The sequence below is a fragment of the Sceloporus occidentalis genome, unplaced genomic scaffold, assembly GCF_023333645.1.
Source record: "Sceloporus occidentalis isolate IW3139 unplaced genomic scaffold, rSceOcc1.0.p SCAF_33, whole genome shotgun sequence".
Lineage (NCBI taxonomy): Eukaryota > Metazoa > Chordata > Lepidosauria > Squamata > Phrynosomatidae > Sceloporus > Sceloporus occidentalis.
In genome coordinates this window covers 4,376,786-4,520,964 of record NW_028317013.1, presented here as the reverse complement: position 1 = coordinate 4,520,964, position 144,179 = coordinate 4,376,786, and the positions used below count along the sequence as shown (strand labels likewise).

Genomic DNA, 144,179 nt, shown 5'->3' with positions numbered 1-144,179 from the left:
GGAACAAAATAAGAGACTCAAGGTGTCTATAGTTGTATTTTTATTTGTTACAAAAAACAAAGCAAATAGCTTTAAATACACAAAAACAAACAAAACATTGATCTCAAAGTTATAGAAGAGACCCCAAATGCCTCCTTGAATAAATTAACAAAGTGTAATAGCAGCAGAATATATAATTAAATAAATCAATCCATTACTTTTACCTCCTCTTGTAATTTAAAGACATTTAATAAAACACAAGGACACGTGTTTATTTTACAGATGCTTCACTTTCACAATGTTCATATATGAGCAGCTTGGTTTGTTCCAGAAAAAATGGGCTTAAACAGTTGAATCTAATCAAGGAATGTCCCAGTGTTTTTTTAATTATAATATATTCATAAGTGAATTAGTGATTTGTTTTGGTACTGTAAGATACTTATGGAAGAAAATCATTAAACCACCATTTGTGTAATAACATTTCAATAAAATTGTTTTACTGCTATCCCATAATTTAAATAAATGTAACCTAATGCCACGTTGAAATTTTTTATTACGTTTACAAACAAACAAAAAAAAACAAAAAAAAATAGTAAAGATAACCAAGTGAGGTAATGAAACATTATTTTCTATTAAAATTATTTATGACATAAACATGATAATAGGACTTGGCCTGTGTAGTGCAAATGCTTCTTTTGTAAGTACAAACATCAACCATGTGTCTATTAAAGCCATTTAAACAATTTAACAATGGCAGGAAAATGTTGCAGAATAAAACATGCTAATAAAATAGCCAATGAGAGTATTAAAAGTTTATTACCAACAGAGAATGGTTAACCATTGGCATTTTTTTGCTTGTAAAATTAACCCTGATATTTGCGCCAAAAATGAAAACATGCTAGAGATTGCATTGGAGTATCATTAATTGAGGATGGGTAATCAAAATAATGGAATGAGAGGCAATTATAGAGTTTCAAAGCATGGCTATTAGAGGCTGGTCCCTAGAGGAGAAACATTGTTATGGTGATACTCCTCAGTATCTTAGATCTAACAAGCAAAAGAGAAATTTAGCATGGCATTATTGCTGCTTCTAAGAGTTAGGCGTCTGCAAACAAACAAAAAAAGTGCTTTTTAACAAACAAACGTCTCAACGCGGTTCTGTGTTTTAGATCTTTGGTTCGGTAGGTTGATGGTGAAGGCATCAGATCAGATATCAGATCTCCAGCCTGGGTCTACGTGCTGCTGGACAAAGCTCTCACCAGTATCTTGTCCTAAAGCATCAAAGAAAACAAAGTGAGCTACATAACACAATAAAATCTGATAAAAAGGAATAAAGAATGTTGATCAGCGACTCTGTTCCTTTTGCTATGCATTCTACACAATTATTACAATTTTACATACATATGTTCTTCCAAATTGTGGATGCAAGTAACCAGTAGGGTGTTCATAGCATACAAGAAACAGTACAGTGCTGTAAAAAACAACATTTGCCCCTTCCCTATTTATTTAGCTTTTTTACCCCCACACTTAAAATGTTTTAGATTATCCAACTAATTTAAATATTAGACAAAGACCGTTATTTAAAACACAAAATGCTCTGAAAAACTCCTCTCCTTATATAATCCGACATCAAACAGAGATCGGATTATAACACTAGAATCCAGATCCCCAGCAACGCTGCAGGGGACCTGGATTCCCCTGTCAGCCGGTGGGTGTCTGTGCGATGTGCACAGGCAACTTCCGTCTCCACTTCCGGCGGAAGTGAAGGGGAGTAACGGAGGCTGTCTGTGCGCATCTTGCAGACCCCCACCGGTTGACAGAGAATCGAGGTCTCCTGCAGAGGATCATCCTCCTTCAGCTGGTGGGTGTCTGCACGATGCGCACAGATAGCCTCCGTTACTCCCCTTCACTTAAGCTGGGGCTTCTATGAAGCTCCAGTGAAAGTGCCTGTCAGCAACGGAGGTTCACAAAACACCAGGGAGTCGGGAGGAGGCACAGTGGTGAATGGGAGGGGGGAGAGAGGCAGAGTGGTGTATGGGTGAGTTATAGTGGTGTATGGGGGGTATAATGAATTTCAGGGTAGCAGAGTGGTGTATGGAGGTGTAATGAATTTCAGGGAGGCAGAGTGGCATATCTGGGGGAGTTAGAGTGGTGTATGGGGGGTATAATGAGTTTAAGAGTGGCATATCTGGGGGAGGCAGAGTGTGAATCAGGGAGAATTTCAGGGTGTTGCAGAGCGTTTAGGGGGGCAGAGTGGCATAATAGGGTGCACAGTGGCATATAGGGAGCTATAAGGCATAAATGGGGGCGAGTGGCATATTGGAAGTTATAAGGTATATCAGGGGGCACAGTGGCATATAGGGAGCTATAAGGCATATCGATATTAGGCATATAAGGGGGGCATAAGACATCTGGGGGTAAAAGGTATATCAGGGGGCTCAGTTGCATATCACTGGCATATAAGGAGTATAAGGCATATTGGGGGCACAGTGGAATCTCTGGCATATAGGAGGTATAAGGCATATCTGGGGGCAGAGTGGCAAGCTGGGGGTCAGATGTGCAGTTTGGTAAATAAAAAAAATATAAACAAGGCTTTTTTCTCATAGTTTTTATTAAATATGAAAAATAGTTAACATGAATTAATATTTACCAATAACTTTGTATTACAAACCTAGTTTGAGAAACACGGTGTTTGGGTTCTTGTAGCTTTTATTATTATGTCAGTAAAATAAGAAGGTGAATAGAGAGAGGCCATTGTGATAAAGAGATGAAAGTGTAAATTTTTAGTTTTTTTTATTACATTATTTTAAAATGTAAAAAACTATTTGCATTTTTTTAAATCCGATTAATCGAAAAAATAATCAGCCAACTAATCGATTATTAGAATAATCGTTAGTTGCAGCCCTAATCTTAGCTTTCTAATTGGCCTTAACTAATACAACCGAGGCCTGCAGTTCTTTACAAGTTACCCAGGAGATCACAAAATAACAAAGACTGTGTTGTTTATGCACTCTTTGGAGAAAGCTTGGAACAATGGTGAAATTAACCATTAAAAAAATCCTCCATTTGTAGCGAATAACCTTCTTAGTGGTTCTTAGCCTTAGAAATGGATAGCTGAATTGCTGGTTAAGATGAGTAATCACGTTATAGTTTCCCATTCTTCCATTCATTATTATTATTTGTTTTAATTTATATTTATTTTATTGGCAGAAAAGATGGGCCAATGGCTCTTATATTATGTTTCATCATCAGCCCACATGTTCTCAATGTAGAGACATTGGTTTGAATTCATGGCTCTGGTATATATGGTTTCTTTAATGGTGGGGTCGGTAACATTCACTGGTTTTGTTGCGAATTAGCTGGAGGGATTGGTTTCCCCAGGAGGGAACAACTTAAAAATTGTGAAACTAAATGTCCTGGAAAAACATGGAACTTTTTCTGTAAAACTTATTTCACAAGATGGTGAAAATATTAGAAGACTACTTTTCTCTTCCGAGGTCAATTTAATTCTTTTAACATAAAAAGAATAGCGATTCATTTTTCTGTAGGTCTGCATGCGTGTGCAAATTATATGTCCGTTTTTACTTTTTGTAAATTTTGTTCACTTAAGGGTGAAATTAGTTGCAGTTCGAAAGGTTTGACTTTCTGATGGGAATCGGATTTAACCCTTCTGTGAGAGGAGATTAGGGGATAAATCATTTATGGTCTCGTACACACCTGCAGGTGGTTCATTAATGTCCAAGCCACTGAAAAGCTCTGTAAGTTCTTCATCATTTAGCAGGTCGTCACAATCATCAAGTCTATTACCTGTATACCCTCCAGCATCAGTGCAATACTTTAGAAACCTACGGATAGAGAATGTAAAATGCTCGAAAATAAAATGGGATTAATTCATTAGAGGTAGATTAACGGAAACGAAACGTTTCGTGCAAGGGCTGAGATCACTCCACTTAATTCATAGTTAGGGATAATATCTGCTAAGGTTTATTTACATTTCTGTGAAGGTTCAATTCCATCAGAGCATTTTCTGATATTTTGCAACCAGAATGAATGAGTCAAAATGTTATGAATGAGTCAAAATGTTACATGGATTAAATAATATTGGCATTTTTTTATTTTTTTTTAGGTTTTCTGCATTAAAGTAACAAAAATGTTAGGGGGCAACCTTGCGTACCAACTCCCCAGCCCTATAAGCGATAATGTAAGTTACTTACGCAGACCAGTTGGGATCCTTGCAAAGTATTATTGGGTTGCCCACCACAATTAAGAGCGCCTTTGCTCTTGTTATTGCCACATTAAATCTCTGCAGAGGGAATCAGAGAACATGACTTTAACGGAAGGAGCCGCAACAAGCAAAACAAAGACTAACATACAGCTACTACATGTTTTGCAATACAAATGCATATCAATAAAAAGCCCGTCACTGGACATGTAATAAAAATATACTGTAATTTAACAGATTTAAGTTTCCTGGTAGCCATTACGATCTCAATACATTTTCACTTGCACAGTACATTATGTATTTTCATTTCAAGCCTCTCCAACATCCTGTTAAAATAGGTCTTCATAACAAGTTCCCTACCCATTATAGACTAACATCATCCTGGAATGAAAAGGGTTAAGACATAATACTAGACAAAGGGAGTATGCAGATGCGGACATGGGGGAGCCCTTTCTATTCTAATGCGCACACAGGGCACAATCGAACCTTTAGTCCTCAATAATTCAAGATAACCCCGAGATTAATGTGCCGGATTAAAATTATGGCGTAAACCCTTTCCTTTTAACCCCTTCATGACCAGAGGTTTTCTCATCCTAGCGACCAAAGCTCTTTTGCCCGTTTTACTAGATGACGTCACAGCTTTCTTTTTAGGCTTTGTGTACCCAACAATTGATCGTTTCAATTATAGATGGGGAATTCTTTGGAAACCATGTTTATACGCTCCACAAGCCTTGCACGGTTAATCACAATACCCGTGATCAGTCTGCAAGGGGGTTCAGAGGTACCAGGTTGGTCTGCATAGACCCGCTGGGAACTCTTTTACATTGAACGTAGTTTCTGGCAACCACAAGGACAGGAATTCCTTGTTTTTTGTGTGTAACTGGTGCTTGCGCCAAGCACAAGTACAATGGATCCAGTTTTTATTCCTGCTCAGAGCGTGCATCAGAAAAACCTCCCGCCGATGTAAAGATTATAGGATGTATTTTGTCCTTAGGTTCACCTAGCATAGTCACCTATCTTCTTCCACACCACAACAATCACTGACCCGCGTAGCTTCATACAACACTTTTGTAAAATTTAATTGAACACATGATCTCTTTTGTTCCTCATCCATAAACACTCAAAATTTTCTATTTAGTCTTTTTTGGTTGAAACAACAGACTGCCTAAAGCCTTCCAGTTCTTCCACCGAAAACCCCAACTTGCAGGTGTAGATGTATACAGTTCCTTTCATTCCACAAGACATATGCAACACTTCAACCTTGGCAGGTTCTTCCCAAGCCCAACATGTTCAGTGACATGTTTCCCGTTGGGGCACAACGGGAAGAATTTCTGCAGCTGTAAGCGTGCATTCCCGTTTTACAAAAGAGTTATGGTAGGATCCTACATTGGCGTCACCAGCAACTGCATCTCCCATGACAGAATCAGGATTTCTCTTTATTCATTTTTCCCATCTTTTCAGACTTACCTTGGGGTTCTTCAGAAATCCCAGACTGAAATCTTCATCAAACTTCACATAATCTTTGGTGCTTCGCACTGTGGATATAATAATCACTTTCCGTTCCTGACCTTGAAATTCTTCGACTGAGCCGACCTGCAAGAACCAGAGAATTCTCAATAGGAGTTTCCCCTAAAATCAGCATAACATATTTGGCGCTTGACAATGTGGTTAATCACAGAATACAACTAGTTGGCAGACTGTTACATCTGTGCATGAAAAGTGGTGCATTTTACAGAAGCGCGTTTTAACATGGAAAACATGCCTTAAAATGAAAGGCAGAGATAAACTGATCTCCACAGCTATATTCTGTAGAAACTAGAGACACATTATACTGACTTTTCCAATCAGAGCAACTACTTTGGGGATATTTGGCTTAAAAAGTAAGAGGTTTTTATACTAGATCTGTACTAAAGAGGAATACGTATCGTTATCAATTAAGGCTACTTAAAGAGGGGAAATAATGTAACATCAGACAGAGCAGAGTGATTTAATGATGAGATATAGTCATTACCTTCAGGTCTTTGATATCAGACACCCCTTTAAACTGGAGGTCAATAGCTTTTCGGATTTTTTCAACCTGAGGGAAGAGAGGAGTAGAGTAGAGTAGCGTAAAAAAAACAAACAAAAAAAAACCCCTAAACAATACAGTACCAAACCTGGTAGTTTAGCATTTCTGTCTGGTTAACAAAATGTAATTAATTTAGCTTATTTTTTGAGCTATGCAATTGAAAATTGCTTCCCTATTATATTCACAGGGCATATGCTTACTCATGTGTCAACCTGCCAGCCAGCTCTCTTACTACTAGTCTCTTCGGCTTAATCATGGTATGCATTCTGGAAAGCGTCTTTATACTTATTTATCCAATATTCTAGAGCCTCGCACATGTAAAGTTTCAGAGTACCGTCACCGCAGATTTTAAGGATGCCGATCAGGTCCAAACACCACCTCTATGATCAACGACCTCTACCAGACCATCCGGACCCCATCAACTCGCCCCCATCTAAGCAGTCCTCTCCTACTATTTCACTTCCCCCCTCAACACCGACTAGTGTAAATTCACAACAGCAGCGCCATCTTGTACCAGTTTGTTATTGTGTGTCATTTTAACCCCTTAAGGACAATGGGCAGTCCCTAAACCCATTGAAAACAATGCATTTTGAGCCCATACATGTACGGGCTTTGTCATTAAGGGGTTAAATTATGCCACTGATTGTAACAGCGCTACAGAAATCTGCTGGCGCGATATATAAAATTGTTTGGAAGTCTAAAAGGTTTCTATTTCATTTTATTAGACATTTTGGTAAGCTGCCATCTTTACCTGTTTCCTGTAAGGAGAGATGATACCGATGTCTTTAGGGGAAATCTTAGCCAGTCCATTCCTCCCCTGCGTTTCCAGCAAAGCTGTTAGATATGATAAAAGCGCATCAATTTCATTGCGGTTGAAGAAGGATGGGCTGTTGCCTTCCCGCTCATCTTTCCCCATTACACCATGGAAAATTATTGGAAAGCCCTAACAAAACAAACAAAAAAAAACCAAACAAACAATTAGGGTAACAAATGTAAGAAGCTGCGCAGAAATGAAATACCGGTTTATACCCAACAATGTACTGTCACATCTATGAAAAATGATAATTCAAATATTAAAATTCACATATCACAAGAGATATATTCAAGAGATGAATGGTACACGGTCCCTTTAACTTTATATAGGGTCTCTTTTGCACATGCAAGCCGGTTACTTAGCGGTGGAGGAGCAGGTTAGAGTAGAAATGGCCTTTCACAGTAACCAGACTGGTCATCAGTCGCACATTACCTTACGAGGCAACTTTTCCCATGAGCAATAGGAATTTGACAGCAGCTGATCTGCACATGGTTGAAGCTCATTATCATAAAACAGCTCGTTCGGAATCTTCAGAATGCTGGGATGCGATCTATGGAGATGTTAAAGGAACAAAGATTAGCTCACCTACTTTTGAAAGGTAAGGGAAAAAAAAGCCTAATTTCACATACACTATGTGGACAAAAGTATTGGGACCCATTTGCATAGGTGCTTAAAGTCAGGCACCTAGCCATGCAGTCCGCATTTACAAACATTTGTGAAAAGAACGGGTCTGACGGGCTTTGGGGAGTCTAGGTTTGATGGATGCCAGGAGAACTTTACCTGTCTGCATTTGTGCCAACTAACGTTCGGCAGGAGGCATAATAGCGTGGGGCTGTTCTTCAACATTTTATCTGCAAATTTGATATCTGCTTGGAAGGATATATTTGGATTTGAAAATATTTTTTTGACTGTTTAGTAACCATTTTCTGCCATAACAAGGTATTGGAGCTTTAAAGGCAGTTTTACATTCACACGGAGTAATTATTCTCAGTGGTAGGCAGTTTGGAACAGACTCCAATAATAACTAAATAAATACTTCCATGCCTTGTGAGCAGTTATTCTGTCTCAAAAGGGCAATTTTGCTGATATCTGTAATATTCTTCATATATATATATATATATATATATATATATACACACACACGTGAATCTATACGTTTAACTTGTTAACCATAATATATCTGACCATATTTACGCTGGGAGTTAAATCACTGTCTAAGCCACCAGCGTGATACCGTTGCCATACGTATTACATATCAGCACCCACCCTTTAAATTATAAAGGAATTAAAATGAAGGCAGCAAAGTTCTTCCATGCACTCAACATTTTTACAATTTACAAGCTTTTCTCAGTGCTAAAAGACATAGTCTTCATCGGTAGAGAGGATCGTCATAAGGTCTTGACCGGCCTGCTGGAATACTGGTACTGGAAGCCTTTTCCACGTGGTTGACCGCAGCAGATCTATGCCAGGCATTTATGACACTAAAAATGTTTAGTTTCTACAGTAAACATATCGTAAAAAAAAAAAATCAGTCAATTTATATCATAATCTGCAGAATATGAGACACACACCTGTAGTTCTTCAGTAACTTTGTGACAAACTGGGAGTTGTAGCCTTCATTATTTTTTTGGTAAAGAGAATTCTCTGTCATCAGCCTTTCAAGCAGAGACTTATCTGCAGGACACAAAACGACAATAAAAAATGTATTTTAAATTATAAAAAGGTGGTTTAAAGAAAGAAAGATTGTCAACAGAAAATATATTAATAGTGACTTTGGCAAAGTGTAAAAAATGGCTACCAAGTTTGGCACGGCTCTCATAGTTCTGTAAAGGTACAGTTTAAAGCTTTGGTTCAGATGCATATGTTGAGTTTGAACCCAAGCTGAGGAGGTTGAATCATTCACCTATAGACAATGAATTTGGTAAAATCCATACTTGGGAGATGGAGTTAATTCAGGACATCAAGCATCATAAAATTGAACTAAATCCAAGTAATCAAGAGTTAAAGCCATTATTTTGCTTACTACAAATAGTAAGTAAAAGATAAAAACGGCATGTAAACATCAAGGTGCGGAGAACGGAAGATATACATACATCAATCAATATATATGTAACCAAAGAAAAATGGGCACTCACAGGTCTATCTATATAAATTAAGGACAGATCTCCATGTCTTTTCTAGACAGGCAAGCTTAGCTTTCCCCACTGACCTAATCCATGCTCAATAGCCAACGGGGACCTTAATATTGGTCCTAATTGTTTCGGATCACCAGCCAGGACCAGCTGCCCTCCTTTGCTTTGCGGATTCATCACATTTAAAAGCCCTATAAACAAACAAAAAAAACTTAATTGAATAAACATTATATCTACTCATTGTACAGTGCTACAGAATATGATGGCGTTACATAAAAATGTAATCTATGTTGGTTTCGTGTAAAACAAGTGGGCATCGGCCACCACTAGGGCTGATTTTCAGAAGTTTCCCTACAGGTTGGTGACTGTTTCGTTTAAAGGCACTTGGCAATGGTTGCAGTTCAATTCATTTTTCTGGCAGCAGGGAAAGCAGTTGCCCCTTGGGCTTCTTTTTGTTTGGGGGGGGGGCATATGTAGGACTTTTTTGTATGATTTACATGCAAATCCACAACACGGTCACTATGGGGTGTCTAAAGTAACAACCCAAATCATGGTAACTAGAAATGAATGATCCAACTTCCCTTTAGTAGGTTAGGTGTTAGATGTGAATGGTCTTTTTGGGGAAAAAAAACAAAAAAAATTGTGATCCCTGACCAAGAAATGGACAAGTTATAATGAGTTTTACCTATCCTGAATGTTCTCTCTCTCTCTCTCTCTCTCTATTCAGTCGTATCACTGCTACAAGAACCAAGTGTGGACAGTTGTTTAAAAAGGGAGAAGTTACATAAATAATTCTTTGTAAATTAAATAAATTATTCATAAATAATGAATAAAATCCTCACAGAACATTAGGAAGGAACTCTAATATGAAGAGTACAGCTGAGACAGAGTTTGTAAGTAAGCTTTTTTGAGCAGGACCTTTTTTCAAGTCTACATTTTCATGTGATACACGTATTGTTACGTACCGTTGGCCTATTGCACTGTAGAATACAATGGCGCTATAGAAATCAACAAATAATAATATCAAAGCTGCCGTACCTGCTATTGCTATCACACACTCGGGCTCCACTGCATGTCCAGACTCATCAATAAACACGTGAGAAAAGTGATCTTTTGGGAAATCGGCAGACACCAGCCTGGGGGGGGGGGGGGGGGAGAGAAAAAAAAAAAAAAGTTCGTATACGGTCCAGAAAAAATATTATATTACCACCAATACACCAATGTGTATAGTCAGTGTTAATTGAGGAAAGACAAAATGTTCAGTTTATAGGTTTGTATAACCCCAAATCCTTAATAGTTTGCCAAGACCCAAACACAGTCTTCCCGCAGGGGCTTACCTTCCAGCGGTTGTGAGCGTTGTGATGATAACTCTGTATGTCTTGAGCTTATCTTTACAGGGGTACACATAACACCCTTGCCCATTGTCCCAGTTACAGCATGGCTGCAGAGATAAATGGAAATGAACAAATGTAAACACACTGTATTACTATTACATACACTTTACAGCCCACCAACAGGGACTTTTACCGACGAAGGAATAGTCTAACACAGCTCTAGCAATGAAAAGAGTAATTTATAAAGACACGGAGGCTCCCATTATGCTTATCTCTTTTCTTTATTCCCTCAGCAGCAAAGAAAGAGAAAACATTTTCAAACGAAAATATATGCATACACAAATACACCAATCACAGGTATACATAAATGTCCAATGAGGGCCCTCCAAAGATACCCCTCCTTCCTATATAAGCGTCTGCATCCTGAACACCTTCCTCTTTTCTTTGCTGCTCCCTCAGAGATAAGTATTACCGATTTTTTCTGCTCTTGTATATGGTTTTTGCCTTTCATTTGCGGGTTCCCCCCCCTCCCTACGCCCAGGGGGCTATCCCACATCCCCGTTGGTATTTCCTCGGTTTCCTATGTGGTGCCTACCTTTTTTGTGCGTCTTTGCCGCTCGCGGCCCTCTCTATCTGCTGTTTTGTTTTGTGTCCGGCGGTTTGTTCCTCTCTCTCCTTTAGGTTTTCGCGCATGCGCGACCTGGGTCAGACGCGCGGCGGCCATTTTTTGAGGTAAGTTTTCTCTCCTCTCTTGCCAGGCTTTACGTGCGGCCGTTTCGCGTCGCGGCGGCCATTTTAGTTCAGTGCCGCACGGTTTTTGTGCTGTATTTCAGGTTCGGCTGCTCGGATTTCTGCCGTTGTTGCACGGTATTGTTTGTCTGTCCTTGTTTTTCTCCCATTCAGACTGGTTTCTTGGTTGTTATGTTCCCCAACAAAACTATTTCTTCGGCTGAATTGCCAATGATGTCTGGCCAGGTTGTTGATGACGCTCATGCTGAGGGTTCGGGCCCTAATGATTCCCAAGGGGATGCCCTCACCTCTCAGGAATTTCATTCATTGCTGGATGCCACTATGTCCAGGTCAGTTAACCAGGCCCTGCAGTCTGCTATGGGTCTTATGTCATCCAACATCTCTCAATCCATTGCTTCTGCTTTTAAGGCTGTTCAGTTCCCTACCACTACTCCTAATCCTGACCTAAGTGGACGTGGCGCTTCAGAGGGTTTTTCAGGCCGTAAGGCCTCGGCCAAGACTCACCATGTAACACATTTGACCTCCAAAACTAAGACGGACAAGGTACGCCCTGTCACTGATGACGTGGTTGCACCACGTAAGAGAGCCCACCATCGGGCAAAATCGATGCGGAAATGGAAAAAGGCACGATCCTTTTCCGATTCGTCCGACTCTGAGTCGGCTTCTGAGGAGGCGTCCGATATTTCGGATCAGGCTGAGATTTCCTCGTATGAGGATGCTGCTCCTGCGGATGAGGGAGTAGATGACCCCGGCCATCATGTTGTTGGGGAGGATGCCATTTTGGATCCTCAGGGTGAGCCCATGTTTAATCCAGATGACTTGCACAACCCCAGGTCAGCAGAGTGGTTCCCCTCACCACATGTGGCACGATATGTAGCCTCCAGGGTTCGTAAACCTTTGGATAAAGTGGCTAGGAACAAGTTGCGGGCTGAATGCCCTAGGCCGTCTGTACCAGATGACGCCTGTGCCACTCCTGAAGTTGATCCTAAGATCGCCCAATTTTTGGGAAAGACGGGCTGGAAGTCTAAGAAGGGTTTGGAGTTTTCCCTTCGGAATTGCCAGGATAAAATCCTGGATATCCTGGGCCCAGTTACTAAGGCTTTTGAGACAGTAGAGACGGCTCTCTCTGATAATGCCCCGGTGGACTTGCTGGAATTGCGTGGCTGGCTCCAACGCATTATCTGTCTGGTTGGAAACGATAATACTGCTGTGGCTTCAGAGAGGCGCAAAGCCATTCTCCTGAAAATAGAGCCAAAGCTTGTCAATATGGCAGTGTCTGAGCCTGGCCCGCAGGCTAAAGGCTTGCTCTTTGGCGATTCTTTCGTCAAGGACCTTGGTTCGTTCGTCCATACCTTTACGGCTTTGGACAAAGCGCAGTCTAATATGCGCAAGGTGTTTCGAGGGAAGGTTTTTGGCGGGGCCAGTAGACACAGGGGCCGTCTACCGGGCCGTAACTCCAGAGGACCATATCAAGGTCCCCGTGGCCCCGGTCTTTCCAGATCCCAATTCCAGGACCACAAGCCAGCGTCCTCTGCCTTCTTCCCTCAGCGTCAGCGACCATGGCAGAACAGAGGAGCTAGAGGATCCTACCAGGGCAGGCGCCCTTATGGTGAGTGCACATCTAACCTCTTTGCCTCCCACATCTCAGGTCGGGGGCCGACTGCGTTTCTGCGTCGAGGCTTGGAGATCTTTGACAGCGGATCCTTGGGTCCTAGATACGGTGCGGGGCTATCACATAGATTTCCTTCAGACCCCGATTCAATATGTGCTTCCCGGGGTGATTCAGTTCTCGGAGACGGACAGGTCGCTGGTTTCCGAGGAGGTTCACGCTCTGTTTACAAAAGGGGCCATATGTCCCATTCCCGACGCCTCGCCAGGTTTCTTAAGCAACTTGTTTTTGGTGGCCAAAAAGGGCGGCGGTGTTCGTCCAGTGATCAACCTGCGCCCGTTGAATGCCTTCATATCCTACCAGCATTTCAAGATGGAGGGCATTCATTGTCTGCGGGACCTGTTGCAGGTGGGGGACTGGATGGTCAAACTCGATCTCCAGGATGCCTATTTGACGGTTCCTATAGCAGCGGAACATCAGGACTTCCTTCATTTCAGATGGGGGTCCCAACGGTGGAAGTTCACAAGCCTGCCGTTCGGTCTTTCGTCGGCACCCTGGTGCTTCACCAAGCTTCTGAAGCCTGTGGTGGGCAAATTGCGCGCAACTGGAGTTCGTCTAATCATTTATTTAGACGATTTGCTCATTATGTCTCAAGACGTGCGTACCCTGCAGCTTCATCTGTCGTGGACCGTATCCCTTCTACAGAACCTGGGTTTTCTGGTCAATTGGAAGAAGTCGGATCTCCATCCCTCTCAGTCTATGGAGTTTCTGGGATTCCTGATCAACTCAGTCCAAGGGTCCATGCATCTCCCGGTTTCCAAGGTGACGTCTATCAAGAGAGAAATCAGGAGGATTTTGAGACGGCCGACTATTTCCATCCGCAATCTGGCACGGATAATAGGGACTCTGTCGGCGTCGATCCAGGCCATTTTTCCCGGTCCTCTCCATTATCGGGCGTTGCAGAGGCTGAAGAACCGCTCTTTGCTGCAAGGCCTTTCTTACGACGCGATCGTTCCTATCGATTGCGAGGCGACGGAGGAGCTCTCTTGGTGGTTGACCCACATGGATGCGTGGAACGGGAGAGCGATATTCGGCACAACTCCCGACGTGGTCATAGAGTCCGATGCCAGCCGAGAAGGATGGGGAGCGAGATGCGGTCGCTCTTCTACAGGAGGCAAGTGGTCATTGGAGGAGAAGCGGCTTCATATCAATTGTCTGGAGCTTCTGGCGGGGTCTTTCGCCGTTCGGAGTTTTTTGGGAGATTCATCAAACTGCTCCGTGCTTCTTCGGCTGGACAACGTCTCGGTGGTCAGGTATATCAACCACCTGGGCGGAACACGATCTCAGGCGCTGTCGAGTCTGGCGACGGAGTTTTGGCATTTCTGCCTGGCTCACAATATCTCTGTTCAGGCGGAACATATCCCCGGACTGAGCAATCGTGTCGCCGATTGGAACTCACGCCATCTAAAGGATTCCGGCGATTGGCGCCTGCTTCACTCGGTCTTCCGTCGGATTTCGAGTCTTTGGGGACCGTTCGAGATCGACCTATTCGCCTCACGGTTGAATACTCAGCTTCCCGTTTTCTTCAGTTGGAGGCCGGACCCGGAGGCTTTGGCGTCAGATGCGTTTCTCCAGGACTGGTCGGGCCGCAAGAGTTACGCGTTCCCTCCCTTTTGCCTCCTGGCACGGACTTTGCTCCATCTTCGCCGGTGCAGTACCCTTCTGGTCCTCATTGCTCCATTGTGGACCACTCAACCATGGTTCCCCTCGCTATTGGAGATGGTCGTGGACGTTCCACGCCTGCTTCCTCACAGTCTGGATCTGGTTGTGGATTTGGAGGGGTCTCCTCATCCTCTACTTTGTCAAGGCCTTCTTCCCCTGTTGGCTTGGAAGGTTTCCGGGGACCCTGGTTTGTCCATGGTGTTTCGAGATCGACTCAGGATCTCTTGGCTGGAGCTTGGGCGCCAGGAACTAGACGGGCTTACGGTCATGCCTGGCACATGTGGGAACGTTGGTGCGTGGGACAACGTGTGGATCCCGTTTCAGCTTCTGTAACGGTGGCGTTGCGTTTTCTCACGGAGTTGTTCGACAATGGTTTGGCATATCGCACCATCAACATTTATAGGTCCGCTATCTCCGCTGGACACGCGGGTTTTGCGGGGGTGCCTTTGGGGAAGCAGCCAGTTATTTGCCGTCTGCTTAAGGGTATGAGGTTGTCTCGCCCGCCTCGTCCTAGATATTCGGGCTTTTGGGATGTGACCGTTGTTCTTGAGTTTTTGATTTCATGGCCCGATAACCCTTTGCTGTCTCTTCAACAGTTATCTGCTAAGTTGGTTATGCTGTTTTGTCTTATATCCTGCAAGCGCGTGTTGGACGTTCGGGCGTTGGATATTTCTTCTAGATGTTTTACCCCTGAAGGTGTTCGGTTCGACATTTCTAGACGTACCAAAACTTCTCTTACTTCTGTTTTTTATCCCTTTTTTCCTCTTCAGCCACGCCTGTGTCCTGTGGATTGCCTTAAGGCGTATGAGGCGCGGACTGCTGCTTTTAGGGACGGTTCACGTCCCGAACTCTTTTTGTCTTTTCGTAAACCTCATTTGCCTGTGTCGACTACTACGTTGGCCCGGTGGGTCAAGTGGTTGTTGGATTCTGCGGGTATCGACACTTCCATTTTTGGCCCTCATTCTACTAGAGGGGCCATGGCGTCTAAGGTTGCTTCTTTGGGATGTCGGTTGGAAGATCTCCTCAAGGCGGCGGATTGGTCCAGGGAGTCTACGTTCAGGGAATTTTATTTTAAGCCTTTGACTCATTTTTCTGCTACCGTTGTTGGCCAGCTTTAAACTAGCATAATGGGAGCCTCCGTGTCTTTATAAATTGGTAGATTTTACTAGTTTATGACGTAAAGTCGTTATTTATAAAGACACGGAGGCGAGCATTATTCCCACCCTGTTTTGTTTTTCCTCTTTTAGGTTTGGGTTTGTATTCCCTCCCATTTATTTTGTGTTTTATGTACTATATGGTATTATGCGTTATTGTTATTATTATTTAATAAGGTTATTTTGTATTGCCGTTCTATCTTAGATTTTTTCCGTTTTGGCCAGGATTGTGTCTTTATGGTGGCTGTTTGTTTTGCTCACGGTTTTCGATTTCTCTTTATTTTCAGCGTGAGGTGTTCGTAAACTCCGGTTCCTGTTTGATTGCCTTTTCTCCGTCCATGTCCTGGTTGATATGACGGTTTCTTCAGTTCGTCGATGTTTTCAGTTTACTGCGACTGTTTCCTGCTCTTCGGTTCCGTTCAAAGAAAAGAGGAAGGTGTTCAGGATGCAGACGCTTATATAGGAAGGAGGGGTATCTTTGGAGGGCCCTCATTGGACATTTATGTATACCTGTGATTGGTGTATTTGTGTATGCATATATTTTCGTTTGAAAATGTTTTCTCTTTCTTTGCTGCTGAGGGAATAAAGAAAAGAGATAAGCATAATGCTCGCCTCCGTGTCTTTATAAATCACGACTTTACGTCATAAACTAGTAAAATCTACCAATTTGCATGCACTGTAATATGCATTATCTACCAGTAAGAAAATAAAGCCACTTGCAATTACAAGGAGATGCAATGTACCAGTCCCTCCTTACTCTGTTATTTGCACTTGTTTGACTGCTTGGAGCGGCAAACTCTGGCAAAAAAGCACTCCAACTAAAGTAAATGGGAGCCCTTTGTGATGGAGACCCCCTGGAACTCTTGGGCAAGTCACTGCTATAGGCAGCCGGTAGTCACACTGATACGGCCAAAAGCATGTCCTGCAAGCCAACTGAGGGTGGGGGAATCTGACAAATTCCTTCATGCAATCAACAATCAAGTCCTTATATGCATGAAAAGTCCTTATGGCTGGAGTGTCCCTTTACGAACTACAGATTAGACTTGTGCATTCATATTCAGGCAAGCATGAAAACGAACACAAAGAGTGGGTTTTCGTTGTTCAGCCCGAATACCGAACATAAGAACATGGTGATGGCAAAACGTAGACGAAGACACACAACACGAAGAATCTTCATGTTTGTTAACATCTCCTAACTAATCACCCTGCTCCCTTCCCCCTCTAGCCTACCTTGTCTAAACAGCATCACAGGGGTTGGTCGCCTGCAGGAGCCTCCTCTAGCATCAACCAACTGGTTGATGCTAGAGGAGGCCTCTGCCGGTGACCAATGGAGTCGCTCTTATGGATCTTTTTAACTCCTGTTCCCTCCCAAGGCCTAGTTTCGCTATCAGGAGTTAAAGGTCTGTACGAGTGACTATTGGTCGGGGCAGTGAGCACCTCTGCCAGTGGAGCTCCCTGCCAGCGACCAATAGAATTGCTCGCATGGACCTTTAACTCCTGGAACCTCCCAAGGCCAAGTTTCGCCGTCAGGCGTTAAAGGTTTGTACGAGTGACTCTATTGGTCGCTCGTACAGACCTTTAAATCCTGGAGTTTCAGCGCCAGGATTTTAAAATTCTATTGGTCGCCGGCAGGGTGCTCGTCTGACATCAACCAATGAAGATAAAAAAAAAAAAATCTGGTGTTTCTCAGATTGACTGAGTTTACTGAAATGCAAGTTCCTTCGTGCTTCTACCAGGAGTTTACACCTTCATTGGGTGCTGTCCAAATAGTCATATTTGTGAACAATTAAAATTAGGCTTATTTCAGTTATGTTGTTTTTTGCTTCTCTTTTTCCGTCGCTTGAAAGGACACTCCAGTCGTGTTTGCAAGTACATTTTCTTTCAGGTTTGTATTGATGCATATTAAAGTACTATTTAAACAACTGGCACATTTTTCAAGGTTTTGGTGTAGCCTGCTGTAACTTGGCTTCTGATACGTCCAACCCCAGCATTGCTCCAACACTGGTGCTAGGTTGGTTTTTTTTTTTGTTTCTTGTTCCTGACACTTTTCTATTCGTAATAAGCAGGGGCGTCCAACCTGCGGCCCGCCAGCTGCTGCAGGACTACATCTCCCATACTCCTCCGCCAACCCATTAGCTGAAAGAGTATTATGGGAGATGTAGTCCTGCAGCAGCTGGAGGGCCGCGGGTTGGACACCCCCTGGTATGCAGCCTTAACACTGCTGCAAAAGATCAGCGTAGCAATGCAACTGTATTGTATGCCAGGCTGTGTGAGCAGAGGGCACCTTTCACATGGATATCGGTGGCAACGCTATTAGAATAAATTCTAAACACTTCATGGATTTGTGACACATGAAAAGTTAATAAAATATTAAATAATTATACTTACATTTATTTATAAAAAGGCAAATACATGCACTTTGCATTCGGACACGATTAGATTTTTTATGGGGAGAAAAAAGAAAAAAAAACAACTCCTTTTGCCACTAGAGAGCAGCTTCTTCAAAGATAACAAGTCAAACATTAAACAGTATCTTGATATATCCACTTAATGGGTATTTTCTGGTCTCCTTTTAAGGACGGTAATTTACAGTTACATCAAAAGTTTTAAATCCTAGTTCTCCTTCACAACTGAAAATAAATGATCAGGAAAACGGGGATTCTTGTTCCAGGTGGGGGGGGGGGGGGAAATGCGGTATGGTTTCGCTGCTGACATCTGAGAACTTAGGTAATGCCTTTTCATTCCAGTTATGGAGGAAAACCAGTAAAGGTTTGTGTGTATACACTGAGTAGGCCATGTAGTAAAAGCTATATGTATAAACAGTAAATTTCTACCTGGCAGATTATTAATCTATTCAATACATAGTCAACCCTTTATTATTCCTTTGGATATCTACCTTGATATCTTCTGGCACATTGCGGAATTCTCTGCTGCTGGCTATAATTCTGTAAATGTCCTTCTTGTCCACGTGTTTCATCAGACGCTGGCAGATCAGGTCGGCTGCGCTGTTAGAAGGGGCACATGCCAGAACGTGGGACGTAGGAATGCATTTTAAAACCTGCACAAACAAAAGCAGGGGCGGTTGTTGAGACGAAGTGCATATATCCGTAAAAAATAGGTTTTTCCCTCACAGTAAAAAATTAGCGACATAGCAAAAATAAGCATCCTGTACTACTGGCTTTATTTTGTTCTACAGTCACATGTACACAAATTCATGTCTTTTCACACATAAAGCCCTTGGAGCTATATTCTACAGATAACGCTAAGACAGAACACAAAACATACGGTAGTATCTCTACTTAATGGGCCACCCCAGGCCCGAGTAAACTGTGAAGCCGCCCCAGGCCCGAGTAAACCGTGAAGCCGTCCTAGACGTTACATGAACGCAGGTCCTCACGCTACGTGTCCACAACACAAGACACCCCTTGGATCTCTACCACTATAGACCATACGGATTGGAGAAGGCGTTACAGAAGATGTGCTATCTAGGCATGGATCTCCATAGTGCAATTACAAGGGAGAACTCTGATCTTTCCAACTAGCCCATTGAGCGAGCAGAACACCAGAGATCCTCCAGTAGTGTGGCACAGGTGCTGCAACCCTCTCCGTACTTGCCAACACAGAATATGCCGATGTGTCCCATGATCTTTGGGCAGGAACTGCAGTTTAACAATGGCTGGTGTTAGTTATCATGGAAAAGAGAAGACGCCCATAAAGAAAAAAATATCAGAGCGCTTGAAAAGCGACACAGTTTCGGATAAAAAAAAAAAATTACTGATCAATGCCTGTAATTTAGGGCTATTAATGAATCTTTATTATAGCTTGGTGGTTTTTACCTTCTAATTCTATTATTTTAAAACAGAAAAACACTTACTCTTAAGGCTCTTACCTGTCTGATTGCTTCAACCAAGGTGACTGTTTTTCCAGTTCCTGGTGGGCCAAAGATGAGGTAAGGAGCAGGCCTAGATAAACCACCCACAATCTGCTTTACTGCATTGTACTGTTCTTTGTTGGTCTCAAGACTTCGGTCATAAAGGCTAGACAACATTGAAGGAAGGAAAAAATAAAACCACCACACACCACAATAAATGTGCAGCTTATTTATGGTTACAGGACTTAAAGAGGTCTTTTAGGAACCAAGAAAAATGGTCTACAATGCCAAACACATAAATGTTAATGGTGGATAACAATTTCTTGTGTTTGGCCTTTAATCTAGGGGACCATGCAAACCAGATTACCAAGGACTCCTATTAGGACAGCCCTTGACTTGAGCCTGTGCTCATGTATTCTCTTTTTCTATTTTTTTATAAAAAGGTTGCTTCACTAAAACTACTTTTCCCTAAAGAGGGTGATTTATACATGGAGTAGCCTTACACAAGAACTGGCTTATATAAAGATGATGTGTGAATGGAAGAACTCATACTATCTATCACATAACGAGAAGCTTGGCTGATCTTCCTTATTAATAATGCAAATAAACCCTTATACAATATTGTAGAGTAAAAAAAAACAAAAAAAAAAACCACATTAAAACAAAACTAAATTAGATGCTTGGGAGGGGATTGCTTGTCTGTTACCACTTTGTCCAACAATTAGTATTCCTTATGCCCCCCCAAACGTTTACACTGTGCAGACTTACGTTAGCCTTTCTGTATCGGTGACTGCTTGCCCATAGGAAGATGTTGGAAACAGAAATTGCTCAATATTGGACGATTTAGCCAGGCTGACAGCTCTGTGCTGAACTTTTAGTGGTAATCGATTAAATGTAAACATGACATCAAATTTCAAGCCTGTTACAAATCTTCTTAAAAGGCTACATAATGAAAGGAAAAGAAAAAAAAAAAACAGACCGATATATAAATATATTCAGGGCCAATACAAACCATTGTGTGGAAATCTGTTCATAAACAGGACACATGGTCACGCGTTTAGATTGGAAGAAAGGGTTTTTTACAGTAAGGACAATAAGGACGTGGAACTCTGTCTGCAGAGGTAGTTTTATCGGAGTCTGTACAGATGTTTAAACTGCAATTGGATGGATTCTTGGAAAAACATAATATTCGGGGATATAATCTTTAAATTATGGGGAAACAGCTAATTGATCCAAGGAGAAATCTGACTGCCATTTTGGGGTCAAGAAGGAATTTTTTTTCCCTGGTTTGTGCAAAACTGGAAAGAGCCAAAACTGGGGGGGTTAACAGCAACAAATAAACAGATATAGGAAAGGCTGAACTTGATGGACGCATGTCTTTTTTCAGCCTATATACCTATGTTACACAGTAACTATATAGACGAAACACTTTTTTCCACACTTGCATTAGCAAGAAGATTTAGATTGATCCATATAAATCACTCATAGACCCTCCCCGGAAATCCCAGAAGATCGGTACCATGGCACCTAAAGTTTTACAGCTGGCGCTAAACTTTTTGTGATATCTTATGATCTGTATGGACGCCTGTATTCGTTGCCTTGAATCATAGGAAGAACTCACTTGACGGAGAACCCCAGTCTGACTTTCTCCAGTTCCACTCCATGCACGTAACCCTTGTAATTGATAGCGGCGGGATTTGTGCGCTCGTCAGAAAGGCAAACAAAAAGGTGATCTCCCCGTAATACTGAAGGCCTGCTCTCTGCAACACCAGGTACCTGCGAGCAAAAGACAAAAATGAAGCAGGGAGACAATGCTTCCTATTCTGTGTTCCTCTTCAGTTTGGCACGAAATTTATACAAAATATATATATTATACATGTGACCCAAGGCAAAATTTTCAAAACGCTTCTTAAGGACCACACCATGTTATGGTCATCTGTAAACAATGTCTTCTAAATTTTTATTTTTTGTCCTTAAAAGTTTATGAATTTCAATGGTGGAAATGTATTCTATAACTTTGAATCAAGACTAACTCTATGGTAAATTACTATTTGCATGGGACATCACAGTGCACCCCTTATGCATTTTTTATAGTTTAGCGTTTTTATATGTAGGCATCTTTAGAAGTTTGGTAGCTTTACAACTGCCTTTGATGTCACTATAATAAAACAAGCCACATATACATGCTCACATGAAGACGCAGAAGCTGTTTGTTCCTAGGATCACATTCCATTTGCTCCCCTGTTTTATCATATTTTCTGATATCTATCTCCATCTGTATCTCCTCGAGGTGTAGCAGCAAACTGAACCGCTTATCATAGTTGCTGAAGTTCAGGGCACTAGATAGGAGATTCCTGATAGAGGAGAGAATGGAAACAAAAATTCAACCCAAATCACCGTATTAATGTGTATAAAAACATAAAAAAATTATAAGTGTTAAAGAAATTAAATAATTCCAGCATTTCACCTGCATACTATAAAACTTTGTTTTTGCTGAAAGATATATGTTCTTTGCGTGTGCAGAGAGAACTACACCCAACCAACTGGTCCATGAGATTAGAAGACTTGCTTTGCAATATTCAAATTTGTGCTTACTGTGTGTGATGGGTGTTGACATGATTTAGACTATAAGAAGTCCCTGTTTATCTTGATGAGAGCACGCGCGACCAGGTTACACTAAGTGCACCTCGTACATCACTCCGTTGTAAGCCGTTTTGAATAAAATAATTCTCACTTAATTTGGACCAACCGTTTCACGTTGATTTTTCCACAACATAAGTATTATTTCATTTCCAAACATGTAGGCGACACCATACTACAGTATTTGCTCGAATATAAGACAACCCTGATTATAAGACGACCCCCCAAAATCTGAATATTAATTTAGGAAAGAAAGAAAAAGCCTGAAGACAACCCTATAGGAAAGAAGTTTTACTAGTAAATGTTAGTTTTGTTTTTTTTATTAAAAGCTATGATTGAGACAAATATTTTGTTTTTATTTCCTTTTATTTTCCAACCTGCCCCCCCGTTATGCACATCTGCCCCCAGGCTTGCCACTGTGCCCCAGAAATGCCTTATACCCCCTATATGTCACTGTGCCCCATGATATGCCTTTTAACCCTCGAAATGCCACTGTGCCCCATGGTATGCCTTTTTATCTCCTATATGCCACTGTGCCCCATGATATGCCTTTTGACCCCCTATGCGCCACCCTGCCTCCAGAAATGCCTTATACCCCTATATGCCACTCTGGTATTTAAGGGGTTAAAAGGCATATTATGGGGCAGAGTGGCATATAGGGAGGTATAAGGCACTTCAGGAGGCAGAGTGGCGTATAGAGGGCTAAAAGGCATTTCTGGAGGCAGAGTGGCATAAAGGGGGTTAAAAGGCATATCATAGAGCACTGTGCCTACAGAAATGCCTTATGCCCCCCACTTAACACCCCCCCACACAAAACTTACCGGTGTGTTGTCCAGGCAGACGGTAGAGGTCTACGCGATTCGCATAGGCAGCTTCCGCTGCAGCTGGAAGGAGGTGCGGTTAGCAGTGGGGGTTGTCTGCGTCCATCGCGCATACACGATGGACGCAGGGGAGTCAGTTTGTAAGTTTGGGGGGGGGGGTACCAGACAGGAGGATCCAGGTCCCCCGCAGCGGTTAGTCTCTGTCTCTATTTGAGGTCTGATTATAAGAAGAGGGGTATTTTTCAGAGCATCTGCTCTGAAAAAAACCTTGTCTTATAATCGAGCAAATACGGTACTACGGTAGGAATAAAAGCTTCACCCACAAAGAGAGGGCTCCGTGCGCAATTTACTTTTGTCCCACTTTGTCCTGCATTTTGGTATATTTAGGGATGCATTGTGGGTACCAACATCTAGTATTAACCCCTTCAATCCCCTATAGACGTACCGGGACGTCCAAAAAACGCCCACAAAGAAACCCCTATGGACGTCCCGGTACGTCCAGCCCTTCGTGCAGCGTCAGGGACACATCCCTGCCGCTGCACGGGAGACCAGGCTGTCGTTTGACAGCCTGGACTCCCCACTGACAGCAGAAGCCGGCTTTCTGCTGTCCGATCGCCTGTAACAGCTTCCGGCATGAAAGCCGGTAAGCTGTTACCGGTAAACTGCCCGATCGCGCAGTTGCAAACGCGCGATCGGGCATTCCCTTCCGGGTTACGTCACTGCTGAGGATATCCTGCCCTCCGGGGATATCCTGCCCTCCGATGAGGCACAGAGACGCTGCGATCTCTATGCAGGTCTGTGAGGACCTGCATAGAGATCACAGTGTGATCGGTGCAGGGGGATCGCGGGGAGGGGAGTGAGAAACCATCTCTCTCACTCCCCCTCCCGGCCTGTAACAGAAAAGCTGGGAAAAAAAAAAAATGGTTAGTCATTTAAAAATATTAAATAAATCATTAAAATAATAATATAAATAATACTAAAAAAAATTATAATATGAGCTGTGATGTCACTGTGACATCACTGGTATGTTCAGGAGGTCCCTAGGAGGACCTCTAACCATTACTGTGTAAAAATAATAAAAAAAATGTAAAAAATACAAAAAATGTAAAAAAAAATTAAAATAAAAATTGTTTGTTTTTTTTTTTAAATATATAAAAAAATTCTTAAAAAAACCTTACATCCCGTTGCCCTAGCATAACATCTAGCCAGTATAACCCACCTGCCCCCGTTCACAACCCCCAAACCCATTAAGCCATAAAAATTATACAAAATTGTACACCTAATAGTATGCTCCCTGGTGCTGGGAAAGTCTGGAAAATCTATATAAATTAGGTATTTCTGAAATCAGGACACCTGAATTAATAAACTTGGAGGGGATTTTCCATCGCTTTACCTAATTTTGTGAGGATTCAGAGGGAAAATGTAAAAAAAAATTTGTTTATTTTTCTAATTTTCGCTAGTTTTTACTAAATTTCTCATTCTAAATTTTCAGCTAATCATCCAACTATGGTATCAAACGAAAGCTCTATCTCTCCTTGAATAAACAATATATAGTTTACATGGGCACACTATTCACAGGAAAAGAGAATAATCGCTAAACCGACATACGCCAAAAATGGCAAAATTGCTCTGGGCTTTGAGGTACCAAAAACCCCTGGGATTGAAGGGGTTAAAAATAGCAATGAATGGTTAAACTACAAAAAACGAAATGGTTTATTTCACCATATCAATTTTATCTTGTGGCAACTGACCTAAGGAAAGGCTGCAGATTGAAAGGCAGTCAGATCATACCTGCATAGAAAGTCTGGTTTCCTGAATAACATTAGGTTTTTGGAAACATTGTAGAACAATTAAAAAAAAATAAAAATAATAATAATAGGGAGGAGTTAAGTTTTCTCTATTTTAATTATGCTAATGAGTGCATTTACTGGTTTAATACTGGAAAAAAAGTTCCATGCAAAATGGACTCCACTATACATTGAACACGAAAGTTGGACTGGAAAGGACCTTTAATTTACCTGTCCTGAGCATCTGCTGGGAACACTGTACGTGGTCCCGTTTTGGAGAACACTCCTGCACGGATGCTGTTCCTCAGATGGTTAGGAGGAGTGGACTCTCCAAGTGGAATCTTTCGTTCTAATTCATACTTCAGGGAGCTGAAAATATATAGAGTTGGTGGAGTAGAGTTGCAAATAGAAAGAAAATAAAGTAAATGTTTTTTTGTGCACCAGTGAGACACATTCCAGTGACCGTACGCTGCCCCACCAACAAATAACGCATATATATTCGGGTATCAACTACCGTTTATATATTATATATATTTTTTTTTTATTATATATACACATACACTCAAAACAGAAAGGGACTATGGTGTTTTCCCAGACAAGAGGCGGACCATAACAGGCCATCAGTTAAACTTGGACTAGTTAGTCACTGTTAGTTTGGTTTTATTCAATTTAATTCTAGTGAATTTCCTTTATCTACAGACCAATAGGACTTTCCCAGCTCAAACCCTACCGCAAGCAGATTCTTTATGGCAATGATCATAAAGTCTGTTCCTCTATAGACTTTCATCAGCGTGTCCAGCTAGGCGTTTAATACTAAGCCACTGTATTTACCACAGACTAGTCTAGACCCCGACTCTTTAGCATACTAAGACTATCGGGCTAAGACAACCAAACCGGAACATGTACAAATGGCTAATTTTACAGTTCTCTTACTTATCTGGTGGGAACCCCTCATCTTCAGTCCTCACAGTTGGTTTCAGTAGGTCTCTTTGGTACGGTACGTAGCTCGATGTTGGACCCAGGTCATCATATAATCTACTGTTAGACACAACAGATAGAAATCGCCCAATAAAAAAAACATTGGGTGCATCACTTTCTCTCAGGAATTCAAACACCATTGTAACTGGGAAATATCCATAGTAGGCCGTTGAACAACGAACATTGATATGGTAAACATCACCTGAAATAGAGTATAAGAAATCATGAATAGTACTGTTATGTTAGCTTTGTGTATCACACACAAGTAGTCCAAAAGTGATGGTGGGGTAACATGTTAATACAATTTTGATATTTTCTTTATATAAAAACCTCAACATTTTGGCATCTGACAGACTATGATACACCCTGCTCTTTCCTTAGTAAATCAATACCCACTTTGTCTTATTTGCAGCCCCTCCCCTCCAAGAAAAAGATAATAGTATGACCCAAAATAACTTTTGCTGGTGCCCTGGACACTCCCTCAGTTACTTGTTTTACAAGTTGTCACAATGTACAGTTGACTTGTAAGTACTGTCAAATGTCAATGAAAGCCAAGAACACTGCAAAATAAAAGTGCTAATATATATATATATATATATATTAGTGTATTTTAGGAACTTGTGTGGTCTGAACCGAGAATTTACAGATTTGAGACTTGAGTATTCAGCAAAAAATTAAATTTCTGTACTTAAGTTCCTGCTGCATTTTGTCAGGTCTAAGGAATTTGCATCTTTAACTTAATGGATCAGCGTTATGCAAGGTATTCAAATAATCTTTCTGTAAATGCTTTAGAGAACGGTAGATAACCAGAGGTTCCACAGACATTGTGGAACTACAACTCTGATGATTCGCAATCCATAAGCCAGCTAAGCATCATGGGAGCTGTAGTCCCCTATCCCAGCTACCTATTGCCACCTCTGGTTTAAAGTGTGCATCAGGAGCCATATATGTTTTTAGAAAGAAATGAGAGATCTAGACAAACAAATAAAAAAACACACAAAATATATCAGCCAGGTATATATATATATATACACATACACACACACACATATACACATATACATACATACATATATACACACACAGGTATATATGAAAAAGCATTTTTACCTGGTTTCAGCACTAAAGGCTTGGACTTGGACACACTGAAATCATCTGTGAATGAGAAGACCTTCATTCGACGCAACACTTTATACTGAACAAGAGTCACCGGGTTATGAGAATTATTCTTAATGCGGATTGGAAATGTTCGGGGCTCATTTGGTACCAATTTAATACGTATTTTCCCTTCACTCAGGTCATAATCTGAGTCTATGGCAATCTCAACATTGTCACCGATGAATTTGGACCTAAAGGGAAATAAATAAATAAAATAAATAGTAGCATTAAGACTGGCGCTCGCCCTTCTTGTAGCTTTCCTGGAACGCCACAACACCCTCTGCTAGTCACAATCAGGAGGCAAGAACTAGCACATCCACCCACCGGTTCATTTCATTTACCACTTAGTCCTAATTATGGCTACAAGAGAGCTACTGCTTCCTCTTACCCATACTATTCCCTCAGACTGTAAGCCCATGAGCATGGCCCTCGATAGCCCACCATTCTTGCCAGGAAGTTTGTGTAAGAGTACCATAAGGCTGGGCGGCAAAGCTTACGGGCAGGGTTCTCAACTCCTGATGTATCTGTACACATTATTGTATATGTGTTAACTGCCCCATTGTACAGCGCTGCGTAATTTGTTGGCGCGTAATAAATAATTATTGAAATGTTGCTTTAACCATATCTCTGTACGGTCCACGCACCTGTTTTGCTTCATCCACCGAATTATCTTTCTAGCTTGTCCTTTGCTACATTTGACGCCATTGCCAGAAAGCGGCACCGATAGGAGTTCTTGTTTTCGATCTCTCGTCTCGGCCACATATTGATCAGTAAGGAACACAGGTTTTGTCACAAGCTAAAACCATAAACAATAAAACAAAAGACAGAAAGAATTACAAAGCTAATAAAGAAGGACAATCCCCCATAAAAAGCACCGTTCCATAAGCTGCGGTGGAGAGAAGACCACTTTTCAAACATTTCACAAGAACATTATTCAGAACTAGAGAAGTTGATGGAGCCACCATCTCCCCGCCCCATCCCAATTCTTAATTTATCATTTTAGCTGTAGACTGCATACCCCCACAAAGCGGTCTAGGTATGGGGTAAAGTTTGACAAGCTTTATGAAAGTGTCACGGGATATACCGTCTCATTTACAATCTACGAGGGGAAAGATCCCCCTGGATGCCCAGACTCACTAACCACAAGTGGCAAGATGGTGAGGGGACCTCCTCTTGCCCCATCTGAATAAAGCCTGCCGCCACTGGGTAGACTATTATAGTACCCCAGAACTTATAGAAGTTTCTAGTCTGTGGCACGGTCGGAAAACAATAAATAAAATATAAACGTAAGAGTTTGACGGCAAGTGCTTTGTGCAATGAAGACATTCTGGCCCTTACAAATAGTGATAAAAAGGTCATGTATGTTCCCTCCTACATACACAAGTGGCGCCTATAAATATGAAAGGAGAGGGTGATGCGCATTACAAAATAAAATACCGGTAACAAAAACATGAGCGCTGTACACCTTATAGATCAACGTTTACAGCCAAACATGGTCTTACGGAAATCCTTTTTTTTTTTATGTAATATATTTTTTTGGTGGTGGGGGGGGGTGTTGAATTGGCACAAATTCTATCAATAGTTTCTTGTCCTGCAAATGGCCAACAAACAAACAAAACCCTATGTATCTTTCTGTAAGATGGAGATACAGCAAAACAATTTTGGCTGGATTTTTGTGTTAAAAATCATAATCAACACAGAAATGTTTGCAAAAAAAATTATATAAATTTTCAAACTCAGCATTCCAATTGTAAAAATTCACATATACCCTATAACTGCTGGGAAAATATGGACATTCCATATACATTTTAGCATTTCCAAAATCAGGATTGAATTGTTACATTTTAAGGGCATTCCTGTCTATTTAATAATAATAATAATAAATAATATAATTTCACAAGGATTCAGAGAAGAAAATTTGGGGGGGGGGTGTGTTTTGTTTTTTTAAATTTCATCTAGTTGTTGCTAAAATTACTGAACTTCTGGCCAATCATGTAATTATGGTATCGAAAGAAAACTCTCTCTCGCTCTTTAAAAAAAAAATAAAAAATAGCCCCAGGACTTACAGCGCCAAAACCCCAGAACTGAAGGGGTTAAAATTAGAGCACATGAAATGATGTAGGGCAGTACTGCTCACCAACCCTTACAAAAAGATATCGATTAATCAACAACAACTGGCATTATATTACACTTACTCGGAACCAACAGATTCTATGACACTATGGTATAGACATAATACATTGAAACAGAAACATAGGATGTGCTGGCAGATAAGAACCAGTCAGCCCGATTTCTGAATAATTTTCTATGTCTAAGTCTATGGATTTATCTTAAATCTAGGATAGCCTTGTGCCTATCCCACTTCTGCTGGAAGGTTATTCAATGCATCTACTACTCTCAGTTTCCTGATATAAAACACACACACACACACACTATATAGAGCCATTTTAATGCAAACATCATTACACAAGTTTATATGATATACTAGACAACAAAATGGAGCGTTTTGTAAAATGGCAAATAGGCTAAATAGAACTTACAGCTTCATCAGCTTAAAATGAAATGTAAAACACGGCCAAAAAGGAGATAAAAGATGTTATTTATTATGGAACTATAAGAGGCCTTCACATTCTTTGGAGTATATGGAACTGCCCCTATAGCCTTGAAACTAGATGCTTGAAACTGCCCGCATGCGTGCTCTCTTCGCGAATACATTTTCTTCCTGTTTTACCGAAACTTCACTCATCGTCTGTTGCATTTTATGTTTTGCAAACAAGAAAATAAAATAAAAAAATTAAAAAGCCCTGTTTCTATTCTTAGGAACATTAAGGGAGTTGATATAAAAGGAATTTTCTACTGTAAAACTGTAACTCACTTTTGACGTATGATGTCACCACAGACCGCACCCATAGAGACCACAACCATCTGTTATGACAACTTGCTAAATGTTTAGGGTCCCTTTTTTGCCACAGTAGGTGAAAAAAATAATTTTCTCTTTTTAAAAAAAAAAAAAAAAAAAATACAAAAAGGTCCAATTCAGAACTGAACTGCAAGTCCACCACTTTTTTTTTTTTTCTTCAAATCAAGGCAAAACATGGATTTATTATCGTTTTAGATGTTACTTTGAAATAGCTTAATATATTTTAAGAAATAAGCTTAAAAAAAAATACAAAAATAAAAAAATTACATACTTTATACAATTTTGTATAAAGCTATAATATTTTAATTTTCCAAATTTGACAGCTGTGTCGTCCCCCCCCCCCCCTAGTTTAATACATGTACAACTATAAAATTGATTATACCCATTTTGGTATAGAGATGCTATTAACCCCTTTGTAGTTAATTAATAGCGTCAAAGTATTCATAAGGTCTAACAATCAATTTCCTTTTGTCATATGAATTATTCATACCACAGGGCAGCTCTTGCCTTTTTACATGCGCCAGTGAGAAGCACGTGAGATTTATAATGTGAATTGTAAAATCCATTTTATCATAACTTTTTATGGAACGTCCCAGGAATTACTCACCTGGTTAAAAGTAATAGAGTTAGAAGTTACCAAAACCTTCTTGCCAACCTGAAGACCATAGACTGCACCTGAAAAACTTGGTTTCCTCTGATCATCACTGCAAAAGAAAAAACAAAAAAAAACAAAAACACACAAACCCATTAAAGTTTCCACAAAGAAGAAGACGGACTGCTCAACCCAGCCAGCATCTTACCCAAAACATAAAAAATACTCGTGAAGGTAGATCTTCAGGCTTACCATACACAGGACCAGAAACACTAAAGGGATCGCATCGATCTGAAAACATCTAAAATACTGAAATTGACTCATTCCAACGACTGCATGTTGGCACCTGCATTTCTGAATCTAATAAGGATATATTATACCGCAATCACACACCCAGATCTATGCAGCATGCAATCCTTGTTCCAGGGCCTCTGTCCGATTGCGGAGTAATGCATAGTGGCCAGCCTGATCAGTGGGCTAACTGACCCCCCCCAGTACTTTCTGGCATATGCTATTCACCAACTTTTGTTCACAAGACGGACTCCCACAATGCACTGTGCTCACTAATTATCAGCACCTGAACGATGACTTAGAGCAGTTCACAAGCGGTATTTTTGCACCCAACTCTCACTTTAGGGTCTATTCACTATTGTGTTTGTAATTGTCGCCCTTCACTAATCATTTGAAAAGGCTACCGCTAGTAAGATTCTCCAGTGTAAGGGCTGAGCTGGCCCTGCATAATGCAGAATTTAGACAGGTAACTGATTTAACAATACATTATACAGGGCTAGCCAATCTCTTCCTGCAGCAGAAGCTCCCTGAGATTGGACCTTCATAATGTATAGTGATGTCAAGGAACTGAAATTCAACTATCCTATTAGTTCTACCCCCTTTAGTGAATAAACAAATAGAATTTAGAATGGAAATATTAATCAATAAGGATATTTTAGAGCCGTATTTCGGCTGGCAAATCTGGGTATAATTTAGGACCTATGCAGATTGATGGAGCAACTCTCCATCTGTTGAACATCTACAACTCATATAATGCTTAGCAAGTAACATCAAAGAAAAGGAGTGCAGTGGCGGCTGGCTGGCAATCATGAGAATTATAGTGGCATAACAGCTCTCCTATTCATCCAACCTTAGTACATTTTCCCTAACGGTCTAAGATTATACCCTTATTCATCTTTAAATGGCATTCCCATATAAATTATTGATGTCAGTGGCAGCCTGTTTGCCAGCCAAGATGATGATATAGGGGATAAATGTAATGGCCACCGGCCTTTTCACATACCCTCTGCTCCCTGTACAAAAAGCAATCCCACAAATATTCACTACCACCACCATGTCCAGTTCTCAGACACTGTCCCACCAACTTGTCCCTGTGGTCAGCTTTAGCGAGCAGTGGGCATCATGCCACCTTTTGAGGCAAAGTGCTGCAATATGACATCATATCTCGACGTACTGCTTCAATACAACACAAGGTGGTTAGTGGATGGGGCCCCTATGCCTGCCTCTTACATGCCCTGACCAGACCACCCAAAAAAGATGTCCCTCTTTGGACACTTGAAATGTTGGGGGTATGAAAGTGCACCGAAATGTGTACATATTGCTGGTTGTACACTACAGATGGATCCACTTCACAAGTTCTAACATAACTACTAGACTTGTTGGCCGCAAGCAAAATCGATCGGACAAAATTTTCATTTAGTTTTTAGTTCCTGGCAACCCATGAAATTCCAGTCCATTATTTTCAGTTGGAAAGGTCTCTCTCTCACATCAAAAACTGACGGACGGATAATGAATATACATTCATATACATTCTTTACTTGCTTTGTTTGAGGTCCCTCCTGAAATTTGTACAGGAATTAGAAAAATTTTGTTGTGACTCACACTGCGTGACTCTGCCTGACTGACTACTAAACACCACAAGCTTCATTTAGGGTCTCCTGACAAAAGCTATGGGTTGACCTTAACATAAGGCTTGGGTGATTTTCCTAGACAAATTAAAGAAATGGTTATATTTGTGGCAGGCAGGCCATCCTTCTCAGATACCCGACTGCAGGGCTGCCATCAGAAGTATTTAGGCCCAATGCAAACCTAAAGACAGGGCCCTCTGCCCAGTCCCACCTCATGCTCCTCATTGCCCTGCAACTGGGCCACAGGGCCTTAACCACCACTTTGTCAGTTCATGGCATCGTTTTTTTCTCTCCATTTTTTACTCGTGAAACGGGTTCTGATTTTTTTTTGACCTTGACTGTGTCCTTGAAACGCTTGACTTCACCATAAGACAGCCCTAGCACTATCTTTAATGTCATGGATGGATGCCTTTTGAGACTTAAGAACTCCAATTTTGAGAACGTTCTTGGAGGGATGTCCATTGTTAAAAAAACCACAGTACAAAAACACTACAAACTAAGTCAATAAAATACATGTGTATGGCACAACAGTGAACTGTAAAAGTTATGACAGAACTGTGAACTGTAAAAGTTATGACAGAAGAAAACCAGTTTCTTCTGATGAACCTCAGAGGTTCGGTGCACACTAGTGACCATTGCTTTCAAGAAATGAAGACATTTCAAAATGAATGCTTGCCCCAGTTGATTAGATACTTTGCATACTTCAACGTTAATTCTAAATATCTATATCCACTCACGATTATATTCCTTTCCCCTTTCACCAGGATTCATTTTATATGTTGAAATATTCAAAAACATATTATATCATATTAATAAGTCCGCATGTAACCTACAAATTACACGGACACCATTCACAAGGGGACTATAAAACCCGAACACTATAGATTACTTACACATATCCTATCCAGAAAAAATAACTAATAATAAAATAAATATATGATGTCATTTCATATTATCACTAATTTGTAAGGAAAACATAAACATTGATGTTGCACTTGATGTTTATTTTTTCATTCAAAAGAGGTGTTCGTAAAAATAAATAAAAATTAAAATCAATAAAAAAAAAAATGTAAAACAACAAATGTACAAACCTTAACCCACATACTAAACTGATTTAAAAAAAATAAAAATAAAATAATTATATGGTTAATAAAGGGATACTAAAGACATAAAAATATATTCACTTTTAAAGAAAATCTATGACTTGGTGCTCCTGATAATTGAATACATATACCCACTGTACAGACCTGCAGAATATGATTTAATATTTCATCAATAAATAATAAGCATAGTCTTACCTGTTTTTGAATTCTGAATAAATACGTCTTAGTTCTTCTTTATCTCCTACATTTTCTCTTCCAGTATCTGTCAGGTATTGGAGAAACTTCTCTCCCCAGCATCTTAGTTCCTTAACTGTAAATTTTGGCATCTTTTTTCTTCTAGGCCTTTTTTATCTTGTAGATGTTGCTTTTTTTCAGATGATAGGGTAAGAAGAAGTGCTCTAAAAATGAAGAGAAAAATCCTTTATATACTTAATGAGGGAGGGGAAGAAAACCAAAACCTAAGGAGGATAAAGAAGAAATGAAAGTGAAACTCTCTGCTGGGTAATAATAGTGGAGAGAGACCAACTACCAATTGCACTATGGCTGCTAGAAAGCATGACCTTTAAACATGTTTAACAAGTTTTTTCTATGTTATGTTATAATCTGCATTTCAATTGGTTACAGTTTATTCATAACCCCAGTTGTGACATCCCTTGATCCACACCTTACATGATACATGATTTATATGCACATGATCCCACTTCCCAAAAGCAGCAAAATAACAAATATTTCTACATGCAATGTGCCGCTCTTTTATCTTTATGCTTGGTTTTCATTCAAAGATCTAACTTTTTACTATCCCAGGCAATCATATAGTGGTTTTTTTCTTGTTGTTTGCATGTTTGTCAACAACCTTCATAAATCAGCCTCATCGTTGAATATTCATCACATAGTATCTGTTTTAACCCCTTCAGGACCGGATTTTTTTTTTTACCATGTTTGCGCAGTTTTTGTATTTTTTTCAGTCTTTCTTCAAGTGTAAATTCTTTCTTCTCAATTACTGCACCCCCACAAATCATATATTGGTGTTTTTTTTCAGCGCAAGTAGGGCTTTCTTTTTATATAATAATTATATATATAAACCATCATTAAGTATGAAAAATATATAGGGGGAAAAAGGAATTATTTTCACAGTTTCACCTATAAATACTTTATATAACCAGTGCAAATGGAAAAAAAACAACTGTGTATTTAGGTATTTGTCCTGTTTTGGAAACACCTCATATGCCTGGTATTTACATTTATTTTGGAACTTACAGGGTTAAATATGAATGACGTGCATCGCTGTTTCTAAACAAGATTTTTTTTAAATGTGATATGCTGGGAGTTGTGCCCGAATAGTGGCCAGAAAAAGAAAAACTGCTAAAGAAAAGTATATATTTTTTGAAAGATGACATCCCAAAGTATTTTACTTGGGGCATTTTAACACTTTTGATTTAACCATTTTACTGCCAGTCTGTCCTAAACATTGCAGTATTTTTTTTCATTTTTAACAAACCCATTCTATCCAAACAGAGTATTTCAGGTTTTTTTCCCCCCGGGTACAGCGATACCCCACATACATAGATAAGTCATGTTTCTCAACAATTGTGGACCCAAAACTAGAACGTGCACATTTCAATTTTAAACTTTTTTCAAATATTTTTTTATCAGATCACTTGTAAGTGACAAGTTTGGGCCGCTGACATTGATCAAGGAGACCAATCAATAATCAGTGACTTCAAATGTCACTGACAAGTGATGAAGTAATAATTATCTATTTTTTTATTAATTCATAATTACACTAGATGACCCCTATCTCTTTCTAAAGCAGAGTCATCCAGGAGTGATCTGATCATCAGCCCACTTTTGATTGATTCTACAGCAGTTTTTAACTGCTGCAGTTACCAAACTCACAGCATTTGATGGGAAAGCACCCTGGACTTTCAGGTCAGTGCTGTTAGTTTTTAAATTATTGGAGCACAGCATTGACTGATATTTAGTCCCTACAAGCTTGTGGGGACAAATATTAACCCCTGCAATGCTGCGATGGTGTCATACACCATCGTGGCATTGAAGAGGTTAATACTGCATGATTGCTTTTAACAGAGCAATCTGAAGCAGGAGAGGATGGGGGGCTGGTCTCCACACCAAAGAACCCTTTCTCCCTGTCCCTGCCTCTGGCAGCAGGGACACAATCACCGGTACACCGGCGATTGCGGGGAGGAGTCTCTTTGATCACTTCTGTAGGAGTGATCAAAAGGCTTGTGGGGGCTTGTTTTTGGTGTTGCTGGTCTGCCCGGGCAGTGCCCCATATTAGAAATGGGTATTAAACCCTAAAATTTCATAATCATGGCATTGAAGGGGGTTAATGCTGCACTGTCACCCTTATGGAGCGATCAGGCAGCAGGGGAATGTTGTGTCAGGTCCCCACACAATCAACAAAGAACCCCCTTCCCTGAAGCTGCCTGTGACAGCTGAAAACGCGATCGCCGGTTTACTGTTGATTGCGCTTTGAGTCTACAGAATCGCTCGGTGGGAGTGATCAAAGGCTCGGGGTGGCTGTGTTCGATTATGGCGATGTGGGGGCATTTTTTTTTTTGGATGACCTACCTGGTACGTCCCGGTCGCAAAGGGGTTAACCCAGGACTGCACACGTCTGCATGGACAGACGGGGGTTAACAGGTTTTGCAATACAGAGATGACCCTTTCACTCAATGGAAGAAATCATATGTACAGTCATATCTGGGAACCCTATGGCGGTGCCGCTGATGTTGGTTGGCGTTCCCACTGACGTTGCGGGACACACGGCTGTTTAAGGGGGAAATGGGTGGGAGTGGGATGTGGCCCAGAGTTTTCTGATGGTGACCCGGATAACCGACAGCTCTCCCATAAAGACAGTTCCCAGATATCTGTATAGTTTATTAATCAAATACATGCATCATAAATAAACTAAGAATGGAGCAGATTATGCTAAAGTCCCTTCCATGTCATGACTTTGGTTCAAGGGCGTTGTTAGGTACTGGGGCTGAAGCCGTGATGTATAGAAAAGGTGAGGTAAAGAGAAAGAGGAGGAGTCATAAAGAGAAATGGGAGAAACGAGAGACAAAGAGGATGAGAGATAGCATAAAAAGAAAGGGAAGAGATGAACAGAAAGGGGATAGATAGAAAGGGGACATAAAGAGAACGAAGATGAGAGATAATGAGAAGGGGGATCCAAGAGAAGGGATAGGTAAAGAAAAAAGGGGAGTGATAAGTGGGAGAGATAGTAAATGGAGAGATAAAGGGACAGAAGAGGAGTGCTAAAAGATTAATTAATCAATAAATGTTTTGCTAATATTTGTGTATGTGTATATATGTATATATATATATATATACTGTCTGCGCAGTGAGAAATCCAAAATCGGACTCCTCTGCTATCCGACCTGCTGTGGGCTCTATCCCCAGACCTTTTAGAAACCTAGCGACGCTCATGTTATACTTTTATACAGAGAGAAACTGAAAAACATCATATTAACCCTTTTCTTTAACAATTAACCTTTACACCAACACGCCTTTATCACTCTCGCATCACAATTCTCTTCCGGGTCCTACAGTACTCTACTAAGAAAAAGTGAATATTCTTCTTTAAAAAAGGGACAATATAATATCCCATATAACCCTACCAATGAAAAATGGATATTAAAATACTTTTATAAGTGCTCTCTTGTCCAGATATCCAATGATGTGTATGGCTCCCTCCTCCTCCATGCACTTGCTGGATAGCATATTGTGGTGCCCCCCATGATGATCCTACTTTTTACAGTGAATTTTAACATATTGTAGTTTCTGACATGTTTTACTAAATGCATACATTTACATTTCATTTATATAGCGCCAGCAGATTCCGTAGAGCTGTTACAGTAAAATAATCTAAAATCACACACGATAAAATAACCAATACAAAAGGAGAAGAGAGCCCTGCTCTTGCAAGCTTACAATCTAGTAAAAGGCAAAACTGGTGATTCACAAGGTAATGAATCAAGTAAGACTTTTAAAAAACATTTTCCTAGTTTGCTGTTTCATAAACCTGTTATCATTATTAACAGCTGCAAAGGCCAAACATCAAAACAGTATCTGATCGCTCTTTGTTCCAGACATGAGAAATGAAACTATATTAGCATGTTAGTAAAAGAAAACAAAAACACACAGAACAACCTAACTTTGGCAATTCCCAAGTTCATCACTAACGTTACATCAGCTTTCAGGACCTCAGGAGTCTCTTCTTCAGATTATGCAGCCTTTGTATGGGCTGGGGTAAGAGGCTGTGGTAAGAGGATGTGGGTAAGGAGAAAGGAGGCAACTTCAGGACAGTAAATTAATTACAATGCTTTTGACTCCTTTTGCTGTAGATTACAGGTACACTTTTAAGTTCATTATATCAAAAACAATCCTAAAAAATAAGTATTTCTAAAAGCTGTGAAGGCGACACTTTCCCATTAATCTCTTGAGGATCAGTTATGTATCTGGTGCAATATTGGTTAAATGCAGATCACACCGAAGATCGATGGGAAATGGAAAGTCTGGTCTTGTTCAAGTCAGCAAGAACCAGCGTTACTGGTAAAATGTAAAACTACATAAAAACATAGTTAGAACTAAATTAAAACGAAAGAAATTATAGATTGTAAACTCGCCAAGGGCAGGGCACCCTTTCCATTCTGTCCCAGTATGTCTCAACATGTGTTAAACTGTTAATTGTGAAATGGTATATTTTATATTATTGTTCATTTTATTGTTCATTCTTCTTTGGGATTATCATGCTTTCTAAAAAAAAAAAAATTGAAAAATAAATAAGCAAAAGAAAGATGTCTAAAAAAGTTTAAAAAATTCAAAAAAAACCCAGCCCAGCAGCATGACAATAAAAATGTCTAGTGTGAAAGAGAAAATAATATTTATTATTATTCTTTACTTATTAAGCGTATTTATTTACACATACAGATGCAACAGGAACTATCAAGTCCGGACCGGCCATATGGCATACTGGGCAAACACAACTGGCTGTATATACGCTGTTTCACGCGACGGGACCATAAAACATAACGTGTGGCTGCACTCATATCATCAGGCGGCCGCTGGCCTTAAAGTGCCACCCTGCCACGACCAGTCTGGCCCTGGTAGCTGAGGATCCTGCCGGCGGGCTTTCTAGCTAGCATTATGGCCATACCCAGGGAGCGGCTTCAGGGGTTACCTATATGGGGGAGGGGCTAGTAACATATGTGGGCGGGGATAGACATACACACAGATGGGGCTATGGTTAGGATACTTTCATAAAGATCCTGGCAACAATGGTAGGCTAATAAGGGGCGCGCTCGTGACCTTACCATCCTACTTTTCATCAGAATAGGGTCGTTAAAAGCAAAAAAGATACCTCATTCATTTTAAATTTGTGGAAGAGTGCAAAGTGAGTGTAATGTTAGGAATATGTCAAAGGCAGAATTAGTCATATTCATTAAGTTACATTGTCTTCAATCATTTTAGGTGCAGATGGAGTGGGTCAGTGGATGACTGCTCATCCTTCCAGCTTTGAAATAGTTCATCAGATGGTATAGATCCTTCTATGATCCACTACTTCACAATTTAGGACTCTGCCCGAAGATTGTGCCTGCGCATTCACAGTGCCAGTCCAGCATGTTACTTTTAGTGATTTGGCGGGGTTCTTGGAACAGGGAGATGTTTTGCTAGGAATGTATATTATGCAGCTAGGCCTGAATATAAGCTTTTCTCATTTGGAATTCCCTCATATCTACAATTACTGTACATGACTGTTTCAGAACCCATTGCTGCCTGGGTGGAGTATTTCTTCTGGACCCCATTGTAACCAAAACACATGCTCACTCTAACGCCGTATATTTACATATTATACATACACTGGTCAGCCACATCAGATTCATCCGGCAGACGTCAAGAGAATTACTCCAGAGAACATTTCCACTGCTCTACAGTCCAGTGGTGACGATCTTTCAACCACCGTAGCCGACGCTTGGCATTGCAGATAGCAATCGTTGGCTAGCTCGGCCATGGAAACCCATTTCATGAAGCTCCAGGCGCTGTAGAGAGCTACAGAGTACAGGCATTCTTATTTTTTCTTCAGACACACATCAGCACTTGGCGGAGCTGTGGTTACTCCTAGACGCTTCCATTTCACAATTACGACACTTACCAGGAAAGAGGCAGATCAGAGCAGAAATGTCACAAACCAATGTGTGGCAAAGGTGGCATATGTGCAATGTTTCGTCCCTCTCACCTTGCACAGAGCCCTATCTTCACTGCAACTCTCACTTTAAGTCAATGGTAGGCCGTTTATGTTTAATCATAGATAAAACTACAAAAACTGGGCCAGCCCACCATGGAGAAATATATGCAGCCCCAAGTACTCTAAGGGTTAAATGGCATTAGAGACTCATCAATACATGTCTTCTGCTCTGGAGGGGTTTACATTTCTAAAAAACATTTTAGGCAATTGATTCAAAATTTGCATTATTCTGTACAGCCTCGTCATGCAGAGGGTTACTTTTTAGGAGGACAAACTAGAAGTTTAGCCCTTGTCACAAGAACAGAAGTTTGTTCTGGCAGGTGAGTGTTGTGAGATCTGGTTGTCCGTGTATTTGGGCTTCTCTTTTCCCTTTTAAGAGTTAAAAAGCATTTTTTTTTTTCTTTACAGATGCCAAATATGTTCTTTGTATGCTTATTACACATGCCACTTATATCTCAACAGTGTCTCCTCGTGACAACGTATTGACAATCTCATTTGTGATGTTGACAAGGTGAATTCCGGTGGTATTTTTCCACGTGTGTTTTATGTCACAATATAAAACTGCAAAATCAAGAATTAAAGAAAAAAAAAAAAAAAGGTCAGGGAAGGATGCGGGCATGGGACATGGTGTTTTTAATGCTGTTTTTTTTAACCTAAATCTACACAGCAAGACAGATGCCTAATGTTAAATCCAGAAATTTGAGGGGATCTGCTACACGTTGACACAGGACAGACATTTACATGGTGATGAGGGTAAAAGACTAAGCTTTCATGATAGAACTGTTCCAATTTAATGATTAAAAGCAAATACAAGATGGGTAAAACTCAGGATAAATAGAACTAGCTACCTCTGAATCTGAGATTTGTATCTCGCGTTGTACAAAAGCATGTTAAACATTGTGGGATTACTTATCATAAGCAGTTATTGTGTTGAATGCTTTGTTATTCACAAACCGGTTTGTATGCCCCTGGGTGAAGTTGGATGCACCTGGTAACACCTGAAGATCACTGGATCTACATTCAAAATGAGAGATCTTCACGTTTGGTGCAAATCTTTATTTAGGATTTATACATTATTTTTTTTTATTCCAATGTTCATATAATTGTGGTACAAAACCGACGTGCCACAAATCCAGGAAAGCTCTATACAATGAGGACACTTTCAATTTTGTTTCAAAGCCTTTAGCCCCTTAACCATCACACTATTAAGAGCATAATAAAAAATAAGAATGAACCCATCCTTATGAATGATGTTCAAGTGGACATCTTGGTGGAAGGAAAAATATAAAAGGCAATTATTCACAAAAATCAGACTTGATGCGTTTGCCACAACTTTCCTATGTTTCTGCAGTAAATAGCCCCTGAACTACTTTTTCTTTCAACACTTACGGGAATAAAAATAAAAATTTCGTTATGACGCGCATGCTTCAAGGTAGTATAAGCGCGACCATGTAGCCCCTTTTAAACCACTACCATCTCTGATGACAGCACACTATTCACTAGCCACGTACATAGCCAGGAGGTTTGAAGTAGGGTGAATCAGATGGTCCCTTTAGCCAGAAACATTACAAACCATCCATCGCACAGGGCAGCAATGAGCATTTATTGAGTGACATTACCATGGCAACCAAATTTGAAATATGTCTGGTTTTCTAGAAACCTAAACTGCTCAGCTTCAAATTTAAAGAGAAAAATGAGACTGGTCTGAGAATGACGCATTCCTATATTGGCATGACACTTCCCAACACGCTGCCACACAATGTATAACCTTCTCTGCGGGACCATTCATTTTCTGAATAATCTTAAGCAAAAGCACTGGTCTCTAGCTCGCCTATCTGTATGGATATGTATAAGCTGAGATTTAGAAATTAGAAATCATAGGGGTTTTTTTGTTTTTTTTTTACTTTAAACCAATCTCGTGGTTGAGAAATACATTGGCAATTGATATTGTCCGCAAAGAATAAATAGAACTTAGGTGATCTAGCAGGGGTGACACATTAGAAACATCGCAGGTGACATTTAACGTTTAGGACACACTGCTGTAATAGAGGAGGTCATGAGGGTGCCCAAAGCCGGTAAGTTTTGTTTTAAATTTTATTTTGAGTTCAAGTTCTTTTGCCTGGTTGGAACATACGCAACCAAGAAACGCAGTGATCACATATAAACATATTACGGGAATATAAAAGAAAACCGTTCGCACTGCAGCGCCTGGAGGGTAAAAAATACAATAGCTTTGTAGGCCCTGGCAAAATATCACATTTTGTAAACCCCTGCGTTTTTTTTTTTTTAAACGTTTCCTTTTGAACCCCATTTGTGCCGGAGGAGATAAACAGTGAAGTTAACTGCTCCGGCACGGAAGGGGTTACACAGCATATGTGTAAGACCAGACCAGTTCCAACGTTGCTTTGCACACCAAACATTGCCGTAAGCCCCGTAAAGGTTTTCAAGCATTCTGCATCTCTTTGCCAATCTTGTAGCTGAGGATTTTGTTCCAGTCGATCTTGGTGCGGGTTACAGGTAGCTGCCGGCGTAAGGCTTTGAATGTGGTGTCTGACATGGTCTGATAGTTCTCGCTTATGGCAGTCTGTACGAGAAGACACACAAAAAAAAAAAAATCAGAAAGAAATACTTTAACACATTGTTTGATCTTCATAATTACTAGCAAGCTGGCTAGCAGACAGTGTCTGGCGCTGCCTTTTAACCCCTTAAGGACAATGGGTTGTCCTTAAACCCATTAAAAATAATGCATTGTGAGCACGTACATGTAGGGGTTAACATCTTCTGCAGGAATAACAGGATTTTGTTTAAAAGGGGAAACGCCACGTTTTAGTGGCAATATAGCTTAACGTCTTTAACCCCTTCAGGACCGGGATTTTGATACTAACGTGTCGCTAAAGGACCGGAGCTGTTTTTGCTATGTCTTTCTTCAACTGTAATTTCTCTCTTATCAATTAGTGCACCCACACAAATCATATATTGTTTTTTTTTTCAGCACAAGTAGGGCTTTCATTTGAAACCATATTAAGCTGGGTAGTACATTGTTCTGTTTGAAATAAACTGGAAAAGGTGGGGAAAAATGAAAACATTTTTTTACAGTTTTGTATACATACAAATTGTACACACATTGAACCAATAGGAAAAAAAATTCCAAAATATATTCATTAACTTGTCCTGATTTGGAAACCACCCAACATGGCCAGGATTTTCATCTAATTTGACCAGTATAGGGCAAATATTGCAAGGCATGCATCACGTTTTTAAAATGTAATTTTTTTCAAATTTAGCATGGTAGTCTAATAACGGCAATAGTTGTCACAGATACTGATTATCCCCCCAGAATTATATGTTTATGAACAGTAGATAAATCAAGGTGTACAACTAGGGTAATTTTGACACTTTTCAAACAGGGATTTTATTGCCAATTGCTGCCAAATTGAGGTATTTTTATTTGCATATGTTGCTTTAGATTTCATATTATATTTTGTATAGAATATGTGCAACTGCAGAAAAAACACCAAATTGTGTTCACCAACATCCCCTGGCTCCAACAAGGCCTCACATGCATGGTTCATGCATTTTTTGAGGAAGCTATGAGGGCAAAACGGGAACATGCGCATTATGCACGTTTACTGGGCCCATATCCCATTTGGGACCTTTTGGAAGTCCCCCCCACTGTAAATGACCTCGTAAAAGTATATATTTATGAACAGCATCCAAGTCAAGGTGTTCAACTTGGGTAATTTTGACAGTTTTCAGGCATCCATTTCTTCATTGATGCGCCCACTGCGTGGGAGGGATCTCAGGCTCGGGGGCGGGGCTTGGAGTGGCTGTGCTGGTCTGCCCAGACTCCTGGGCAGACAGCAGCAGCAGCGTCCCCGCGATCACCACGATTGTGGTGATGTGGGGGCGGTTTTTGGGGATAACGTACCTGGTACGCCCCGGTCTAGTGGCGACATATGACCAGGAAGTACCAGGTACGTCCCGGTCCTGGAGGGGTTAAGCAATGTTATTGTTTTAGGGATGCAGTATATAGTTAACAGTGCATTTTATTTTTTTATACGTCAGACAAACTGAGATAACTAGTAAAAGTTGGTAAGACCTTTACAAAGTATAAGCTTCTATAGATAGATAGAAGCAGCAATTTAAAAAAGCTGAAAAAAACAAACGAAGAGGGGAAAGAAAAGAACTTAATAGGGAGGAAAAATCATGCAAATAGTGAAAACGGGAAGCAGTTGACTTGCCATTTTGGCTTATTTGAATCGGTTAACATTATTTCGAGGTTTATTTAAGTGAATTGAATTGTAAATGTACACTATGGAAAAGTAGTAAACTTGAATACGTAGCAGACCTTCTACTAACTTTACTGAGTGCTGTGAACGCCCAACGTAGAAATGTATCTTCACATGGAGCAGGGGAAGCTTAGCTCATCACAACAGTGACAATAAAGTCAGGAGCTTAAAACGTTTCATCCTCTGGTTTAATAAATGAATCCTGCTATCGGTTTTCCACAAAAATGATTATGATATGTCAACACAAATTGGTTAATGCTTTCGACTGAAAAGAAAAAAAAAATTCACCTGGTACTCATTTTCAGCTTGTTCTATAATTCTTACAAACTCCTTGGCAGTTTGGGCTTCTCCCTAAGAAAGAATAAAATAAGATACATTGGATTAAAGGTGTGCTTCAGTTTTCAACTAACAGTCTATGAGAAGAAGTGGTGGTGATGGTTACTTGGGTGCCTCCCGGATAGGTGGTGAGGCATCTCATACAATTCAGCGTGGGGGGGGCAGATCTACAACAGTCACTCAACTCGTTACTTTTTACCAGCAGCGGTCCGTATCCGTACCTCCCTAGCATTGTTATCCGTCTCAGAGAGACGCGACGTATCTGCCCATAAAGGTGATGCGCACCGCAAGGGGGTACTGAAGAAGTGACAGACCTCCCTGGTTGGGAGGAGAGCCGTCACCCCGGGTGCAATGCACACCATATGGCCACCTCAGCAGACTCCTGCCTAAAACTTACAACGAGTACATAAAAAGTAGAAAACTTTTCCATAATGCACAATATACATTTGCAGGCAATTTTAAATATGTAAAATCTCATTGAGCAATACATGTCAGGCATGAATCAGCCCCTTCCATGTACGTGAGATCCCATACTTGTGGGTATCCATTAGGCCGCAGCATGCATGTAATTTATCGGCTGCTGGCCTTAAAGTGCCAAGGACGATTTTTATTTACTAGTTGTTTCAGGCACAGGACAGCCATGCTAAACTTATCAATGCCTGCCACCTGCTGATCACAGTATATATTAACATATACTACTACTACTGCTAACGGGAACTAAAATACATATGATCACAGTTTCCAAGCCTTAATAAACTAATACACTTGGCAATTTATATTTTTAATGTGAATCGTGACTGCCATTGCAGAACAATGTACGAGGAGGGTCAGGAGAATTCTCTGCAGGAGTCGCTGTTGTAAGACATATTTGAAATAACTTGCAGAAATCGGTTAACCATATCGCAAAAACCTAAATAACTCTACAAGGCTTTTTTTTATTTTTTATTTTTTGTTTTCACACATCTTTGACGTCCATGTTTTGAATCTCTCTCGCCCGCAGGATAAACCTAACTCCACTAACCTGAGCATGGCCACACTGTTTGCATCCAAAACCGTGGCTTCACTAGCTTATACTTTTTGCTGTAAAAGGTTAATATTTGCTTTACGATACAGGGCCAGAGTCATTTTTGGGTTTTTTTGCAATATTCTGTATCCATATTTCTCTCTAGAATATGCACATAAATTAGAGTTTGTTTTGCTTTTCATGGCCTTTGTGGTTTCACACATTCATATGAAGCACTATTTTTAGGGCTATAATATACAAAAGTGAGCAGAAATTTTAAAAAAATATATATGCATAAAAAAAACAAAAGACTTTTTTTGTCCACAGAATAGAAGCCATTTGAAGAACGAAATCAGTTTCTGTTTACCAATAGTTCACTCATGGTGTTTTTTCCCTTATTTTTACTATATTTTGTTGATGAGCATTTTTTGAATTCTTCAAGATGGTATGAGTTATTCAGGAACAATTGAACACATTTTACAGTTTGGGGTGTTGGAATGTTTATCGCAGCGCTGCAATAGTATTGGGGATACCCTTGGATCTTGTAATTTGGGGGTGCAGTGTTATTGGGGATACCCTTGGATCTTGTAATTAGGGGGCATCACTCTGGTCCCTTTTTAGATATAATTGGCAATATTAAAATTATAATTACGTGATCAGTGGTGCTGGTGGTAACGACAGAACAAATAGTGTCAACATCCTCAATAACCGTTTAATTCTATTCACATTATGTACTCGCTCCAGTTGACAATATGGAAGCCAGGTTATGATCGGTGACGCAGCAGAATTTAACCCAATATGTACCACAAATGTCACGGGACAAGAATAGTTTTATATGACGCACCTAGGACGACACTTATGACTAGTGTTCTAGTTCCTAAACAAGTTAAGAGATGCTGCGCTACAAAGGGAATGTGTATAAGAAGCAATCCAATTTCAAAGCGGTAAAAATTATTCCACTGATTGGTATTGCGAAAGCGTTACTTTGTACACACAAAAATACCGTGTTGTCGACCTGCTGCAGTCAATATTTACTTGTGACGAGCGAATCATGGTTTGTTTGATGTCAGAATGACTGCGTATATCGCATTCCTATTACTCATTATATATCTGTGATTATAATGTGTGTGAAGGCAGCGAATTTCCCAATGTGTAGGATTTTGGTTTTTTCGAGTTGCATTGGCTAGAATACAATGGTTTTAGATAAATAAGGGGGGGGGGGTAAAAGTATGTTTTAGATTGAGATTATAGCATTATAAAATGACTAGCTGGGTTTACCTTATGCTGAAAACAAAGGAAAAAGTGTCACAGAAGAGTGCGCTGGGGTTTACATAGTATAAGAAGGCCAGAGAAGGGCCGAATAAGTTTATAAATTGAAGGCTACTTTAGAAAACGCAATCTGTGTTATGTTACTGACACAAAGCCAAGTTTTGCGCGTGTCTCACATTATATGTTTCTTTGGGGAGGGTCTGATAATATGGATACTCACTGCAATTGTTATGGATTCCTGGACATCTTTGTGGCTGACAAGCTGAACATTGCCATCTTCGTAGTAATGAACCTGTAGAGCAAGAACAGATTAATGCAATAGGGTTTTCCACCATATATATATATCCTCTTCCAGCCATCTGTCTGCTCAGGTTCAATCCACAGGTCTCACTAGAGATAATATACGCTAGAGGGGGCAGACTGCCCTTTTAATAATGGCAGCAGTATTATGCGACATACAAAAAAAAAAAAAAAAAAAAGTATTGTGCCTATGCTAATGCATTTGACAAAGACAAATCCATAGCACTAAAATGCAATATAAAAGTTACTTCATGGAGTTCACGTGTGACGGAAGCCTAGAGCTGTCTCTCTGGGTGGTAGAACTAGCAATACCTGATCAATGTCCTTTAGCAAAGCTCATTTCTCCTTACCCACCATTACAATGCTGCCTGAACTAAAAACTTTGCAATTAACTTATATACTGTCATATAGCTTAGCTGGGGGATGGGGAAAGGGGCAGGTGCATATAGATTGTTTCTGCAGAATCCCCTCATTCATTTTCAAAGGTGGGGAGCAATCTGCTATAATATGCATTAAAGTGTATATGAGGTCTAAGCTTTGTACAATTCATACTTATTTTTTGTATAGATCTAACACATAGGATTAGGAAGAAGAAAAAAAAACACATTTCAGTTACATTCCTTACCTGAATTTTGAGCACTCCAACCAACTGAGCAGTAGACTGCGACACAGTGAATTTCCATTCAGACCGCCAACGGCCGTTCCTACACAAAGAATTTAAAATCTAACGGTAAATCATTCTGCACGCGAGATGTTCAATAGAATTTACTATATAGTATTTTAGACCATATCATGTACTTTACGTATACATACCAAAAGTTCTTCGGTTGAAATTGGTGGCTTTCGATGCACGCAATTATGGTTTGCTGTCCATCTATTGTCTTCCCATAGACCTACGAGAAGATCAACATCATTTAGACAGGGGATCACCGATACACTTATTTTGCAAGGCTAAAACATCTCACTTTTCAACAGCCAATTTAATCAGTTCAGAGCGAGTCTAGAGCATCAGGTCCAAGCCTCAGAGCTGCAACCTGATTAAATCTGCCCCTGGACGTTAGCAATTACTTAGAAACCAGGTAGTAGCAAAAGTCCTTATGTAAAAACAGATGTTTCAAGAAACTCAGTTTAATCTTTAGATGTTAACGCCTATGTTTCATAGAAGGATACTTAACAGTACAAATGCCGTTTGAATAGTGATCTTTCACATAAGCTCTCAATGCTGTGTCGCAGGCATCTCTCCAAGACTTTAAGCTTGTGTCCCCGTCATCTGGGTGAGGGTCGCTGCCTTCTTTTCTCAGGTGGTCAAACTTAAAAGAAATCCTATTTCGCGGATCTAGGAATCTGCCATTGCCAAGGTCTCCATGCTCTGTGATTAGAATCTATCAATGAAACAAAGTGAGGTAGAATAAGGAGATCTTATAGATAAGATGTAGATATCGACAGCATACAGGCAGTAGGTTAGGCTATAATAAACACAAACATTGCAAGTTTCTTCATGGTCTAAACCTGGGGCTTCTCAAGTCTCTACCCCTACATAAAATTGCACATCAAAAATACAGGATGTGTTAACCTGACAAAATATCACAATCCTCTAAATGATTGAGATTTTATGAACTATGTCTCAAAGTTTAATCCAGGACTACAACCAGTACTATACGTCTTATTAAAGAATATAAATAATGTTATAAATTTAAGGATCTTCGAATGGCTGCTTGACTGGCAAAGGCAAACCAGTAATAGGGATAAGGGCCCTTTACTTAACTGCTTTAACACTTCAAAGAGAACAATACAAAAGGGGTTTTTGACTAAACAGAACATTGACAGAAAGGTTTGCAGGAGATTTGTATTTCAGGTGTTTTATTTCATTGTACGTGATAAAGAGCCAACCCCAGTGAGCTTCTCCTGTAAGGAGAGGTTGGTTGGGCTATGTAATGTAGAGTTTAACCCCTTAATGACAAAGCTCGTACACGTACGGGATCAAAATACATTGTTTTCAATGGGTTTAGGGACTGCCCATTGTCCTTAAGGGGTTAAAGAGCGAAAATTCTTCAAAAAGTCAACGTACACATTGCTAGTGTAATGAATAGTAAAGCCGGAGTTGAAACCACAACTCTCCACCAAACGCTCCTGTCAGCTCTTCCATTAGCTAATACAGCAATACTTAGAGATGTAAACCACTAATGGGCATCCTTGGAAACCTTGACACTTATATAACCCTTCCGTGCCTTGTAAAGTATTTCTACATAAAAAGCAAAAAAAGTGAAGAAAAAAAATATAAAAAAAAATTGTGTGCCAACCCACAAAGATGTGCTTGAAAATGAAATACTATTATGCATATGACATGCCAACAAAGGAGGGGGCAGGCAGGAGGCTAAATTATTTTGACTGAACCAACAGAGCATTAAACATAAATGCCACGCTTCATTTCTCAGAAATACCGCAGCACCGCTGTCACAAAGCTACTTCCGTTTGTCTTGTATACATTAAACCAATATTATATTGTTATTTACAGTAGCATCCAAGAGGTATACAAATGTTACTATATGGATACCAAAAGGACCAAGATAGAGCTGTGAGGTAGAGGACTGCATTGTGATGCGGGTCCCGCCAAAAAACTTGCAGGCGGTCTTGCGGGCAGTCAGACACTGTACCGGCGGGACCCGGTAATCCTGCACAGTCCCGCAAGGCTGCCTTCGCGCTGCTCCCTTACAATGTCTCTTCTCTTGTTCGGTCCAGGAACACTGCAGAGTCACGTGATTTTACGTCACCTCCCATGACTCTTCTGGGTTCCTGGGAGGAACAAAAGAAGAGACGCTGTGAGGGAGCAACGCGAAGGCAGCCTTGCGGGACTGCACGGCATTACCGGGACCCGCAGGTACATTGTCTACATCCTTTTTTTCTATGTTAGACAACTAAAGGTTATCTCCTCCTATACATTATCTTCTCTTGGACTAATAGAGCTATATATATTTTCATTTTCAAGAGGACCAAAGACAACAGCAAAGACATATGCTCAGAAACGAGACGTTTCAGTGCATAGAGGCTAATGGCACAAAAGCTGGCAGAAGGAATACTGCCGAAACCATTAAAAGCAGAGGTGGCTGAATACTGCAAGACAGACGAGATTGAAGTAAGTCTCTTACGGGGTCATCATAACCGTCGATCTTGACGGGAGTAAATTGATCCATGTTGTACTGGGCAAATGCGCTGTTGAGAAACAAAAAAGTGCCAAATGTTACTTTTTCGGAAAATACAACACTATTTCATGTATTATTACTTAAGGGGAAAAAAAGGAATCCAGAGCTACGCTCACCAGAGAGTCAAAGGCCGAGTTCACTCCACTTTTAAAGAAACAGTTATATCAGGTTTTTTCAGGTATGGTTAAGCGGCGATGGAGGGCTGTCATGGGCCACTTGGTTATACATGTGTAATTACCGTATCCTGTCATTCATCTCCTGTATACTGATTCATGTCTTTTGGTGGATTGTCTCTATGGTCTCAATTTGTAATGCTTTGTGTGACAATGAACAAAAAAAAGTTCAAGCATAATGTAACTAAAAGCAAAAACAGGTCCCTAGTAAAATATAGCAACTATAAGTTCATATGCACCTTTCTTATTTCTACTTAGCTCTTGATATAGAAACTGTTATGCGCCAAAGTGTACAGACAGCACTTTTTAGCAAAGTAAGGTGACAAGGTTACTAACAAAGGAACATGTGTGAGAGAGTGTGCCCGTCCGGCCAGCCAGGCAGACAGCTGAGCGTTTGGTGTATTCCTACACTATATATTCTCTATATTGTCTCAGTTGAAGGAGGGGATCTAGTAGCCCTAGCTTATGGGAATCTTTACTGCCACTTGTTAATGTTTTTGTGTCCAACACTAGTCCATGGGGGATGCAAACAAAGCAGGAATTCGGTAGGACACTGCTTCAAACACAACCATTTTATCACTTCCAACTGTGAAGAATTGGGTAGAGTGGTAAAGCACACCGCCACTGGACTCTGGAGTGATGAATCCCACTTCACTATATGGAAGTCTGATGAAGTAATCTGTATTTGGAGGATGCCAGGAGAGCACTACCTACCAGATTGCATGGCACCTACTGTAATGTTTGGTGCAGGAGGGATAACGGTCTGGGGCTGCTTTGAGGGATTGGGCCTGGACCCTTATTCCCAGTGAAAGGTAATGTTAATGCTACAGAATGCAAACAACTTTTAGACACGTTTTATGATTCCAACTTTGTGGCAACAGTTTGCACAAAGCTAGGTCCATAAAGACATAGTTTGATGAGCTCGGTGCGGAGGAACTCGAGTGGCCTACATAGAGCCATGACCTCAACAACATTGAACACCTTTGGGATGACTGTGGAGTCAGACTCTCTCATCCAACGTCAGTACCTGACCTAACAAATGCTCTGTGGGAATGTGCGCCCACTCAGCCAACACACTCCAAAATCTTTTGGGAAGCCTTCCCAGAAGAGTGGAGGCTTTCATAGCTGCAAGAGTGGGGGCAACTCCCTATTTAGGACCATGCTATGCTGTAGAAATAAGAGGTCCAACAAGCTTATATAGGTGTGATGGTCAGGTGTCCATCATTTTTTTTTTTTTTTTTTTGGAAGCCCGAGGTGCGTGCTCCTTTGGTGCCGCATTCTGTGCACAAGGCAGCAGAAGCCAGACTACGATACCGAGTTCCCTCACGGAGAACTCGGACAAATTCCAACCCCCCCCATGGGAGGGTCGGATCTTGAGTCTCACCCCGAAGAGTGAGACTCCTTGCTGGTTTTGTAGAGATAGGAAGGGGCCAGAAGGCTCCCAATCCTCCTCCAGCAAAGTCCAGGCTTCACTGCCTCTTAAAAAGAAAACAGTGTCCAAAAACGTGGGTACAAAATCGTGTGCCAAGAGTAGTGAGGGCCAATCCGTGAATTTAGCAACCGTGAATTCAAAAGGGGGGCAAATTAATTGGCACTCGTGAAAACGAAGTGTATTATATAAATAAAGAAAAATAATTTAGGGGTAGGCCATTGCCTTTGGTCATAAGGTGTACTTGCAGTGCTTAAGCAGTTATACAACATAGTAAGGATCCCAAGAATAAAAGACTTACTGTGCTGCGCCCTCCCTGAGCAGGTTGTCATTGTTAAGGAGTAGCCGGACGTCTGTAATACAAAACACAAAACAGAAAGGGTAAAGTTAAGAATATGTCACCTGGAGAAGTTTATGAACGACTCAGTTTGTGGTTGTGTAAATACCAGTGTGCAATAGACTGTAGGAAGACCTCTGTCCAGACTTGTGCTTGGTCACACAATGCAACAAAGAAAGCACTGAAACACAGTGTATTCTGAAAACAATATCCATTACCCTGTGATACTGAACTGCCCATACAATGTGACTTAAGGAAAAAAGCATAATTTCAGTGCTTTAAAAGTGAAAGGTTGAGGACCCCTTTGGCAAGTAATGTTGGGCAGAAACCTAAAATCACCGTATTTGCCCAATTATAAGATGCCCCCCTAAATTTGAATATGAATTTAGAAAAAAAAAAAGAAAGCCTGACTATAAAACAACCCTATAAGAAAAGTTTTCTTAGTAAATATTAATTCACATGTAAACTATTTTTCATATTTAATAAAAACTATGATTGAGAAAAATGCATTCTTTGTTTTTATTTCCTTTTATTTGCCAACCTGCCCCCCCCCAGGTATGCACATCTGCCCCTCGGCTTGCTACTCTGCCCCCCAGATATGCCTTATAGCCCCCTGTATGCCACTCTGCCCCCCTTGATATGCCTTAACTCCTATATGCCACTCTGCCTTATACCCCCTATTTGTCAATCTGCCCCGATATGCCCCCCCCCCTTACCGATGCATCCCTAGACTTGTCCCTCGTACGCCAGACTCCCTGGTGTCAAGTGGGGGCAGCCGGTGGAGGCAACCTCCACCAGGGCTTCTATGACTGAGCAACAGAAGGTCACGTCACAGGGGTGCTCTGTCACACAAGCCCCAGTAGCAGGGGAGGGTGTCTGCGCGCATTTTATAGACGTCCACCGGCTGCCAGAGAGGAAGATCCAGGTGCCCTTCGGGGGATCTGGATCTTAGTCTTGTTGTCAGACCTCTATTTGAGGTCTGATTATAAGATGACTTCATATATAAGAAGAGGGGTATTTTTCAGAGTACTTGCTCTGAAAAAAAAACTCTCATTTTATAATCTAGCAACTACGGTAGCTTTCCAGAAAATGAAAACTACCGTATTTGCTCAATTATAAGACGACCCCCCAAAATCTGAATATTAATTTATGAAAAAAAAGAAAAAGCCTGAATATAAGATGACCCTATAGGAAAAAAGTGTTACCAGTAAATGTTAATTCATGTAAACCATGAACATTTTTTTTTAAATAAAAGCTATGATTGAGAAAAATATTTTGTTTTTATTTCCTTTTTTTTTTTCAACCTGCCCCCCCAGTTATGCACATCTGCCCCCTATGTGCCACTCTGCCTCCAGAATTGCCTTATACCCCTATATGCCACTCTGGCATTTAAGGGGTTAAAAGGCATATTATGGGGCAGAGCGGCATATAGGGAGGTATAAGGCATTTCAAGAGGCAGAGTGGCGTATAGAGGGTTAAAAGGCATTTCTGAAATCCATCCGTCAGGCACACATATAGGGTACCGCTTTCTTAAAAAGACAGTTTACACAGTATGCGTATTACTCTGCGAGTACTTTGTTTTTGAACAATTCATAGTGGATATAGCACTTAAAGGCAGAAGCTGTGTAAAGCAGCAAGTCAGTGGCAGGGAAGTGCTCCTAATTAAATCAATAAGAGCTCTTTCCGCGTATGCACATGGGATATAAATAGACGCCTGCCCTCAGCATTTGCCAACCCATCACTTGCATGGAGATGTTTATCGCTGAAGCTTACAATGAGAACACTAACTTTAAAGGGAGCTCTCCACCGTCACATGCATTGGAGGCATGTAATAAGCCACACACAAGCTGCAAGAATACCGCAAGTCATTCATAAATGCGCGTACACACACACACACGCATATATTTATAATCACATACAGACAATATGTAGTTTCTGTGACATGTGATGCCTGCTTGCACTTACCATTAAAGACTTCGTTGAACTCTCCTGGGGGCGCATGGGTGATGAATTTTGCCGCAATGCGCACCTGCAGAAATACAAACAGGGGTATTTTGGTTGTTTTGTTTTTAAAGATCATTTCTTTCAGAGGGGTGGGGAGCGATCACCAAAACCATTTAAACATGTTTAACACCGATGCCTCTAAGGCTTTCATGGCTTGTAGAAACAAACGCTTGTGGTTAGAGATGCCATCGGGTTTATACACGCAGCATTCGAGGTGCAGCAGTGAAAATAGGTCAATGTTTCCATTGGGCTTGCTCTCTATTCAGAACTATTGCCCTGGAACGTCTCTTTATACATAACCTTATGGTTTGCAATCATACGATGCATACCAAGAAGCCGCAACCAAGTTAGGTCGTAGAAAGTAGACTTGTTACGAATACACCATAAATATTGAAAATGATGGTTGAAAATGATTTTTATGGCTTGTATGGCTAAAATGTTTGCCTCTGAATTCTCTCTGCATCATAAATTCTACCTCTGAGAAAAGCCAGCCAAAATAACACGGCTACAGGTCCGCAGACAAAGGAAAAGTATTAGGACCCTAATGAAATAAAAGGCCCTTTTCGTTAAAGTATAAATATATACGGCACTGTATTTACATGTACGGGCTCAAAACGCATTGTTTTCAATGGGTTTAGGGACCGCCCAAGGGGTTAATTTTGACCCATAGGAAAATATAAGGTGCTTCAATGGGACCCTCCGGGATCCGAGCTCAGAGACGCGTTGCATGGATTCGATACGCATTTTAGCGAACGTCCCTAAAGTGAAAATTGCCATCTCTGGAGTATTTTCGGAAGAACTCGCCCATTAGTGAATTTGATGCACGTCTCTTTATGGACTAAGAACGCTAGCCAAAGTCTGACTGGCATTAACGAGTATTTAAATTGTGATTACACATGAATGTTCCGACACGGAGGACGTCCAGGAAAAATGATATGTAAAGACAAAAGGAATATTGTAAGGAGTAGCTTCTTAAACAAAAGAAAAAAAACAAAAAACAAAACATATCTTAAGTATTCTAGGGAAGGGAGAATGGTGACCTCCCATTACAGAACGTGGCATCCTGTTTGTGAGACATGGCCAAGAGTTGTGTTTCAGCTTCTTGACATCAATATACATATCATTATAAAAAGCCCAGCCCCAGTCAGCTGCAGAAAGCGCTTGGTTGACCATGTATAACGTACAGTAAAATCAATAAGATTTCTCCAACGTATTGACACCCGTTGAATTATATTAAACAGAAAGGCCAAAGAAACTGGCCCTGCATAATACATGAGCATTCACCTACCACAATCCTCTGGAACTCTTCTATCCTTTGTCTGGAACCTAGAAGCCTCAGACTGGAGCTCTTAACACCGCAGAAACTAGGTTGCTCACAATGTAGGGTTCAATGACAATATGTAAATACCGAGACTGCAAAATGGCCCTCGCAACCGCACGCGAGACAGGAACTGTGAGCGGAGGATGCCACCAGCCCGAATTCCAGGCGGGAAGCAGGAGGTAAGGACAGTCATGGAAAACCTGTTGGAGTTTCCCCAATACAAGACTAAGGTCTTAGTTCTCAAAGAAGGTCAACCAGGTCAACATGTTTCTATGCGAATGTAAGAGCTGCTTGTCCTCTCCATCTGTAACAATCTGGCAGACTAGATACAAACCCTGAACCCAGTCCAGAAAAAACACTAATGCATACGATGGCCTTTTACATTTTCACGCTCCCTCTTACAAATGCATGGTTGGAGTCTGTAGTAACCCCCTATTTTCCTGTGTAGGAGATGAGTTTGGCTGAAACCAATCGGAGGCACTTTCCTCACACTGATTCAGCAACCACTCCGCAGCACGATGGAGGAGGTGGATAGCTGCAGAGTGATTTTCTGATGTAAAGCATATATATCAAAAGGACCCAACACTGTATTTTATTTTGCATTCTTTTTGTAAGGCAGTAAATAGTCCCTTCAAACGTGTATTCCTCATGTCCTTGTGAGCACACGCACGTGCGACGGATTTCAACAAGATCTTTCTAAATGAAATACTTTTTATGTTCTAGATTTTTGCCACAAACCTGCAACAGTGAGATCTTGGTTCCGTATTTAAAAATCATAGCCTGAAAGCTTGTAGAATAAATGTTAAATTTAGCAGCACAGACTTACTTCAGTCTTTTCGGCGACCACACGGAGATATCTGTATTTAAACAGAATTTGCATTCGAGGTAACCCAAGTAGCCGTCTTGCTTGCATTCCCTCCTGCCCTAAATGGACCCAAACCACGGCCCAGGCTTTTCTTAGCACCACACGCCAGGGTTAGCATGTAAGCGGTAGCAGTGGGGGGTAAAAAGGCAGAGCCTGAGTAACACCAGAATTTATGCCTCTAAGCAAGGCTCCAGATGACATTTCGTTAAACAGCCTGCCCACAGAAGAACCATAATAACTCTTTCATCTCAAGAGGAGCTTCATACAGTGAGAGCTTCTCAAGCTTTCAATATTTCAGTAAACAGATCTTCCAAGTGTTGTTGATCGATTATTAATCATAAAAACTAATATTCCAGAAATAGTTGACTCTTCCTGAGACAGAGATAAAATATAGAAGTTTTCATTCTGTTCAGGAGCCATATATTAAATATTCAGTCAATAATAATCAACTTGTGATGAGTACACAGAAAATTTGGCATATAAAGTTGTAGTTTACATAATATTACTATTTCCACTTACTCATACAAACAGTTCTGCCTCGGTCTGGTGTTCTGGTTTGTCAAACTTTTGAATTACAGAATTTAACACATTTATACCCAATTGCAGAAGCATTACCCTTTGGTGGCTGAACAGACAATCCCTTAACAGAACAAATTCTTTAACCAGGTAAAACGTGGCTTCATTGGCAATTTGTTTATTGACGTCATAAACCTATAAACAGAAACGTGGACAATGTCTTGAAACCCAACAATGTCATTTGTCAAAGCAAAAAATCTGAGTGAAACGCCAGATTAGATAGACATCCACTTAATGCTTCTTCTCCAGGCTGAGGGTTGATGTGGTGAAGGCATTGTGAGTGCAAGCTTGGAACAGGACATGGAGAATGTCAAGAAGTCCTGCATGATGAAGAAGCCTCCTTCTACTTGCAGTTTAGGTTCAGATTCTGTCATTGATGGGAATACAAACACTTTAAGGCGGTGAATGTTTCAACTTCTGCAGCTTTAAGGAAAGTTGACAAGAGTTGGAACTGTAAAATGTAGATCTTAAATCCCAGGCACTGCTCATGATGCAAATGTATGCCATCATTCAGTTCTGAAGGACATGACCACCTTTACAATCACGAGGAGCCAACTAAGACAGGTAGCCGATAAACCTCAGACACCTCTGTTAAACCTCAAATGGACCATAGTGCCGATATAACTATATATATTTTACAGGGCCAACCAAAGAATGTTGGGGTCTGCCTGTTATAATGCATGGTTTAGTCAGTTAGCTAAGCTACCAGTTTGGCGAGTATACTTAGCGACGGCTTCAGCAGTTAACCTCTCAATGCTTACAGACTTACTATGTATCTAGATTTGTAAACGGGAGATGCACCAATCAGCCATAACATTAGGACCACCTGCCTATTATTGTGTAGGACCCCCTATTGCTGCCCGAACAGCCCTTGTTAGATGTTTTAGCTTAAGCATTAGCTACCCTGGTGCACTAAAATTAAAGAGGTTTTCCCCTCCGCTTTCTGTCCAGTCTTCCATTATACTTTCTTCCTTATCAAGTGCTTCTCATATTATCCTCATCATAAGCCGATTCTAATCCATGCTTAAGCATTTAGCTCTCTCACCCAGCACAAAATAAACAGCTAAAAAGTAGCTCTATGCAGGCTGTAACTAAACTTCTATTCGAGTCTTTCCTATAAAATGGGGGAAAAACCCTATAATCTTTAAACAAATATTGGCACCACACCATGGTAGCCATAACAGCTAAGACGTGACAAGTCTTCATAAAGTATCAGACTGTGTGTTATGCAAGGTTTAAGCTCTGTGTATTCAGAACACTGGAAGGGTCGCTCGTGGCGAAATATGTCCCCGACACCTTCCTCCTGCATGCACTTGCTTGCCAACATGACAGCGAAGCTGTGCTGATGCCCTCTACAAGCATAATGCCCGATTCAGCATAGCCAACGCTACACAGTAGTAGAAGAGGAACACATTCACTAGGTTTGCTATAGTTGGTTAGTAAGTTAGGTTAAAATAAAAGTCCATCAAGTGCAACCATTTTACCTATCCTTCCTGCTTTTGATCCAAGAGGCAGCAAAAAAAATAAAGCTTTTTTCATATTTTCTTACTTAAAAAGTGAGAGAATAACCATCTTGACTCCAAAAGGCAATCAGATTTCCCCTTGGATCAAGAACCTCTAAAATATTATTCAAATTGTTAAAGCCCTGTATGCTCTGCTTATCCAGGCCTTTTTAGAAGGCACCCATTGTATTTGATGGCCCCACATCGCTTGGCAGTGAATTCCATACCTTCACTGCCCTCACTGTGAAGAATCCCTTCCTCTGTTGTCTATGAAACCTGCGCTCTTCCAGTCTCAGAAGAAGACCTCCCTGTCAATGGAGAGCTCTTTATATTGGCCCATCACATCGTTATGCAACGTTATTTCTCCTCTAAGATGCTTTTAGCGTATATATAGATCAGAACCAAGCTCTTCCAATCCCCTTATTATTTTTGCTCCTCCCCCAGGATTTCGGCGCAACAACAATGTTAAGGAAATAACGCCGTTACGCAACCCTGTCTATGAAGACACACGACATCTGGGCATGGCTGCAGCAGATGTGCCGGGCGATGCGTGCGCACGGCTCCGAGCCTAGCTTTCTTTCACACTTCCTGCCGTTTCTTTTACCATTTCAGGCAATATTGCTGAAATTTGCTGAACATGCTTCCTCCGGCTGCCCTGCTGTGAGCGTTAACTCTTTCTATGCCCCACCATACCCACAGGCTAAGTACAGAAGAAATAAAAATGTATAGTTATAGATCATAATTAGAAACGGTCTAACGGGACCACTTGGTTTAATCAGTTTAGTGCAGTTAGGTCCCAAAAAACAGACGCAAGTATAAACTACTAAACCTTTATTCATTGTGCGTTTTCTTATCCCAGAAACAAATCCTTGAATAATATTCAGCTGAAGGACATATTCTTATGGGTTGTAGGAATGACATTTTAATAGTAACAGCTTATTAAAAGTTGAATTTATATTAAGACTACAAGGAGACATTTATTATCCTTTACTTATATAGAGCAAACGATATTCAAAGGGTATGAAAAAACCTAGACACAAGGCCAGGGTGGAATGTGGTGTGCATAGTTCTACAAGAATGCGGCTTATAAAAACTCCATCTGGCTAGTAACATTTACTGGGGTGTGTCTAGCTTGTGTGCACAATGGAACAATGGACGGACACACAAAACAGAAGATGAAGCGTGTGTATAACATTACATATACCAACAAACTCATTAATGGTTTCAGCACATATACACCTTTCGAAGGCCAAAGAACAACTGGAAATAAAGATAACATCATATCTATTATCTAAAGGGAGAAACCACATAACCAAATAGTTTAATAATATAAAAAGGTTTCCTTATACGAACTGTGCAAAAAAAAAATAAATAAAAAAAATCAGATTTATGCCGAAATCATATGAAACACTAGGCATTGCGCAGCTGTCTGGGGACAGAGATGCACTGTGGGACATGTTGGTTGGAGAAGTTGGGGAGCCCCGTGGTTTCTAGTTACCCCCCCCCCCCGGAGCACAGACAGGTCCTGCACCAGATCATCACACAAGCGGCTCTCAAGACCTAGTTTTTGAGCTCAAGAGACAACCTACTTTACCAATTAAATGTATTAAATACATAAGCAGATGAAAACCTAGTTCTACGTTTGACAAGGAAAGATGAGCAATAAAGCTAAGGGACTTCCCAAGAGGTGAGAGTTTTTACCCTGCAATCTTCGTCTTCCTTTAACTTTATCCATCAGACTCCGGCCTAAAGCAACCATTTAAAAAGCAGATCACACGGAATCATGGCACTGGGTGTGAACGCCACCAACCCTACTCAGACAAAAGTAGGAGCTGACAACTGTCCTGTAATTTAGGCGCCAATTTGAGACAATGTGCCCCTATTACTATAGTTTTCAGCCTCACAGACATCGAAAGTAAAGCTTGCACAGTTACTTTAAGTATCTTATCTATTCATGCTCACTTCCCGCATGGTGGCTTCATCTTGCCCTGCCGGACAGCAGCCTTAACATGCCGTCAGTCTCGCGCCTGACAGTGTAGGACACGGCTGGCTGCCTGTACGGTCGGCGACCAGTTCTGCCCACCAGGACACGCTGCAAGAAGAGCGAGCACTGAAGTTTTGCTTTACACTGTGTGCTTATATCCTTATGCTAACATATGCTCCACACCCATTGTTTAGTGCCATGCCAAGGACTGCTTGGTCAAATCTACGGTAATAACACATGAGGCAAGTGTTAGAAGAAAAATAATATTTCTGGTTTAATATTGATCACTGTAGGTGAATCACTTCCTGGCTTCAAAGTTCTGCGAACACCGCGTACAACCATACACCTGAACTACTCAGGGCTGGAAATTCATGATATTCGACGTAAGGATCTACATTTTTGGGGGCAGGAAGTCCCTCTCCATTTGCCAGCCGTTAAAAAGAAGCTTTTTCTCTCCAACCTTTTGAGCTTGAGAGGTACATATACTTAATGAAGCTTTGGTGACACTGGCGCATGTTTAACTATTTCTGGTGTGCATTTTGTTCTCTTTTTCCGGAGCTGCCGTGTAAAACAGTAGAAAGTCTCTGTACCCAGCTGACGCAGGAACAGGATAATATTTCCTTAAACTATTGTAGGGCGCACTGGATGTGTCTGGACGTTCCTCGAGTGTCAAAGGGGCATACCTGCCATCCTATGCACCTTAATGTAAACAGCAGCTGACTACTCATTTAAATGTTCTCAAGCGCATGAAGGGATCCATCAGGATATCTCTATTTATCTGCCGTCTTTCCATGCCAAGTTCTTTAGCTTGCAGGAAATGCGTTCAGAGAGACATCTCCTGCTTACCTCTGTGCATGCGCGATATACTCGGCGCTGGCTCGTGCTTAAGTTCCAGTGAGTCTACTGGGAACCCTTTGCTTGCATGTGCAGAACGCATGTCCAGGGACTTCAATGGAAGGACTTTCCTGCCACTGCCGCGTCTTGTAGTCCAACGTGGGGCGAAATCGGGACAGCAACCGCCAGCCTCTCAAAAAGGTAAGTTATTTTATTTCAGTAAACGATGAATATTAAATTACTAACAAGGACTAATAAACCAGAAAAATAATGGGTTAGAGAAGAACACACACACACACACACACTGAACACTAAGTAACTGCAACTGTGTCAATTTCAGCATGTTGGAACACAACCATGTACTTTTGGGTAGTTAAATATCAGCAGATGTGAAAATAACTTGGTTCCTAGCAAAGTGATCTAAGTACAACACGCCAAAATTCAAACCAAAAAACCCCAAACATTCTTGCTTCATGTGCCATTAAACCCGTACACAAAACCCATGTGGTGTTCTTCATTAACAACCAAGAACAACATCTTATTTATTTTTTTTTAACATAAAAAACTAATAAGAAGCAAGAGCATTTGTCAACGGGAACTCATTACTCCGGTCGATGCCGTCTTCTGCGAATGCAAAGAATTCCGGCATTTTCTTTTTGTTGAAACGTGCACATTCTTGCATTTCTCATACAGGAAATAGAGAATTACTGAATTCTTCCTGTTCGAGAGCGGGCATCCACCGGGCCGAGGAGCTTTTCATTAGGACGTATGGGTTCAAGTGACACTAATAGAGGGGACAGAGTCTTCTACAAGGAACCCGCGTCTGCGAAAAGGCTCGAGGCGGTAACATTTAGGAAGGTGTCTGACGCACTGCCCTGATGCTGTCTGCTTTAGTTTGAGATTACTGGTGACCTGGGCAGAAGTCTACATTGTCTACTGGATAGAGTGATCCTTAGCGAACCTAGAATGCAGCATACGCTAAATAGTGACAATCATTCACTAGGATATCACAACCTTGCAATATTAGCATAGTGAACAGTGGTTCTGGTGGGACCATGGGACCCAGGAGGCACTCCGGCAGGGAGGCCAAGCATGGGCAGATCCAGGGGGGGCAATTGCCGCCACCCCCCTTCCAAAGAAAGCTGAAAGCATGCTATACAAGTAGGAATGAAGTGGTAAGTCCCGAGTCCTGAGCTTACCTCTTATGGCTCTAGTTTTAAGAAGAAGGCGAGTTAAGTGGGGTCATGTAACGTTGCGTTGCGTGACCCTGCTGGAGCAGCATGAAAGGTAAGCTGAAGACAGGGTAAGAGGTGCGTGTGTCTGGGTTTGGGCATGGGGGGGGGGGGGGGCTCAGCCTTTCATCCTTGAGCCTAGGCAGCACAACATCCCAGGCAGGCACTGATAGCGAGCGATTAACAATTCCAACCAGAAAAACTGCAATCAATAAGCAGGTAACGAGCGTAAAAAGAAAGAAACTCTGCTTAAGTCTGATATTTGATATGAGTTTTAAATACGAAACACGATTGTGGCTTTAGTATTATTTTGCTTCTAGGAGGGAAAACAAATATTTGAGAAAAAAGGGATTTAACAGGATGCGGAAAAAGTGCTACATTATGCAAGTTATCTGCCAAACTAGTTCTGGAGAATAAGTCCTCATGAGGATGACACGAGGCACCAACGCATTTAATACGAGCCTCGTCTCTCCTGTACCTTTCAAAGCTATTGCAGGACAAAAAAAAATTAGCAGTATTAGTTTAGAATTTTTATTTTTTCTGCAGATTCACAGGGTCCAAAAATCTGGCACGTACGACGGAGGTGCAGTTTTGGGTTTTTTTGCAGAAAATAAATGTCGTGCATATTTACGATCATTTAGACTTATAGGGTCTGACATGATGGACTGACAGCTGTACTGCAGATTAGATCTCGCTTGGGAAACCTGACAACTTTTTTTTTTTCTTTGCCAGCTACGCCATGCGCCTAGCGGTCTCCGTGTAGGTAGTTATATTGAAGAGGGGCATGCAGACGTAAGCCACATAGAGATCCAAGATTCTTTCGCTGACCCCTGTTCTATAATTAGAGGAAACCCAAGGAGTGGATCCATCGAAACACTGTACAGTCAAAAAAGCGAACATGTACTTTGCCGCAATACAGTGAGCCCTGATCTCAAAGATTACAAGAGGCAAGCCGGTGCTTGCTACAAGAACTCCCATTACCTCCAGACCAAGTTCACTTAACACATCATGGACAGGACCACCAACTGTCAGAACTACTCGGATGACTTGTTGCCATCCAACACTTGTTCAAAAATAATATATATATATATATATATATATATATATATACACACAAACCCACCATATATATATATGATCAGGTGCTTCATACAGGTAATCTTGCACAGTTATGTTGCCTTACACAAACAAAACATAGAACAGCCTTTAAGTTATATATATATATATATATATCACAGAACCCCAGCTGGGACTTGTCATCTATTAAGGATGCACCCCTGCCTACAGTGTTCAATCAGTTCCCTAAGCCCGGCTTTTACGAGCTGGCTAACAGCCCTTTCCCTGCTACTAACCCTGGCCGCAAACATCAAAGACAGGTAAATTAGATCCAGGCTCACTGACAGGCCTTGCCCTCGTTACCTAAAAGATAGCCACGAATAGGCTCTGCACCGGCCCTACAGTCACAATCGCTATTCACGCTCAAGTAGGTGCTGCGAGCGATGGGAGTTGGACGCTACGAAACGGAATGCCGGAGGTGGCGCGGAGAGCTGTCACTAACAAAGCAGGCGAAGGGTTAAACGCGGAAGAAGTAAACAATAATGGAGACTGTAAAAACCGACAAGGTTACCCAGGTTCGGTCACACACTCCAATGAGCAAATGGTGCATGAGGGGGCAAAACACTGGCGTTTCAGGAACGGTGGAGTATTTACCTTCTCCTCATCAGACACCCGATCCTCGTAGTCAGCCATCTTGGCTCCAACTGGCCCAGCCCCGCCGCGATTAGGGCGCAAAGCTCCACGGGATGGGAGGGGTAAATTTCCGGAGCAAAGCAGAAGCTGTAGCGCGTTCTAGCCGCCATATTGCTGGAGGCAAAATCTTGCTGATTTCGTTCGGCGCACTTATTTGCGGTTTTAGCACGCTACGATACGCGTCTGTGGTTTTTTAAGCTTGTGTAAAATGTATGCTTACTGTAACGTAAGGGGCAGAAAATAGGTTTCTAACACATTTTTTAGAACCCTTAATAATTCATTACATTAATATACTGAATTCAGCTATGTATATTAGTGATGGGAAGTTCGGATCATTAAAGTGAATCGGATCATTTCGATTCGTTCACTGAAATGATCCGATTCATGATCCGGATCTTCGGATCACTCAGTGTGTCTGCACGGAGTTACTGTTTTCCAGTAACTCCGTGCAGGCACACTAACGATTGGCCCCGCCCCTTTCATTATGAATCCTCCCCCCTGCCTCCAGTGATGTCAATGAAGGCAGAGAGTCGTTCAAAGATTCGGATCTTACAGGGATCCGAATCTTACAGTGATCCGGATCACTGTAAGATCCGGATCATTGTAAGATCCGGATCATTGTAAGATCCGGATCTTTGAACGACTCTCTGCCTTCATTGGCATTGTAATCATTCAGAGAATGTCACCATACTGTTATAAATAATACATTCATAATCACTGCCCCCAGGATTTACATTCCCCTTTACCTGCAACTGCACCTTAAGCTAACTTTATTAAATTAATTAAATTAACCCTCACCATTAAATTAACCCTAAACACCCCATCAACCATGACTGCCCTAAAATTAACCCTTAACACCCCATCAACCATGACTGCCCCTAAAATTAACCCTTAACACCCCATTAAGCATAACTGCCCCCAAATTAACCCTAAACACCCCATTAAGCATAACTGCCCCCAAATTAACACTAAAGACCCCTTTAAGCATAACTGCCCCCAAATTAACACTAAAGACCCCATTAAGCATAACTGCCCCCAAATTAACCCTAAACACCCCATTAAGCATAACTGCCCCCAAATTAACCCTAAACACCTCATTAAGCATAAATGCCCCTAAATTAACACTAAAAACCCCATTAAGCATAACTGCCCCCAAATTAACCCTAAACACCTCATTAAGCATAACTGCCCCTAAATTAACACTAAAGACCCATTAAGCATAACTGCCCCCAAATTAACCCTAAACACCTCATTAAGCATAACTGCCCCTAAATTAACACTAAAGACCCCATTAAGCATAACTGCCCCTAAATTATCCTTAAACACCCCGTTAAGCATAACTGCCCCTAAATTAACACTAAAGACCCCATTAAGCATAACTGCCCCTAAATTATCCTTAAACACCCCATTAAGCATAACTGCCCCCAAATTAACACTAAAGACCCCATCAACCATACCAATTTATTAGGTAATTTATCTGGAGTACATGCAATTAATTTAGGGGCAGTTATGGTTAATGGAGTATTTAGGGTTAATTTCAGGGGCCGTTGTGGTTAATGGGGTCTTTAGGGTTAATTTCAGGGGCCGTTATGGTTAATGGGATCTTTACGGTTAATTTCAGGGGCAGTTATGGTTGATGGGGTATAAGGGTTAATTTTATGCTGATGATTGAGGGTTAATTTAATTAATTTAATAAAGTTAACTGTAGGTGCAGTTATAGGTAAAGGGGGGCAAACTCAGGGGAATCTAAATCCTGGGGGCAGTGTGAACATTATTAATGTATTTATTTATAAAAGTATGGTATCAGTGATTTTCTCTGAATGATTCGAATCTCTGTAAGATTCGGATCCTTGTAAGATCCGGATCCCTGTAAGATTCGAATCATTCGACTCTTCGGTTCATTCGACTCTTCGGTTCATTCGACTCTTCGGTTCATTCGACTCTTTGAACGAATCTCTGACTCTATGAGTCATCGTTCCTGTGAGAATTAATGAGCTGTAACCTGACCCCAGAGTGCTCTGCAGATGACTCACAGCTCTAGGATCAGGTTACAGCTGCATGATGATTCACAGACTGAACCGCTACAAACGAATCGTTCAGTCTAGTGAACCGACTCATCCGGATCACTAAAAAGAACCGGATCAAATGAACGATTCGTTCATGATCCGGACATCACTAATGTATATTGCCACTGTGTGGTACCCATGAACAGTAAATACGTGCTGGCCCCGCACATATTTACAGATGGAGTGGAATTCTAACTTTTTATTTTTTTTACTTACACCTAAACCTTTTATGGACATACCTGTTCGTCTATAGGGTATCGAACAGGTTCAGCAGTGTAAGTACGGGAGATCAGGCTGCCTATTGATAGCCTGGAGTCCCCTGTCAGCAGAAGCCAGCATTGAATGGCAGCTGATCTCGTATTCGGGCATTCCCTTCCTTAAGGTGTCAATGCTGACACTTGCTGGAAAGTCACAGGAGGAGAATAAAGACCGGGAAGGGATCTCTGATTGCAATAGCCAGGAACTCTCAAGGTTTTTGCCCCAATCTCAGGGTGAGGGGCCAAAATATCAGGGTCACACAGTCTGGAGCTGACTCCTTCCTATTCTACACTACCAAGATCATATAGAAGACACCCAATAACTGTTTTTGCTTCCAGTATATCATGGGTGACGTGCCTGCTTGAATGTAGGTGACTCAATTAAATGTACCTTTACAAGTCAAGGTTTCCATGAGGACTAGCATTGGTGTCATTTGGTTAACACATTTGGCGAGTTACTACATAAAATCTTTATGATGGGCTATTGAAGGGTTAATATTTCCAGAATCTCAGTGGCAGCTGATTTAGAAAGTACGCACGTATGCTCATGCAACGCAGAATGTGTTCATTTGTGGTCTGGGGCAACCAACTGGATAAGGGGCAGGGTCTGGCGCAGTGTTACCTTGATGTAATATGGCTGCTGCTTGCACATTGTTCTATAAGGAAAGGCTCTGGACAAGGTAAGGCTGTGGAGGATGTTTTAACGTGAGCGTGTAAGTGTGCAAGTGTCCTGCAGGTTTTCTCAATACACAATGAAAACCGACAGAACAGCAGGAGGTTTGTAAAGTTCTGGCCATACCTACTGTAAAAAGAATGATTAACCATTTCACTGGTATGAATAATTCTGAATTATGTAAAAATAAAAAAAGTAACATCTGTGTATCATATCAGTGATACAGCATTTATACAAATGGTATACTTTTTGGAAAAGAGTTAAGAATAGCGGAAATATGTGGTACAGCGACAGCAGAGATGGTGGGGAAAAAGGAATGAGACATCATTCAAAAATAGGAAAAGATATCTCAGGGCAATATTTACAAATTAAATTAGTGAAAAGTGCTATAGAAGACACCCTTGCTCCTATTATGAGGGTTAATGGCTTCCAACCAATCTGTTCCACTTCCCTTCCTAGATTTCCCACTTTTCTATTAGCTCAGAATGATTGGTGGCCCTAAGGAAAGTTTCCGGACAAGGTATGGCTGTAGATCCATGATGACAGTGCATGAGTAAGAATATTTTTTTGTTGTTGGTCCGATAAAATCCAGTCCTTCACAACAACAAAGTTGGGCAACGTTGATTCTGCCCATCTAGTCTGGCCTTTTTTTCTCATATAAAAATTCAGACCTTAATCACTGCTTGATCTCATCTTGGTTTAGGATAGCCATATGTGTATTTCATGCATGTAATAAGTCCTTCACTGTATTAGCCTCTACCACTTCCACTGGGAGGCTGTTCCATTTATCTTCCACCAGTAGAATATAATACATTTTAACCAAAGATGATTAATCGGTTTTAGGATTAAAAAAAATCTCATAGACAACAATGATTATGGGGACAATCAAAGCTTTATTATATAATAGAAAACAATGTACAGATGGGACGGGGGAGAGAAAAGGAGCTACCTCTGGACTCACGAAAAGTCATTCTTTAGCACACAGGAGAGGAAAACCCCCATTTGCAGGAGGAAACCTCTGGGGAACCATGGCTTGAAGAACTGCCCTTCCCTCTGGGCACTAAGAGGTTAACTCTGACTACATTACATAAAAAAAAATATTTTTTGGATTCACTGACTTTAAGATGTCATATATAATAATAATAAAAAAAATATCCAAACCCTAAATAGAGTTCACAGATCTCCTGCTAAAATCCTAACGCTCTGCAAATCTCTTTGCCGGTAACCGACACTCTGCAGTTCACTTTGCCAGGAAGTCAGCTGTCTTGGAATGGCCCTTCAAAATGACTGTTACCTCTGTAATATATGCAGCTTCCATTGTAGCATCACAATGATAGCTGGCATGAGAGGTTCCTTTCATCACGCAACACGTTTAACCCTTCCACTTCCAGATTACTGTATGACACACAGCTTTATTTACATAAGAAAATGTGAACAACACAAGATGTCTTGGTGCTCTTTTTTTTTTTGTTAAATCTTATAAATTCCCATGTATACCTACGGATTGCTAGTTTAAGAATAATCCTAGATTTCACTTACACACTTTAATACATGAATACATTTCTGTTTCTATACATTTTATTGCAATATACGGGTGTCTTATAAAGCTCAAACTACAATGATGATGCATAAAACCATCAACTACTAAAGAAGTAACATTTTGTTACAAGGCGATCGCTGACATTCAGCCACAGGAGCCCCACCCAACAAGCCTCACACCGCTATCCAGTAAACACGCCTACGTATCGTGACAAGGGCTTGGACCTCAGCCACCATCCCGTCAGCTAGTGGTCACGCCCAGAGCGGGGGGGGGAGAGGGGAAACAACCAAGATGGCGGACGCCATTTATTCTGGCGCCTCAAGCCCTTCGTTTCTCGGAAGGCTCAAAGGTTGTCTTTCCCGCTGTTGGCCGTACGCCTGGTTGCTGTTACTCCTTGTCGCGCTGGTGCTTCTTTACCATTTCAGAGCGCCGCTTCGTCTCTACGAGACTGTAGTGGCTGGTGAGTGAAGCGAGCTCTCTTTACTTGGGCCTGGATCCCGATCGGTTGCTCGGCAACATATAGTTTCGAGGTTGATGGGCAGGTTAATGCCTAGCAACAGAAGCATCGTAGGTTTCTCCTTTTAGCTGGAGGTGTAGGCTATTGCTTAGCAACCGAAGCGTCGCAGCTAGCATGAGGATTTATATTTAGTAATACAAGGTTCTAGTAAAATGACATGCTCTTATGATACACCAGCCGTCTTATATGGGCAAATCCTGTCCTTGTTATAGGATTAATATTAGTTGAAAAATGATGTGAATAATCATTTGTAGAAGCTTGTTCACTGCAGGGTGACAGCAAGGCAAATAAATAGATGCTGTATATATTACACCCCAAAAAGCAGCTGGCATACCTCACCTGACAGCGTTGCTAAGAGGCTACCATGGTAGCCATGGTCTCAGTTCTGGAAGTAAACTGCTTAAGTCACTGCTTTGTAAGAGGATGGGCCATTTTATACACTGATAAGCAGACTTTAGCATGTTATGTGGTTTGTGGTTATTTTTTTTTTTGTCTGGTATCGTAGGCTATGAAAAGGCACAATTCCAAACTACCTGAATGTAGTCTATGGATCCTGCCTAATTTTCTATATCTTTTTGAAAGAAATAATATCCCCCCCCCCCGTTACTGTATTTAGGGCCCTAACTGGTAATGGGAATATTGCAACTGGCAACATGTGAGGTTAAGATTTAAATAAATATATGGGGGGAAATGTCTCACTTCTTTGTGTCATTAGATGACTAGTTTAAGCCAAAAATGCGACAAAATGAATATCATTTATATTACATCCAGTATGTTTTGTGTTAGGATGGGTTACCTTAGATCAGGGGTGTCCAACCTGCGGCCCTCCAGCTGCTGCAGGACTACATCTCCCATAATGCTCTTTCAGCTAAGGGGCAGGTTGAGGAGTATGGGAGATGTAGTCCTGCAGCAGCTGGAGGGCTGCAGGTTGGACACCCCTGCATTAGATGCTGATCCTCAAGTTTTTTCTTGGGTGCATGCAGACCAGTTTGAATTTCAGAACCCTAAATCAAACTGCTTTTGCCAAGAAATTCAGCATTATGTATTGAAACTGGGTGATTGGTACAGGGTATATCATTCCACCTAAAAATGGCAAGATAGGGAGGGATTTTTAACGTTCTTGTGGTAGGAATAAAGTTATCCCAAACCTAAGATATGGCCTTGGATCAGATAAGGCTTGATGTCTCTTAACAAGTGATAGAAGCCCCGCTGGAAGTGGCGGGTATCATTTGAGGTTGTCTACGGACATCGCACAGACGTTCATTGGCTGCCCCCGCTAGACACCAGGGAGTCTGGAGCGTGGGGGGCAGAGTGGGTATCAGGGGGTATAAGGTATATCTGAGGGGGCAGAGTGGCAAATAAAAGGAAATAAAAACAAGAAACGCATTTTTCTCAATCATAGTTTTAATTAAACATGAAAAAATAGTTTACATGTGAATTAATATTTACCAGTAAAACTTTTAGGTATTACAACCTAGTTTGAGAAATATTGTGTTTGGGTTCTTGTGCCTTTAAAATATAGCTTGTATTATTATGTAATAGTAATATAAGAAGGCGATTAGAGAAATGCCATTGTGATAAAGATAAGTGTTGTGTGCACAATGACACATGTTAATGTAAATTTTATGTTTTTTATTATGCTGTTTGCAACACCCAGTTTGTTCATTAAATTATTTCAAATAAACGACAACATTTGCATATTGTTTTTTTTTTTTTAAATCCGATTAATTGAAAAAATAATCGGCCAACTGATCGATTATGAAAATAATCTTAAATTGCAACCCTAATTATGTGTCTCATGTATGAAGTTATCTAAAGAGCAGTCAATCTGCCTAGCTAAAGAATGGTTTGAGAAATATGGCAAGTAAGCCTTTTGGGGTTTTTTAACCATAATGCATGCAAAGCTGCTTTAAGGATAATAAAAACGTAATTTTCCTTTATTTTAGTGACTGGTTTTATCAACACATTGACTCCGAAGTTCTATGTTGCACTCACAGGCACATCATCACTCATATCTGGATTAATACTGGTATGTATTCTGTGTTTATCTCCTATTAACCATTGACAGAATAGAACAGTCTTCAATAATCTAATCACAACTGAACGGGTAACAATGATCTCTTTAGGATTTCACTGACCTGAACTTGGTCTAAATAACTAACCAAATTTGGGAAAACTCAACAGAACATGAAACCCTTGGCCAAGATGTGCCAAGGTATCAGTTGAGCGTGGTCTTGCTCTGGGCGACTTGACCGAATTGGCTGTAATTGGGCAACTTTCCTAACTAATGTGAACCTGACTGACTATGGTCTGAGACGCCTATCTTTTTGATAGAGCTTGAATGCAGCAACATAACTGAATAGGATACTCACAGTGACCAACAATAGCAATTTGACTTGTAAATAGTCACGTTGCTGTTTGAAGTGGTGTCGTTGAGTGCCGGCAAGTGATTTTCGGTGAAGTCTGCCAAGTTACCCAGTTGTAACAATAGACTTTCCAGGGTGGCTCAATGGAAAGTAGATTGAAAGCTACATAGAAACTTGGACAGGAATTGGTTTCCCTAGAGTTAAGCTGCCATTAGTCAGTGGGGAATCTTGATAACTGTGAACAACTCTATTGTCCAACACAACAAAATAAATAATAAGTCAATGTATGTACAGTCACAGGTATTAAAAGAGTAGACATTAAGATGTGTGTGCTTGCTGATAAGCCTAAAAAAAGGAAACACCATTAAATATTTAGAATTTCTAGGCTGTTCCAGTGGTTGAGTTGACCAGAGATTGACCTCAGACTTATTCAATGGAGGGAATGGAATAGAACACACACATGCACACACAAATATATCTGATCACAGCACACTCTATCACTGGGCAGCAGGGAGCACAATTCCTTGCTCCTTAGACCTTTCAGAACACTGACAGTGGAGTTGTTGCAAAGTGCCTAGGTCCGCTATGACTCGGGACACAGTCACAACTGGGTTGCATTGCTTAATGGAATGGTGAAGTCTAGAGTCATCTGCTACGAAACGGGAGCGTTTACCATGGATCCGTCGGGCTGTGGGTGGTCTATGCAGGGGCAAAAATGTATCAGTATGCAATGCCAAACCAGTTATTTGTCCAAATTACAAAGGCTATCTGCTACCACACTTGAGATGAGAAGAAAATGTTCAAGCTTAAGTGTCCAGTCTAAAGGGATATTGGTAATGAGACCTCACCCAACCAACCCTTCAACAAATAACTGTTGTACCATCAATACACATTTCTTAAAATATTGTAAATCATTTATCTTGGTTACGTCCACAAGCACACAGTATTGGCCTCAAAAGAATTAAATTGTAACTCACTTGCCCACTCCTCAATGATGTATAAATTGAACAAAACCCTTTTTCCTTCTCTCCCTCAGTCACAGTAATGCGCATTCACACACGCTCACTCAGTGAGCTGCCTCCTCCGTGGTGCTTTGTTCGGATGATAAGTTAAATCTATGGGAGAACGTTTTGCGCATTCTCACATGGGTCTCACTAAACTCACCACCCTGTCCCTACCCAGATTTCTGACTGGTGGTGAGTGTTAAACACATCTCCTGCATGACAAATTGCATTTGCAATATGGACCACACTGAAATTTCCAGGGTCATCTATGCTATCAAATGCATTGAATTAAAGATGCAACTCTTTATTAGGTACACCTTGCTAGCACTGGGTTGAACCCCCTTTTGCCTTCAGAACTGCCTTTATTCTTCGTGGCGTACTTTCTACAACGTGCTAGAAACATTCCTCAGAGATTTTGGTCCATATGCTTTAAGGTTCGACATGTTGGGCGTTCAGAGATGGTATTCTGCATACCTTGGTTGTAACGGGTGGGTATTTGAGTTACTGTTGCCTTTCTGTCATCTCAAACCAGTCTGCCCATTTTCCTCTGGCATCAACAAGGCATTTTCATCCACACAACTTCCGCTCACTGGATATTTTCTCTTTTTCGGACCATTCTCTGTAAACCCTAGATGGTTGTGCTTGAAAATCCCAGTAGATCAGCACTTTCTAAATTACTCAGACCAGCCTGTCTGGCACCAGCAACCATGCCACGTTCAAAGTCAGTTAAATCCCTCATTCTGATGCTTGGTTTGAACTTTGGCAAGTTGTCTTGACCATGTCTACATGCCAAAATTCATTGAGTTGCTGCCATGTGATTGGCTGATTAGCTATTTGTGGTAACAAGCAACTGAACGGGTGTACCTAATAAAGTGGCCAGTGAGTGTATGTGTATATATGAGGATGCATCAACATGAAAATTCTGGACCGAAACCAAAAATTCAGGATTTACTTGGCCGAAACTGAAAATTCCCCCCCCCCAAAAAAACCCACACTTTTATTAAAAGTAAGTAACACACCAAAATTGGACAAAACAATGCAATAACAATATTAATATATATATATATATATATATATATATAATTAACACTAATCACACTCCTATCATGCTCAGGCATACCCAGATTCCAGCATGTACTGACTGATTTAGTACGATAGGAGTGTTAACAATCATATATATATTAATATTGTTATTTAATTTTTCTTTCCAATTTTGGTGTGTTACTTTTAATAAGTATGGTTATTGGACAAAAAATTGGACAAAAAAAACCCAACAACAATATTATATATAATTATTAGGGCTGCAACAACTAATCGATAAAATCGATAATAATCGATAATGAAAATCGTTGCCAACGAATTTCATTATCAATTAGTTGAATCGATTTTTATCGATTATAAAATGAGGGTTTTTTCAGAGCAAACGCTCTGAAAAATACCCCTCATTATACAAAAAAACCCCAACAACAATATTATATATAATTATTAGGGCTGCAACAACTAATCGATAAAATCGATAATAATCGATAATGAAAATCGTTGCCAACAAATTTCATTATCGATTAGTTGAATCGATTTTTATCGATTATAAAATGAGGGTTTTTTCAGAGCAAACGCTCTGAAAAATACCCCTCTTTATATAAACCGTTTCAGTGACTCACAGCAGCAGCTCCTACTTACCAGCCCCTCCCTGTAATCACTGTGACAACTGGCCCCGCCCCCTTCCTTCTCCCAGAAGGCCAGAACCACATGGCTGTGACACTCATCTAACTGTAAGTATAACATTAATATTTGGGCTGCTGAAAGTTAGGGGAGGTGGGGTTTAATTTAGGGGCAGTTAGGGTTAATGGGGTGTTTAGGGTTAATTTAGGGGAAGTTATGGTTAATGGGGTGTTTAGGGGCAGCTATGGTTAATGGGGTGTTTAGGGTTAATTTAGGGGCAGCTATGGTTAATGGGGTGTTTAGGGTTAATTTAGGGGCAGCTATGGTTAATGGGGTGTTTAGGGTTAATATAGGAGCAGCTGTGGTTAATGGGGTGTTTGGGGTTAATTTGAGGCAGTTGTGGTTAATGGGGTGTTTAGGGTTAATTTAGGGGCTGTTGTGGTTGATGGGGGTCTTTAGGGTTAATTTAGGGGATGCTGTGGTTAATGGGGTGTTTAGGGTTAATTTAGGGTAGTTGTGTTTGATGGGGTATTTAGAGTTAATTTAGGGGTAGTTATGGTTAATGTGGTGTAAAGTGTTAATTTAATGATGAGGACTGAGGGTTAATTTAATAAAGTTAACTTAAGGCGCAGTTAGAGGTAAAGGGGGGCAGACTAAGGGGAATCTAAATCCTGGGGGCAGTGAAGATTAACCCAGTACTTATTTATAAAAGTATGGTGTCAGTGTGATGCGAACAGGTCTGTGACTCTGAGGGGACTATGAGATATCTGCGGGTATAAGGCATATCTGGGGAGGATGGAGTGACATATCTGGGGGTATAAGGCATATACGATATATAAGGCATATGTGGGGAGGGCAGCGTGGCATGTCTGGGAGGCAGTGTGGCATGTCTGGGGAGGATGGAGTGGTGTATCAGGGGGTATAAGGCGTATCAGGCACAGTGGCATATGTGGGGGTAGAGTGGAGTGGAATATGTGAGAGGCAGCATGGAGTGGCATATGTGGGAGGCAGCGTGGCATATGTGGGAGGCAGCGTGGCATATGTGGGAGGCAGTGTGGAGTGGCACATGTGGGAGGCAGCGTGGCACATGTGGGAGGCAGCGTGGCATATGTGGGAGGCAGCGTGGAGTGGTATATGTGAGAGGCATCGTGGCATATGTGGGAGGCAGCGTGGCATGTCTGGGAGGCAGCGTGTAAGGCACTTACCTGGCAGACGCGGGGAAGTTCCTCTCCGTCCTCCCGGCAGAAACGCCGGCATCATTCCCTGCTACATGAAGCAGCCGCTCGCACGCGCGGCTACTTCAGGAATATTTATGCGGCTGACCGCCGCCTGGATTCCGCTGCGTCGCTATGGCGACGGTGGACGCGGTTACGTCAGGGACGCCGGGGAACGCCTCCCCGGGCTATTTAAACTTCCCAAACCTATCCACCGGTGCTCAGTTGTACTGGTGCTTCCGTACCTATTGAGCCCCTCGTATTTTTACCTGTATCTTGTTCTATTGCTGGTATCCTGACCCTGGTCTGCTCAACGGCTATCGTGAACTTCTGGAATCCTGACCCTGGCTATTCTTACGACTTTGGGTATCTCTGGCATCCTGACCCCGGTCCGCTAAACGGTTATTGTGTATCTCTGGCATCCTGACCTCGGCTTTCTATTTCGGCTCCTGTGTATTTCCGGTATCCTGACCCTGGCTTTCCTAACGACTCTGAGAACCTCCGGTATCCTGACCCTGGTCTGCTTAACGGTGCTGTCCTGATCACCCGTGCTTACAGTAACACCGCCAAGTGCCCTGTTATCCACCTCAGGCCCCTTGTGCGTGTCCTGTACTGAGCAAGCGTGTTCCTTTCCTGCATCCCGGATTCCTTCTGGTAAGACGATCCTTACACAGCGTGGCAAGCCTGGGCTCAAATGTGCATGTGGGAGGCAGCGTGGAGTGGAATATGTGGGAGGCAGCGTGGCATATGTGGGAGGCAGCGTGGAGTGGCATATGTGGGAGGCAGCGTGGAGTGGTATATGTGGTAGGCAGGGTGGAGTGGAATATGTGGGAGGCAGAGTGGAGTGGCACATGTGGGAGGCAGCGTGGCACATGTGGGAGGCAGCGTGGCATATGTGGGAGGCAGCGTGGAGTGGAATATGTGGGAGGCAGCGTGGAGTGGCATATGTGGGAGGCAGCGTGGAGTGGTATATGTGGTAGGCAGGGTGGAGTGGAATATGTGGGAGGCAGAGTGGAGTGGCACATGTGGGAGGCAGCGTGGAGTGGCACATGTGGGAGGCAGCGTGGCATATGTGGGAGGCAGCGTGGAGTGGTATATGTGAGAGGCATCGTGGCATATGTGGGAGGCAGCGTGGAGTGGCATGTCTGGGAGGCAGCGTGGCATGTCTGGGAGGCAGCGTGTAAGGCACTTACCTGGCAGACGCGGGGAAGTTCCTCTCCGTCCTCCCGGCAGAAACGCCGGCATCATTCCCTGCTACATGAAGCAGCCGCTCGCACGCGCGGCTACTTCAGGAATATTTATGCGGCTGACCGCCGCCTGGATTCCGCTGCGTCGCTATGGCGACGGTGGACGCGGTTACGTCAGGGACGCCGGGGAACGCCTCCCCGGGCTATTTAAACTTCCCAAACCTATCCACCGGTGCTCAGTTGTACTGGTGCTTCCGTACCTATTGAGCCCCTCGTATTTTTACCTGTATCTTGTTCTATTGCTGGTATCCTGACCCTGGTCTGCTCAACGGCTATCGTGAACTTCTGGAATCCTGACCCTGGCTATTCTTACGACTTTGGGTATCTCTGGCATCCTGACCCCGGTCCGCTAAACGGTTATTGTGTATCTCTGGCATCCTGACCTCGGCTTTCTATTTCGGCTCCTGTGTATTTCCGGTATCCTGACCCTGGCTTTCCTAACGACTCTGAGAACCTCCGGTATCCTGACCCTGGTCTGCTTAACGGTGCTGTCCTGATCACCCGTGCTTACAGTAACACCGCCAAGTGCCCTGTTATCCACCTCAGGCCCCTTGTGCGTGTCCTGTACTGAGCAAGCGTGTTCCTTTCCTGCATCCCGGATTCCTTCTGGTAAGACGATCCTTACACAGCGTGGCAAGCCTGGGCTCAAATGTGCATGTGGGAGGCAGCGTGGCATATGTGGGAGGCAGCGTGGAGTGGAATATGTGGGAGGCAGCGTGGCATATGTGGGAGGCAGCGTGGAGTGGCATATGTGGGAGGCAGCGTGGAGTGGTATATGTGGTAGGCAGGGTGGAGTGGAATATGTGGGAGGCAGAGTGGAGTGGCACATGTGGGAGGCAGCGTGGCATGTGTGGGAGGCAGCGTGGAGTGGCACATGTGGGAGGCAGCGTGGCACATGTGGGAGGCAGCGTGGCATATGTGGGAGGCAGCGTGGAGTGGTATATGTGAGAGGCATCGTGGCATATGTGGGAGGCAGCGTGGCATGTCTGGGAGGCAGCGTGGCATGTCTGGGAGGCAGCGTGGCAAGCCTGGGCTCAAATGTGCATGTGGGAGGCAGCGTGGCATATGTGGGAGGCAGCGTGGAGTGGAATATGTGGGAGGCAGCGTGGAGTGGCATATGTGGTAGGCAGCGTGGAGTGGCATATGTGGGAGGCAGCGTGGAGTGGCATATGTGGGAGGCAGCGTGGAGTGGCATGTCTGGGAGGCAGCGTGGAGTGGCATGTCTGGGAGGCAGCGTGGCATGTCTGGGAGGCAGCGTGGCAAGCCTGTGCTCAAATGTGCATAAATTGGGGGGGCTGGTTGGGAAATAAAGACAAGAAATGCATTTTATCAGTTTTTTTTATTCTGCGTTTGTATTTAACATCATTTGTTTATAAAATTATTTTAAATAAATGAAAAATGTACATTCATTTTTTTATCCGATTAATCGATTAATCGAAAAAATAATCGGCCGATTAATCGAAAAAATAATCGTTAGTTGCAGCCCTAATAATTATATATATATATATATATAACAGCAATCGCACTCCTATCATGCCCAGGCAGCCAGTACATGCTACAACCTGGGCATGATAGGAGTGTGATTACAGGCTCCCTATGCCATGCTACCCACCACACACTTACACATCCATGCTATCACACACACACACACACACTCATTCACAAACATTAATTCACTCATTCATTCACAGATACTTATTCATTCCCTTAATCACGCATACGTTTTTCAAAAACGTGTCCATTTTTAGTCTATTCCTACAATGAATTTGCTTTGTGGAATACATTTTTAGAAAGTAAGTGACCTTTTAGGCTTCAGTTACATAACATTGTGGGTGTTTTGTCCTGATTTGTTGGCTTTTTACTGTTTTAATACTTTATTAAAAAGTATTTGTTTACATTTGCTTCAAAGTACTATTATACTATTATAAAATAAAAGTTGCAAAACACCATAAAAAACTAGTACAGCCTGTATGGTCTTTCCTTTTCATATAGAAACAAACTTACCGTATTTGCTCGATTATAAGACAACCCTCAAAAATTGTAATATTAATTTAGGAAAAAAAGAAACACTGAGTATAAGACTACCCTATAGGAAAAATGTTTTACTAGTAAATATTAATTTACATGTAAACTATTTCTTCATATTTAATAAAAACTATGATTGAGAAAAAAGATTTTTTTGTTTTTGTTTCCTTTTATTTGCCAACCAGTTATGCACATCTGCCCCAGGCTTGACAACCTGCCCCCCAGATATGCATTATATGCCACTCTCCCCCCCAGAAATTCCTTATACCTCCCTATGTGCCTTTGCCTCCCTGAAATGCCTTTTAACCCCCTATATGTCGATCTGCCTACATAAATGCCTTTTAACCCCCCATATGCCACTCTGCCCCCCCCCCCCGACTTACCAATATTTCCCCAGACTTGTCCCCTGTGTGCTTCAGACTCCCTGGTGTCTAGTGGGGGCAGCTGGTGGACGTTTGCACGTAGGCAACGCCGGCTGCCAGAGAGGAGGATCCAGGTCCCCTGCAGAGCTGCGGGGGATCCTCCTCTCTGGCACCCGGTGAACATCTGCGCGATGCACGGTGAACATCTGCAGACAACGGCACTTCCACTGGGGCTTCTATGATGGAGCATCAGAAGTTCATGTCACGCCGGCACTTTGTCATAGAAGCCCCCAGAGGAAGTGCTGGCAGCAGCAGAGGCTGCCAGAGAGGAGGATCCAGGTCCCCTGCAGCACAGCGGGGGATCTGGATCTTAGTCTTGTAGTCAGACCTCTATTTTAGGTCTGATTATACGACAACCTCGCATATAAGACGAGGGGTATTTTTCAGAGCATTTGCAAATACTCCCAGAATACTTTTTTGGGGATTGTAAGATTGCAAGAGTAGGGCCCTCTCCTCCTTCCATACCAGTATGTCTTATTCACAAAAGAGAGCGTTTCAGGTCCTTGACTTTAATATTCATTTTGAAGAGGCATTGCTGTCTGGTTTCTCCAGCAAGAAGGCCAAGCCTGTCCAGTATTATACGTAATTCAATGGGTTAGGAAATCTCACTGGTTTAACTAGATCATATTGCAGCAGAATCTCACTGAGGTTGGAGCTGAAACACACTCCCTTTTAGTGAATAGAGACATATGATGATAATACATGACTGCAATGTTTAACCCAGTTAATAAAGGACAATGCTGTCTTCCGATTCCTCCCCTAGAGGGAGTCCTTTCACTATAGTTCTGTAGCTCACGTATCCCGATGAAAAGCTTGTTGGTTGGCTTTTGATCTGTATAGTAATCTTTTATTGCATATCCACTCAATGTGTTCAGCTAATGTATTTATATTTACTGCGTGATTTGGATGGGCATCATGCGCCAATGTATGAATGGTGCATTATGGGTATAAATACATACCAGATTACACCTCCTGAAGCGGAGACAGATTTATCCAAAAAACAATACAATTATTTTTATTATATAGCAATATACCTGCTTCTGTATAGCCTTAATATCAGAATTTTATTTGTTTAAATTGTAGAAGATTAATTTAATATCCTTGTTCTTTCCTAAAATAGCATTAGTTGTACAGTGCAAGATTTATTATTACACCGTTCTATGATTTGGTCTCGGTGAAAGTACAAAGGGTACAGTAGGGGCTGTGTATAAAGCTGTCTCAAATGTCAAAATATCAAAAAATGATGGCATCTTGAGATTACAACAGTTTATGATGCAAATCGAGACATATTTGACATGTTTGTGACAAGTGGTAGTATAGCTTCTGTTTACAAAAAGGCATTGTCCCTGCTGTGTTTTTTTTTGTCGTCATCACTATGCAAACCCCCCCCATATTTTGGTATTCATTCCATATTTAATACTTAAGATCCATTGTACTAAGTATACAGTGTAGTGTTTCAGACTTTGTGCCAGGGTGGTTTTGTATGGTACATATAGCATTTCAACTGTACTGTTTTCACGGTTACCTACCCCACTGTCCACTTTTGTGGATAGGGGATGATCGTGGACCAGTTGGTGGAGATTCTTGGACGATTCCCCTTAACGGCCCAGGGCTGTTGTGGTACAGACCTCCATTGCAGCTCTCGCATGTCCACCTCACAACACTCTACAGTCGAGTGCTGTGAGATGGCTGTTCAGGTACAGCAGGTCGGTGATCACACTGATGGATCACCCACTTGCCGTGCAAGATATGCTCCTTCGCACCTCCTCACACCCTCACAAAGGTATCGCAGTTTTGACTCCCGTAATGTTATGGGCATGATATAGTTGGTTAGTGTTGGACATTTAATTGCTACCAGAAAAAATACTTGTGTAAGATTTCTCTAAAACACATTGTGACAAAACATCTTAGCTGGTGGTAAATAGTCACTTTTAGGGATCTTAAGCACAGTCCTCTAGAGCAGCAAGGCTCAGGAACACTAAATTTGGCAAACTGTGCATTTTTATTTACAAACATCCCCAAAATAAAGCCTAGCTCTCAAGTGAGCGCTCTCTTGGCTGGCCCAGACTGACCAGCCTAAACACCCTCTAAAGTCAGGCTCCCTAACTTTAGTCAGGCTCTGGAAAACCTTCCCCAGATGAAGCGCACAGGTAATCCCAGGGACCTTCTTCAAGGCCTCTTCTTGCTGTGGGTACGGAGGGGTACTTCCTCTCCGCTCAACAGGGTGTCTGGTTGTGAAGCCTAAGAGAGTTTAGATGTCCACTTCCGGCACCTGAGGCAGGCTTCATGAGAATCCCAGACTTGATCATGCAGGCATCCAAGCTGTGGCAGCAACTGGAGTTGAAGCACTGGCCCACCCTGCTCTCCAAATGCTCCACCCAGGGACCCATACACATAATTGCATCCTGTCTGTGCACAAAATACACACAAAAACAGGCGTAATTATATTCTATTGATACTGGCTAAATGTAAGAAAGATTCAGCCACCCTCTAATCCTTACAGGACCTAGATATAGTATTTAGCCTTTGAGTTTCAGATCCATCATCCCCTTTACATTGTAAACATAATGATGTAGTATAGCCTTCATTGTAAAAGGCAGCAGTTTTGGCCACATAGGATTTAAATAGTTTGACACTGATCACTGCACAGGCCCATGGATAACATAGAAACTTCCAAGAACATGGGAGCCATCGTTGTCTTACCACACTATGCCTCTTTCCGGGTTAAATTGTGCCTGTCTGGCTTGGTGTTTGTTAACCCTTTTCTCAGAATTAAGAGGTGGTATGTATCCAGCTAAAAGAAGTGCACATAATATCCCACCCGCTTAATATAATAAGAAAGAAGTATGCAATTACTGGACTATTCATGTGCAGCCAAGTTTTCAGTCCTAGACAGTAGGCCGTCTGAATGTAGAAAAGCACCCATTGATTCTTGAAATATTGGTTCCATACTGGTGGAGCAAGAAATCACAGGGGATTTCTCAAATATTTTTCGTTAGTATCACCCTGCTAATAACCCTTAGGGATTATTTATGTGAATCAATGCTTTTATTTAGGACAGAAGGACATTTTGTGACTTTTTCCATTCTAATTTTGCTGCCCCCTCCCCAGGTCGTATTTCAAGCCGCACATACTCTGTTCTAATTGCCAGGACGTGACATCACATTCAGGGACACCTGGCATGAGAAGAGAGTGCGATGTTGGGTGTACCCGCAAGCCACAGACCTATGTAGTGCAAAAGGGCCGGTTACAAGCAATCTCACCAACCATCCTTTTTAGTAGGTGGCTCTCAGATAGGGTCTCTGGATCTGTTGCCTAAGCCTAGCCCAGAATACACTACTATATTTTCCTTTACAGAAGCTAGACAATAACAATTAGCTTATTACCAACACGGCAGAGGTAAATCAATGCATATTTTTTATCTGCAAATACAAATAACTTTAATTTATACAGTTAGGTACATTAAATAAACACTGTCAGGTATAGCTTAATATTAATGGTCTTGCTGGTGCCGCACTGGTTTGATTAATATTTTGTCACTCTATGGATGTACTATTGCATCCTCTAAAACATGGTATAGATGACCAAGTATGTAATAATACGTCCTGTGCTTTTTGCATGAGGGGAGTTGTTTCCCCACCTGTACATGGGAGATCAGGCTGTTAGACAGCCTGGAGTTTCTCCAATAAGCAGGAGCTAGCATCACCCATGGTGCCCTGCTTACTGATCACTCTGACCATCAGCAATGGGGATCAAAGTGAAAAGAGGGTAAAAAAAATAATAAAATTAAACATTATTAAAAAAATTTGCTCCAGTGACGTCACTCTAACATCATAAAGGGGCACCACCCAAGACAGGTCCCTGAGGTAATTAACAACCTGAAAGGGATTTCCAGAAAAAAAAATGTAAAAACTAAAAATATTAATTAATAATTTGTGTTCCCAAGTCTCCTAGACTTTTTTTTTCTTTTCCCTGCAGGTTTTCGAATGGTGCTACTTTAAGAAGTACGGGACATCCTTCATTGAGCAGGTGTCTGTAAACCATTTGCGACCATTGATGGGTGGAATCGAACCTGGAGCATCTGCTGGGAGTTTTTTCCCAAACCCTGGAGAGAATGACACCAGCAGGCAAAGCTTGTCAGGTGACGGATTTCCCAACACATGTGGCTAATGGGTGGATCTGTGGCTAATTACATACTCAAGATATACTGCATCATCTCTGCACAATTTCAGTAGCCCATAAAAATGGAGATTTCCAATTATTTATTTATTTACTTAAAACGATAGTAAAGCTTTGACACTACTAGAAAACAGATGGCTTATGAGGTTGATGTATAAAGATGCCACATGCATATTACACAATAGTAAAAAATTAGCTCCATAAGTGTAATTACCAGACTTTATATATAACGCTATATTGTAGCTGTGGTACAATCGCCACTGATGGGGTGGTCAATATTGATATTTCTTTTAGCAAGATACTTGAGCTGTAGCCTGAATACATCATATGTGACCACTGTGGACTTTGATCTCTAGTGTAGTGACACAAACATGGAAAAATAAAATATATATAAAAAATTAGCTCAAGAATGTTATATAAGCATAAAAGTTATCAATGGTACAACCGCTTAAGGTTAGCAGCCAAGCATGTCTTGCACTCCAGGTGTAAGATGCATGCAAAATAGAGGTCTACCATTTAAAAATTGTGTTTTTCCACTTATTTTGCAATGGATGGTTATGTTTTCTCCAGTATATCAGTAATTTCACTGGATTACATCAAGCATTGTGTGTAATAGTGTCATGTTTTGTATATCCTATGATTTTCTGATGGGCAAATATGAACTCAAAGGATTAATTTCAGGTTTTAAAAGTAGACGCTAGACAAACAGTCAGAATTGGCAACATGGCAGTCCAGGGGGGCAGCCTAGATTAATGGTCCATGGCTCAAAAACAGACCAAGCAGTGTGCGTACGTTAAATAGGGTTCCCCAATACATTTATCAAACAAAACTTCAGAGGAAGCCAATGAAGGGAAAGAGCGATCCAGCCATGGTGTAAATGCTGCTAAAAGATTTTATAGCGCTAGGCCTTTTGTTGTTAAAACAAGCTTCCAAACCATAATCAACAAAAGGAGAAATTACCGTAAAGAGGAGATTCTAGTAAAAACTGGTTCTTATCATTGTAGCGACCTGTAAAACGTGCCAGGTGATTGGATCATTCCATTAGTTGCTATGGTGACATGTTGAGATTGTAACGTTTACATTTTGTGACTGCTAGTAGATTCGTGAGTTCTGGTTTGCACATACAAGCAGAGAAGATCAAAGCTGTTCTACATATCATAACACATGGGAAATTTACCTGTTTGAAGTTTTTCCTTCGATGTGCTTTCTATGTAGTATGCTTGACAAGGTCTTGGTGAAGTAACCTGCTGACCCAATCTGCTTGTGGGTAATACAGTCAACAGAGCAGTGTATTTACCCTTTACTCCTTGTCATGTTACCATTCTAGATAAGTAGCTGCCATGCAGACTGTCAAAGCTTCGCAGATGTACCCTCTAGCACTCTCTGAATTACAGATTCTACATTGTAACTCTCAGTTTGCTTTTCCAGAGTGCAAGGTCTGGAGAAACCCTTTAAATCTTTTCAGAGGAGCTGAATACAACAGGTAAAGATTTTCTACTCAGCTATACATTCCTTCTTTATTACTGAACACTTTGGGGTACTTACCAAATGGAGACTTGACAGGAAAGTCGTGGTCTCAGCTGCTTTACCTTGTATGTCGACAAATATGGTTGGGAAGTACGAGCCAGCCAAAAATTGTAGGAACCAGCTTTTTTTCTTCAATGATACTAACAACACGCATACATACACACACTTAGTTACATACTTACACACTTTTTTAACCTCTACCTTTGTTAACTTAAGGGCTGTCTTTTGCTACCTGTGCCCTTGCAGTCCTCACACTCACTGTGGGGGAGTGTGGTATGCCCTGTCTGGAGGGAGTTGAGGGGACAGCGATGCTGGTGTTGGGGGCTCTGCTGCCACACCGTAGGCACTAGGAAGTGATTTCTTGTAGACCCGGCGCTTGGGGTTCGACGAGCCCAGGTATAATGCATCAGTGACAAGTCTTCAGTCTCCTCATCCATTGAATTATGCATTATATAGGGCCAGCTCAGTCTTTCTTACAGTGACACAATCACCTAATCACAGCAGGAAAGACATCTAGATTGTTCGGGTGGAGCAGACTCTACACGTATACCTCCTCTTTTCACAAGCCAGTGCGGATGCTGAGCCAAGCGCGGATTGTACTGCTTCAGTTACTTGCGTGCAAATAGTCCATTCAACGCGTATGACACCAGTGGATTGCACTGCCCATGTCTCTGACACCAAAAATGTTAGTCTTTACTTGTCAACACCTGGATAGTATACAGTATAATTTTTGCTTTATAATGAAATCATTTGTTTTAGTTTTGTTTAATTGTCAATGGCCTGAGTGGCCTGAAATATTCATTTTTTCCTCCTCCTAGCTCTGCTCCTTCCAGAACACACACAGCTGACTTTAATCCAATAAAACATGTAATGTACTCTCTTAGGAGGCAAAATAGGATTTCCATCACCAAAGGCTTAATAGACTGATGTTCCCAAATTTAATGCACATGGTTTCTACATTTCTGATTTTTTCTTCACCCTATGCGTTTGTAATAATGTAGAAACGACAGGCCCGGTGTGTGCACATCTCTGGTCAACTGACTAGGGTGTTTTTCTTTCATTTTTCTATTTACCTTAACCGCTGACTTTATTTAGAGATATGTTGTTGGTGTGAATCACATACAGTAACTACCTGGAAAAGTCACCAACACTAGGGATGGTATTTTCTATCGCAAAAGTGTTAAATTCAGTAAAGCAGGAACACCAAAAAAAAATTGTAGGCGCCTGGCAGCTAAAAAAAAAAAAGTGCTTAGGAGACAATTAACAAACTCTTCTTAAGCTCAGCTAATGTTGCTGAAGTGCCTCTGTATCGAGGCATTCAGAAAAAAGGTCAGGGTGCCTGTTTGATTGCACTTAGGGGCATTTCAAAATGCCATTTGAAAGAGACATCCTGCCTCTAACAAGATGGTGGTGCCCATTCACATAAGAGATCCCAGAGGGTGTGTCCAGACAAATACCGCAGCCAACCATGCAAGTTAGTGGAGCCCGGCTCACTAATCACTAAAAAAATCACTAAACAATACCACCTCAAACATTGACAAAGGCTGGTAGTACAATTGGTCCATAGAAAGAGTTAAAATACTAGCATTTGCAATACTCCGAGTTGTTTAGATTTCAAAAATATATGATTTGATGTGGTAAATTGAATTAACTGGCTTCAAAGATAGGACATGGGGGCAGTGTGACCAGATTTGAAAAAAATGGCTTTGAAACAGCAACATACTACTTGTACTTTGCCCTATAACTTGCAAAAAAACATTATAACATTGAGTATTTCTAAACTCACGACAAATATTAAAAGTAGTAGGTTTTTTCATTAGCTTTTGTAGATAAGTAAAAGATTTTTCAAATAAGTTTTTTTCAAATTTTCACTGGATTTTTTTTTTTTTATTGTAAATTAAATGCTATGATCAGAATTGTTTGAAAAAATCTATATATATTTGTATGGGTGCACTAAATGAGAGAAAAGAAAATTACAGTTAAACACTACAGAAGTGTTACAACTCCCCCCCCTAAAAAAAAAAAACTCAGCTCCATCATTAAGGGGTTAATCAGTGTTTCATTTTTGTCTTAAATTTCATGGGTAAAGCTCAGTTATAGTCAGCAAGCGCTGTGTGTTTGTTTTACCTTTTAACACTACATTAGATTAGTTTAGACTTGTCTGTGAGTCTAGATCTATTTTTTCCAGTCACAAAATCTTTATTAATTTAGTATTATTTAATAACAGTTTCATTGTGATAACACTTTGCACACACCACTGAATAGATTAAGGCGTGTTTTTCATTTGACCACAATGTAGTGTGTTATTTTTATTTCTTTATTAAAAGACAATGTTTAGAAATATAAGGAGCATCTCTCCACATCTGAAATAAACTTCCCTCTGTTGTTAAATCCCTTTAAATATTTAAATGATTCAATCACATCATCTCTCCCTTACAGTGAAGGAAAAAAATATTTGATCCCCTGCTGGTTTTGTATGTTTGCCCACTGACAAAGAGATGATCAGTCTATCATTTTAATGGTAGGTTTATTTAAACAGTAAGAAACAGAATAACAACAAAAAATCCAGAATAACGCATTTCAAATAAGTTATACATTTATTTGTATTTTACTAATTGAAATAAGTATTTGATCCCCTATCAATCGGCAAGATGTCTGGCTCCCAGGTGTCTTTTATACAGGTAATGAGCTGAGATTAGGAGCACTCTCTTAAAGGGAGTGCTCCTAATCTCATTTTGTTACCTGTATAAAAGACACCTGTCCACAGAAGCAACCAATCAATGAATCAATCAGATTTCAAACTCTCCACCATGGCCAAGACCAAAGAGCTGTCCAAGGATGTCAGGCACAATATTGTAGACCTACACAAGGCTGGAATGGGCTACAAGACCATCACCAAACAGCTTGGTGAGAAGGTGACAACAGTTGGTGTGATTATTCGCAAATGGAAGAAACACAAAATAACTTTCAATATCCCTCGGTCTGGGGCTCCATGCAAGATCTCACCTCGTGGAGTTTCAATGATCATGAGAATGATGAGGAATCGGCCCAGAACTACACGGGAGGATCTTGTCAATGATCTCAAGGCAGCTGGCACCATAGTCGCCAAGAAAACTAGGCTGTGAAGGACTGAAATCCTGCAGAGCCCGCAAGGTCCCCCTGCTCAATAAAGCACATGTACAGGCCCGTCTGAAGTTTGCCAACGAATATCTGAATGATTCAGAATAGAACTCGTTGAAACTGTTGTGGCTAGATGAGACCAAAATCTAGCTATTTGGCATCAACTCACCTCGCCATGCTACCTATGATCCCAACAACACTATCCCCACCGTCAAAGATGGAGGTGGAAACATTATGCTTTGGGAGTTTTTTCTGTTAAGGGGGATAGGACAACTTCACGATAGATTGGGCCATGTACCATCAAATCTTGGGTGAGAACCTCCTTCCCTCAGCCAGGGCATTGAAAATGGGGCATGACAATGACCCAAAAACACACGGCCAAGGCCACAAAGGAGTGGCTCAGGAAGAAGCACATTAAGGTCCTAGAGTGGCCTAGCCAGTCTTCAGACCTTAATCCCATAGAAAATCTGTGGAGGGAGTTGAAGGTTTGAGTTGCCAAACGTCAGCCTCAAAACCTTAATGACTTGGAGAGGATCTGCAAAGAGGAGTGGGCCAAAATCCCTCCTGAGATGTGTGCATAAGTGGTGGCCAACTACAAGAAACGTCTGACCTCTGTGATTGCCATCAAGGGTTTTACCACCAAGTGCTAAATCATGTTTTGCAAAGGGGTCAAATACTTATTTCACTGAATAAAATGTAAATCAATTTATAACTTATTTGAAATGCGTTATTCTGGATTTTTTTGTTGTTATTCTGTCTCTCACTGTTCAAATAAACCTACCATTAAAATGATAGACTGATCATGTCTTTGTCAGTGGGCAAACCAACAACCAAGTCACCACCTCCAATATGAACACTTTAATTTGCTGTTGGTGCCAACCCCTTGGATAGCTTACTTCCTGTCCTTTTAATTGGTGATCTGATGAAAACATGTTTGTAAAACCTGTGTCCAAACTTACAGATAATTCTGCAAGATGTGATAGTAGAATACTACAGAAGATGGTTTAGTACACAATATATCTTCCTCATTGCAGATTCTACTATATAAAACAGAATACTTTGATTGTATTTATAGATAAGAGATTAGCATGGATTAATTTCCATCATTTAACCTTTGATGTTTTTGATGTTTTGTTTAAGGTACACATGGGTTACCGGGAGAGAGCCTCTCACATACTACGATATGAATCTGTCAGCACAAGATCATCAGACATTTTTCACATGCGACACAGACATGTTGAGACCATCTGATGCTGGTATTTGGTTTCTTCCTATTTATTGTCTTAGTTAACCCCTTCTGCAACAGCCCTGGGGAAACAGTCTCAGGTTATAAAAGCAAGTCAAATGCATTAGCCTATACAGTTTTTCCACGTATAAATACAGAAAAAAAACTTTTGTTAGAATAGATAGCATGGGGCACATTTATTCATATATTTGAAGGGAAAAAGAAATGACTTATCTTTAAGAGAAGCTGCAGCTCCAAATCTGTAGTGTCATTTTATTTGCACTCTCTAGTATGTTGCGCAAATAAAGCTTTTTATATCTGTCACAAAGTGGATTTTAAGAATGTTTTGTATTCAGATGGCAACCATTGGTTTTACGTGATTGTTTTAACCCACGACTGCACACACCTGCATGGACAGGCGAGAGGTTAATAGGTTTGAGGGTACAGGGGAAACTTTTACCCAGTGGATGAAATCATGCATATAGTTTATCAACCAAATCAAAATACATGCATAATAATCAAGAAAGAGAAATGAAATAGATTATGCTTACGTCTCTTCCTGCAGGGCTAACGCCAGGCACCATGCACTAGTCCGTCATTGCCGGAAGGGGCCTACTTTTATACCTTTTAAGTAGTACATGCATTTCTATATACATATCTGTCTACATGATCATGCTCATTACCTATTGTTTATAGATTCTGTAGTTAATAACCCCCCCCCCAAAAAAAACAACAACAGGCTTTCCATGCTGTACTCCCTATCCTGGTCTGCGTGTTCAAACTCCCAGCCTTCCTAGTTCAAGGACATATTCAGCTGTGTTCAGTGGCAACTCTAGAAACAATATATAGGGGGGGCACACAAGATACCACAGTCAAACTGGGGGGGCATTAATAATTTCCACCATTAAATCATACCACTGAAAAAACACACACACACACATATATTGCCAAAAGTAATGTGCTATGGAATGATACTTTTGTTATTGGACAATACAATACTTGATCATTCAACATGGGAAGCCTGAAGCCACAATTTAGTACGACTAATCCTTGAAATACTTTAAACACAATACCTTAACTTTTCCACTAAATGATTTCAGGGCCTAATATTAGTCCCTGCTGCCGATATATATATATATATATATATATATATATATATAAATATATATATAAATATTAGACCCTGCTGCCGATAGCAGGTATAGATCAACACATTAACACACAAACCCAGCTTTGCATGTATAGATCAATTGAAATTCACTTGTGATCTCAGCACTGAAGGTATATATCAAATAAACAGAATCAGACATACAAATCCTGTATTTGCAGGTATGCAATAATAATATATGAAATGTAGCATTGCAGGTATAGATCAAATCAATACATGGAAACAGCATTGCAGGTATTAATCAACTGAACAAGACATACAAACCCTGTATTTGCAGGTATACATAAATAATGTATGGAAACATAGCATAGCAGATATGGATCTACAGAAGAACACACAAACCAAGCTTTGCAGGTACAGATCAATTGGAATTCACATAAAAACACGGCTTTAAAGATATATTTAAAACCCCCTAAATTACAGGCATAGATAGGTTGCACACCCCAACCACGCTGCCCACATAGAACCTGGCCAGCACCCAGATAACACACATAAGATTTGCCATCTTTGTCCCATACACCCTGCCTGTGCCATCCTGTTCCCCAAGGCTCAAACATCCTGCTAGTGCCATCTTTGCCCTTCCACAATTATACATCTATGATACACACAATCATATTAACTCATGCTCTCCCTCATTCAGACAAATCATCCACATATTAACTCATGCTCTCCCTCATTCAGACAATTCATCCATTTTAAGAAATTATACCCCTTGGAGCTTCAAATGAGGGGCTACATGTATTTCTAGGACAAAAGTTGAGTGCACAAATAATGATGGAATATGTCGCTTTGGCTTGAAAATATGTTTTTTCTAACCATAACGACATGTTCATTTGTGTCTTGCGCACTCCAGGTTTGTACTAGAAACACACACAGCCCCTCATTTGATGCGCCAAGGGATGTCGTTTTTGCAAATGTGTACTTTTTGTGCCATAATTTAACTTCCTACGTGAGCAGTAATGCCACGTCAAGGTTTCAACCCTAATTACTGATCATTCACACGCCTTTCATATCTCCATTCACTCACAGAAGCACACGCCATTCTTTCAATACATTTACTCACAGTAGCACAGACCATTCTTTCCCCTTACAATCCAAAGAAATGATGGTAAAGGGAGAAGAAAAAATCACTTTTACAGCAAAAATAAGTTTTGCAGTAAAAATGCCAGGCGCTCCAGGGATGATATGGTTACTCACGTACCGCACAGGCTAAATGGCTGATTTTAATAATCTTTGCAGTTCATCAGGATTTCAAAAATTGCCTCCCTCTACTGTTGGCTAAATTTAACCCCATGATCAAAGGGATCATAGGATGAAAAATTAGTATCGGCCATTTTTAAAAAGGGAATGTGACTTTTTATAGCTATATGATCGCTGTGGTAACATTGGCTACCACAGTGATCATTAAGCTAGAATACTTAAACTTTTTTTTTTTTTTTTTTTAAAGTTAAACTACTTTATGTTTAAACAATTTAATTTGGGGGTCTCTAGGCAATTTTGATCTTTTTTTTATCTGCCTTTAGAGACCCCCAAATCATTTTTTTTACATTTTTATTTTTTTTAACTTAATATTTTTTATTCGTTTTTTACAATCTATATACCGTTGGAAAGGTGAGGCGATTACACTGGTATATGTTGGGGGTATGTAGCTGCTTAGATGCATGAGATACAGGCATCTAAGCAGCATGCCCCCATACCTCTTTAACTGACAATTGTCAGTTGTTAATAAAGTTGCGCGGTGACATCATCGCATCATTGCGCGAGACGTCACCGGGCAGATTCAGTGTGAGGGGCAGATCGCCGGGGTAGGTGGTGATGGAGGCTGGGACTGCTAGCGACGGCACCATGCCGTCGTTAGTAGTCAAGGACTGTCATGGGTGCTTACAAATTCGGTGGGGGGGGCAACAGGCGGGGCAAGGAATAACCTAGGGGGGGCAATTGCCCCCCTGTAGCGACGCCACTGGCTGTGTTTAGTCAAGCTAGAACATTTCACATCTTGATTTGAAGTTCTTTTTATACTTTATACAAAGAATAGCTGACAAATAACTATATTACCCCTTACACCATTATGCCTTCATCACACGATCAACTCTTCCGAGCACTACAGTGATTAAAGAAGGGTTTCGGCTTTAAACAGTACTATAAATGACATATGTAATGATACATTGAGATACAAAAGTGTTAAAATCACACGGTGGATGGAACAGCACCCTTTATTCACCTTATTAAATGTTACGTTTGATTCCAGGGGATGAAATTCTTAATCAAGATGATGCCCTTTTAAGCATTAATCACTAATTCATTATATTCAATATAATAATATATTATTACAAGGTATGATACTGGTTATATGTTGAGTCATAAATCTGGTTCATTAGTATTGCAGATTTTCGCTTATAAATCTTAATTGTTGACTTTTTATAGCTCCAGAGACAGCTGAGTGATTACTTTCTCATTTGCCCTTTTCTATCCGTGAGAGAATGTCTTTCCTGGAGCTCACATTAATTTATGTCTTTTATTTATATAATCAATCACGGCAAATAAAAAAAAACCACAAAAACCCTAATTCCATTTACCTGAGTATTGTTAAAAGAGGGACTCCTGTGATTCATTTTGTCAAATACAGGAAACACGAGCTTTCAACTAAAGTGTGACTTGTTAGATAGCAGGAATGTACTTTCAGAGCACCAAAAGGCTGGATTGTCTCATATGCAAAGCCAAGACTAATATTTTGTCTCTACAGGAAAATAAGAAATATTTTCCACCAATTTCTTCGTGAATTCATTGTTTCAAAGTGACACTTCCTTTAAAATATATAAATATGTATGTATGTAACATAAATAATATGTCTGTTATATAAAAAAAACTTACCGACTCTTTTGAAAGAGGAACTCTGATTGGCTTTGTGGTGTCAATCAACAGATGGTTGGAATTCAGTTCACACTAGATCATAAACTAATAATAGAATGTACTCTTCTTGAATCTGGTGGGACAGAACCCCTAGCGAGAACTCGTGGAGGGGACACACAGGGACAATGTCAAGGATATGGAGAAACAATTCCTGAATATCCTTTTATTTGTACTTTGTGCTGCTCCGCCGCATGATGTCCCCTCTTCTGAGATCTTCGATTCTTTTGGTGGCCCAGCCCTGTAATCATACATGGGAAGTTTCCAGGGTTGGCTGCCCAGAGACCCCTTTTTTTCCCCTAGACGTGGGGCTGGATGGGGACTAGACAGGGATGTGTAAAACCTGGGTGGAGGATGGGTATGTACCTTTCCTGGAGAAAACCAACACGGAACCCAGTGGATTCACGCACAAAAAGGGCAGGAGAGTTGAGTTTCATATACATATAATATTTTAACCCTGTTGAACTCAGTTTTATAAGGAGGTCTTCCCTCAGTTTCGTTCTTGAATCTACAATCATGCCCCTTATTTACCATAAAATGTAGCATTAATAGTACTGCTTCTCTAAATCCCATCTCTCATTGCAAAGCACTCTGAAGCATTACTTGAAAAGCAGCATTTAGTAAGATTTCTTATTCTGAAAATAGAATTCTTGTAACGTCTCACACACCACACATAGCATTAAGTACAAGACTACCTTAGACATTCGCGGGAGCTGCAAAGATAAGGCTTTGACAAGGCCAACCCGTTCTGCTAATATTTGCCCACTGGAGATCCATGATGACAGCTTTGTAGTGGCTAGACATCAATAATGAAATATAAATATTTAAAGTTCAATTAATAAAATATATAAATCCACTGACAGGTGTACATTGGGGATGTATTATTTCTTTACAGTCCATATAATTGGTGAGCGTAGCATCACAAGCTGACTTTAGTCCCTCCATATGACTTTCATAGTTTCATCGTCCAGAAGTTTCCGAAAGATTTGCTTTACTTTTCTACCATTTAAGCAAACTCAGATACGATGAAACGTAGTCAATACATAGTTGGATATTTTACTATTATTTCTGTAGAATTGCTAAGAATGTTGATATTCAACATGTCCATGTTTGTTTGACACCACGGTTCCTTTTAAAGACAATCTAGCTGTGGTTGCAGTTCAAGGACATTAGTGTCTTTCCCTGCAACAAAGCTAGACATTGTGTTCATCCGCATGCCTAGGAACAGAGGTTTTTACCCCAATCTTAGGGTGAAGGAGCAAAATCTTAGGGCCACACAGTCTTGAGCAGAATCATACATGCAGTACATTGATCTGATGATATCCAAGACTCCTAATTAGTCATTTTGCTTACAGAATGCCATGGTTCATACCCCTGTTTGAATTAGAGCATGTATTGGTGTAAATAACACATTTGATGAGTCTCTACGTGGAAAATGCACGATGAGATATTAATATTAATAGTTTGAGTCTCATAACCAGCTCATTCACAAATGGGCCATTAACATAGAGAGTGATGCATGTTTCTTAGCACTATGGCATTATAGGTCTAACAGTATAGTGTGACCGTGGGTCTTGGACTGCTTGAATTGTCCTACAATCAGGGGACCTGTCCTTGAGCTGGGGCAGTTTGGTTCTGGGGCAATTCACTGTCCTGTTATAAACATCAAGGACCACAAATCTGCATTCTGTTCCACAATGCGGCATGTTCTGCACCGGGAAGTGATATCACATCCTGGTACTTAGTACAGTCACGGCAGATGGACCGTGAGACCTACCGGAAAAGTACTGTGTCCTCCAACTCAGCTGCATAATCCAGCACTGGACGTAAGCGAGCAAGCAGGCAGGGGCTAAGCCTCAATAAAGCCAAGTCAGTTAAAATCAGGTTAACGACACCTATTTGCGCATTTTTTCCCCCAGAAATCATTCATATTTAAATAAGAACATTGAATGCCATCTGACACCTGATTCTCATAATATACTATATTTTTCTCCAGTTATGCAGAAAGCTTGGCGAGAACGAAGCCCCCAAGCGAGAGTGAAAGCTGGACACAAGGCCTTGGAAGAGTTTAGTGAGTAAGTACCGTAATTTGTTTTGGTATGTATGGGTCCTTTATCTCAATGGTTAAAAACAACCCAATAATCTTGGGGGATTCGAAAATATATGAAACACAAAATTAAAATGTATCTAGGGCTCCAAAACATTGCCCTTGCCTGCTTGGATCTCTGATCCTTATTCTTCTTTACAGCTGTGCCACTGCATATATTCTGTTGGCTGAAGAAGAAGCCACCACAATAATGGAGGCCGAAAAACTGTTCCAGCAGGCATTAAAAGCAGCAGAATCTGCATATAAAAAGTCCCAACAGCAGCAGCACTTGAGTGTACAACACGAAGCTCAGCACAGTGAGTGATGGCTTATCATTTCACTTTTTTTCTTTTTATAAAAAGTATGGTAATTGTGTTCAAATACATATTACTTTGGATTTTTCTTCCAATTATTTTGATTTTGCTTCCTAAAAAAAAATAAATCATTTTTTTGTTAATTTACAGGAAGAGACACAAATGTTTTAATTTATACAAAACGAAGACTAGCAATGTGTGCAAGAAAATTGGGAAGAATACGTGAAGCTGTTAAAATTATGAGAGATGTAAGTGTCATTTTTTCCGGTTTCTTTTTATACACATTAAGGTAAACACTGGATACATGGGTTACAATCACAGAATATTACATTACTTATTTTAGATACTGTATTTGCTTAATTATAAGACAAGGTTTTTTTCAGAGCAAATTCTTATAATCTGGGTCATTTTATAATCAGACCTCAAATAGGTCTGACTATGAGACTAAGATCCATATCACCCGTAGCGCTGCAGTGGACCTGGATCCTCCTGTCTGGTGACCTGCGCTGCTGGTGCTTCTGACTCCCTGGTGTGTATTCAGGGCAGCGGTAGACGTCTACCCACTTTTTTCTTTCCAAAATAATGTGGTCTTTTACCTTAAATGCCATAAAAAGTTTTTTTTAAGCAAAGTGAATACAACCACATTCATTATTGATTATATAATAGCCTTCTTTTTCATTACACTGTGTATAAAATGAATATACATACAATAGATCTCTTGCTTTTTACTATGTAAATTTTTACAATGAAAAGCAGGCAGTATCGTAATATTAAATAAACCAGAAACGTAATCGAGGCAAAAATAGGCAAGAGCCAGGAGGCAATAAATGATGTGCATGTAGCCGCCTGGTTGAATGCATATGGCTGCACGTAACACTAGAGCCCCCCAACTTCAACAGCTAGTCTGTGCCACCATTGCCCCTTTCCCCCCTCCTTCCCCATGCTCACACAATTACACATCCATGCTCACACAATCATACATTCAAGCTCACACACGCACACAATTACAAATCCATGCTGACACACGCACAATTACAAATCCATGCTCACACATACACACAAGTACACATCCATGCTCACACACACAAGTACACATCCATGCCCACACACGTACATATATACACACAAACACATATACATACATGGCACCTCCCGCCCGCTTACCTCTCACACTGTACGAGCAGCCTCTGTTTCACCATGGGCCGTGATGTCACATGACCCCCGATACGCTCCTGTCTCCCATCCTGGATCAGTGCGAGGAGACAGGAAGAAGGGGTTGCAGGGGTCGCATCCGTCCCCCTAGAGGCAGGTGCCTGGTCTTTACCCCTGTAGTTACGCCAGTGACCTGATATATATAGGCACACTCTGCCCTCCCCCGAGATATGCTGCCACTCTGCCCTCCACCCGATATATACTGCCACTCTGCCCCCCCGTGATACGCTGCCACTCTGCCCCCCCCGTGATACGCTGCCACTCTGCCCCCCCGTGATACGCTGCCACTCTGCCCCCAAGATGTGCCCCCCCCCCCCACGACTTACCAAAGAAGACTCCCGTGTGTCTTGCATGGCCGGCAGGGGACACCTACGCAATATGCATAGACAACTTCCGGTGCCGGCACTTCCGCCAGCACGGGAGATTGTCTAAGGCCATCGTGTAGACGTTCACCGGCTGCGGCGATGCGCGTAAACGACCTCCGCTGCTGGCACGTCTGCACAATGTGCTTTAACAATCTCCCTTGCCGGGACTCCCCCCCGTGGGAATACCCGGCAAGGGAGATTGGTGAAGCACACCGAGCAGACGTGCCAGCAGCGGTGGTCGTTCACGCTCATCGTCGCTGCCGGAGAACGTCTACACGATGCGCTTAGACAATCTCCCATGCCGGCACTCCCCCCGTGGAAAGTGCCGACAGGGGAGGCTGTCTGAGCGTATCAGAGAGTAGGATGCAGATTCCCTGCACCGCTGCGGGGGATCTGTATCCTAACCCTGCTGCCTGCCCGGCGCCCGGAACTGCATGTCCCGGAACTATAAGTGCGGCTTATATTCGGGCCAATACGGTAATAATTCTTAAGTACCTTTTCATATACAGTAAGAAGTAAATTTACATCTGACCAGCAGGTGGCGCTCACTGTGTTTTGATTTCACGGCTCCCACAATGTCCAGACTTTACACACAGTAACTGTATACATTTTAAAGGGCCCTTCACTACACTTCAAAGCTGATGATCGAAATTAATCTCAAATTTGAAACCATAGTATTAAGCATTCAGCTTAACTAACGGAAGTAAAAGAACAAAAAATATACAATCCAACTTAATATTAATAGATTTATTGTTTTATATAGCTCCGTATTCCGTATCAACATGGATATTCAGCTATCCAACCTAATTAACCATGATTAACATAGTCATCCACTAATAATTCTTGCAGTAATGGATCTACTCATAAAAGAAAATATTAATCTTAAATAATCCAAACCAAATATTTCACTAAGATCCAAATCACTGATTCCAAATGTTTTTAAACGGCCCATGATAACGCTAACTGTGATCAGGTGTACGTCGATCTTACCTTCCAAGGTACCCACCACAAGTCAATCCCTGAAGCCGCTTCAGAAGGCATCTAACGGAACTGAATCTATGGAAAAACATTTTTTTTCAATGTTAACTGTAAATTAAAAATATGATCAACCCTTCTCACTTTTTCTTTCTCTATCCCAGAAACATTGCAAGTGGAGAACTAATAACAACCCCTGCCCCCCCCCAAAAAACAGCGTACCATGCTAAAATACAGAGATTTAAAGCCGCCTAAAAATATATTTTAAAAATAGACAAAAATGAAACCAACTAATGTCCTTTATACAATGTTGTATGTAACATTTCTTTGTTGTGCGTCTACGTAAGTGTAAGAATTCAGGATAATCTGAAATGTGGGCAGACTAATGTCCCCGACACCCTCACTATAGAAGAATGCCTTATAAATGACTCATGTAATTCTTCCTAAACAAACACAAAATTAACATAAAGCTCTTATGAGCTTTATGTGCTTCTGCACATAAAGCTCCGACAATATCAGCGGTGAACATTAACATCCTTCAAATGTCTCTGACCCTGCCTTTCATAAAGAGCTCTGAAGGTAATGCTAGAACTCACTGTTTAGTTTTTTTTTTTTATGTCGTACACATAACACATTTTCCTTCACATGAAACTGCAATTAAAGTGATTAAAGAAATTCTAGATGACCCCTTTTTTTAAGCAGGCAGAAGGATTACAGAAAGTTTGACAACTCAGCTTATTTACGAAAGTTTCCCATATGCTTCTGTAATGTTATATTGCCGCGGCAAGCTTTAAAAACAATATTGGATGAAGAACTATTTATATGGGTAACGCACAAAGCCGGCGTGATTGATTGTCACACTGAAAAATGATATATGAAATCTAGCCATTAATAATAAGTAAAGATAAAACGCATTGGCCCGAGCTATGCAATTACTAATCAAGCTGCAATGTCCCCTAATTAGCCCTCCCTCATTTCAGTACACTGGGAAAAAAAATAGAATAATTGCACGTGAATGAGAAATTAATGATATATTTGTTTTAACTAATGAATGTATTTACTTGCAGTTAATGAAAGAGTTTCCTCTTCTTAGCATGGTGAATATCCATGAAAACCTGCTGGAAGCCTTGCTGGAATTGCAGGCCTATGCGGATGTTCAGGCGGTATTAGCAAAATACGACGGTGAGATAGCGTTGTTTCACCTACTCTGCTGAACTTAACGCGTATCTTTCCTAGTGTTGTTGATGCCCACCCCCCCCCCAGAAATAAATATGTAATAATGTAACATTTTCACACATTTAATTGTCATGTGACTCAAAAACAGACATTCATAGGTTGCTGCTGTTGAAACTGAAAAAAATTCTATTCTATTCTATTCCAATAAGGTTTATTTATAGCTTATCAAATTACAACTAAAATGATGTGCCTTTAAATTGATGCAAAGTCTTACAATTCTATTTCTATTGGCTTTCTTTCTTTCAGGAAACTTAACCCTTATGTCATGTAGGGGTTTTTATTTAGTGATCGTATTTAGATATTTAAATACATATTTAAATTGGGACAAACGGTGTAACACACACACCTCCTCTATTTCGTGGTGCGTTACCATTCGGAAACCTTCATAGCTCCTCCAAAATATTAAAAAAAAAATGGAACGGGGTCTTTAAAAAATGTAAGCTTTGTTTTTCTTCAAGCATAAAATAGTAACAAGTAATACTCTCAAGCACATGAGTTATGGTGGCCCAGAAATGCCCACTGCCTCCCTGAGCTGTGCTTGTGAGTATTATAAGCTTTATTTTTCTTCAAAATAATGAGTATTTTAGACTCCGTAGAAGAGCTCCCGTTCCGTTTTTTTGCATGTTTAAATTTAGTGACTCGTTTTAGGGAAATCGTTATCTTGAGTGATCATGTAGATCCTTGTGGATATTCCATTATCTTGGCCCAGAGACATACACAGCAACGTATTACTGAGATATTTATCACGCTCCTGAAATCAGATACTTGTGGGCCAGGGATTGTGGACACTATATGGACCAAATACAACCAGACCAGTTAGAAGCAGATTTCACCTTTTATCAAAAACGAAGTAGGATGTTGAGTCTTGACGTTGACTTCTTTGTCCAGGTATGGGGACTACACATTGGCCAGCTACAAAAACAAGGTCTTGCTTTAGAAAGGCAAAACAAAACACTAGCTAATCAATACAATAGCACCCATAGGCACTACTTTTGTGGTTTGTAAAACGGATCCCAAGCCAGACTCTCTAAAATCTACATTTTGAAACAGAGGCTGCTCGAACGGTGTGTGAGCAGCTGGATAGCAAGTTGCAGGAGCAGTGAGAGGTAAGCTGGAGTTGGGATGTATGTATATAAAATGTAGATTTTAGAGAGTCTGGCTTGGGATCCGTCTTACAAACCACAAAAGTAGTGCCTATGGGTGCTATTGTATTGATTAGCTAGTATTTACTTTTGGTTTTCTAAAGCAAGACCTTGTTTTTGTAGCTGGCCAATGTGTAGTCCCCATACCTGGACAAAGTTGGGTTGACTTGTGAACCCAGACTGAAGGATGAAAGCATGAAATGCATGTAAACCATACATTGCTGTATCGATTACTGAAATTAAGCAACAAAATTGTTAATATTTCCCCTTTCTTGTTGCATCTTCCCATTTATTATATTTAAAAAATGTTCTCACTATAATAGGAAGTAATTCATCTTCACTTAATTCAACAACTTTGATAATAACATAGCAAGGCCCGTGGAGGTTTTATTTAGGTTTAATTAGGATGCCATAACATTTCATATCGCACGCCGTTCTTTTATTTGATTATGCTTAAAACCTTTTTTTTCAAATGTCCTTCTTTTCTTTCTTACAGATATCAGTCTTCCCAAATCGGCAACAATATGTTACACGGCAGCGTTGTTAAAAGCCAGAGCTGTCTCTGAAAAGTGGGTAGGCTGTCTGCAAACAGTGTCACCTATAACGCTACAAAAAATTTGTAAATGAAAAAAAAAAAAATGAAATCCAAAATATATATTTATATCTAAAGAGTGAAAATATTCCACTGCAAACAGCTGCTGCTACACAGCTCCCTCCTGAGCACAGATGAAATACAATACAATGGAACCAGCACTATTAATAGAAACCGTATTAAAAGTGTCCGTCTACAAATGTTTCTGGAACAGTTTGGTCTTTTTAATATCCAATTGCAAGCGTCACAAACAAATTGCCTTATTGTGTGCAAACATTAGAATTCTCTTACAAACTTCGGCCTTGTAACGCAAAGTTAAAGTACACTTACCTTGTCCTCCTATTTTGAATGTTGATGTCCACCAAAATCAAGGGTTTTAAGCCTTTTTCCCCTTAAATTGGATCATCCAATTGGTTTCTCCTTAGATGACTACACTGTCCATGTTCTTCAGTAGATATACTACATTGAGTCCCTCTTCATTCCACCAGCCCATATGGCTAATACAAGGCTGTTTAATTTGTAGAAAGAGAAGTTAGAGTTGACACTTGCACATGGTGGGACCAATACAGTAATCTACGGAGCTTAATTATTATGGACTTATTCAAAACTAAAAGTGTCCAAAGAAGCAGGACAAGGTTAACCATACTTTTTTAGTTTGCGTAGCCATAGAGGCGAGCCTTTCCTTTTTTCCCCTTGTGCTTTATTTGTGGTTATAAAGACGAAATAATTATAGAGACATTGTTTAGATGAGGATATTTAATGTGGTTTCTATTCATAGCACTTGTTCCATTGTTTTGTAAAACAGTGTTGATGTATTTTACGATGGGGCAGTAGCGTTTATTCACTAAAGGGAGGATTTGTGGTTTCAACTCCACCGCTACACTATTCATGATGATGGACTTTTTGCTGCTGCAAACCCACGTATACTCACGCTATAGTGACATAGTCTCTTGACTTCGAAAAGGAACACAAGCTTCCGTAAAAACAAGCTGAATTCTACATTATGAAAGGTCAATCGTGGCAAGTTTCTGTAGTATTAAGGGCTGGACTCACTCACTCTTCCTGCAGCAGAAATTAAATGGGAATTATAATGAATAGTGAAGTCAAGGAGGTAAAACCACAACTTTTTAGTGTCTTGGAAACAATCTTTGCTGTGGAAAACTATGCAGTCGCTAAGTGGTCAAACATTTTTATTATTACATATAATCGTCTTATACACCGGGTATACTTACTTACCGAGCCGGAGATTCCCCACAAAGCCACGAATCTCTAGGGGAGGGGCGAGTGGAGAAGCCGCCTCCCCTGGGCCGGTCTTCAGGGTCGCGCTGAGGTAGGTGCAAGATCGTGCATCTACCCAACTAGCCCTGATCAGGGCTGGTTGGGGAGATCACGACCTCCCTCTAACTAGCCCAACATTAGGGAGCTCGAGGTCTGGCACTTCAGCCCTCGGCTTCCCTGCTCCCTAATCACTGCGCGTCGGCGATTGATGCCGAGCGTGGGGATGGTGGCATGTCCCGGCGCTCCGCATCAATTGCCGGCACGTAGTGATGAGGGAGCAGTAAACAGAGGTCTGAAATGACAGACCTCGCGCTCCGACGACTGGATGGAAGAAAGAAGATAGAAGATGAGAAAAATAAGAGATGGGGAGAAAGGGGTGTGAGTGCAGTGTATGTATATATGTTGGTGTGAGATGGTCAGTGTATGTGTATGGTCAGGTGTGTGTAAGAGCAGTGTAGGTATTTGTGTGTTTGTAAGCTGGTGTGTGTATATATATATATATATATATATATATATACCATATATATTATATATATATATCATATATATATATATATATATATGTATGTGTGTGTGTGTGTAAAGGCAGGGGTGTGTGGTGAGGGCAGTGTATAAATGTGTATGTATGGACATGGACATATGTTAGTATGTGTAGATATATATGTGTGTGTAAAGGCAGTGTATGTATGTATATGTCTGTATAACAACCAGCCAGTCACCGGTAAGGTACATCGCTTGCCGTGATTGGCTGGTTGTTGTACTGGGTAGAGGGGTAGTCTTATACGGCGAGTATAGCCCAAACTCTATATTTGAACTGGAAAAGTTGGGGGTCGTCTTATACGCCCAGTCGTCTTATGTGCCGGAATATATTTATGTGTATATCACTCAACCCTTAACGTAACTCAAAAGTCTTGATATTATACAAATGGATTATTGGATCGCCCTTTGGTCGTATGTACCTTGAATGTAACCTCCATTTTATGTACGTTGTACTTGTGTATGTATATATGTGTGTGTATATATGTGTATGTATATATATATATATATATATATATATATAATTATATACACCTACGCTACTGGATCTACACATATACACACAGGTTTTTTGGGGTATGTTTTGGAGCGTCTTCATCTATGTTACTTTGATTTCTTACTATATATATATATATATATATATATATATATATATATATATATATATATACACACACATATATACACACAAACTACTGATTTTATACCTATGGTCCTATATCTTAATAATTAATAGTATTAGTCACAGTATATATATATATATATATATATATATATATATATATATATATATATATATATATACACACCGTATTTGCTCGATTATAAGACGAGGTTTTTTTTCAGAGCAAATGCTCAAATAGGTCTGACTATGAGACGACTAAGATCCAGATCCCCCGCAGCTGTAGGGGACCTGGATCCTCCTGTCTCCCCCGCCCCACTTACCGGTGCTTCTGGGTCCCCGGTGTGTAGCTGGGGCAGCGTGTAGATGTCTACGCGATTCGCGAAGACAACTTCCGCTGCAGCAGGAAGGAGGTGTGACTCTCAGCGGAGGTTGTCTGCGTCGATCGCGCAGACCTTCCCCGGCTGTCAGAGATCAGAGTTCCCCACCGGTGCAGCGAACTCTGATCTCTGACAGTCGGGGAAGGTCTGCGCGATGGACGCAGACAACCCCCGCTGCTAGCCACGCCTCCTTCCGGCTGCAGCGTAAGTGCGTGGGATCTACACGCTGCCCCGGCTACATGACAGGGAAGTCAGAAGCACCGGTAAGTTTGGGGGGGCGGGGGAGTGTTAAATGGGGGGCATAAGGCATTTCTGGAGGCAGAGTGCTCTGTGAAATGCCTTTTAACCCCCTTAATGCCACTCTGCCTCCAGAAATGCCTTTTTAACCCTCTATACGCCACTCTGCCTCCTAAATGCCTTAAACCTCTCTATATGCCACTCTTCCCCATAATATGCCTTTTAACCCTCTAACTGCCAGAGTGGCATATAGGGGTATAAGGGATTTCTGGAGGCAGAGTGGCACATAGGGTTAAAAGGCATATCATGGGGCACAGTGGCATATAGGGTTAAAAGGCATATCATGGGGCACAGTGGCAATTAGAGGGTTAAAAAGCATATCATGGGGCACAGTGGCATATAGGGGGGTATAAGGCATTTCTGGGGCAGATGTGCATAACTGGGGGGCAGGTTGGAAAATAGAAGGCAATAAAACCAAAATATTTTTCTCAATCATAGCTTTTATTAAAAAACAAATAGTTTAGATGAATTAACATTTACTGGTGAAACTTTTTTCCTATAGGGTCATCTTATATTCAGGCTTTTTCTTTTTTTCCTAAGTTAATATTCAGATTTGGGGGGTCGTCTTATAATCAAGCAAATACGGTATATTAGTGCAGATTTGAGACATCATAACAAATACCAGCTGATGTTTTTCATTGTGATATAATAGACCTGTGCATTCATATTCGTACTAATTGCAGGTTTTGATAAATTCAGCGATTAGTACTATGCCCCTGAACAAGAGAAGCAAAAAGCTCTGAATTTTTATTTTTCCTGCTTGCACATATTTGAGGTTGTTGGCTCCTCATCAGTCTGGTTGCAGCTTGCTGTCCAGGGGTTAATGGGGAGGAGGTTTAATTGCACCTCCCCCAACACATTAATAAGGTTTTGGTAGCAGTATAAACTGCTTTGTGTGTCCACTATGTAGGAGGTGAGAGTAGGTTCTCACCCTATTGAGAGTGTGCCTTGACGTGGCGGCTGAGCTTAGTTATGCTTTGGCCAATTCATATAACCAAGACCTCTCATTTATATTATGTTTATATATTTGGTGCCAACTTTATTAGGGTGAGAAGCGCAGACAGTTTTTGTTCTTTTTATATACACTAATAGAAAAGAGCTCGCGACACACAGATCTACATGCACCCAGATCTTTCCTGATAAACCCCTGGAATTCCTTATCAGGATATAGATGAGCAAAACCTACGGCCCATGGCCTTCCTTTGCATTGTTATGTCTTTAGTTTTACAAATGTAGGCCTCCTCTGAAATGCCCCTAAATGGGCCTCAGATAATTCCTTGAACACACAAAATAATGGCATGTATGTTTTCCAGACAGGACATTATTGTTCAGAAGATATGATCTCATGTCCAATTGACGTGTCTCCTGACCTCTATAGTCAGACGCAAACTAATGTAGCATGTTGCTAGAGCGACATAAACTACGCAATTGTTTCGAATCACTTGAACTAATACATAAGCACTACATCGAGAAAAAAAATTATCAAACCGTGTTAATTATCTTTTATTTATAAAGCGCCAACGATTCATACAGAGCTTCTTACAGTCCATACACTCAAAGGGTATGATAAAACCAGATTGGGCAGACTGAGACAAACAATACATTGGGTAAAAAGGGCCCTGATCATTAGCTTACAATGTACAGGGAATGGGGTGTAGAGAAAGAGATAAGGTATAGAGAAGGAGGGACGTAGATGACTGTGGGGTTGTATTAGTTGCAGGTAAGATAAGAAAAGACTGTATGCTTCTCCGAAAAAATGCATTTTGAGGTTTTCCTTAAATACTGAGAAGCAGGGTGAAAACTGGAGACTAAGGGGAAGTGGGTTCTGGGGATATGGGAGATCACAAGCAAAGCCATGCAAGTGTGCAAAGATACAAGTGATGACGTAGGATGAGAGCCAAGGGAAGCCATAGTCCAAGGGAAGGATGCAGAGATCGAGCAAGGCAATATTTTGTTATGAGGGCTAAAATGTATGAGGGAGCAGGATGACTTTGTGTGCTGGTGTAAAGATTTTAAAAAAACTTTAGGAGAGCCAGTACAGGGATATACAAAATGGGGAAGCAGAAGAAGAATGTTGTTTAAGGAAGATGGATTGGATGGATGGATTGCAGAGGAGAGAGTCAAGACGAGAGGAATACCAACCAGAAGGGTGCAGTTATTGAGGTGGGAGATGATAAGGGAATGAACCAGAGTTTTTGTGACTTCTTGGGTGAGGAAAGTGCAGGTCACTCAAAGGTTGAGTCAAAATTAACAAGGCGTCGGCCTGGCTAGTAGTGCAGTTAATCGTGTTGTTAATAGAGATTGAGAATTCAGGTAGTGAGGTGAAGATGGCAGGAGGGAATATTTAGCAATAAAAACAAACAGGAGAGGCTGACTGCACACTGTAAGGGCTTTAACCCCTTCAATCCCCTATAGACGTACCGGGACGTCCAAAAAACACCCACAAAGAAACCCCTATGGACGTCCCGGTACGTCCAGCCCTTCGTGCAGCGTCAGGGACACATCCCTGCCGCTGCACGGGAGACCAGGCTGTCGTTTGACAGCCTGGACTCCCCCCTGGCAGCAGAAGCCGGCATCGCCGGCTTTCTGCTGCCCGATCTCCCGTAACAGCTTCCGGCATGAAAGCCGGTAAGCTGTTACGGTTGAAAGTGCCCGATCGCGCGATCGCGCAGTTGCAAATGCGCGATCGGGCATTCCCTTCCGGGTTACGTCCCTGCTGACGCAACCTGGAAGGTCATCGGAGGACAGGATATCCCCTGCGGGGATATCCTGCCCTCCGATGAGGCACAGAGACGCTGCGATCTCTGTGAGGACCTGCATAGAGATCACAGTGTGATCGGTGCAGGGGGATCGCGGGGAGGGGAGTGAGAAACCATCTCTCTCACTCCCCCTCCCGTCCTGAAAGAGAAAAGCAGAAAAAAAAAAAGTTAATTCATTTAAAAAATAATATTAAATAAATCATTAAAATAATAATATATATAACACAAAAAAAAATTATAATGTGAGCTGTGATTTCATTGTGACATCACTGGCATGTTCAGGAGGTCCCTAGGAGGACCTCTAACCATTTCTGTGTAAAAATAATATATAAAAAATAAAAAAAATGTAAAAAAATTAAAAATAAAAAAAAATATATAAAAAAAGATAATAAAATTATTAAAAAACCTTACTTCCCATTGCCCTAGCATAACATCTAGCCAGTATAACCCTTCTGCCCCCGTTCACAACCCCCAAACCCGTTATACACCTTATAGTATGCTCCCTGGTGCTGGGAAAGTCTGGAAAATCTATATAAATTAGGTATTTCTGAAATCAGGACACCTGAATTGATAAACTTGGAGGGGATTTTCCATCACTTTACCTAATTTTGTGAGGATTCAGAGGGAAAATGTAAAAAAAAATTTGTTTAATTTTCTAATATTCGCTAGTTTTTACTAAATTTCTCATTCTAAATTTTCAGCTAATCATCCAACTATAGTATCAAACGAAAGCTCTATCTCTCCTTGAAAAAACAATATATAGTTTACATGGGTACACTATTCACAGGAAAAGAGAATCATCGCTAAACCGACATACCCCAAAAATGGCAAAATTGCTCTGGGCTTTGAGGTACCAAAAACCCCTGGGATTGAAGGGGTTAATGATGTGAGGGATAGGGCCAAAAGTATTGTAATTGTGTATTGGGGTAGGTGAAAGCTGATATGAACACCTGCTTTTTTTGTAGGTTTTCTCCAGAAACAGCCTCCAGAAGAGGACTCAGTACGGCTGAAATGAATGCAGTGGAGGCCATTCACCGAGCTGTGGAATTCAATCCTCATGTTCCCAAGGTGCGTTCAAAAAAACCCCACAACATTATCAGTTCTTCCCTGTTTTGATTTCTGTGCTCCTTGGTATCTCATATACACTGAAAATGAAATAAAAATTTACATTACAAAAAAAAACACCGCACATTATAATAATGTCTAGAAGAAAGATATATAGCCCAGCATCAGGAAGATCCTACATCGATAAGAAAATTAGAGAATAAAAACAAAACAACAAAGCCTTGCTACCTAGTAAATGGTACATGGAATTAAACTGGTGAAGCACACAGACCAAGCAAGGAGGGCATTAATCAGAGAGGCAACAAAGAGACCAAAGATAACAGAAGGTGCTGCAGAGCTCCACAGCAGAAATTGGAGTATCTGTCCATAGGACGACTTTAAGCTGTAAACTCAACAGAGCTGGACTTGGGCTAGACCAAAAAGACACGTTTGTTGTTCACCAAAATGCATGTGGGAGACTCCCCAAACATACAAGAACATAGAAGATAACTAGATAACATAGAAGAAGGTACTCTGGTCAGATGAGACTAAAATTGAGCTTTTTGGCCATCAAGGAAAAGGCTATGTCTGGCGCAAATCCAACCCCTCTCATCACCACGTGAACACCATCATGCTGTGGGGATGTTCTTCATTGGCGGGGACTAAGAAACTCTTCAGGATTGAAGGAATGATAAATAGCACTAAATACAAGGAAATTCTTGAGGGAAACCTGTTTCAGTCTTCCGAAGATTTGAGACTGGGAGGGAGGTTGACTGTTTAAGAGGACAATGACCCTAAGCATGTTGCTAAAGCAACATTCAGGTAGTTTAAGGGGAAACATTTAAAAGTCGTGGAATGGCCTAGTCAAAGCCCAGCCGTCAATCCAATTGAGAATCTATGATATGACTGAAACATTGCTATACACCAGCGGAGCCCATCCAACTAGAAGGAGCTTGAGCAGTTTTGCCTTAAAGAATGGGCAAAAATCCCAGTGGTTAGTCGTGCCAAGCTTAAAGAGACACAACCCAATAGACTTGCAACTGTAATTGCTGCAAAAGGTGGCTCAACAAAGTATTGACTTTGAGGAGGGGTGAATTATAATGCACGCTCAAGTTTTCTGTTTTTTTTTTATTTTTTTTTTTTTATTTCTTGTTTATTTCACAATAAAATTTTTTGCATCTTCAAAGTTGTAGGTATGTTGTGTAAATCACATGACCAACAAAATTCCAAACCCCCAACAAATTCATTTTAATTCCAGGTTCTAATGCAACAAAATATGTAACAAGCCAAGGGGGGTGAATACTTTTGCAAGGCACTGTACCTACTACCCATCTGAGGGTAGTTGCATATACACTGATTAATAGGGTTTATGTCCAGAATGCTGGCAGTCCTTTAAAAATGTCTACCTTAGACTTCTTTTAGGCAGGCAGTAGTAAGGAAATAGAAAAAGGATATTTTGCACATTTAAATGAGCTATATATAGTTCCATGATTCTGCTTAATCTCTTTGTGTACTCCCCCTTATGAATTCTGGGTGTCCCTTGACTTATTCCCCTAGATCTGTTTTAACAATCATTTATCAAAAGTTACACTTTTTTGTATATATTTTTAATTCCAAATAACAGATGGAGTAAGTATCTTGTGATAATACCTTTTTAATTCCATTTATTCAGTGCTTTATCTAAAAAAAAAAAAAAAAGTTAAAATAATCATTATTTCTCCTTGGCACGTGGCTTATTTAGTCTAACTTCTATATAAAGCAAATCTTAATTCGGACAGAACATCTTAACAAAGGTACAAAAATAAAATAAAAGAGGAACAATATGGAGATTACATTTCTCTCATCTTTTCCCATAAACTAACAAGCCTTTGCACAGAAATAACAGAAAAGAAAAAAAAGTTTTATGGTGAAGGAAAGGATTTATCTCATTGTTTTGGCAATGCTGCATTCCACTTCGTAAATCGTTATCAAAACTCGGTCATCATATATTTTCTCTTTGTGTATATAACTCATTGTTCATGTCGCTATATATATATATATATATATATATATATATGTTTCCTGTTTCAGTCTGCTGGTCATCACCTGTTTATGGTAAATCTACGGGTACTTATTGGTGTATGTGTAATATATGGCTTCGGAGTCAAGTGGACCAGCATAATCTGCACGGAGACTTTGTATTTCCTTTATAATGCACATCAAACAGATCCGGCCCTCCTATGGCTGCTAAAAATAACTTCTCGGATTTCAAGGCCACAGTGACAGAGGATTTTAAGTCTGCCTCCCTGGCCCAAATGTTCTCCCCTGCCCAGACTTGTTGAGAAATGTATATTTTTGGCATAAATACTAACAAAGAGGGTTCACTCTGCGAATGCATGACTACTGTTTAAAAGCTCCTGACTTTTGTACAGTCATTGCCGTGATCTGTTTAAAGGTCCAGTTTTAGGATACCGACTAATCAGAAATGAAAACCAACCGATTGTTTTTAAAGATCTGGTGCAAGTTATGCAAATATTGCAATCTTCAGGTTAATGTAATTTATCTAATAACATTGTATTGATCTACGTTTGCTACAGATGTAATCTGGGTTTCTTGGTATCTTCACATATACAGTTACCTAGAGGTAGAGCGGGTCAGTGTTTCACCAAATGATTTGGTTAGGAAAGAGTATTGCGTCACAATGATCATATAGAGGCTTTTAAACTAAAGTGGAGAGTTGCAGAGTCAACTCACATTTTATTTGTGTTTTTTTCGGTACTAAGCTTTAGGTTCACAACTTGTATCAAAAACAGTATAGTACAATGTTAAGTAAGAACCTCTTTGTTGGTTGCTCCAACTTGGTCATCCGATAATATTATACCAGCAACCTTCCCCCCAGTTGACTTTGTTATCTGGAACTTCCCCTGACACCTCATGTGAGGAGCAAGTAGGGTATTAACTTTGAGAACTGGTATGGTGGGCGCCGGATGTGCAGCCTGGTTTGGTGCTGTGAGTGGCCTTTTCGTCGACGGGCTCAGATTGGGGAGGATGAGGATGAAACTTGATGCCCAAGGCGTAGTGTGGGCCGTAACTCTGCGACTCCTGCCCTTCTCCTTAATGCGGCTGAAAAACTTGTGAATTTGGTTAACCCTTGATTTGATTTAAGTTGAAAATGTGAGTGTATTTTAAATAGTGTGGCAGCAAATTGTAAAAAGGCTACAGGTTACACTGAGCTTTATATATATCAAATCTCTTGCCAAAAGGTCAGTCTCCAGGGGTGGGAGGAAAACGAGACAGAACTGTAATTTAAAAATGCCAAAGAACACATGCACCAATTAGCATGCAGTAATATGTATGCAAAATGGACTACAATACACCATTTACATTAAACTTGCGTTGTAGTGTTACTTTGATCCTGTATCGACAAGACTTTTTATCTTTATACATTTTATATAAATAATATAAATTATGGTGTTATGTTAACTTGTTTGGAAATGCCTTCCCAGAATCACTTGCAGTGATGGTAGCACTTCATGATTTCTGTGGGGAATGTAAGTCTTCTGGTTTGTCTGGTGGATGTAGATGAGAGTTTAATAATACCTCTGCTATGTTTTATGTGTGTGTACATTCACTGGCCACTTTATTAGTTACACATTGCTTGGTTGGACCCCGGACTTGGACTGGCTTCATTCTTCATGGCATATTTTGTACAAGGTGCTGGACCATGTCCATCACTTAATGAGCACAGTGTACCCATCTTCTGATAATGCACCATGTCACAAAGCTCACATCATCTCAAACTGGTTTCTTGAACATGAAAATGAGTACTCCAATGGTCTCCACTGTCACCAGATCTCAATCCAATAGAGCACCTTTGGGATGTGGTGGAACAGGAGATTGCGTGATGTCATCACGTCCATATGGACTAAAATCTGTGAGGAATGTTTCCCGCACCTTGTAAAAAGTATGCCACGAAGAATGAAGGCAGTTCTAAAGGAAAAAGGGGATCCAACCCTGTACTAGCAAGGTGTACCTAATAAAGAGGCCAGTGAGTGCATATATATTACACATACATACACACCCACTAACGTTCAAAGGTTTCACTTAGTCACTTTGCTGTTTTCATGGAAATCAAGGACATTTCTAGCTGTGTAACATAAGGGTTTTCTAACAATCAGTTAGCCTTTTAAACTTAAACTTGGATTCTCTAAGGCAACATGCCATTGGAAGACAGGAGTGATGATAAAGGGCCTCTATACGCCAATGAAGATATTCCATTAAAAATCAGCATTAACAACGTCTACACTGTATTTCAGATCCATTTTATTTTAATGGACAAAATGTGCTTTTTTTCCCCAAAACCAAGGACATTTCTTAGTGACTCTGAACTTTTGAACGGTTGTGTGTGTGTGTGTGTGTGTGTGTGTGTGTGTATCCCATTGCTTTTTGTCTACCCATCAACTTTAATAAGACAAGGGGAATAGCTAACTGCTGGAAGAAATTATTGCTTGTTTGCATCGATGATCAAGAGGAGGGTAATTTTGCGGTAGACAATCTAAGACAGATAGTCTTTGTCTGTTGTCATTCAAGGCAAAGGAGTATAAAATTATGCTACCATAATATATGTGGATGAACATTTCAAAAAAATTAGAAAAGGCAATGACCTGCAAAATGCAAATACTTTACAAATGATTAAATTTCATCACTATTATTATTATTATTGTTATATTTTTTAATTATAGAACCTGTTGGATCCATTAGTAGATTTTTACAATTAGACATTCTGGTGGCCAAATCAGCAGGAGGATTCCATCGGTTGAAATAGTGTTAAACTACTTTAATCCTAATTCCCTCTTTATGAATAGTCTCCAGTAAATGTATAAGGCTCATTCTTTTATGTTAAGGTGGTGGGAGTAGTAATGTTCGACTGATGATGATTTCATACTGTCTGCTAATTCTGTATATGAGGGGTCAGATGATGGTTGCAGTTGTCTCGTCTAATACACCAGAAGCCAAAGTTATTTAGGTTCCTGGGAATCATGGGAAATTGACGTTAGAAGTTAGATGCTGCTTTCTTCAAGAGAAGAATCTATCTCAATCTATCTTAAGAAAGAGTGAGATCTTTATTTGATAGCGAAGCAGTGAGAGAACAGTATTGGTATCTCTTACAGTGTCTTCCAGAGAACAGATAGTTTTCTTCTAACTTCTTGTTCTCAGGAATAGATTGATTATTCCTCCGCGGAGTAAGGGGAAGAGTCTTAACTCGATTATAGGCTGCACCCAAGTTTGGTGCTATTTTAAAGAAAAAATACACATTAGTGGACTGGTATACATGTATACATTTTTTCTAATGAACAGGAATACATGTATTTTAACATTTTTGGTATCTATTACACAGTTAGTCAGCATAGGTTATATACAAACAGAAATTTGGAAAACTAATAGTCATTTTAAGGTCCCCCCCCTTAATTCATAATGCACCTTACTTATATATATGCCACTCTGCCCCCCAGATATGCTTTCTGTCCCCCTGATATGCCACTCTGCCCCCTGATATGCCTTATATCCCCTGATATGCCATTCTGCCCCCCTGATATGCTTTATGCCCCTGATATGCCATTCTGCCACCTAGATATGACACTCTGCCCCCCCTGATATGCTTTATGCCCCCTAGAAATGCCATGATTACCAATGCGACTTACCAATGCATCCCCAGACTCCCTGGTGTCTAGCGGGGCAGCCGATGGATGTTTGCGTGATGTGCGTAGACAACCTACACTGCCGGCACTTCCGCCGGAGCTTGTATGTGGAGCACCGGAAGGTTATGTCACAACGGTGCTCTGTCATAGAAAAAAAGTGTGGCCTATTTTCGGGCCAATACGGTACTAATGTAATACCCTTTTTTTAACTAAATTGTCTGCAAAGTGTAAACTGGGGTATTTGCTCACCTTTCTCATTTTATGTCTTGGAAAACCTAAATAGATATTATAATCTGACATTTACGTGCTGGATCTGTAGTTGCTTCTGCCCTTTCGACTGACTTTGGTATGTATTCTAGACCAGCAGTACAGAACAACATGTCATGTCCTTAGAATGCTTGATGGTAAGTTGGGAGAAAAGTTAGTTTGCTAGTTGGTATGAAATGTATATACATAGTATGACCCTACAGTTCTTCCTAATTAAACTTTAGAAGTGGACATTATTTTTCAAAGGTCACTGCTTCTTTAATAATACACTGGAGGTCTTAAGAGGTGAAAGGTTGGCAAAGCCTCTTATCTGTAGCCTGTAAAGGATTTTCAATTAAATCTCAGAAATCTCATTTGTCTTTTAAGATTTAGTTTTCATAATTGCTCCCATGTGGATCCACCAGAGAAAACTTGATTTGTTCATTGGGGTTTACAATCTTTTCTTTTTTTTTTTGCTTATCAAGATCTGATGAACCAAAAGACGTTATATTCTAAACCTTGGTGGCACCTTGGTGCCCTCTAGCATTAAATGAGATGACCTCGCCAGTCATTCAAATCCAATAAAATTTGTAAAATTTCAAAAGGAATCTGCAGCACTCCATGGATTGAGAAAAAGCACAGTAATTCTGCACATAAAACATAGTATCTAGCTGTAAATCATGAGAAGCAACCTGAACTTTTGAACTTTTATGGAGGCATTCCCATCTCCTAACCATTATTTTAAGAGCACTGTGTGCATGTCAGTGCACATATGTCAAAAGGCTATGTATTGTTACCAATTATTCGTCTAGCTGGATGTGAAAAAGGCTAAGTAAAAATGCTGTAACAAAGTTTGTACTCCAGCAGGTATTTTGTTTTACATTTTGTATTTTGTCAGTCTAATGATAAAACTCACTAAAAGCTTTTTACATAGTCGTAAAAAATCCTGCCGCCAATTAATGCTTTCCTCTGAAAGTCTGTGACATCTAGCGGACAATTGTTTTGTTTTAACCAAAGACAATATTCCATCTTGAGACGTGGAAGCATACATTTGGAAGAACTGTTGGGAAGTTTACGTAGTCCGAAGGAAGAACCTGAAGAACCAAGGTTCATTTGCAAAAAACAAATGGCCAATCAACTTTTGTGTGTTTATAAAGGCTTAGGTTCCCTCCCCGCTCATTAAAATCTCTGTAATACAGTAAGGGCGTTTAAAAATTTACAGGATAGGCAAATTGCTCCTAAATATGAGACAAGGCCAAGGATTAATTATGGTTTTGAGAAAAACAGGCAGACAAGACGGGTCAAATGCTTCATATTTGCAGCCAAGTTCTTAGTTTCTGTGTCCAACAGAGCAAACTTTGAACTTAAGTCAGTTTCTGTCCTTGAAGTACTAATTCTCACACTTTATCACATTATGAAGTTTATCGAGATCCAAGCATGTTTTAGCATAAATATAGGAACTCCACCAAACTCATGTAATAGAGTGCTTGGCAATTCATGATTTGCAGAACATGACACCATTATCTTAACTTGCCCAGAGTGAAGTCAAGGTATTGGACCCCAGCTGAGCAGTTACCCTTGCGGTAGGTTTAAAGAACATAACCCTTATGGTTGATGTTGGTTTAGCTCAGCCTTTTGTCAATAACCCCTGGATGAATCTAGATGTTCGGTAGCAGATCAAATGGTATATTTAGTAAAATTAGCCACTATTTGCCTCCATGGCTTCATTTAACTGTCTAGCTGGCAGCAATAAATGGGACTTTCCATTAAAAGAGTGCATCTCTTCTGCTATAAATAATGGCCTGCATTTCCTGTGAATGGGAATTTAGTTAACAAATCATACAAAGTGTTGGTTTGTACCTAACAATGAGGGAACCTCTTTAACAGCCAGCATGCATTTCCTCGTTATAGTGGACACTATTGTCTCTGACTCCCCTGAAAGGAAATCTATCATGCCAAATAAACCCCTGTTTTTCCCATGGCCTGTTCTGAAGTGACTTTGTTTAGCTGATCCTTCTTTGTACACTAGCCCATCACCGTTCTAAGCAATGGAACGGTACAACTAGTTTGTTAATAATAACTGAAAAAGTACTGGGTACGTGGGCGGTATTCATATGGATAAGGAAAGCTAGTATTTTCCTCCTAACCTTATTCACACTTGACATCAACGATACCCCTATAATGATTTTTTTTCTTCTTCATCCATCTCCTGTTCATTTGTGTTCTTTAGCATAAACTAAAACTATTATAGTTGAATAAAGTACAAGCAAAATCATTCAGAGCATTTACAATTTAAACATTATAAAGTTGATCTTTTTAGGGCCACCCTAGTATTCTTTACCAGTCATGGAATGTTTACGGTCAAATGTCTACGGTCAAAAAAAACAACCTCAAGCTTTTATCATCAGTTGATTTCTCACAACTTCAGCATCATTTTGCGTGAGAAGGTTGTCTGACACAGCTGTACTGGAAGGTCCAAACTGGCTAGAATGTGTGTGGTGAACATTCTTGGATACATGCGGCATTTTCCCACAGGAGATCCATGCAGACCATCACTGGTGTGTTAAACAAAGAGGATTACTGAAGATTAACTAACATATCACCCTCCAGCACGATGGCCTGGGGAAGGCATACAGAAAACCACTCATGCAGCAAACGTGCTTTGCTTGACCAGAACCCAACCTCATCAGTGTTACTGAAGTAAAGGAGAAAGTTCATTCCCCGAGATAGATTAGTAAATAATCTCATGATTTGAGGTATCTGAGCAGTGTCAGGAGATTGGTTAAAAAAAAGACGGATCAATGAATAGCTACAATGATCAAAGGAGGTACAGGTATAATCTCTTAACGTCAAGGAGCCTACCACATAAAAACTTTTAAGAATTTAGATGTTAAAATCTAAAACCAGGAGATTAAAGAAGACTATCTTAACTATTCACATCGAGTCGAAAGGTTAAAAGTCATGCAGCTTTCAATCAAGTCTCATGCGTAATAAACCTTTGGGTTGTTTTTTTTTACAGTGTGAATTAGTAATCTCTATATACATACATTGCATAGACTAACCTGTAGAAGAGAACCATCTCTCCACTATTTCCATACAAAATCGCGAGGTCCACTCACTTAAAAAGGCCCATGATGTGGTGGTATCTCGCTCTTGAAACTTTCTAAATAATCTAACCCTGAAAGTATTTAAAACATTCACCATTTAAACGTCTCTATACAAAGTCATTTTGTGTGAAAACTGTATGCTGCTGTATGCAGAACCTGTTGTTATTGTGTGATAATAAAGGCAGTTATCACCAGGAACATATGTTATGGTAGATTATCCTGCTAGAGCTATGTTGGTGGGAAACACCTTGCCGAAATGGCACTTGTATGGACATGGCCTCCTGTGTGTATAATTTTATATTTATTATCAGTGGTTACCAACCATTGCATTACTGTTTACACTTTTATATTTTATTTTTACAGTATTTATTAGAAATGAAGAGCCTAATTATGCCTCCAGAGCATATCCTGAAGCGTGGTGACAGCGAAGCTGTAGCTTATGCCTTTTTCCATCTCCAGCACTGGAAACGGGTTGAAGGTGCCCTGAATTTACTACACTGCACTTGGGAAGGGAGTAAGTATGTCTTTATTTCCACAATGCACATTGTGCATCGTTGCTTAGGTTCACAACCTGCCCATCTTAATTAAATTGTCAGCACCAGTGGAATGCTCTGCTGCCTGTATTAGTTTCAAAGAGGGCTCAATGCACTTGTGTTATTGTTTGAAGTGGGAATACTAATTTAGTTATCTCAATGGCGCTCTTCAGAAGACATCAAAGAGGCTGGCTTATCTTCATCAATCCCAGTGTGAGCTTACAAATGAAGATTTGTTTTTTAAGTCAGATATGCACATAGCTTTTATCTTTTGTTAGTAGACGAAGATATGATTTTAATGATATCTGCCTGCACTTCTAAAAATAGGTGTCCGTTCTGCTATGCCTTTTTCACAAGAGAACCACCATCACAGTCACTGAGTTGGCATATTGTGTGTGTGCGGCTAGGTTGTATAGTTACGTACATGCCTGTATTACTCCTTGTGTTAAGCAAAAACTGGGCAGATTGCATATTTAGTGGATGTTTCACTTTTTTTTGCAAGGCAGCACACTAAATAAGCAATTATATGAACTAGAAATCTATATTATATGTAGACTTGTTACATGATGTTCATGATTATTCCCTCACTTAAGATATTTCTGCACAGTTGTTAAGATCTCATTCTATTTTGCTGACACCTAATAGGGTTTCAAAGCCCTTGTGTGGATGGAGAAGGAAGACAACATTGATAGGCTGTTTATGCCAAAGGTCTCAGATTCTATCTCAGTAAGATAATTAGATCACAGGGTTTATTTACAAAGGGAAGAGTAAGTCCAACAATATCCAACGGATGAAACCGTTCCTTGGGCTATTCACTAAAGAAATGAAAGGGCCTGTATGAGGGAAGGAAATCAGCAGGGGTTCTTTGCCATTCCAGAAACTAGAAAGTACCAGAGAAAAAGCACTGAGAATCTCCACGTGTTGCACAATTTAATTGAAACTGTACAATTGTTGCAGTCCTGGGTTTGTTCCGCATTTAAAGATTCTCTCTTAGTATGTGAAGGTTGATGCCATCACGACAGCTGATGGAAACTGCCATCTTGGAATTTTTGCACCAGCTGTGCAGTTAGACTTTTGTGTTGTTTTCCCCCCAACCACTGGCTGATTGTAATGAAAGCAGGAAACATACTTAGGTATGCTTCCTGCACATACTCTGTAAGCATTCCCATTGAAGTTAAGGGAAGCCAGTCTCCTATTGCAATCAATTGGAGTAACTGCAGCCAATCACAGTGTCCAACTAGCATACATTTGATTGGCTATCGCTACTGGCATTGATTTATATTCGATCACTTAACGTTCTGTACACTTGGAAGTTTCTGTGAGTGGTCAGCCAGTGCTTAACACGGGTTTTATTCATGAATAAATTCCTATGGCTCAAAAGCCATATTGTTTGGTAACAATATAGGCAAAGTAGTAATGTCATTTTTTTCCCATTGACTTTTCTGATCGCAAACAAATTATGTAGCCTTCGTATATGATTTTTTTTCTTTCAACAGCATTCCGGATACTTCCATACCCCCTAGAAAGGGGTCATCTGTTTTATCCCTACCCTGGATGCACAGAAAGTGCTGACAGAGAGCTATTACCAGGTATGTGAAATGAAGCTTAACCAAATCCTGTAGAGTTTATTTTCACTTCATATATTAATACATGATAAGTTTGTATTTTTTAAGTATTTTTTTTTAATCTTTCAACTGTTGCCTGAAGCACCGATGTATTAATGAAGAGGTAAGAAAGTAGTATGCTGAATTAACCCACTGTAATCATTTCGGCAACTCCAAATAAAAAGATCACCAAAAAAGTGGCAACACCATAACTAACCAAATGTTACATCGTGTCCCGTTTACTGGAAAAAATGTCCATATCTGGCCTGGTCAGAGGATTTTTCCACTAAAGGGAGAGTTTGCAGTGAAGTTATGTTTCAGTATGCATTAGGCAGGGCCAGCTCAGCCAGCCGCACTAGAGAAACTTACTCGTATTGGCTCTTCACAATGAATAGTGAAGTAACAAATTTGAAACCACAACTCTCCTTCTGTCTCCTTATTGAATAAACCTGCGTGCCTGACTGTGTGATTTAGACCGAGGCACTTTATAGTCCTCTACAAGGCAGTACGATATGCAGTCAGAGTGTTTGAATTAGATAACAGAGCTAGAAAATTTATGAATGGCCCAAATGCAGCTGCCTAGAAACATTATATTACCATATTTGCCCGACTATAAGACGACCCCCCAAAATTTTCATATTATTTTAAGAAAAAAAAGAAAAAGCCTGAATATAAGACTACCCTATAAGAAAAAAGTTTCACTAGTAAATATTAATTGATATGTAAACAATTTTTTCATATTTAATAAAAACTATGATTGAGAAAAATGATTGAGCATTTGAGAAAAACCTTGTCTTATATTCGAGCAAATAGGGTATACAAAAAAATAGCACAATATTTTTGAAACATTTTTTCAGCTGATGCTAGTAATACTAGACATTTTTGTTTTCATGCACTAAGATCATTTTTGAAAGCAGGGTTATGTATAAGGGTAAAGTAATATTGACCATATTAACATATGTGACCAATTGTAATATGTTTACTATTAAGTATATATATATATATATATATTAAAGAAGGATCAGTGGTTTTAATATATATATATATATATATATATATTATATATATATATATATATATATATATATATTAAAGAAGGATCAGTGGTTTTAATATATCTATATATATATATATATATATATATATATATATATATATATATATAGATATTTTAAAACCACTGATCCTTCTTTAATAAATTATATAGATAGATATGGACATATATGTCCTCCTTTTTATAAAAATATAACATGTAAATGATAAAAAAAAAAATGTATGACTAATAATATACTAATTAACAAACTGCTAAACAGACATCCCGTTCAAGTACCATTGACATTCCAGCGGTGATTTTACCTTGTAAGCAAATACTGGGACAATTTGTTCTGTAATCCTCAACTCTCTTGCCCATTATAGTGCTGAGTATTTAAAGTGCCCTTCTGGGGCACATCTATCTTCAGTAACCAAACATTTTCAACTTGTTTGCATTAAAGAATGTTTGCAGCCAAATTTATTCTAAACATGCAACGGACCAAACTGCAGTTAGTTTTTTTTTTTTTTTTTAATCTTGTATCATGGCTTTCAATCAGTTCCAGAAGACAACTCCTGTATTAGTATATTTTGCAATTTATTTACCTTAACCTCTAACTTTTTTATGAGCTCTGTAGCCCCTAACAAAATAATAACTATAAATATTCTGGGTGAAATAAACCCAAACAGAATTACAATCTATTTCTGTTGTTACAGTACCGTGTTGAAGCAAACAAGGGTATAGAAAAGTGCAAACTTATGTATATTGTGGAAATTGTACAATAAATGGAAATCTACAGTTTTGTTTTGAGAATAGGTTTTTGATGTCTTTGTGGTTTATTTCAGAGCTGTTTATGCGTTATGAGTAACGTCTTTATTCAAGGCACTTTGATGCATCGGTAAGCTAAGTGGGAACTCATTCCAATAGCTTTATACATGGCATATAGGTGAAGAGGCTGAATCCGATTAAGACGTTTTAGCGCTACTGTTTAAACACAACCCCACTGAGATCAAAGAAGTGAAATAGAGTGCTTGGATACTTCACATATGTTGTGTTTAATGGTAAGGTAGTAGCTATAAAGAAGGCTCATTGAAAGAACATTCACAGTTCTTGTAGCACATTACTGTTTAACCAGCACATAGTCCTTTCGTGATTAGCAGCCTGCTGCCAAAAGTTACCTGCTGAGTGCGCCGAGGGACTTGATGGAAGGTCACATGATTGCTGCATTGTCAATATGTTGTCCACATACAACAAACTGACTGCTTTTTGGCTATGCGATTTAGTGTTGCTTTCATTCTTGTGTTCTCTGAATCATAATAACCAATCCCTGGTTAAGATTCCATGATTGACCTAAGACGTTTTGGTAATCAGGTGCAGTGTTCTTATCTCCCAGATCCTTCCAGGTTGTGAGAACTAGCTTCTCAAATACCAAAGGATCATGGTAGATGAGTTCTAATGTGAAACTTAGAAACACATAATAACGTTTCTATTTATGCAACTTTTTGCAAAAAAACGCTACATACCTATTCCTTGCAACCAAAGGACCATATCTAAAGTATAAAAAAGTATAAAAGCGTGTTGGGAGTTCCTTTAACCCTAGACATTGACACTTTTAACTAGTGCTTAAAACACTGGTCCTTATACAGTCCATATGGAGTTTAGGTTGGATCCTTAGTGGGGTCTTCTTGGTTCTGCAAAGTGTTCTGGCCTAGACTTACGGTTGTATTACTAGGGCTGATTGCCATTTTGGATGACCAGGTTTCCTCGTGCGCCAATGCTCAATGGTTTTGATGATCCTGGCACAGCCTGTGCCCTGTGCTTCTGAGTGATGTGCAAGGACATTTTCCCCCTGTGTTCAATACAAAGGATATCAAAGGATATGCAGCCATAAGAAAAAGAAGACTCTGCTTTAGGTAGGCGATGAGAAGCTGTCCTGAGTGAAGCTTCAGCTAATTCCCTACATAAATACACCACTGTGTATAAAATAAGTACCCCTCCCCAAACATTAAATCTATTTATCACCTGCTGATAATACTCATACATGCTGCATTTGGAAGCCGAGGTCACCAGTCTCGAGGGGAGGGGAGCCAAAAAACGTCCCATTGTGCTAGTTAGAGAAATTGTGGGGCAAAAAATGACATTCTACAGTACCAGAAAGATATAGTATCAACAGTCAAGTGCACTAGCCCATATGTATAAAGGGCTCTTTGGTGACCAGCTCCATCTAAGGTAAACAAGTACTCCATTTCCACTTAAATGCTTTATAAAGATAAGATGGCCGTAAACACGCAGCATACAGAATGTATAGAACTCTAAATATTAGAACCCTTCATACATGTATGCAGATACAGTTTGAGGAGACATTGGCATTGGCTAGATGAAAATCTAGCAGACCGAATAATTAAAGGACAACTTCCGAAGGCAAACGTTTCCGTGAGCGTTCTGCTTCTGTATCCTAATTCTGTTTTTCTCGATCATTTTTATAACCGAACAGTCTCTCATCTCAATCAGGGAATTACATATTCCAAGCAAAACACAGAAACGATGGTCCTTATACAGATTGTTGCAGGCTGCCAAGCACTGATATTTTGGGCTAAGACATGTCATCGGATTTTGTACTTGACACCGCCACACAGTGATTGATGGCGACCGCCTTTGGTTTTGACATGGGAGTTTTTCCGAGTCGGCAAACGTTTCCAAACAAGTGAAAAAGGGAGGAGGTGCTGGCACGTTTTCCTCCCCAACTGTCCAGCTATCTGTTCTGTGTTTTTTAAACAATGTGACAGCTTGTAATTTCTTTTCATTGTTTTATAAATCTCATAAGGGTATTCAGATTAAATAGCTCTGTTAGATAAATAATCCCGATGGTCATTTAGCTGGTTAAATCATAAATATTTAATATGCTGTTGTCTTTTTGATTTAATTTTTTTTGTAGCTGAACACTAAAATCAGTTGACCAAATGAAAATACCGGGAAATGTAATATATTTGCCAAGTGGGAAAATAATTGTTTTTGTGTGACTTTTAAACAATGAAAATGTATTTACCACTTGTACGTATGTGCGCATGAACTCTTTTCACTTGTACTTCTCAGTAGATTGGAATGAGGATTCGCAGACTCATTCATGTTTTTCTAACAATATCAATCTAGCATAAAAATCACTGGCTAAAATAATTTGTTTCTGAGCCGCCAGCAGGTCGTATAAAGCAAATGGACTTTTGCATTCCTATGCTGTGACTGATGGACATAACCAACTGAGATTATCAAGTTCTTTTTTTCCCAAATCAAACCAGCTCCCGGATGACTATCCCACTCAAAAGTAGTAAAGCAGCCGTGAATCTGTAAAATCATTATGTTTACATCCGACAAAGGAATAATCTTTCGCATTTTAATGGTTTTAAACCAAGTGAAAAGTATACAGGTAGTTTGCTTGTGCTTCTCTTTTCAGCTAAATGTTTTATTAAATTCGGGTGAAGGTACAAATTAGAGGAGTTTTGTATGTCAATGCACATACTCCTAAATGTAGATCCCATGGAGACTGAGATCAAGCCGGGGCTGTCGTTGGGCGTGTGAGGCTTAAACCCTGGGCCCTGTATTTAGGAGGGCCCACGGTGCTGCTTACAGATATGAGCAATACTTGTGGTCTCTCCATGTCTGAGTGAATCAAAGTGCTGAGATTTGATATTATATCTCAGCACTAAACCTCTCTTAGACTTGCAGAAACCAGGAAGGTTAGGGAGAATTGGATCCCTGCTTGATCCTGGAAAGTTCAGTGTCCTATTGATCTACATCCACTATTGTTAGAAATCCTTAATTTAACACATCCTAAGATCCCCTACAGAAGCCTCAAGATTCATTAAATTGTGTAGGGGCGCAATAACGAACAGTTACGTTGCTTTGTGTGCTGAACAGGATCCCATAATCTGGCCTGAAATGACCATCTGGCACACTGGGCCAAAGCCCAGTATGCTGCTGGCTAATGCCACACACTGACACAATTTGACAGCTCCAGCGGCACATTCCAGCGGAAAAAAGTTACTAGTCGGCAGGGGAAGTTACAAGCCCAACCAATGATTTTTAGTTGTAAATATATTGACGCGTGAGATCATTGTTTAGACGTTCGTCAAGGTATTGTAGCCAATGTCGAGTTACAACTTGACTTGCAGTACGTATCCAGACAGCATAGTTTTAACATTATCCTTCCTGTGGCTGCCATGGTTAAAACGTGTTGAAAGGGAAAACAACACTCTGAAAGCATCTTGTTTGAACAAGTGACATATAATTTGTTTTGCAGCCACATCACAAGTGAATATCGAGTGTTTGGGTATACTGTCGGGGAAGCAAATTCATTGTATATGAAATATTCACCGAAAGTCTAATAATATTAAGGCTGTGTTCGTCACTCTACATCTGGACTGAAGGCCGAGTCCACATGATTTACAAATCTCATAAATTATATAGTTTAAGCGCACTGTTTTATCATTTTACAACATTCCATACATATGGACATGTAGACTATAGAAGCCTTTATGGCCTATTAAGTACTGTATTTTGGTTTTATTACTACCCCTCCCAAATATTTACACTTGTTGTGATGACATTGCAGTGTAATTGCTGATTTAAGTTCACTCTATTTATTGTTTTGGTTTTTTTATTTGCTGAAATGAATTCAACATGGTTAGCCTCACAGGAAAAAAAATATTGCTGTGTAAAATAATGCAGTTTACAGAAAACTATTTTATTTAATTTGGTTGCAATAAAGTTTTTATTTTATGTAGGCCACACACTATATGGACAAATGTATCGGGACACCTGACCATTACACCAACTTTGATGACATTGCATTCTAAATACTTCATCATTAATATGGGGTTATAACAGATTCCACTCTTCTGGGAAGGTTTTTCACGAGATTTTGGAGTGTTTCTGTGATCATTTTTGCCCATTCATTCAGTAGAGCATTTGTGAGGTCAGGCACCGATGGCCTGGCTTGCAATCTTCATTCCAGTTCCTCCCAAAGGTCATCGATGGGGTTGAGGTCAGGGCTGTGTGCAAGCCAGTCAAGTTCTTCCACACCAAACTCATCCAACCATGTCTTTATGGGCCGTTCTTTGTATTGGGATACACATCATAATTATTGAAATCAGGGGTTGGGCTAGGCCCCTTACTTCCAGTGAAGGGAGATCTTAATTTTTCAGCATACAAAGACATTTTGGACAATGCTATTCTTCCAACTTTGAGGGAACAGTTTAGAGAAGGTCCTTTTTCTATTCCAGCATGACTGTGCACAAAGCAAGGTGTAAAGTACGAATGCTTTCAAAAATAGACATGTTAAATATTTATGTTTATCATTTCACAAAATCCAAAGTGAGTGAACAGAAGAAAAATGTAAATCAGATCAATATTTGGTGTGACCACTTTTTGCCTTCAAAACACCATCAATTCTTCTAGGTAGACTTGCACAAAGGGATTTTGTAGGCATATATATAAAATTATATTAAACAGTTATACCAGATAGGTGCTAATGGTCATCAATTTAATATGTAGATTGAAACACAATCATTAACTGAATCAGACTCAGCTGTGTAGGAGGAATACAACTGGATGAGGAACATCCATACTCACTAACAAATGAAAATGGCAGTACTGTAGCTTTGTTGTACCGGTGACCTGTCAGCCGGCATAGTATTTAGACCCAGACTTTGTGGAGATATACTGCATACTGCTGTTTGGTCCAGCACAAAGGTGACTTAAAACGTAGGTTTTTAAGGCTCCCAGAGGTTTTAGGATCATGCACATCGATGGCTCTGTCAGTAGCCTTACCGCTTACATAGAAGAGCCCATTCTAATGAAAGACGCATAAACACATGAGGGGAAAAGGCTGGATTGCTAGTGTGTCCTGAGCCTTAATTTTAAAAGCAGACACACAACATTACTAAAAACACATGGTTTTCAAAAATTAACATCCTACAAATCAGGGTGGTCCTGAGTGAAGTTAACGTCACCATGTCGATATATTTTTAATGTCTATTTTGGAATTTTGAAACTTTGTTTAAGAAGAAATACAAAGAAATACATGCATTTGTTTGTCTTTTGTAACCCTTACTGAAATGTTTGTATGCCTTAGGACATTGTCATTTTTTCCTGAAAGGGCCTGTGACCTTGCACTTTTGTAAATGGCAAATAGTTTTTTTTTTTGTATGAAGATTGACATTTCCACAGAAATAGCCATATACATTTTCCCCAGATTAGCACATTTTCAGCCAAAAGTGAACATTTTGGTTATGAATCATTTTAGTTACATGGGGTTATCAGAACGTTGTCGGTGTGGTTCCAGAGAAACAGCTGAACAACAATTTTTTGTTAAAGAGTAATATATAAAACTCTATTAAGTTGGTACTTACATCCCCCCCCCCCTAATTTTCTGTTTCTGTTAAACTTTCTGTTTCTGACACTTGTGTTATACCATTGATGTCCAGCTGGTAATCTGCATGTGGCCCTTCAGGGGCTTGGGCCACAGCTTGTCTGAGAAAACCCATTGCTTTACATAATTAGTATTATAATATATATTCACTTATGCAACTCTTCAACATTGTCCAGCTTTTTATGTGAATTATAATTTGTAGAACATTTTCTGCAAACGCCATGTTCAGACTATTCAGACTTTTGATGACTGCTTTCAGTTTTTTTATGGATACTTTTTTTGGTACTATAGCCACGTGCTTTACTTGCTAAATATCATAAGTACGCACAAACCACATTTTTTTGATTTCTCTCCTCTTTCTGTAGCTTTCCACGAGGTTTCAGTTTATCCAAAGAAGGACTTACCGTTCTTTATTCATTTCACGGCTGGCCTTTGCTCGTTTACTGCAATGCTGGCGCTTCTGACACATCAATTTCCAGAGCTCATGGGCGTTTTCGCCAAGACTGTAAGTATGAACCCTATTGTCACACGTGAAAAGAATCAGAGATTGTCTCTTCTTAGAAAAAATAAATAAAAAATGACCGTGTTTTTTTGCCAGTGGGTTAAATCACAGACCCGCTTCTTATCAAGACCCTCAGCGTTTTTTTCCCTCAGCTCAAAATAATTTCAAATTAAACGCTGCATTAAAAATCCAGCTCTTATAAGAAAATGCCTTAAGAGTTTGGCTTATAATTTTCGCTGTTGGCTCATAAATAAGCCAAGAAATTAGTGTTTGTGGCGGCCATAGAAAGCCGTTTCATTTCAATCAATATGTAAAACCAGAGCTGGATGGTGTTTTAGCAAACCGCACGTGGAAAATCCAAGAGGTTGTGGGTAATGGTCTTGTTTCCAGCAGTCATACTCCCGTGTAACGTAGCTATTCAGTTTTACAGTGATTTAAAGCCTATAATACTAAAAACACATGCATTCTCACATGTATAGTATCTGTATTCAATATGTAAATGAAATACTAATGTTAGTCTTCCCCTACATGTTAGTATCCAAGATTATTTTTGTATTTGGATTGTTAAATGGTTTCCTCTTGTGAGTTTTTGCCACCCTTTTGGACAGCATGCAGAAGCCAGGAGAATTCCAATGCTTTAATTCTATCATTATTTATATATATATATGGCATACTCCATCAACATCGAGGTGGTGTCTGGTGTGTTTGTTGGTAGGCAGGGAAGGGCTGGAAACTTTCAGCCGAAGAAAGAGCCAGTTTATACCAAATGGCCAAGTAATATAGTAGCCCAAAGCCCTTTCAAATACCCATGAGGAGCATAAAAATTACACCATGGGTCCAAAAAAATTTGGACAGCTACCTGAGGTCCAAAGATCATTACTAGTCCATCCAAAGCTGTGCTTTCATATTGTTTGTCTGGAGGCCCTTGATGTTGTCCGAGGTAGATAAACCAGGCAGAATAAGATCTTGCCACCAGTGGTTTGTTCCATGTACTGTGCTATACAAAAACATTTAGCACTTTAACTGCTTTTACAAATATTTTCTTACAAACAAGCAATACTTTCTAGTTATTTTCTTAGAAATGCATTATAAGTGCCATGTTTGTATCTGTGCTACTTGTAACATAGTAACATAGTTATTTAGGTTGAGAAATCAAGCTCAATTACCATCAAGTTCAACCCTTCTTGATCCAAAAGAAGGTAAAACAAATCCAAGATTTTGCCACTTAAGGGGAAAAAAATCCTTCTTGACTCAAAAAGGCGATCAGATTTATGCTTGGATAAAGAAGATCCAAAAAAATGAATGCTTAATCTATCATTTATAATCCTGCATGTTCTGCTTTACTAAAATAAAAAATAACCAGACCGTTTTTGAAGGCACCCATTATATTTGATAGCACCGCCTCACAGTGAATTCCAGATCTTTATTGCCCTTGAGATCTTTGCTCTTCCACTCTCAGAGGAGGACTTCTTGTTCTTTGACAAACAGGTCACTGGAGAGCTCTTTATATTGACCCTGCACATATTTATGCGATGCAATAATATCCCATCTAAGATGCTGTTTTTCTAGCATACATAGATGCAACTTTTCTGTCTCATAACTCTTTATAACTAATTTCTTCCAATCTCCTTATACATTTTTTAGCCCTCCTTTGGACCTTTTCTAGTTCTGTAATCTCCTTTTTTAAGGACTGGTGTCCAGAATCCCACCGCATTTTTAAGGTGAGGTCTTACCATTGACTTATAAGGAAGCAATATCCCCAGCGTGACTCCTACTTGGCCCACTTTTATTTATACACATATAATAAGTATCCAGATTCTATTTTATTTTAATGACATAGAGAGTTAACTCCAAATGTTCATGCATTCTTATTGTTATACAACGATATGTGCTGTACATATTGCTTTAAAGTAATTACAGGTTCGATATGAAAAAAGGACAGGGCCCATATTTTAATAAATCCCTTCATCAGCCAACTTTGTGGGTTTGACTAGAACAGGAATACATCCCTGGCAGGTACTGGGTCATCTTGGAGAAATGACAAAAATGATTTTTTGAGTCCAAGCGGTGTGTTCTTCACCTAAGTCCTCCTGGTTCTTCCATATAAAACTGCCTAAGATCATACATTTATTAAAGTGCCCGCAGCTTCTTTGGCGAAGTAGCTAAAATAATATTTGGATGGTGACTAATCCTTACAACACCCTGTTCATGTTCACAATACATGAAGAACATTCTACACGTGGTTTATTATAAATTCCAGAAATAGGGCATGATCACCCCTGCTAATTCTGTGACATCCTTATAGACTTTTAAACATGTAGCATTCAAACATATACTCTCGAATATTTGCCGTTGAAAGCAATAAAGATTATCATCCAGCAAAGATCATCTGCAGCTTTTCAGAATCACTTTGCACCCGGAGGGGTTAAATGAACAGAGCATATTTCTTCGTGGATCTGTGTACTAATTTTTGTCAAAGCAGTTGCAGGTCTGGCAGTGGGGCCTCCTTCCTCGGAACTTCTGCTATGCGTTAAGTGAAAAAATGCAGTTAGACATGGCTGTGATTAATTTCTCTGCAGTCCCGCTCTGGCTATATTGTAAGCACAGGTTTAGCTATCTCCTTCATCAGTTCCTCTAGGACTATGTTAGCCGACTGGTACGTTTCCAAATGGGGGTGAACGAGGGTATACAATGGTGCCGATCCGGAGGTGCTGACAATCTGCGTGTGGCTATATATTCTATATGTGGCTAAGGCCGTGTGTGTGCGTATATATATATATATATATATATATATATATATATATATATATATATAGATAGATGGGTAAAGGATTTATAGGCTATTCAGACTACAGCTTACAACAGCTGGAGGAACAATGTTGGACACCTACTACCATATTTGAACTATTTTTTTTCTTTAGCTCATGCAGGCAACTTTTTTTGATTGGAATTTAAAAGTGGGGAAGAAATGGTTAAGAGGACATTGACTGAAAAAAGGGCGGTTTGGAGAAATAGGTAGCGTACAATATAAACATATATCAAACGGAGCAAAATTCCATACAAATACTATTGCCAAGATAAACTGGTAGTTTCCAAGCCCCCTAAACAAACCTGCTTACAATCAATTTCTTCTTTTTTTTTTTCTTTTCTATAAACACTGTCTTTCGTCTAAGGGAGAAACAAGCATGGACAGCCTCACCGTTACAGCCGTATCTGTGTATACCGTGATTACCGTCTGTCTTGTCTTTACTAGAGCCTGCTGTTGCAAAAATAAATAGTACTACGGGATGTTTAAGCCAAATAACAATCCTGTAAACACACATATGTATCATTCTGTTTTTGAGTAAATTGCATTAAAGCCACATTTTTGTTATTTAGGAAAATGGTTTCTGTACACATACAAAAAATACATTTTTTATGCGTTGAAGGTTCTTCTTAATCATGGGATTGTAAGCTCTTTGGGGAAGGAAATGCATTTCCTTATGCATGCATACCTATTGATAATGTCTATTAATCCTGTACTTCTTATAGAACTGCACCCCCTCTTTATTATACTGTAATGTGCTCAGTCCATATGTCAAAATAGATTTTGTACACCCGTAAAAACCCCTCACCCATCGAGAGCTTGGAAAATAATGCCATTAAGTGCTTTAAATGTAACTCTCCAATGTATCCACCTCGGCTTCTATTCTGATAACCAGGGAAGCGCATTCTAAAAATAAAAAATAAAATAAAGACACAAGGCATGACTGGTGCTTAATTTAATAATTATTTAATTTGGTAATTTGTGCAAATTACACTCAAAAGCGTGGCTAGGATATCGCTGCTCTTCATTTGCTTTTATAACCTTGCAAAATACAAAATACCAAATATATAGCCTATGAACAAACATACAATCTCACATACATAAGATTATAGCTCAGACACATAAAGTGAACAAAAAAAAGTACTTTATACTGCAAGAACTTACTCGCTCTGCACATTTTGTCCTTTATGCTCCTTTGCTTAGTAAATGACCTCCTTGGTTGATAAAGTCCATTATTTTAGATATTTCCCAAGTTTACCCTCTATGTAACTTAAATTCCTGTGTCCCTTGTGTCCAAACTGGTGATTGAGCAGTTTAGTGTATGTCACATGAATAAAACTTAAACTAATATACCCTAAACAGAATCATTTAGTGCCAATGTATTCTGATATATATAGTCAGCAATGGAACTGTGCAAACATTTCCTGTGATAAGTCCCTTACTACAGCCTTTACAAATAAAAGCCCCTCTTTGGCTATTAGAAATGTTTAGAGGTGTGGGTACCTGCAGGGGCGTAACTAGAGACGTCAGGGCCCCGACTTCACCAAGCAACTTGTCCCACAGTGCCAGCTTTGCCGCTAAACAGCTTGTGAATGCCACCTTTTCCACCAAACCGCTTATCAGGGCCATCTTTGTCCCTGCCTGTGCCTCTGCCCACACCACTTACCTGCAGGAGCGTTTTGTCTGAAGGACCTGAAGAAATTGCGGTTTATGACAGGTGATATTTCATGATCACACTTTGCCTGTCAGTCTATCAAAATTTGATGTGCACTTTGTACAGGTATTTGAAATGTAAAGTGACATCACTGTCGCTGTGGGTACACTGTACTGCAGCTGCTATGTACAAAGCCACATATATATATCAATGTTTCAAGTACTTCACCAGAAATGTACTATTGCTACATCTTCCATATCCAGCTTTTTGTGGTCTCCATGTTCTTTGCGTACAGAAACCAAATGAATGTACTGGAACATGCACAATGAAATTAGATTTAACTTAGCACTACAATAAGAAAGAGAAATGGGTAAAAGAAGTTACATTCACTGGTGTCAGGCATTGATTTATGGAAACCACCACATTTAGGGAACAACCACATACGACAAACTACATGTAATATTCTATAAAATCCCATCATAAAAAATATCATTAGGTATGATTGATTGTATCATACATAAAATGTAACAACATTTTTCTTTGAAAGGTACCCAAGTGCCTTCCTTCTAGTTAGTGGAATAAAGTTCACCTGAGCCACCATATTTGTTCCAAACATTTAACTTTTATCAAAAATGCTAACTTTAGATTTTTGGTTTTCGAGCCTTCGCCTGGTATAGAGAGTTCCCAACCGAAGCGTGTAGATGCAGCAGAAGGTTGATGGATTATACAGTGAGACTGGAGATGTAAGACCACACACACTTTGAAAGATAACAGAAAAGTGTGTTGAAGATGTCCCTGTTACTTTGCACATAACTTTTATAAAGTCTCCCCAGATAAACTGTCAAGCTTGTGTTGGAAATCTATTATTTTTTTGCGTTGCGCTGAAGTACAAATACGAACTCGTAAAATAAACACATTTCAAAGTAGTAACTAATTACAGTCGGATGGTTGTCTGTGCCTGCACGTTTGGATATGTCTAGCAGTTTAAAAATAGGTTATAATTACTACCATCATTTTAATGTTGCTTTTTTTATTAACTTAAAAGCATTAAATTAATTAATTAAATGAAAGCACAAGATTAAGTATTTGGTTTAGGAATTTGGGGGCGTGAGGCTGTTATTTCAAGCATATGCATAGCTGTTCCAAGATCTAAAATACATTAATGGACTTAACTAAAACTTGTAGATAATAACATTTGTGGAATACTATTTAAAGAGGACCTGCCTGGTAGGAATCATAGGAACATATGGATGGAGAAAACAAAATATTTTACTTTTAATAAAATCTAAATAATGGCGATGAGTATTCTGATTAAAGGGCCAGTATACTGATAGATGGCAAAGTTATTATTTTAAGAAAACAACATTTATCTACTGAGACCTCTCTTTTTTGCTGTAGCTCTCTGCTCGACAGCTGATAGGTTGCAGGCACATGCCTCTCAGCCAATGAAACGAGACCAGTAGTTGGCCCACGAATGGTAGAATGGATCTAGTTACCGATCTAGGTGAAAAGTGTGTCCCTCTATGGAGAAACAATGAGTAACTGACCTCTTGTACCCTCTAACAAGCTACCCCCTCAACATTTTGGAGGCATTGGAATGTCTTTGGGTTCTTTCTTAAAATATTTTTCTTGGCGCTTTAATGTTAGCATTAAGAATGCAAATCATACTATTAAATATAACATAATCTAAGAGTTAATATACGATTATCAGGTCAAACCTAATTGCCATTGGACAAACCAATATCTCTGAGAGCATTAATTTCGTTTCGCTTCCGTTGTTCTCAGTCTTTTCCTTAGTCTGGTTTTGTATTTAGATTTTTACCCAATATGGGCCACCGCTGTCTGTTTTGCTCATATATATATTTAAGTAGTATCTTGGTGGAGCAGTCTGTAGTGCTATCTCTAGCTGTGCTGATCACATGAGCGACAAACACTTCCTATGGCTTAAATCAATGCCGTCTCTTGGTCCGTGTTGACATTAGCAATCACCTTGGCACTATGCACAACTGGTCTGCACTTTGCACTCTCTGCTCAGGGCTTTTTGAAATATAATACGTTTGAGCTTCAGGTGTTACCAAAAACAGAAGTATATCGTTGAACAAAGGAGCGAAGAGATCACTTGCTTGTAGGGGTCAGCCTGTGATCTCATCGCTGCCGACTGTGTGATTGCATTAGAGAAGGATATATTGGGATTTAAAAACCTGTGGCACAGATCAAAGTGTAAGCAGATGCATCCTTACCAGGATTCGTCTAAAAGGCATTAGGGTGACATCCAGAAAATGTAACACGTCTGCATATGTTACGTCTGTGTCTCCATTCAAGGAGAGAACAGAGAGATGCATAGTAAAACCTATAGCTATATTAGTACGGGGCTATTTATTTTTAAACAAAGGTCGCTTTGTTCATTATATTCATACATATCTGAGTATCTGAGCCGTTTCTCTTGATAATTTCATATGAACTGAAGGCAACTACTCACATCTTCTCATGGATGCTTGTATGAGTGTAGATATGTACAAATATGTGCTTGATTTTGAGCTTTCAAATGCATTTTGCTTATATTCGCAATCCTTGTTCATGTCTTTTTTTTTTTTACAGGTTTAATATTAATATATGGTGGTCTAAGCTGATTTCTTTTAATGTAACTGTTTCATTGTTGAGCAGTGGTGTAAAATATGTAGAGATATGATTTAAAAATCAATTGTCTTGGCCTGTCAATCTAAATCTTTTGAATTATTAGCCTTATGGAGCTGGAGGAATAAGAAAGTTTAGTGTAGAGAAGAACAAATTTATCTCTACGCCTTAGACTGAATTCAACATATATCCAACTCTTTGCGTCAACAACAATTTAGATCGCAATAGGACAACATGATTTCTGTCTTTGCTTAATACTATCTGGATCCGCTCTCTTTTTTATTTTACGGTCTTTCCTTAAGATGAAGGCATTGTTCTCACCTCTGTACAGATGAAGGAGATTTAAGAATCTTTATCCACTTTGATGCTCGCAGGGGGAACATCAGAGCCAAAACCGCTTCAGCTGAGGCCATGGCTGAAGTTTTTCATTCTCTGATCCCTTTGGTCTGTGGGAATTCAGGATTTGCTTTCAATAAATCCCTGACTGTGAAGGATTTTCTTATTAAACGCAGTGTCTGATGTGCGTGTGTGTGTGTGTGTTTTTTTTTTTTTTACCCCTCCAGCTTGTCCGTTCTCTTTTGTAACATGCCTATTGAAAAGCTTCACAATGCGGTGTGATCACGACTTACCAAAATTATTTAGCGTCCCTGTCCCACTTTCCAAATACTTAGAGAGCAAAAGCTGTTTGAGAAACAATGCTGTGGAAGGCAAGTGCTTGTTCGGAGTCTCTTCTTTGTGCAGAATATAGTGCTGTCTTCTTACGTACCTAGAAAATGATGCCATTGAGCCATCATTACTTTTATCCTTATTGAATTAAAATAAAAAGATGTAATGTCAGTCAAAGGTGATTTTATTTATATTTACCATTTTCTCTTTCCAAGATAGAGGTCGGTTTCACCAAGATGCCATGTTTAGGGAGAGGGTCTGCAGAAGTCATCATAACAACATGCGGAGGGCTCAAAAACTATTAACCAATAAAGTGTGTATGTTTGCATGTGGGAGGGTGGGTTGTTAGACGTTAGAAATGATAAAGGTAGAGGGGGATCATGACATGCCTACCAATTGTACTTATGTTTTATTTACTAAGTATGATGATTAAAAAAATATACCGGAAGTGTTCTGCTTTGAGACACAACTCCTTTTTTTTTTCTTCCAAAATACAGGCCCTTGCACCATTTGCACAACATATCTGATCACAGGAATAGATGGCTGCTTAGGATGGTGGGAAGTGCTGTGTGGTTGTAGGTAAAATGATGTGGTACTCGAGGAGGGATGATAGGGTAGGACTAAACAGAGGATTAAGATGCAAAATATTGGGCAAGGGGCAAATTGCTGTCAAGCCTAGTACAACAAATGTTAATCCTTGTGAAGAGATAGCGATGGAGTGGAGGTAGGTTTGGGCAGGTACGTGTCTAATGTTTGAGGCCTTGTACATTTAGTGAGTGCTGCTTGGGCATTTAGACAAAGCTTTACTGTTCACCCATCCCCTCGCAGGCTCAAATGATTATGTGATATACTACTTATGTCCTGCTTGCCCATGGAATATCACTGCAGATTATAATGTCACGATAAGCTATAATGAGTTATGTATTTGAAGTAGTGCAAAGTTTAAAATGTGCCACTTAACAAAACCAAAAGCATGTTCCTTCTAAGCGAACCATTCCATTGTTTGCTATGATGCTTTGGGACGTTTTCAAGCATTCCAACAGAATAGACTCATTATACACAACCTCCTACATTTCCACCTTAAGCAACTGATGTAATGTGCCCATGCTTTTGAAATGCTAACATACTAATTGGTAGGTTTTAAATGCCTCGGTGAGACTTCCCTGCTGGCCTCCGCTAAGAGAAATGAACTGCATTTTAACACCACGTGTTCATTATTCCAAATGTTATCCCCTTGCTTTCTTGCCGGCAGGTTGTATTGTGCGTGTGATTGCGCAACCAGGCAGTGAGGGTATAGTTGGAAAGCTTTCTGCCTTAGCCATCATGCCTAAAGAAGTGAATCTCTAAACATACTGCTGACCAAAGTAGACAATCTCATAAGTGTTCAGCACTTCATTTGCCATGGCTTAATAATTTGGAAGGGTTAACAATACCGAAGAAGTAAGACAGCTGCAGCTTTCTTTAGTCTCACTCATAAATTCTGACCCTGGTGAGTGCTTGTTATGAGCTGTGTGTTAAAAATATTCCCTGGTGTATTAGTGTAAAGTGGCCCATGTGGAATATATTTTTTTATTTATTTTTTATTTTTCATTCAGTGATATCATTTGGAGCACTCTGTCCATCTGCTGGCAATTTACACTATGTATTTGGAAGTAGCATTGAAAGGGGTTAATAAGAACAGCCATGGAATTTAATATGTAAAGATGAGTTGATAATGGTGACTGTAACTCCTAAAATGTGTTACCGGCCTCTGCGGCACACAGGTATCTGCCACTATAATACAAGAACACCTGGTTTATTATATATCTACTGTTCTCATCCTGTCCCATGCAGACCACAAACCTAGGACAGGTTTTGAATTATTTTTTTCCGCCGAAATTCAATGAGAGTATTTTTTGCTTTACATATCCAGGGAAGTATATCCTAAAATGAAAGAATGTATTCTAAAAATAACATTTTTCAACAAGTGTGTAGTTAGACATCGTTTTTGCTTGTTTTAGCACAACCTAAATTGCAGAAATTCATTGGAGGAGAATGAGTCCACACATTTGTACCACATTCTCTATTAAAGATACAGACCAGCCATCATATATGTTTATATGTATATGATGGTTGAGAGTTATCTTGTGGTTGACTTCTTTGGCATGCAACTGCATAGATGGGTTCTTCACTATACCTTGTAAGTTTAGCATGTCTGCTCAACCTCCAACTCTTGTTTTTTTCCCAGAAGATGCATTGGGCCAAGCCTCTTGATAAGGATTGTGGATGTCCTCATGCTCACCTTCATCCACGGTCAGGGCTCCCTCACACAACTAAAACCTACACAAGCATGCAGATTTGGCACAACCATTGTGCTTTCCTGCAACGACCAGGATAAGAAAAACAAAACATATTTATGCGTTTCAAGTATTTTAAAATGCATTTATGTTGGTGAGGCTGTTTGGGGCAGCTGGCTGCCCTTCAAGCTGTGCGTTTCCTGTGCACTGGGTTCTGAGCTGAGCCAACGCTGGCTAGGGCTAAGTATATTCCGTGTAGAATCCCCCTAGGCATTTGTAAAAGGGAAGCCACAAAAATGTAAAGGGACCATGCAGCTATCATATGCATTAAAGTGTATATGAAGGCTGTAGTGTTGCTCTTTAAGTGGGCATGTCATCTAAAAAGGGTGCAGGTCAAAGTAGAGTTCACTGGGCCAATTCTTGGGCATCTCCAAGAAGACCCCTCTCTACCGTTGCTACAAGCTAGCAGCTATACAGGGTTTCAGTGAGCGCTAATGAGTAGAGAGTTTGGAGAAAGGAACAAGCACTAAATATTCAAACGTTAAGCCCCCACTGCTTGGTTTTTCTTCCACGTGGGGCAATGCTGTGTCATTCTACTCCTGCCAACTGAAAAATAAAGTATGATCCCTGCCCTCTGCTTAGCGTTCTAGGAGATGGTTTGCATCACCTGCCAAACAGAACTGGGTGTTGCTTTTCACATATCACACAGATATGTTCTATTTAGGACTGAAGTGCTCTGAAAATGAAAAATTGCTATATTTAAAGCAAACATTTGGACCTTTCTGCACGCATGGTTATCTAGCAGTGTTCTGTTAAGGAAGTCTTTCAGATAGTACATAAACACATTTCTAATTTTAAACTGTGTTAATACACGCTGGTTTGTCTTTTATATAAAATAAAACTATAGTATATCTTTTTAAAGGTCCTGTTCTACGTCCTATGCTGAATCAACACCTTTTTAAACTAAACGCAGCATTGGAAATATTTCTAATACTGTTATTTCTCAGTAATAATAATTAAATCACGTAAAATTTTACGTTGTCCATCTATTTTTTTTGTTGCCAGTAAAACTTAATTGTCATGTGAGATTAGAGCAGGTACTGATAGGTCAGTGCTATAGAAATTGAAAAAGCTTTTTGTTAAAAGTTTGACATTTTTATAGCAGAAAGAATAAAATGACTATGGAACATAATGACCCTGTATAAATCAACAAATAAAATATGTATTCGTTTTGCATACTATGATATTATATATTCTCATGTTTAATATTTAATCTAAGTGGGACATCACCCACTAAAGTTAATGGGAAACGGTAAGCTGAAGAGATTTCTGTTCTGAGGAATTCTTATTTTTGTTCTTGTTTATGATTTATAATTTTCAAGTGAAATAGCAAAACATCAATTTAATAGCCAACAATGTTTAAAAAACCCCACAAAACTTTAATCTAAAATGTAAACCAGAGGGTAGCATGGATTTTTTTATTTGGACCCAAAGGAAATAGGTAGTTTAAGGCATTGCGTGTGGAGTCGGATACCTTTTTAAATATCGCTGTCATCACTGGAAGCTCAAATAAAATCAAAAGGGATGAATAGTTTGTGGTTAAAAAACAAAGCCCATTACAGGTGCCAAAGGATCTTGCATGCAATGTAATTTCCTCAGCATGGGAATGGAAATTGCGCAATTGAAAAAGCAGATACTAAAGTTGAATAAAAAAAAAAAAAAATGCAAAAATTGTTGATTTCCGTAAGAGGTTGGAAATTTGGCTTTTTAGTAAGATTTGGTTATACATCAGTATTGGCATAAAATGCTCCCTGTGTATCTCAAAGGAAATGAGTAAACTGGCACTGCTGACCCTTCCAAAAGTTACTTTGCCTGAAATGTCACATTGGGTTTTTATTTGGGGTCACCGTCTTCTGTGTAAAAGAGTACCTCCTGTCAACAGAAAATGTACTCAGCACTTTTTAAAGCTTCAGTCAAGCAATTATTATTAGTGAGCTTACAATCTTACAAGGTAGAAACAAATAGGTTTAGGTATAACCATTGTTATTGATAACATAATCTGACTTTCCATAAAGAATATTCTGGTGGCCACAGAAGTACAATAGAATTGATAAATTACATTTGTCAATATTTCCGCCTGACTGTTTTCATGTGGAGGATAGCAGTCTCTCCATGAGGGACCTTCACTTGATAGCCTGTTACAAAAAACAAAATACTGTCTGCGCTTCTCACCCTAATAAAGTTGGCAACAAATATATAAACATAATATAAATGAGAGGTTTTGGTTATATGAATTGGCCAAAGCATAATTAAGCTCACCCGCCACGTCAAGGCACCTGTATTTGCAGAATGCTCACACTGTTTGGTAGGCCTTATATTATACATTTGTATTATTTGAGCCTGAGACTAGCTTAGCGCACCGACATTTTTTCTTTTCCTTGATAGCCTGTTAGTCAGGAAATAAGGGGGAGAAAACATTGGTGGGAGCATGGTATGAACACCCTTTTTAGGACCCATCTGCCCTTCTCTTCTCGCGTGATGTCCTTCTGGTGTCTTCTAAAAGTTACTACAATGTCTATATACATAGGCTTATGAATTTGACTGTGTAAATGAAATCCATTATTCCGTTTTTAAATGCCTTAGTTGCACCGACATTTCCCTTTCATTTTACTACCTTTTTGGGAGTCTGTGTAAACCCCAGTGGCTTGGTTCAGCACTAGCATACCTACCAACTTTCAGATGTCCCACAATGTGGGATATCTGGGCATTCCGAATTGGCATTGTGACTTGGCATTCACCACGTCCTATGTGTCTCAGGCCATGCAACACCTCCTACAATGGCAGATTATGGCACTGTGAATGCCAAGTCACTGGAAGTCCAGTAAGCATAAATCTATATGGGACACAAACCTATTGGGACTGGCCTGGCAAATTCGGAACTTCTGGTAGCTATGCACTAGAAACCTATGAGTCAATAACGGGAAAGGTTTCAGCAGCAGCAGCGAGGTTCATAATGCATAATATTATATGATAACAGTAACTATAGACATGCTTGGTTCTTTAAGTGTATAATTCTGTTCATAGTGATAATAATAAATATGTGGATCACTGTAGACTTCAAATGTATACGATTGTAAGAGTTAAAGTTATTTTTTTTGTTACTGTCCTGAAGAAAAATAGTCAGTGACACATAGGGCCAAACTGGCCCATTCTAAACCTGATATTTTACTTATTTGCTTGGCAGGGTAGCCGTATGCACATAACAACCATTCTCAAGCAAATTCTGTTATTTGTATATTAACTTTATATTTCCAGAAGGAGTCCTCAGGTACCTAATAACACAGGTTGAACATTCTGTATGTGATTATCAGACAGCATATTTCTGGAATAGCAGATTTTTGACTTTTTTTTTTTTTTCCTTCTTTTTATTGCAGTTTTTGGTAACACTGCTCACTCCCTTCAGCTTTCTGTTGGAAAAGATCGAAAGTGTCTTGCCTTCTGGCTTATGGCACCAGCTCACTCGAATGTAAAGACCAGCTTCCTCCAGTGAATCTGAAAACTTAACACGGTGCAAAGTTCTTCTGCGCTCCATCAAATTTCTACTTTAATATTGAAAATGCCTACGTTTAACTTTCCAAAATAAAAACCAGCTCAGCAATTACCGTTTCCTGTCTTTCTTATCGTCACCATATCAAAAAAAAGCGAGCAAAAAAGTGGAAAATTTAATTAAAAAAAAATAAAAAATAGCAATCATGCCGCGTTTAGAATATTTCAGGAAAGAAAGACATTTGCGTTAATACACGTCAACTTGGGAATGGATGCTATATGAAAACAAGACAGTGGGAACAAATAGTTTGGAGATTGCTGACGACCTTTGACCTGTTGCCATTCTTTCCAGTGGAGCATCAGCAGCCAGACAAGGCATTCTTCCAGTAGTCAGAGATTCACTGTTTCCTGGAACATACCCAGTTACCAGTCATAAAAAACACTGGGGAAGAGAGTAGATGTGGCAGGTAAAAACTCAATTCCACACATAAGACCATATAAACCAGCTATCAGAAGAATGCGGAGCTTTTGCTAACCCTTTGAAAGCCATATTGAGCTCCAGGGGGATTCATTCACATCTAATCCTTATTACACGCTCTGGTAAACTATTTTTGTATTCTCTCCCGAGAGATACATTTAATACCAGCTGCAAGATTTTCTTAAAAGGTGGGGATTCACGCGATTTCAAATAAATCACTAGTGCTGCTGTCAATGTTATTTTCATTTTTGAAATTTTGATTTTATGTTTGCCTTCTGGTGCGAAACCCCAGAAGTCAGTAACACGCACATATACATATATATATATATATATATATATATAAAATAACTTTTAATTGTAGTGCTTTGGTGTTTTGCTTTAAAGCGATATTTGTTTTAGAAGAAGTGAATGATCATATTGGTTTCATTAATATTTTCTTATATGTGGAAGCAGGGCTAGAGAGGTCCTAACCAGTAACATCTATCTTCTTGAATTCTTTAGGTTTTTTTCATAGCATTATATTTTATTAGTTTATTTATATTATCATTATATATGATATATATTATCATTATATTTTATTAGATTAGAGTCAGTTTAACAGAAAGACATTTTAAAAAAAAGCCTTTTCTGACATATGCAGATATACTTAATTCCCCCCCCCAGCATTAGAAAAAACGTAAGCTTTTTAAGGATTACACGTTATATAAAAACTATTGTAATTGTGTTACAGGGACATATTCTGGCAAAGCCACGGCCCGAATAGAATACTTTAGAAGGTGCTGCGTTCCTTTAAGCCACAAACTGCTGAGATATGATGCCTTATCCTGGCACTTCGCAGAAGGCGCGGCAAGGCACGGTGCCCTGGGTCAGGCCAAGGTAAATACGTTGCTGCCGTATTGACCAAAACCTGAATTTTTATTCTAGGCAGATGTTATAAGGGCTGGACTGTGGATTACAATGGATCATGACACATTGCGTGTGTGACCTGGATACATAGTCACACGCTATGCTCTCACAAGCAGAGATCACCTGTGTGAATAGACACCACCGCAAATTCTGGTGGACTCGTGCCCAGTGGTGCCTCTCATGTACCTCTATTGCCTCTTGTGTGGCACGTCCCGACTTTTAGTATGATCAGGCACACAAATTAGAGAAGCGCTATTCACACAGATCTATCACACTGATGTCTCTGTTTCTACGGCTCAGCGAGCTCTGGAGTTTTAAGGTTTACTTTACTCCAGTATGACCGCAATGTTTTGCCTATGGGCATGTTATGGTTAACTCTAATCCTGGTTTTAAGGATAGAAAGATCACTTAATTTTGTTGTTAGGGGTTTAGTCTAAAAGTTTTTTATTGAATGGGTGTAAGTCACTCATATCTAATTCCTTATTAAATCAGATTACTAAAGTGCAAATGCTGATATGATATGTCTGCATTTTACTTAGTTGATGATAATTAACTATAGCATAGCATTCTATATATACTGCCTCAATACTAAGTGTCATTATTATTTGCCTGAAGCGGTATAAGGGAATCCACCAATACGTGGACAGATAAAAAAAAGGCAAGTTTCCCTCTTCTCTTTTTGTATTTATCCACTTCAGCCATTTTGTAATTGCGCTTCAATCAACCTCTGTGTATCTTGTTCTCCTCATCCCGCTGACAGCGTTAGATAAACAGATAATCCTCCTGCAATGCCTGGAAGAACACTTTAAGAGGATTAATCTCAGAAGGGCCATAACAGAATTGTATCGTCAAGTGATCTGTACAGAAACCATCGCACTGAGAGGCATTCTGTAAATACTTATTAATATACACTGAGAGGCTCTTGGGTATTCATCAGTTCAGTAAATGCTGCATTGAGCACGCACATTGCAGGCCCGCTTAATGTCTTTTCCTGCTTTGTCTTAAGTTATTCTAAGCAGGTCAAAGAAAGGGTTAGAATTACATCAAAGATATTTAAGATACCCAAAGTATTTGCAGAAAAAAAAAAGAAGCACTAATCATTTCAGAGATGAAATCCGTGTTCTAGTTAGATCGAAGGTGTTGTATTTTACAAATTTCAGTGCATTCTTTAGTTAATACACTTTTTGAAAACACATTATTACAAAAAAACTAAGAGGATGCAGCAAATTCTTGTATGAAGATAAATTGACTTTAATTCATGACTTTTGGCAACGTCAATGGGGAATTGGACCAATCATGTCAACAAGCAAACTGGGAGCTGAGTTTAAACTGAAACATTGCTAACTCACCAACTAGAAAACCACTCTCCAAATGTATAGATGATAACATTTGGTCATTTTATATCTAGTAATAAAAACCATGTTTTTATTTCCATTTCATATCTAGCACCTTTACTGTTCCATAAACTCACACTAACTCCAGCAGGCCACCATTACTGAAGCCGCGCACCTGTTTCTTTAGTGGTGTTACCTTATGTATTTAACACACGTGAACATGTTTTGTCAAAGTACGCAAATTTCCCTGTAACAATCACTAAACCTGTGCATGGATTTGCCAAGGTTCCTTGCGTAATGACAAACATATTTTCTCCATTTTTATTATTCTAGAGAAAACATACAAAATCCCAAGTGTGAGTAGATGAAGACTTAGAAAGCCCTGAATCATGAATTCCTCTAAATAACTAGAACAGCAGGTACGCAATATTCCTCTTGTGCCAGATAAATATAAACCGCGAGGACTGTTTCTGACCGTGAAATACTTGTAGTGATTAATAGTTGTGTGGTAGACTTTTATTTTCATTGCAGCATCCTCAGGGGCCCATGT

General features: G+C 40.2%; 3 protein-coding genes across 3 annotated transcripts; 1 reads left to right on the top strand and 2 right to left on the bottom strand.

The window, feature by feature from the left end:
* Positions 1-1,185: 1,185 nt before the first annotated feature.
* Positions 1,186-33,899, bottom strand: LOC149298355 (RNA helicase MOV-10-like). The gene is made up of 22 exons (XM_089487507.1): positions 33,769-33,899; positions 30,567-30,663; positions 27,684-27,835; positions 26,992-27,230; positions 25,837-26,083; positions 25,135-25,272; positions 21,847-22,009; positions 21,277-21,431; positions 20,424-20,597; positions 19,674-19,821; positions 18,681-18,842; positions 10,553-10,656; positions 10,254-10,351; positions 9,293-9,406; positions 8,655-8,757; positions 7,516-7,633; positions 7,021-7,212; positions 6,213-6,278; positions 5,669-5,794; positions 4,194-4,282; positions 3,697-3,824; positions 1,186-1,250 (listed from the first exon to the last, which is right to left on the bottom strand). Exons 1-22 carry the CDS (start codon positions 33,897-33,899, stop codon positions 1,186-1,188), a joined length of 3,009 nt encoding a protein of 1,002 aa, XP_089343633.1.
* An 8,388-nt stretch (positions 33,900-42,287) lies between these two features.
* On the bottom strand, positions 42,288-64,247 carry LOC149298354 (F-actin-capping protein subunit alpha-1). Its single transcript, XM_089487506.1, has 11 exons — positions 64,209-64,247; positions 56,986-57,081; positions 54,146-54,209; positions 52,145-52,196; positions 50,188-50,251; positions 48,217-48,423; positions 47,855-47,934; positions 47,667-47,745; positions 46,962-47,033; positions 44,422-44,484; positions 42,288-42,428 (listed from the first exon to the last, which is right to left on the bottom strand). The coding sequence occupies exons 1-11, from the start codon at positions 64,245-64,247 to the stop codon at positions 42,288-42,290; spliced, it is 957 nt and encodes a 318-aa protein (XP_089343632.1).
* Positions 64,248-69,074: 4,827 nt separating this feature from the next.
* LOC149298353 (suppressor of tumorigenicity 7 protein homolog) lies at positions 69,075-140,895 on the top strand. Its single transcript, XM_089487504.1, has 15 exons — positions 69,075-69,243; positions 71,247-71,329; positions 83,219-83,381; positions 84,848-84,902; positions 89,207-89,322; positions 95,363-95,441; positions 95,615-95,769; positions 95,917-96,014; positions 99,386-99,500; positions 101,193-101,265; positions 108,127-108,229; positions 117,600-117,750; positions 119,266-119,358; positions 127,193-127,332; positions 140,800-140,895. Exons 1-15 carry the CDS (start codon positions 69,075-69,077, stop codon positions 140,893-140,895), a joined length of 1,689 nt encoding a protein of 562 aa, XP_089343630.1.
* The last annotated feature ends 3,284 nt before the right edge of the window (positions 140,896-144,179 follow it).

Coding starts and splice junctions, on each gene's coding strand:
- LOC149298354 (XM_089487506.1), bottom strand. CDS start 64,247: ATGGCTGACTACGAGGATCGGGTGTCTGATGAGGAGAAG. Junction 48,424..50,187: donor TCGACGGTTATGATGACCCC/GTAAGAGACTTA, acceptor TTTCATTGATAG/ATTCTAATCACAGAGCATGG. Junction 47,746..47,854: donor TTTCAACCGAAGAACTTTTG/GTATGTATACGT, acceptor TTCTTTGTGTAG/GAACGGCCGTTGGCGGTCTG.
- LOC149298355 (XM_089487507.1), bottom strand. CDS start 33,899: ATGCCAAAATTTACAGTTAAGGAACTAAGATGCTGGGGAGAGAAGTTT. Junction 22,010..25,134: donor CCAGCAGATGCTCAGGACAG/GTAAATTAAAGG, acceptor CTCCTCTATCAG/GAATCTCCTATCTAGTGCCC. Junction 9,407..10,253: donor GTGTGTGATAGCAATAGCAG/GTACGGCAGCTT, acceptor GTTTGTTTATAG/GGCTTTTAAATGTGATGAAT.
- LOC149298353 (XM_089487504.1), top strand. CDS start 69,075: ATGGCGGACGCCATTTATTCTGGCGCCTCAAGCCCTTCGTTTCTCGGA. Junction 83,382..84,847: donor CAGCAGGCAAAGCTTGTCAG/GTGACGGATTTC, acceptor TTGCTTTTCCAG/AGTGCAAGGTCTGGAGAAAC. Junction 127,333..140,799: donor TGGGCGTTTTCGCCAAGACT/GTAAGTATGAAC, acceptor TTTTTATTGCAG/TTTTTGGTAACACTGCTCAC.